The sequence below is a fragment of the Balaenoptera acutorostrata genome, chromosome 10 (genome assembly GCF_949987535.1).
Source record: "Balaenoptera acutorostrata chromosome 10, mBalAcu1.1, whole genome shotgun sequence".
In the NCBI taxonomy this organism is placed as follows: Eukaryota; Metazoa; Chordata; class Mammalia; order Artiodactyla; family Balaenopteridae; genus Balaenoptera; species Balaenoptera acutorostrata.
The window spans coordinates 15,454,260-15,598,438 of NC_080073.1; positions in this window are offsets into that span (position 1 = coordinate 15,454,260).

Here is a 144,179-nt window from a genome sequence, read left to right on the forward strand (position 1 = left end):
CTGAGTTCAGGACACTGGACCACCAGAGACCTCCCAGCCCCACGTAACATCAATCGACAAGAGCTCTCCCAGAGATCTCCGTCTCAATGCTAAGACCCAGCTCCACTCAACAACCAGCAAGCTACAGTGCAGGACACCCTATGCCAAACAGCTATCAAGACAGGAACACAACCCCACCCATTAGCAGAGAGGCTGCCTAAAATCATAATAAGGCCACAGACACCCCAAAATAAACCACCAGACGCAGTCCTGCCCACCAGAAAGACAAGATCCAGCCTCATCCACCGGAACACAGGCACCAGTCCCCTCCACCAGGAAGCCTACACAACTCACTGAACCAAATTTACCCACTGGGGGCAGACACCAAAAACAACGGGAACTACGAACCTGCAGCCTGCGAAAAGGAGACGCCAAACACAGTAAGGTAAGCAAAATGAGAAGACAGAGAAACACACAGCAGATGAAGGAGCAAGGTAAAAACCTACCGGACCAAACAAATGAAGAGGAAATAGGCAGTCGACCTGAAAAAGAATTCAGAGTAATGATAGTAAAGATGATCTAAAATCTTGGAAATAGAATGGAGAAAATACAAGAAACGTTTAACAAGGAGCTTCCCTAGTAGTGCAGTGGTTAAGAATCCACCTTCCAATGCAGGCGACATGGGTTCGAGCCCTGGTCTGGGAAGATCCCACATGCTGCGGAGCAACTAAGCCTGTGCACCACAACTACTGAGCCTGCGCTCTAGAGCCCATGAGCCACAACTACTGAAGCCCACATGCCTAGAGCCTGTGCTCCGCAACAAGAGAAGCCACTGCAATGAGAAGCCTGCGCACCACAACAAAGAGTAGCCCCCACTTGCCGCAACTAGAGAAAGCCCAGGCACAGCAATGAATAACCAATACAGCCAAAAGTAAATAAATAAAATAAATTTATATATATATAAAAAAAGAAACGTTTAACAAGGACCTAGAAGAACTAAAGAGCAAACAAACAATGATGAACAACACAATAAATGAAATTTAAAATTCTCTAGAAGGAATCAATAGCAGAATAAATGAGGCAGAAGAATGGATAAGTGACCTGGAAGATAAAATAGTGGAAATAACTGCCACAGAGCAGAATAAAGAAAAAGGAATGAAAAGAATTGAGGACAGTCTCAGAGACCTCTGGGACAACATTAAACGCACCAACATTCGAATTATAGGGATCTCAGAAAAAGAAGAGAAAAAGAAAGGGTCTGAGAAAATATTTGAAGAGATTATAGTTGAAACCTTCCCTAACATGGGAAAGGAAATAATCAAGTCCAGGAAGCACAGAGAGTCCCATTCAGTATAAATCCAAGGAGAAACACACCAAGAAACATATTAATCAAACTATCAAAAATTACAAAGACAAATACAAAGAAAAACCATTAAAAGCAGCAAGGGAAAAGCAACAAATAACATACAAGGGAATCCCCATAAGGTTAACAGCTGATCTTTCAGCAGAACCTCTGCAAGCCATAAGGGAGTGGCAGGACATATTTAAAGTGATGAAAGGGAAACACCTAAAACCAAGATTACTCTACCCATCAAGGATCTCATTCAGATTCCACGGAGAAATTAAAAACCTTTACAGACAAGCAAAAGCTAAGAGAATTCAGCACCACCAAACCAGCTTTACAACAAATGCTAAAGGAACTTCTCTAGGCAGAAACACAAGATAAGGAAAAGACCTACATAACAAACCCAAAACAATTAAGAAAATGGTAATAGGAACATACATATTGATAATTACCTTAAATGCAAATGGATTAAATTCTCCAATCAAAAGACATAGACTGGCTGAATGGATACTAAAACAAGACTCATATATATGCTGTCTACAAGAGACCCACTTCAGACCTAGGGACACATACAGACTGAAACTGAGGGGATGGAAAAAGATATTCCACGTGAAAGGAAATCAAAGGAAAGCTGGAATAGCAATTCTCATATCAGACAAAATAGACTTTAAAATAAAGACTATTACAAGAGACAAAGAAGGACACTACATAATGATCAAGGGATCCATCCAAGAAGAAGATATGACAATTGTAAATATTTATGCACCCAACATAGGAGCACCGCAATACATAAAGCAAATACTAACAGCCATAAAAGGGGAAATTGACAGTAACACAATCATAGTAGGGGACATTAAAACCTCACTTTCACCAATGGACAGATCAACCAAAATGAAAATAAATAAGGAAACAAAGCTTTAAATGACACATTAAACGAGATAGACTTAATTGATATTTATAGGACATTCCATCCAAAAACAACAGACTACACTTTCTTCTCAAGTGCTCTTGGAACATTCTCCAGGATAGATCATATCCTGGGTCACAAATCAGGCCTTGGTAGATTTTAGAAAGTTGAAATCGTATCAAGTATCTTTTCCAGACACAGTGCTATGAGGCTAGATATGAATTGCAGGTAAAAAACTGGAAAAATACAAACACATGGAGGCTAAACAATACACTACTAAATAACCAAGAGATCACTGAAGAAATCAAAGAGGAAATCATAAAATACCTAGAAACAAATGACAATGAAAACACGATGACCCAAAACCTATGGGATGTAGCAAAAGCAGTTGTAAGAGGGAATTTTATAGGAATACAATCCTACCTCAAGAAACAACAAACATCTCAAATAAAAAACCTAATCTTACACCTAAAGCAATTAGAGAGAGAAGAACAAAAAACCCCAAAATTAGCAGAAGGAAAGAAATCATAAAGATCAGATCAGAAATAAATGAAAAAGAAATGAAGGAAAAGATAGCAAAGATCAATAAAACTAAAAGCTGGTTCTTTGAGAAGATAAACAAAATTAATAAACCATTACCCAGACTTATCAAGAAAAGGAGGGAGAAGACTGATATCAACAGAATTAGAAATGAAAAAGGAGAAGGAACAACTGACACTGCAGAAATACAAAAGATCATGAGAGATTACTAAAAGCAACTATATGACAGTAAAATGGACAACCTGGAAGAAATGGACAAATTCTTAGAAAAGCGCAACCTTCTGAGACTGAACCAGGAAGAAATAGAAAATATAAACAGACCAATCACAAGCACTGAAATTGAGACTGTGATTAAAAATCTTCCAACAAACAGAAGCCCAGGACCAGATGGCTTCACAGGTGAATTCTATCAAACATTTAGAGAAGAGCTAACACCTATCCTTCTCAAACTCTTCCAAAATATAGCAGAGGGAGGATCACTCCCAAACTCATTCTACGAGGCCACCATCACCCTGATACTAAAACCAGACAAAGATGTCACAAAGAAAACTACAGGCCAATATCACTGATGAACATAGATGCAAAAATCCTCAACAAAATACTAGCAAACAGAATCCAGCAGCACATTAAAAGGATCATACACCATGATGAAGTGGGGTTTATCCCAGGAATGCAAGGATTCTTCAATATACGCAAATCAGTCAATGTGATACACCATATTAACAAATTGAAGGATAAAAACCATATGATAATCTCAATAGATGAAGAAAAAGATTTTGAAAAAATTCAACACCCATTTATGATAAAAACTGTCCAGAAAGTAGGCATAGAGGGAACCTACCTCAACATAATAAAGACCATATATGACAAACCCACAGCCAACATCGTTCTCAATGGTGAAAAACTGAAACCATTTCCACTAAGATCAGGAACAAGACAAGGTTGCCCACTCTCACCATTATTATTCAACATAGTTCTGGAAGTCCTAGCCACGGCAATCAGAGAAGATAAAGAAATAAAAGGAATCCAAATTGTAAAAGAAGAAGTAAAACTGTCACTGTTTGCAGATGACATGATACTATACACAGAGAATACTAAAGATGCTACCAGAAAACTACTAGAGCTAATCAATGAATTTGGTAATGTAGCAGGATACAAAATTAATGCATAGAAATCTCTTACATTCCTATACACTAATGATGAAAAATCTGAAAGAGAAAATAAGGAAACACTCCCATTTACCATTGCAAGGAAAAGAATAAAATACCTAGGAATAAACCTACCTAAGGAGACAAAAGACCTGTATGCAGAAAACTAAAAGACACTGATGAAAGAAATTAAAGATGATACCAACAGATGGAGAGATATACCATGTTCTTGGATTGGAGGAATAAACATTCTGAAAATGACTCTACTACCCAAAGCAATCTACAGATTCAGTGCAATCCCTATCAAACTACCAATGACATTTTTCACAGAACTAGAACAAAAAATTTCACAATTTGTATGGAAACACAAAAGACCCTGTATAGCCAAAGCAATCTTGAGAAAGAAAAACGGAGCTGGAGGAATCAGGCTCCCTGACTTCAGACTATACTACAAAGCTACTGTAATCAAGACAGTATGGTACTGGCACAAAAACAAAATTATAGATCAATAGAACAAGATAGAAAGCCCAGAGATAAACCCATGCACCTATGGTCACCTTATCTTTGATAAAGGAGGCAAGAATATACAGTGGAGAAAAGACCGCCTCTTCAATAAGTGGTGCTGGGAAAACTGGACAGTTACATGTAAAAAAATTGACATTTGAACACTCCTTAACACCATACACAAAAATAAACTCAAAATGGATTAAAGACCTAAATGTAAGGCCAGACACTATCAAACTCTTAGAGAAAAACATAGACAGAACACTCTATGACATAAATCATAGCAAGATCCTTTTTGACCCACCTCCTAGAGAAATGGAAATAAAAACAAAAATATATAAATGGGACCTAAGGAAACTTAAAAGCTTTTGCACAGCAAAGGAAACCATAATCAAGATGAAAAGACAACCCTCAGAATGGGAGACAATATTTACAAATGAAGCAACTGATAAAGGATTCATCTCCAAAATATACAAGCAGCTCATGAAGCTCAATATCAAAAAAAACAAACAACCCAATCCAAAAATGGGCAGAAGACCTAAACAGACATTTCCCCAAAGAAGATATACAGATGGCCAACAAACACATGAAAGAATGCTCAACATCTTTAATCATTAGAGAAATGCAAATCAAAACTACATTGAGGTATCACCTCACACCAGTCAGAATGGCCACCATCAAAAAATCTACAAACAGTAAATGCTGGAGAGAGTGTGGAGAAAAGGGAACCCCCTTGCACTGTTGGTGGGAATGTAAATTGATACAGCCACTATGGAGAACAGTATGGAGGTTCCTTGAAAAACTAAAAATAGAACTACTATATGACCCAGCAATCCCACTACTGGGCATATACCCTGAGAAAAGCATAATTCAAAAAGAGTCATGCACCACAATGTTCATTGCAGCACACTTTACAATAGCCAGGACATGGAAGCAACCTAAGTATCCATGGAGAGATGAATGGATAAAGAAGATGTGGCACATATATACAAGGAATATTACTCAGCCATAAAAAGAAACGAAATTCAGTTATTTGTAGTGAGGTGGATGGACCTAGAGACTGTCATACAGAGTAAAGTAAGTCAGAAAGAGAAAAACAAATACCGTATGCTAACACATATATATGGAATCTAAAAAGAAAAAAAATTGGTTCCGAAGAACCTAGGGGCAGGACAGGAATAAAGATGCAGACATAGATAATGGACTTGAGGACATGGGGATGGGGAAAGGGTAAGCTGGGACGAAGTGAGAGAGTAGCATTGACGTACATACACTACCAAATGTAAAATAGATAGCTAGTGGGAAGCAGCCGCATAGCACAGGGAGATCAGCTTGGTGCTTTGTGACCACCTAGAGGGATGGGATAGGGAGGGTGGGAGGGAGAAGCAAGAGGGAGAGGATATGGGGATATATGTATACGTATAGCTGATCACTTTGTTATACAGCAGAAACTAACACAACAATGTAAAGCAATTATACTCCAATAAAGCAGTTAAAAAATTATTCTGAATGAATAAAACTGCCACTCTCATAACCTTGTTTTAAAACTTTAACTGGAATAATTTTTTTTATAATTTCACTTGAGTTGGTTAGTCTGAAATCAAGTGATCTTGCCCAGGTGTATGTGTGTCTTGATGCTATCACCTGCCTTGCTCCTCAAAGTTTTACATGGTCTTACAGGTCCCCACATAAATTTACATAATAGTAAACATAAGTTCTATTTGCCCTTTATCTCCTCCTGTAATAATTATCCAAAGCATTCAATTTAAGTATTTTGCAGTTTTTTTCTTTTTTTATTCTTACACGATAAAATACAAAAGCAAGATTATACAACACCGAGTAACTCTCCCAAGGTACCACTCTGACTGAGACATCTTCTCATGGGCAAGAGGTGAGGGCTGGAGAGAATTGCAATGCATGAAAAGCTTTTCTGAACCACTGTAGGCAAGATCACTTCATGTTCTACCTAGAAATAAGCTCCCCAGTACTATGAGAGCTGTCACTTAAGGATAAGTGTCTCATGAATGCTTCCTTAATTTCTTGCTGTTCACCTGCTTTAGGGCTAGAGCCAGTCACCTAACTTTTCCTGGGTTTTAGTGTTATCCCATGAAGTATGAGTAAGATGGCAGTCAGTTGTATTTGAGGTCACTTGCTCCTCAAATGAAGTTTCCACTCTTGATAGGTGTCTCTGCCTCAGGGCCCCACAGAAGAGGGAAGGAAAATGGGGAAACCAGCATATTGGTTCTGTGGGCTGGGACCCCTGTTCTGGGAAGAGTGAGCAGACAGTCTTTCACACACATCTTGGTGACATTCTTCCATGTATATTTACACAAAGAGAATCTCTTCTCTTTCCCTATAATCCTGACCTTTCTCTTCACCCCTTTTTTCAATGAGTTTATTTAAAATCAAATGCCTCTTTTTTTCCTTCCAACGTAGAGAAAAATATTACCTCTACTCAGTTCCAGTTGTAACCTGCTGAAATAGGATGAACCCATGCTCTAATGACAACTAAACTTTGAGAGAAAGTGAGAGGGCATGAACAGAAGGACGGTTAATGGACCAAGGAGCTGTGGCTTGGCATAATGAGGGGGTTCTGAAGAGATTGGGAGGGATTTAGAAGCTTGCCCATGTGCTAGGCAATGAAAGAGTATATTCTTGTCCACATCCATCCATAACCTTTCTGAGGAGGCAGCAGTCTACTGCTTCCATGGCACAGTTGATTGAAAAAATAGTTGTCACTCACCCCTTTCAAAAAGAGTTATTTGACTGAGAATCCAGGAGCAGAGTTGACTATGAGCTTGGCTGCTGTAACTGAAAGGTCATGTCGATGCAGGTCTTGGGGCTGCCATTTTAGGGAATAGAAGATTAGAGTGAGAGGAAGAAAAAAGAAGAGAAAGTGAAAACTGAGTAAATGTCTGGAGAAGGACAGATATGCAGTGTCACTGTGGCAGAAATAGAGACATGTTTGGACCTAAATGCTGCCTGCATTTCTGCCTTTCATAAGAATGGTTGTCAAGGTACTCTTGAGTTCCTTCCTGTGTATGGACATCCTTTCAAAATCTCCCCTTTATCCTGAGGTTCTTTGGTCAAGTCTTTGTTCCTTGAAGCCAAAATTTCTTGATGGGTACACTATTTTGAAAAAAAATAATGAAGCATAAAGAAGAACAACACAGAAGAAAACTCATGAAATTGATGGGAGAAGCTACCCAGAAAGAAGTAAAAGTATGGATGTATTAGTCACACACACGAAACAATGATGGGGGGATAAACTTTATTTGGAGGCTGAAATGCACAGAATGGAGTCAAAACAGGTGTGGACATACTTCAAGGGAAATGAGAAAGGTTAACAGGATGGGTCAAAACAATTTAGGATGGAGACAAAGTATTGTAAAGAAAATGCCAAAGAAGGTTAAGTTTTCCTATATCTCCTCTCTGATTGAATCTTCAATTCCAACATTTCTACACCTCCTTTCTTCTACAAAAATCACTGAAAAAATTTGCATTTCTTTTTTTGCAACATGCTTTGTATTAACCTTTTCTAATTAAAATTTGAACCTTTCTTTTACTTATGAGTTACTTCAAATGTTATTGTTACTCTGAGCACTGTTTCCCTTCTTTAATAATTTGCAAATAGCATAATTCCTTAACAGTATTTTTATGGAAAGGTCAGTGAGGCCACAAAACACATTTAGCCGACAATATTTGGAGTGTCTGTGTTTGAAAACATGTTCAGCTATTTCCATCTATTTCTTGTTTATTTGGAACTTGTGAACAGTAAATTTCACTTTTTATTTATTAAGTTATTTATTTGGCTTTCCCCTGGGTCATAATTGAGACTCACTAAGGACTCACTCACTACTTAATTTGGTTATGATGCCTATCAGAAAATGACCCTGGAAGGTTTGAATATGGAAAAAGAGTGTCCTCGTTTGGAGGTTTAGCTTTAGTATAGATCTAAAGGTCCTGGTGCAGAAGACTCACACTGCTTTGGAAAGGAGATGCTTTATGGTGCTTTGAAACATAGAGTCCATTAATAGAAACCAGCAACTAGCAGCCCTCAACAATAACACCATATGTAGACTGGGCCAACAGTCGGCTAACTTTCACGCAAGCACTGCAGCAGCCAGGTGTTCAGATTCCCTTTGCCTCAGTGGTTCTCCAGGTGGTCCAAGCCTGAGTTGCCTGGAGAGCTTATTCAGACAACATATGATGTTTATCTGTATGTATGTGTGGGTGCACGTTTATCACTACACACTCATAAGCATATACATAATACATGCACAGATTCACTTCCATGGACGAGAATGCTTCAGTAGCTCGTGCTGGTCACATGTCTGTTTGCTCTCAAGTCCATTCCTTACAAGGGAGGGTAGGGGAGTGGAGAAAGCAGGGTGTGTCTGCTCAGTCCCTCCTGCTTCCTTCTGCAGCAGATCGAGCCATAGGGGAAACTCCACCATAAGCTCCGGCTCCCACCGGGTGGCTGTTCTTACAGGTTCTCATCTCCAAAGGGACAGCCCTTCCATGGCCGCCTGGAATTTTCTGAGTTGCTTCACAGCAATTTCTGTTTTCCTGGATGGCCTACAGTGACTCACACACTCTCACGTGTGCATACATATTCGATAATATTATGGTTGTTATTACAGTTGCAGCAGCTGAACACTTTCATAGTGCTCCCTATTTGCAGGGCACTCTTCTAAGCTATTAAGTCATTTAATCCTCATCACAACCTATGAGGTAAGATCTAGTATTATCATTTCCTTTCTATAGGGGAGGCAACTGAGACCTGGAGGGGTTAAGTGACTTGCCTGAGGTCACACAGCTAGAAAGTGCAATATGAACGTGACAGTCTGGCTCCACACGTGTCCTCTCAATGGCGTGCCCGTATGGTGGAGAGCCCAGACGCTCCATTGCTACACACGCTGCCTCTGCGTATGAGCACGTACAGGCGTGTGCAGCTCACCTCCATTTCCTCCACAGGAAGGTATAAACGTAGCTGTGCAAATCTGATTTAGCATGTGAGGGTGTAGCCCAAGTAAAAACATGATCAGAAAGTCTTCCAGATGATTTACATTTACAGTCCTATTTAGAAGTCATTACTTTAATTGTTACCTGCTGTGGCTCTTGTCGAATTATAAGGCGGAATTGGGCAAACCTTCACAGAGGTGAGAGGTTTTTTTTTAAAACGTATCCTTTTTCTTTTTTCCTGTTTTAGCCAGAGGCCAGCATGGGGTAGATTTGATTTTAATGTCAAAGGATCTTTCTAGATGCCCATAGTCCCTCCCCCCACCCCCCCGCACCGCACCATTTTGGTCTTTTACTATGAAAAACACAATCACCTGCATCTCGCCTCATCTATCTACCCGGAGTGAGTTGTTACAGCCCCTCTCGCCTTGGCCAGTAAGGACTGCAACGTTTTCTGCTTTAAATATTATACATTTAAAAATTGAAATCTATCTTAATTTAGAATTGATTAATGGGTGGATCCAGACCTTTAAGGCTAACCCCATACCTCATGGGTATCTTGAAAGCAGGGGTGATTTGATGCATCTGCTATTTTTGTAACCTCATTCGTGATGAAGGGGCTCAGGACAAGAAAATGAATCTCAGTGTTTTCCTGAGGGGGGGATTGCTCTGGTAATGCAGGGAGGAAACTGAGAGAAGATGTAGGCAAAGTGTGTCCTCTGTATACTTAGAGAAACTGCTAGTGCATGACGTCAGGAAAACAATACCTCCTACATTTTATCTGAGGCCAGCAGACTTGATTCTAGCTTCTCCACAGTATTTAGGAAGCCCCGGGACGTCCAGCTGTAAGGTGGGGGGAGTGTGGCTCGGAGTCTGTTCTAATGACAGGAGAAATTTTTTTATTATGATAAGAAAATAACATCAAAGTAAAATCACATTCTGTTGACACAATAGATTCTTCTTCCACTTTCCTCTCCAGTCAGGCACAGTTTTCTCAGCCCTAAAGTTGGGGTAATGATAATGCTACTGTTGTTGATTGTTGGGGGGGATGAATGAGTTCATAGCTGTAGAGCACTCAGAGTACTACCAGCTTCCAGATGCTGAGCACGTGTTAGCTCCTAGTACTGGCATCATAACTGGTAATGAGTAATATAATTTCTGGTCAAAGGGCTCAATCAAAAAAATTGAGGTTTGAATTGTGTGTTATTTATGGATGGCTTAAGAGTTTAATATAGCACTTTGACACCCATTTTTTTTCTTTCTGAAACTAGAAATTATATCCAGTTTCTACTGTCACATAATGGAATACCAGGACACCATTATAATATTTTATATTTGAGAAATCTAAGCTAGAGATTTTCTTGAGGAGGCAGAGTTACCAAAAGCATAGTCAGGACTCAGACTCAGGTCTTCTGACAAATAGCTATAAACCAAGACAAACTATGATAAAGCCTAAATAATGGAGGGATATGGTCTGTGATGCTTCAGATGAAGAAGCGGAGATATTTTATTGGAAGCTGGGATAAGGAAAGGGCGTCTGCTTGAAATTCTGTTCATTGGCTTGTATTCTGCCTGAATGTTTCCATAAATGGCACTGAGTCAGTCAGCCTCACTGTTGTGGGGTCCTAAATGACCACAGAAGTTGGCCCTAGAGCCATTTCTTCCTAATCCCGTTAGAACTGGCCTCACCCTTTTCACTTACATGGTAAATCAGCCTTAAGCCTTGCCCTCTGCTTGAAAGGTGGCTGGGAATGAGTTCTAATTCAGAGTAAGACTAACTCACCGCACGTGGGCCACCCAGGTGTGATCGTCTCTGCCGTGGCTGCCAAACCAATTCTGAGTGTGTGTCAGGGTATAAGTTACTCGCCCTAAAAACCTAGATCAACCAAATTTTATTTTATTAAAATCCATCTGCCCTCTCTTTGGTACTCTTTGCCCTGTGTCAAAGGCAGACGTGCTAAAAGTGCTTGGGCAATTTTTGGGCAATTTGGGATTATTGTTTCCCTGGCTGTCTTTTGCCAGTAAAGACTAGTCCTTCATGCCCCATGCAGAGAAGAGTTCTGTGATCACTCCCATGAATAAAATGGTATATACAGACTTGCTAATTCAAAATGAACATCACAGAACTAGGACCAGGGTGAGGTGAGTGAGGCCCTCATCTCGGGCCTGAAACTTAAGCAGGTGCCCCAAAATGCAGTAATCAAGATAAATAATATTTAATGGAATATTAATTTAAAATCAATTTTAATGAGAAAAATCCATGATAGATGCTATATCGAAATTGCAAATGAATATGAAATCTAGTACTACATTTCACAGCCCTTCCTCATTCACCTCACAGCCTGCAGCCTATAGTTTACTGATTTTTTTGTAATATTGCATTAAAATATTTCTCTTGATTCCTGAGTTTTTTGGTTAAAATTTCGCTCCAGTAGCACATGCCTCAGTTTCCTTACCCTGGTCCAAATTAGGTTCTTAGTAATCTTGCAGTAGATATGCCTAGATAACTAGCTCCAATCCACTGCACATTTTTCATAACTTCTCACAAAACTCGAGTTCCAGAAAAGCCCTGGTGTGGAAAATTCCAGAGAATAGAGAATAATGGTGCCTATTCATTTCATGCTCTCAACAACCAAATGAAGTGGGCACTTTTATTATGACCCCACTTAATGGATGAGAAAGATGGAGCAATAGTGGTTACATCATTTGCCCTGGCTAAGAGAGTAACGGACAAAGCTGGGTTTTAGACTCGGACAGACTGACTAGAGTATCAGGCAGCAGAAATGAGAGCCCATGTGGTCCCAGAAAGAGAGAGTAAGAGCCATGGGATGTGGGAAGAGTGTTTCCTACGGGTGTTCTGTTTCCTAGTTCTATACTATGTGAGGCCAGCTACCCTCCTGCCCTTGGATTCCATGAGATTTTTCTGTATCCTTTAAAGAAATTTCCATCATAAATTTGTGTTAGTAGAGGTAAATTTCTGCCTGCCCCCAGGAGTCTTCAGTAAAAGAATAACTGGGTGAAACTTGGTTCTTCCAAAACTCTACCCTGACAATAGCCATCTCAGTTTTTCACTTGGATAACTCCATTAGTTTTCATCATTTCAACAGTTATTCCATTTTCATTAAATGTTTACAACTTTGTCAGTAGGCAGTTTTATCATTATTTTTCATTCTTAAAATAAATGTTTATAGAAATACACACATATCCTCCTTTTTTTCTCAGCTGGATTGTACTTGTGTTGTACTAGCTTTCTGCCCATGGTATCCAGTTGTGTTGTGTACACAGGTGTCACACAATAAACATTTTAGAAAGTGCAAAATCCATCTATTGACTATTTTTATTTTTACTGAGATACAAGGACAAACTTCATCTCCAGCACTTTTAATATGCAACCATATAAGCATAAAAAGATGTTCGCTTTCTGTGCTGTTACACCTGGAATAAACAAGCCTGAATTATGAGATGCTGTAATTCCTTAGAGAGCCACCGATGACAATAGAAAACATGAGTGCAAAGCTCAAATGGTTTGTGGGTTGACCAGAAACTCAATTCGAAATTATGGCTCAATAATTCATCTTTCTCCTATGAGGTTGTTTTATTTTTAATTTTATATCCTACCTAGATCAGAGTACCTAGCACATAATATGCACAGACAAAATCAAACAGGGCCTAGAAAAATATTAAGTATTCATAAATCCATTATAACTGAGTAGTCTGGGAAATTATTTTATTTTCATAACCTGTACGATGATATGTGAGTCTGAGTTCGTTGTGGACTGTATTCCTGAAGTTGTGTTTTGGAGCAAGTGATGGATATGTCCTAAAAATACCAATGACGTTTCCGAACCCACTTTGTGAATTTCCATATCCTCAAGGTTTACCAAGTCCAAAATAAGCATATTGAAGCCCAGCTGGCAAAAAACATGATCTTAGGAAGAATTACTGGTGATTCTAATGCAGATCCTAACGCCTAGAAATCATTGAATGGCCACTGCTTGAAAAAATAGTTAAAATTACTGTACTGAGTCATACTTAGAGCCTATGAAGAAGTCTGTTTTCTCTCTATTCATGCAAAATTCCAGGAAAAATCTTAGCTGTCCCTCTGTGATATCACCCTTAAAGGGTCAGAAATATATCCTTCTAAAATCTAGCATACCTCCATTAAATTTCTGAGCCTCAGTTTTCTCCTCTGTAAATTGGCAATGATAGTATCAATTATGAAAGAGTATTGTGAGGATTTAATCAATTAATGTATAAGGGTGTATTGACTGTGTTATGAATGTACAATGTTGCTGTTTTTATTATTTGTTATGACTTTACTCTTAGAGTTTATTTCCCTGTCATTAATTTAACTAAATCTTCTTTGAAACTGTATTATGAAACTCTACTTAACATCTCTGGGGTTAACCAAGGTATCCTCAGGTTTATTACTTGCTATATAAGGAGGACTTTGTTCGAAAATCAGCCTTTCAAGTTACAGAAGGTACCTTTTTCTCGCTGTGTGCTACTGTCTGGCTGAAAATGGGCTTTGTTTTCCTTCGTCAGCGTTTTGTCATGACTGGGATTTCCTCAGTCTTGGTGCAGTTGTGTGTCCCTCTGGAAATACTTTTTCTTTGGCTTGATTACTGCAGCCCTTACTTTTTATTTGACTGTGACTTTTCCTTCAAGATCAAATGTGAGCATCAATCACCTATTTGGAAAGCTGTTTTGCAACATCTTTCCATCTAACTAAGGATTACTGTCTTATTTTCACTCTGCACTCGTCTGACCTTCCAACTAGAATCTAAGTTCCTTGATAACTGCCCTATTTCATTCACTTTTGTAGCCCTTAGCATAGGTCAGTGCCCAGATTGTATTAGGTTTTAAATGAATGAATGAAAAAAATGTGAAAGATATGTAAAAAAAAAAAAAAAAAATGTACTAGAGTGCTTAATTTTCATAGTCCCTTGGCTACTCCCTTCTTTAAAATAGAACATTTTGGGGGACTTCCCTGGTAGTCCAGTGGTTAAGAATCTGCCTTGCAATGCAGGGGACACCGGTTTGATCCCTGGTTGGGGAACTAAGATCCCACATGTCACGGGGCAATTAAGCCCACACGCCGCAAGGAAAGATCCTGTGCACCACAACTAAGACCCGACGCAGCTAACAAATAAATAAATAAATAAATATTAAAAATAAAATAAAATAGAACAATTTGGAAGGTTGTATTATGCAGACATTTTTTCACTTAGTGGCTCTGTTTACCGAATGGGATCCTGATTGCCTAAAAATAAATGAATGTAAAACCCAGAGGTGCCAATGGGATTCTAGGCACTAGGAGAATCTGACTTAACCCTGTTATCAATAATAACAGCAACTACAGGAACGAAGCACGAAAAAAAATTATTTAATATTGTCAATTTCTAAAAAATAAGCAGATTACAAAATCCTTCTAGGTGTTTATCAATTCTGTTTTGTTGTAATGAATTCGAATATGTTTCAAGTGGACATGTTCAGCAATTTTGGATATTGGCTAAATGTTAGAATGACAGATAGCATGTGGATGAGCTTGATATCCATTCTTATGCCAACCTGTAACTGTTCAATTTATATAAAACTATAGAAAATTTTCATTCATGTTAGGGAACTCTATCAAAACAGAAACATAATGTGAAATTTCAGAGTATGTGATGCACAAATATTTTTCTAGAGTCTTACGAACTTTTCTTAGATGTAGATTGTTTTTCCTAAAACAAATTCAAAACACAAAGGCTATATTCACTGGAAATTTTGGTGCTATGAGTAATGAAAAATATCATGTTTGACACTAACAAGCTGGAGCAGCTTTATATTTATTCCTAATCTAATTTGTTGTGTTTGCATAGACATAACTTATGCAAAAATTATATAATTAAAATGCTAAAATTGTGCCAGCTGTATTTAATACTAGTGTTTTATGATCATACTTCTTGATCAGATATGAGTTTACCAAAATATGAAAAGAACAAACAGCATCATCTTCTTTCTTGATGTACTTTGGGCATGTGTCTGTGATATTAATCACCTGAGACGTCATGGACCAAAGTCTAAAAACTGACTCTGCCAGATTTCTAGGATTTAAAAAACTGAAATTTCCAGAGGTGATAACTTGGTTTACAGCATAATTTGTCATTCTGTGTACGTAATTGTGGTTTTTACTTATTTCTCACATTATCTAATAGTTGGCAAATGACAACTAGAAGTCATTTGGATTTCATTTTTTTAAAAAATTGTATGATATTTATAACCCACCTTAAGATAGGTGGAAGACACTTCAGGATAGTCTTTTATCTACTCACTCAGTTAATCTGAAGAATTTTTTTTTTTCTGTATATATAATCTATTACTTAGTGATTCCAGAGGAATGTTATGCATTGTATTTTTAAAGTTTGTGTATTTAAATTAGGAAATGGCCAAGTTACTGCCTTTATTACCTGATTTTTACAGTTAATAACATCCAATAAATATGATGGACCACCAATGCTCAAGAAAGCACTCAAAAGTGGAGTATCAAATCTAGAATAAGGGAATTCATGCTTCTTCATTAATCGTAATCATAATTGAACTAGCTTGACAGATCAGGAATTGAGTTTAATTCTAAAATTCAGGAGCATGGAAGTCAGCTTTGAATATTTTCCAAACATCCCCAAGACCATAGGTTTGTCGAATGGAAATGCTGTTCCTTTTGCGTTCCAGTCATGCTTATCTTTAAGAAAACATCATCCCAGTCATTTAGAACCCGAAACAACTTCCAGTGGGAAATTTCGTAACTTCAACACAAGCCTAATCAGCAAATCCCCAGCCATGAATAAATAGTTCTGGTTTAACATCTTGAAAATGAAACCATCACCCAGAACATCTTATTTCCCATTGTCCATTTGCAGTCTCATTCCAGTCAAAGTTACAAGATTTGGGTGTGCACATTTTTAGAGTCTAGGAAGGTATTTACATGTTCTGTAGTTCATTGTAGTAGAACATTTTTGTGTTTGTCTAAAAATTATGTACACAATCTTTAAGAGCATTTTGGAAAGAGCAGGAACCTCAAACTCACATGTATTTTTTTTTTTTTTTTTTTTTCATGTAATGTCTGAAACATTTATATTAACATATTTCCATACATATTTCCATACAAATACAAATATAAGATTTTTAGAAATTTCATGTAATGTCTGAAACATTTATATTAACATATTTCCATACATATTTCCATACAAATACAAATATAAGATTTTTAGAAATTTCATGTAATGTCTGAAACATTTATATTAACATATTTCCATACATATTTCCATACAAATACAAATATAAGATTTTTAGAAATTTCATGTACTGTCTGAAACATTTATATTAACATATTTCCATACAAATACAAATATAAGATTTTTAGAAATTTCATGTAATGTCTGAAACATTTATATTAACATATTTCCATACAAATAACCCAATGAAAGTTTAGTATTAGTTGTTTTGTTTGTTTTTTTATACTGCAGGTTCTTATTAGGCATCAGTTTTATACACATCCGTGTATACATGTCAATCCCAATCGCCCAATTCAGCACATCACCATCCCCACCTCATCGCAGTTTTCCCCCCTTGGTGTCCATATGTCCATTCTCTACATCTGTGTCTCAACTTCTGCCCTGCAAACTGGCTCATCTGTACCATTTTTCTACGTTCCACATACATGCATTAACATACGATATTTGTTTTTCTCTTTCTGACTTACTTCACTCTGTATGACAGTCTCTAGATCCATCCACTTCTCAACAAATGCCTCAATTTCGTTCCTTTTTATGGCTGAATAATATTCCATCGTATATATGTACCACATCTTCTTTATCCATTCGTCTGTCGATGGGCATTTAGGTTGCTTCCATGACCTGGCTATTGTAAATAGTGCTGCAATGAACATTCGGGTGCACGTGTCTTTTTGAATTACGGTTTTCTCTGGGTATATGCCCAGTAGTGGGATTGCTGGGTCATATGGTAATTCTATTTTTAGTTTTTTAAGGAACCTCCATATTGTTCTCCATAGTGGCTGTATCAATTTACATTCCCACCAACAGTGCAAGAGGGTTCCCTTTTCTCCACACCCTCTCCAGCATTTGTTGTTTGTGGATTTTCTGATGATGCCCATTCTAACAGGAGTGAGGTGATACCTCATTGTAGTTTTGATTTGCATTTCTCTAATAATTAGTGATGTTGAGCATCTTTTCATGTGCTTCGTGGCCGTCTGTATGTCTTCTTTGGAGAAATGTCTATTTAGGTCTTCTGCCCATTTTTGGATTGGGGTGTTTGTTTCTTTGATATTGAGCTGAATGAGCTGTTTATATATTTTGGAGATTAATCCTTTGTCCGTTGATTCATTTGCAAATATTTTCTCCCATTCTGAGGGTTGTCTTTTCGTCTTGTTTATGGTTTCCTTTGCTGTGCAAAAGCTTTGAAGTTTCATTAGGTCCCACTTGTTTATTTTTGTTTTTATTTCCATTACTCTAGGAGGTGGATCGAAAAAGATCTTGCTGTGATTTATGTCAAAGAGTGTTCTTCCTATGTTTTCCTCTAAGAGTTTTATAGTGTCCAGTCTTATATTTAGGTCTCTAATCCATTTTGAGTTTATTTTTGTGTATGGTGTTAGGGAGTATTCTAATTTCATTCTTTTACATGTGGCTGTCCAGTTTTCCCAGCACCACTTATTGAAGAGACTGTCTTTTCTCCATTGTATATCTTTGCCTCCTTTGTCATAGATTAGTTGACCATAGGTGCGTGGGTTAATCTCTGGGCTTTCTATCTTGTTCCCTTGATCTATGTTTCTGTTTTTGTGCCAGTACCATATTGTCTTGATTACTGTAGCTTTGTAGTATAGTCTGAAGTCAGGGAGTCTGATTCCTCCAGCTCCATTTTTTTGCCTCAAGACTGCTTTGGCTATTCGGGGTCTTTTGTGTCTCCATACAAATTTTAAGATGATTTGTTCTAGCTCCGTAAAAAATGCCATTGGTAATTTGATAGGGATTGCATTGAATCTGTAGATTGCTTTGGGTAGTATACTCATTTTCACAATGTTGATTCTTCCAATCCAAGAACATGGTATATCTCTCCATCTGTTGGTATCATCTTTAATTTCTTTCATCAGTGTCTTATAGTTTTCTGCATACAGGTCTTTTGTCTCCCTAGGTAGGTTTATTCCTAGGTATTTTATTCTTTTTGTTGCAATGGTAAATGGGAGTGTTTCCATAATTTCTCTTTCAGATTTTTCATCATTAGTGTATAGGAATGCAAGAGATTTCTGTGCATTAATTTTGTAACCTGCAACTTTACCATATTCATTAATTAGCTCTAGCAGTTTTCTGGTGGCAGTTTTAGGATTCTCTATGTATAGTATCATGTCATCCGCAAACAGTGACAGTTTTACTTCTTCTTTTCCAATTTGTGTTCCTTTTATTTCTTTTTCTTCTCTGATTGCCGTGGCTAGGACTTCCAGAACTATGTTGAATAATAGTGGTGAGAGTGGACATCCTTGTCTCGTTCCTGATCTTAGAGGAAATGCTTTCAGTTTTTCACCATTGAGAATGATGTTTGCTGTGGGTTTGTCATATATGGCCTTTATTATGTTGAGGTAGGTTCCCTCTATGCCCACTTTCTGGAGAGTTTTTATCAGAAATGGGTGTTGAATTTTGTCAAAAGCTTTTTCTGCATCTATTGAGATGATCATATGGTTTTTATTCTTCAATTTGTTAATATGGTGTATCACATTGATTGATTTGCGTATATTGAAGAATCCTTGCATCCCTGGGATAAATCCCACTTGATCGTGGTGTATGATCCTTTTAATGTGTTGTTGGATTCTGTTTGCTAGTATTTTGTTGAGGATTTTTGCATCTATATTCATCAGTGATATTGGTCTGTAATTTTCTTTTTTTGTAGTGTCTTTGTCTGGTTTTGGTATCAGGGTGATGGTGGCCTCATAGAATGAGTTTGGGAGAGTTCCTTCCTCTGCAATTTTTTGGAAGAGTTTGAGAAGGATGGGTGTTAGCTCTTCTCTAAATGTTTGATAGAATTCACCTGTGAAGCCATCTGGTCCTGGACTTTTGTTTGTTGGAAGATTTTTAATCACAGTTTCAATTTCATTACTTGTGATTGGTCTGTTGATATTTTCTGTTTCTTCCTGGTTCAGTCTTGGAAGGTTATACCTTTCTAAGAATTTGTCCATTTCTTCCAGGTTGTCCATTTTATTGGCATAAAGTTGCTTGTAGTAGTCTCTTAGGATGTTTTGTATTTCTGCGGTGTCTGTTGTAACTTCTCCTTTTTCATTTCTGATTTTATTGATTTGAGTCCTCTCCCTCTTTTTCTTGATGAGTCTGGCTAATGGCTTATCAATTTTGTTTATCTTCTCAAAGAACCAACTTTTAGTTTTATTGATCTTTGCTATTGTTTTCTTTGTTTCTATTTCATTTATTTCTGCTCTGATCTTTATGATTTCTTTCCTTCTGCTAACTTTGGGTTTTGTTTGTTCTTCTTTCTCTAGTTTCTTTAGGTGTAAAGTTAGATTGTTTACTTGAGATTTTTCTTGTTTCTTTAGGTAGGCTTGTATAGCTATAAACTTCCCTCTTAGAACCGCTTTTGCTGCATCCCATAGGTTTTGGGTCGTCGTGTTTTCATTGTCATTTGTCTCTAGGTATTTTTTTATTTCCTGTTTGATTTCTTCAGTGATCTCTTGGTTATTTAGTAACGTATTGTTTAGCCTCCATGTGTTTGTCTTTTTTACGTTTTTTTCCCTGTAATTCATTTCTAATCTCATAGCGTTGTGGTCAGAAAAGATGCTTGATATGATTTCAATTTTCTTAAATTTACTGAGGCTTGATTTGTGACCCAAGATGTGATCTATCCTGGAGAATGTTCCGTGTGCACTTGAGAAGAACGTGTAATCTGCCGTTCTTGGATGGAATGTCCTATATATATCAATTAAATCTATCTGGTCTATTGTGTCATTTAAAGCTTCTGTTTCCTTATTTATTTTCATTTTGGATGATCTGTCCATTGGTGTAAGTGAGGTGTTAAAGTCCCCCACTCTTATTGTGTTACTGTCGATTTCCTCTTTTATAGCTGTTAGCAGTTGCCTTATGTATTGAGGTGCTCCTATGTTGGGTGCATATATATTTATAATTGTTATATCTTCTTCTTGGATTGATCCCTGGATCATTATGTAGTGTCCTTCCTTGTCTCTTGTAACATTCTTTATTTTAAAGTCTATTTTATCTGATATGAGTATAGCTACTCCAGCTTTCTTTTGATTTCCATTTGCATGGAATATCTTTTTCCATCCCCTCACTTTCAGTCTGTATGTGTCCCTAGGTCTGAAGTGGGTCTCTTGTAGACAGCATATATATGGGTCTTGTTTTTGTATCCATTCAGCCAGTCTATGTCTTTTGGTTGGGGCATTTAATCCATTCACGTTTAAGGTAATTATCGATATGTATGTTCCTATGACCATTTTCTTAATTGTTTTGGGTTTGTTTTTGTAGGTCCTATTCTTCTCTTGTGTTTCCCACTTAGAGAAGTTCCTTTAGCATTTGTTGTAGAGCTGGTTTGGTGGTGCTGAAATCTCTTAGCTTTTGCTTGTCTGTAAAGCTTTTGATTTCTCCATCAAATCTAAATGAGATCCTTGCTGGGTAGAGTAATCTTGGTTGTAGGTTCTTCCCTTTCATCACTTTAAGTATTTCATGCCACTCCCTTCTGGCTTGCAGAGTTTCTGCTGAGAAATCAGCTGTTAACCTTATGGGGGTTCCCTTGTATGTTATTTGTCGTTTTTCCCTTGCTGCTTTCAATAATTTTTCTTTGTCTTTAATTTTTGCCACTTTGATTACTATGTGTCTCGGCGTGTTTCTCCTTGGGTTTATTCTGTATGGGACTCTCTGCGCTTCCTGGACTTGGGTGGCTATTTCCTTTCCCATGTTAGGGAAGTTTTCGATTATAATCTCTTCAAATATTTTCTCTGGTCCTTTCTCTCTCTCTTCTCCTTCTGGGACCCCTATAATGCGAATGTTGTTGCGTTTAATGTTGTCCCAGAGGTCTCTTAGGCTGTCTTCATTTCTTTTTATTCTTTTTTCTTTAGTCTGTTCCGCAGCAGTGAATTCCACCATTCTGTCTTCCAGGTCACTTATCCGTTCTTCTGCCTCAGTTATTCTGCTATTGATTCCTTCTAGTGTAGTTTTCATTTCAGTTATTGTATTGGTCATCTCTGTTTGTTTGTTCTTTAATTCTTCTAGGTCTTTGTTAATCATTTCTTGCATCTTCTCAATCTTTGCCTCCATTCTTATTCCGAGGTCCTGGATCATCTTCACTATCATTATTCTGAATTCTTTTTCTGGAAGGTTGCCTATCTCCACTTCATTTAGTTGTTTTTCTGGGGTTTTTTCTTGTTCCTTCATCTGGTACATAGCCCTCTGCCTTTTCATCTTCTCTGTCTTTCTGTAACTGTGGTTTTTGGTCCACAGGCTGCAGGATTGTAGTTTTTCTTGCTTCTGTTGTCTGCCCTCTGGTGGTTGAGGCTATCTAAGAGGCTTGATGGGAGGCTCTGGTGGTGGGTAGAGCTGACTGTTGCTGTGGCGGTCAGAGCTCAGTAAAACCTTAATCCACTTGACTGTTGATGGGTGGGGCTGGGTTCCCTCCCTGTTGCTGTGGCGATCAGAGCCCAGTAAAACCTTAATCCACTTGACTGTTGATGGGTGGGGCTGGGTTCCCTCCCTGTTGGTTGTTTTGCCTGAGGCAACCCAACACTGGAGCCTACCCGTGCTCTTTGGTGGGGTTAATGGCAGACTCTGGGAGGGCTCACGCCAAGGAGAACTTCCCAGGACCTCTGCTGCCAGTGTCCTTATCCCCACGGTGAAACAGAGCCACCACTCGCCTCTGCAGGAGACCCCCCAACACCAGCAGGTACGTCTGGTTCAGTCTCCCCCAGGGTCACTGCTCCTTCCCCTGGGTCCCGATGCACACATTACTTTGTGTGTGCCCTCCAAGAGTGGGGTCTCTGTTTCCCCCAGTCCTGTCACAGTCCTGCAATCAATTCCCACTAGACTTCAAAGTCTGATTCTCTAGGAATTCCTCCTCCCTTTGCCGGACCCCCAGGTTGGGAAGCCTGAGGTGGGGCTCAGAACCTTCACTCCAGTGGGTGGACTTCTGTGGTATAAGTGTTCGCCAGTCTGTGAGTCACCCACCCAGCAGTTATGGGATTTGATTTTACTCTGATTGCGCCCCTCCTACCGTCTCACTGTGGCTTCTCCTCTGTCCTTGGACGTGGGGTGTCCTCCTTGGTGAAGTCCAGGGTCTTCCTGTCAATGATTGTCCAGCAGCCAGTTGTGGTTCTGGTGCTCTCGCAAGAGGGAGTGAGAGCACGTCCTTCTACTCCGCCATCTTGGTTAATCCTCCCAACTCACATGTATTTTTCATCACTTTCCAGCTGCTATTTCTTAGATTGTCAGAAGTGGGATAATAACCTGAAGACTATCATTCTGCGATTTGCTGAAAGGGAAGATGGGGTTGCCACCAAATCCCTAATTGAGACCAAATTAGAATAAACGGTTGTTAAGCTCTCCAGCCTAATTGTGGATGGTGTGTATTTGACATTCACTAAGATATAAATTAAAATAAAAAGAGCATTTTCAGAGTCATTGGAGAAGCTTTGCATTAATGATGGCCTCCCTTGTACTGCTAAAGGTTTGCATTATTCATAATGTCATTATCAGGACTATTCAGTGCTGAATGATTTGTGCACCCAGAAATTGTATGGCCTGACCAGATAAATAATATCTGCAGTTTGTATTTATTCTTATGACTGCTTACCCAGGTATGGCTTCTTTTATCTCTGTTGTGAGCTTACTTACTGCTGTTCAGCGGGATGTACCATCAATGACATAAGCTTTATTCATTTACAGATGCAGAGGGCTGCATCAAAGTATTAAATCCTGCAAACGCGGGTAAAACTCAAAGGCTTTAATCCTTGGACTGGCAATCGGCCTTGTACCGCTGCCATATGTCAACGCTGAAGTTGAGTTGCTAGTCTGCGCGCAGTCAGGCAGGCATGCGGGCATGTGCTGCCTGCTTGTTTGTTTAAGATAGAGTCTTCGCTGCCACCGCAGTAACTTTGCCATTCAAACCCGTTTCATCTGCACAAAATGCAGTACCCGGAGTCACACAATGAAATGCCAACGGGTACTTTCAGAACTGATTGGTCTATTTCATAGCTGCTTTCTTATTCTAATTAAACTTAGGAGACAACTGTGTTTTAGAATCTTGGGCTATGGAAAGACAAGGAATGGCAGGCGGGAGTCAGAGCATGTAGAAAGCTCTCTGCTGTGAAAGCAAGCTTTAAAGGTCTACAGGGTTTTCTTTTTTTTTCCCCAGCAAAGAGATCATCTTTTGAAATCTTCTCCATCAGCTCCCCTCTACACATACCAATTTCAGTTTTATAACACCCCTTGCTGTGCATCTCTTGGCAGGAAACTTGCCCATCTTGCAGAGTCTTGCATGAATAATTCATTTAAGTGTCATGCTGACTCTCAAAAGCCTGAATTACTGCTTTGGAGGAAATGTTTAATAGGATTCTTCCAAACAATCCAAAATATAGTTCTGAGTTCTATGAGTCCTATCTCTTAGAAGGTCTGAGTGCAATGAAAGAGTGAATGTGCTGAAAGCCCAAACACATCTAGGCCGTTCAACCTCTGTCTAGTTGGATGGTGACCTCACAGAGAGGTTAGTGTTTTAAATTGGGGACACTGCTATTCAGACACATGATTCTTAAGTACAGGGTTTCAGTTGAAGACATTGGCACAATTACTTTTTGTGAATCTTGAGTTTTCAGCCACTCTTAGAGAATAACAAAGGATCTTGGAGAACCAGGCAGACAAGCAGCTGAGAGAAGTACTGAGTTGGATGTGGGCAAAAAAACCCTACACAGAGCAGCCATTGTGATCTCCTGCTGTTACCCATTGGCATTGTTCTTCAAACAGTAGTCCTAGTCTGGCTGTTGGCCAAACTAGAGTATTCAAAGATTTTCTTTAGACTCAGAAACTTACCTCTTTTAATCCCTGTCTGGTCATTTCATTGTAGCTCTTCACCTTTACCTCCTCTTCCTTTCCCCACAAAGCCTTCCTTTAGCAATTCCATCAAAGCCTACCTTCAACAAAGTCTTTAAAAATATTTATATTGCCCTGTGAAGGACTGATGGCCTAAATTTTAGCCTACTCACCCTCTCCCAGGATGATTTGCATTATAAATCAAGAAGAGCATCACAAACTTGAAAAACACTCTCTGTTGAGGCTTTTTTTTTTTTTTTTTGCTTAATGAGTTTGAGAATGACAAAAGTAGTACTTGCTCATTGCAGAAAAACAAAACAGATAAAGCAAAAGAAAGAAAAATATTAAAATGATAATCACCAATAATATCTTGGTATATTGACAATACCAATATACCATCTTGGCACTATGGTATATTAATCTGTATTCAAATTTTATATCTATATATTGATCTATCTATAGGTCTATAGATCCATATGTCCATGTATATCACTTTACAAAGGAGAAATAATCTACAGCAGAATTTTAAACAGTGGTGGAATTGCAGAGGAGTGTCTACTCCATAGGTGTGCCCTATCTAGGTCATTGGGTTTTAAATTGTTTCACAGAGCCCTGCAGATTAGTTGAAGGGGTTTGAGTTAGATATCACTTTTTGTTTGTTTGTTTGTTTTGCCCTCAAGGTCTGTGACACTTGTTTCCACTGTTCTTTGTCTCTTGAGGCTAACTTGAATGGATTATATTAATAGGCACCCTTACCTTCCTGCTTCCCATTGGGTTCAGCCAATGAGAGAATCAGCAGGAGCTCATCAGGAGGGAAGATAGTGGGTTTTTGGGTGTTTATTCTCCCAGTTTCCTCTCTTGGGAGGGGCCATTAATAGCACACACTTCTTTCTTCTTCTTTGTTTTAGTAACCAAAACCTCCCCTTTCTTCTTCAGGCCTAAGGGAAGTAGCAACTTCTCAATTTAGTTATTATTAGTGCAAAGCAGGCTATCCCAAAAACATAGTGATTTAAAACTACAATAATTTATTTGCCCCAAGATTCTGCAGTTTTCGCAGGGCTTGGTAGAAATTCTGCAATTTTTGCAGGGCTCATTTCTGTCTCTTACCAGTAGAGGATCTACTTCCGAGAAGGCTCCCTAACATGGACGGCAAGTTGGTACTGACTCTACGCTTGGAATTCAGCTTGGACTGAGAGTCAGGGGGCCTTGGTTCTATTTCACACAGGCCTCTTCAAGGCTGTACTGCTTGAATTTCCAAAATTCCCAATATAGTGGTGGGGTTCCAAGAGCAAGCTTCTCAAAGAAAACCAGCATGTAAATGGCATCACCTTTCAGGATGCAGCCATGGACATTGCATAGCATCATTTTCTACTATAGTCACAAATGTTCCCAGATTCAAGGGAAGGGAACAGAGATACCACCTCTCAGTCAGAGGAATAAAAGGGATACTGTACAAAGAACACCTGGGATGAAATATATTATAGCCATTTTTTTTAATGCAAAGAGACTGCTTTAGACAATTAATAACTCTAGGGTATTGTGCTATTTTGGGTTTCTTTACACCCTGTCTATACCTTTGTAAATAATCTCTGCTAAATTATCTTCAAATTATCAAATTTGAAGATGCCATATTTTCCTGCTGGGACAGTACCCAGTAAAGGCTGAAAGTGGATGAGTGCAAGGAAGATAGAGGAAGATGTCTCCATTTAGCAAGGTGCCAGGAACCAACCTCAACCTCAACTACTGCAGTACTATCTTTAATTTTAATATATATTTTGTACTTCATAAGATCTCATTTGAATGAAGTGTCCTTCTGCTTAAAAAAAAATTGTGTTTTACACCACTGCTTAGGTCCTTGAGCACATTGTTAACAGTTTTCAAAGTTGTTTCCTGCCTACTCTAATAAGTCTTAATCAAAGCCTTTACAAGTCTGTGCTTCTTACCATGAAAGTTCATTCTTTGTTCTTGGTTAATCACCAGATATGTACAAAGCATGTGCAGTATTCAACGCACTGTCAGATGCTTTAACAAAACATTATCATCACTAAATTCCTGAATTTCTCCAGACTGACAGTCATGGTGTCATTAACCTCAAACTTGAACGGTCTGTTCAAACAGTGGACTCATAAAGGAATAGTTTTTTAAAAAATGTTCAACGAGACTTTTTCTCTTTTGCACTGTACATCTCTTCTCAGGTGAAACCCTCCAAATGCCTATTGAACCCACAAAAGGAAATAAGAGGCAGGAGCTAGGATATATTCTACTTGTGACAACAAGCAGAATAGAAGGGAGTTGCTGCCCTGTTCAGCTGGTGGAATTGAATTCTCCTGTAAAATAAAAATAGAAAAAATCAATATTTTGGCTAGTAGGGAATCAGGTAAAGGTTATACCTTTTTTTTTTCTTTTTTTCTTCTGGCTTTCTAAGCTTTTTCCTATGTGAAACAGAAAGCAGTAGAATTGCTAAACACAATGAAGCAGAAATAAATGAAGAGCTGCAAGTCATTGGAAAATTTAAACCTCAGGTAATTGTGCATGTATTTGTCTATTTTGAAGTGCACAGTAGAGACACAGTCACAATAAATTGTAATACAGAACAATAATCTATTGATACATACTCCCTTCAATGAAAAAAATGTCAATTTTAACTTAATCATTAATGTTCTGGGTTAGAAAAACCAATACCCTTTTCCCATTGTCCCCTGTGATATTAGGGTAGAGTTGGCCCTTAGGTCATTGTGTTAGTCAGGGTCCGGTTGAGAGACAAAAACCACACCAGTTTTTTTAATAGAGAGAATGTGATATAAAGAAATGTTAACCATGTATAAAGTTGTAACTAGGTAACTGAAGAGGCAAAAAGGGAAACTAAGGTATCATGGAGATGGTAACTGCAGGAAGCAGCTGTCACCCAGTAGGGCTGGGGAAACAGGGAGAAGCTTGGAATCATTGCAACTTAGAAGCTTGGAAGAAAAGCCCTGTGGAATGGACACACGGACTTCTGAGCAGGGATACTGAACAGCTGGCCCTGGTCGTCTCAAGGGGGACACAGTGAGGCTGGTTCTACAGGTGCTGAAACACCCCTACGACAAACACAGATGTTCCAGGGTGGAGAAGCACAGCTAAGGTGAGGGTCACAAGAATAGGAAGCCCACATGAAGCAAGCAGGAAGGAACAAGTCCATTTTTCCTCCTCTAGCCTTTCATCACTCTCTATCACCTCCCCCACCGCCCCGAGACGGAAAAGCCAGTAAGCACCTGGCAAAGAGGAAATAGAGTTTGCAGAGTCCCAGCCCTGCATCACAAAGCTGAGTGCAAAAGGATGGGTTTGGACCACAGCTAAATAATTGGCAAAACCATTCCTTATAAAAAGCAGTGTCCATATTAGTTATTTACTGCTGCATAAAAATTAACCAAAAAATTAGTGACATACAAAAATCCCCAAACATTTATTAACTCAGTTTGAATCAGGTAAAGGAATCCAGGTATAACTCAACTGGCTGCTTCTGTATTGGGGTCCCTCACAAGACTGTAATCAAGATGTTGACTGTGTCTCCATGGTCATCTCAAAGCTCACCTGAGCACATCCTCTTCCAAGCTATTTGCAGGGCTGTTGGCCGGCCTCAGAAGATCTACTTCCAAGCTCACTCATACGAGTGTTGGCAGGCCTCGTGTCCTTGCTGGCTGTTGGCTGAAGACTGTAGAGAAATAGTTTCCCTTTCCACTGGGGAAGTGTTTCTGTGCTGCTATCTCTAGTCTTGATGCAGATGTACTTCCAGGTGATGGCCTTCTGATACAGAAGACTGATGTACCAGTCTACTCTCCCTGCTCCAGTTCCTGCCATAAAAATTACTGAACCAAAGCTTGCCAAGCTGTTTCTTGGAAGTTGAATCTTGACTAAATGAGAAAGAGATAAGAGAAAATGATTGCAGATGATTCATTGCAGTGTTGATGGTGACAATCAAGGCAGTGTCGTGACTGCCCTCCTTAGTTCCCTTCACAGCTCCCAGAAATCCCTTGGCTACTACTTCTAGTAGATTCAGTGAGAAATATCTCTGGTCCAACTCACTCCTAGAGTTATTCTTCTGCTAGATCCACTTCACTAAAGATAATAATTTTCGGTACTCATTGCTCTCCTTAAGAACTCTAAATAATAAACCAGAGCATAATTTTAGTCTTTCTTTTCCATTTTTCCTCGCATATGAGATTAATTGCTTCTAGTGCAGGTAGATTTATTACAATAAAATGTTTTTTCTCTCTAAGTATTTTATCCTCTCCTATAGATTATTTGGAGTTTCTTGGAGCATATGTGGTATTGATAAAGACATCTTTAATTAAGAGTGTTCAGTTCTTGGTAAGCCATGTAAATTGTTTTCCCTATTCATGTTAGTTGAATAAATCTAATAATTAGGTATCAGGTGAGAAGTTGTCTTATTTATTTATTGGAAATTTATTATGCTTATTATATGATAGGGGAATAATATAGCCTAGTCTCAGTCTCATATCTATACAAGAAAGCCTTTGGCAGGCTGGCAGTTTCCTCCATAAACAGCCTTTAATTGTGCCTAAACTCAAACTGGTATGATGGAGATAGGAAAATCGCATTCGTTCAGTATTTACTATGTAACAGCCTGTTGAGGTTGGTGCTTTTCAAAAATTGTCTCATGTGGGACTTCCCTGGTGGCGCAGTGGTTAAGAATCCGCCTGCCAATCCAGGGGACACAGGTTCGAGCCCTGGTCTGGGAAGATCCCACATGCCGCGGAGCAACTAAGCCCATGTGCCACAACTACTGAGCCTGTGCTCTACAGCCCCCGAACCACAACTACTGAGCCCATGTTCCGCAACTACTGAGCCCGTGCTCTGCAACAAGAGAAGCCACCACAATGAGAAGCCTGCTCACTGCAACAAAGAGTAGCCCCCGCTCGCCGCTACTAGAGAAAGTCCACGCACAGCAACGAAGACCCAGTGCAGCCACAAATAAATAAATAAAAATTATCTCATATGATTTTTCCCCGTAATCCAATCACATAGATGATATTGTTCTCATTTCTCATTTTAACAATGAGAAAACTGACATTATAAAACTTATGCAAAGGTGCAAATAAAATAAGTGAGGTAGGCCAGATTTGAAGCTAGAAAAAACTCCTTCAGAAAGTTTAAATCCCAGGGCCCCCACCAATGTTGGAACCACTGTCAGCCCATTTTTTGTCTTTGTGCTTAGAAGGAAAAGATGCCTCCTCCAGGTAGACAAACCTCGCGGATACATGTCTTGGCAAGAGGACTAAACATTTGCATGAATTAACGAAAGGCACCTTTTCTTCTGAGTAGATGCAACTCTGAGCCAGGCCACAAAGCTTGGAGAACAGAGCATGATTTGATTTTAACCTCCAGGCATGTCCTTGGTTTGGTCCCCTTGGGTAGAGTACAACCTATGCAATGGAATATAATGATCTTTTCTCAGCGACACCTCTGCCAAAAAAAAAAAAAAAGTCCGTGTCTAAGATCTCTCCTTTATTCAGATTTCAGCATTAAGTACTACATAATTTTTTGCCCTAAAATGTTTATTTTTCTCTTCATTTCTCTATTATATAATAATGCCAATTATATAGTAAGTCAGTGGCCTCTTGCTGAGATAAATAAAAAATTATCTCAAAACTTAGCTTCCTAAAATAACAAGCATTTATTATGTCCTACGGATTCTTAGGGTCCGGAATCCAGGAGAAGCTTAGCTGGGTAGTTCTGGATTAGCATCTTTTATGAGGTTGTAATCAAGCTGCCAGTTGGGGAATCGGTCATCTGGAGTTTTACTCTAGCTGGAGGATCTGAGCTCACTCCAAAGGCCACTGTCAGGGCTTCAGTTCCTCACCACAGGCACCTCTCCCTAGGACTACTCATGACGTGGCTTCCCCCAGAGTGAGTGACTAAAATGAAGAAGAAAGATAGCAACCGTAATGGAAGCTGCAGTGACTATTATAATATGATCTCAGAAATAATTAATGCACCGTCCCTTCTACTGTATTCTTTCTACTGGTCACACAAACCAACCCAGGTACAAAGTAGGAATCATTGGGGTCCATCTTGAGGGGTAGCTGCCACATAAAGCTCAGGCGTCCTCCTCGTATGTGTCAACAATCTGAGGAAATGAAACTGGCTGATATTCTGGTTGACCGTCATCAATATGTATGTTGACTGGCATTTATTTTGACCAAATGGATGTTTGTTCTGATTTTTCTAGGCTTGGGTTCAACCAGTTGTTAAATATTTTGAATACCCTTCCTAGAAATAGGTATTATTATTATTCTCATTTCACAGATATTGAATGTGAGGTTTGTAGAGCTCAATTTCTCCCTTGAATAAATGCAGTAACAGAGGTTGGAACCCCAAAATTTTCAATAACCATACTATTACGCCCTTTACCATATTCAGTTTTAACTTTGGGTCATGACTTCTGGAAGTAAGTTGGCACCACACCGATATCAAACATGCTTCTACATGGATAAGTTTCAGTAACATATTAAATATAAAAGGCTCTTTTAAAGCTAACGATGCTAAAAATCCAAGGAAGAGATTTTATCATTAGACAGGTCAGAGGCTCATTTTACCCTTGTGTTCAAAGAGCAGAGCCCATGCTTCAGATAAAGAGCTTGCCTCATTTTGAAGAAGACGTTCGACATTACTGTTTTCTTTCTGGCTTATATGATGTTTGAAGTTAAGTTTTAAGGAAATAAACCCCTCCCCAAATATTTAGCTTCTGAGTGTCATTTCAATAGGGATGCATTGAGAGTGATGGGAGGTGGGGTCCGTATGTTTGTATCCCCCTCCAACAACAAAAAGACTCAGTTCTATTTGTTAAAATTATCAGATACAACTGGTTGACAGAAAAAAAAATGGCAACCTGACTGAACCTTCCTATTTTCAAATAGATACTAACCATGTTATATAAGTGCTGCCTGAAGCCTGAGTTTGAGTTTATCAAAGAGCAGTAAATGACAGAAGACATACTGTGTAAGAAAATAATGAATTTATGCTTAAGAAGAATAAATGCAAGTTATTAATAGCCACCATTTTATCTAGTCCCTAATTTAGGCAACATTTAGAAAGGCCAAGTGTAATTGAAGCTAAGGTTATTACCCAGGTATGAGCTCAGGGAGAACCCCCAACATTTTGCTGTTGTTTGTCAGAACTAACTATGCTCATCCCCCCAATATATCAGGATCTCTTTGGCTCTAGAGTAATGTAAACTAAGACAAAACCTATTTGGTTTGCATAAGCTTCGGATATTTTATTAGCCATGTGGCATTCTGCAAGCTATGGAAATCGAGCTCTGTCCAGGGCCAGGTCTAAGAAAAATAGAGTATCACACTACTTTAATAAGCTCACACATTTTAATATCATCTCAAATCTGCTTTCATTTTCCCCATTTCCCACCTAATAACCACTCCCACACTGAAAAGCATGGGGTTTGGGGCCCAAAACCTCCCTCCTTTTTTTAGGAGAAATCTTATTCAATTAGTCCATAAGTAAACACTATGGCCCATGCCATACCACAAGCTAAAACAAATATCTAATATATTTTTCCTGTTTCCACCTAGCGGCTTGTCCTAGATGCATGGGCCAGAGGCTTCCTATATCACAAAAGTCCTATAATTCAATTATTTGTGAAGGAAAATATCAAAGGAAAGTCTTTGTGGAGATGTCAAGTTAGAAGTGTAGAAGCTGAAGTTTTCTGACTGAATTCAATTTCAGTTAGATTTTAATATCAGATTTCCCTCTGATTATTAATATTATTTCACACATTTTAAAAAAATTAATTTTTCCTGCATTACCTTTGCTAGCTCTGTATGTCCATCATCAAATTTGCAGTCATGCCATATTCTTTATTGTCTTTGTAGATAAGCTCTTAATCAAAATCTTATTCCACCCTTAAAAGTGTAACTTTCCTAAATTAAGTTTATAAAATGAGAAATTTCCTCATGCAAGCTTTGTAAATCAGAATCTTCTTAACCTCGGTGTATTCTGCAGAATGAAGGAAAGATGGAAAGGGAGGTTTGAAATTTTTAATAACCCCCTCCCTTTGCTTCTTCTAATGATGATTTAAGATTATATGTTACTTAATGAGACAGTTTTCTGTTGACTTGACTTCTATGAAATATTTTCTGGATAACATATAAAGTGGGCCTCTCTTGGGGAAAAAGAAGATACATAGTTTTTTATATTTAAATCAGCATATGACATTAAGAAATTAATCAATTTACAAACCATAAGTGGAATAACTATGGTATGAACGCATGTTGCTGCTGCTTAAGTTTTGACCATCTTTATAGTAATTGAATTAACTCGGTCTCTTTTTCTTTTTAGTGCAAATAGGCTTGAATTTTTTCCCCCAACTTGTGTTGCTAGTAGCCACCAATAGTGTTGTAATGAGGATTTTGAAACTGTCTGAAGTTATTGGAAATATTATCATGACCAACTAAGGATGTCTGTCATGAGTTTGAGAGGGAGAAGTGGTAGCATATATTTTGCAAGACATTTTGCCTTCCTCGTGTATATAAAGTCAAAAGGCAAGACTGACTAATTTTTCCTATTATTTAACTTCAGGACTCAAGGGAAATAGCTCCCATACTTATGGAATTAAAACTCTCCGTGCTGGTGTTTGGGAATGCAAACTTTCCAAAACTTCCCCAAGTGATTCTAATGAGGGCCCAAGTTTGGGAGCCGTTATCTTAAGAACCAGAGTTAAATCAAACATGTTCTGCAGTTCAGAGGTAAGTGGTAAGCAGTGAGCTGAGCATGTGCATGTATGTGGCGGGTGAGAGGGGGTGGTATAGGGAAGCAAGCAATCAAATTCTTGTTTTATGATAGACTCACAGGATCACTTTTGTGTTTTGTAATTTTTTTGCATGTGTGTTTTTGTTATTCTGAAGACAAATTCAGGGGAAAACAAAAAATAGGTATAGACTTGTCCAGGAAAATAAGAACGAGGTAGAGTATAATCTCCGTTAGGGACGTAGGATCCCTCTTGTTTTTCTCTTAATTTAGAATGGCTCACCTGCCTTTAGATACAGTGGAAGTGGAGAACTCTGGCAACTGTTTTGAAATTCATTGATTTACCTGATAATTGCTTCCAGTTTCCATCTCAATCAGACTGTGAAGACCTAACCATAATTTACTTCCTGGTTGGTTGAGTGACAATACTAACAATACTTGCACTGCTTTCTCTTAATACTGTACAATGTTATCACAGACCATAGTGACATAAATAAGGAAACACATGAATTCCCTTACCTTTTCTCATATATTTAAAGAATTTATTAGCTTCTAAATGCATGGGGCAATAAATATCTAAATGTTTTCACAAACATTTCTCTCTCTCTCCCTCTCCCCTTTCCCTCTCACACACACATGCTATATAGCTATTTTTGTTAATGCATTCTAATAAAGAAAAACTTTGAAAAAGTCCACAGGCATTAAAGTTTCTCAAGATGAGTCATGATCTAACGATTAAAAATAACAATGTTTTGTAACATGCAAAATTATAACATATTGCAAAAGATAATTAAAATTCCTGCATATGCCTAGGATATTAATATTTTCCCCTACTTTTTTTCTAATTAGAGAGATGTGGGTATTTAAAAATCTGCTCCCCACATGTGCTGAAGCATGCCAGGTTTTTCCTGAGTCATTCTGCCAACCCAGATACTGTGTTTGAATGTGTCTTCTATTTCAGTGATAGTATATACACATATGATATTTTAATATCACTGGAACATACTGGTGTGCTGGGGATGTCAGCACAGATGTAGAAACATGCTATCATTATGAGAAAATAATTCATTTACTGGGCATATTCATCTTTCTATTGACAGTGGTGGCCCTTACAATCCAATGTGATTTATAGCCTCAATATTTACCTGCTAAAACTGATAGGCTTCCAAAACATGGAAAAGTTTTGAGGTGCTGCTATGGACTGAATATTTGTGTCCCTCAAATTCGTATGTTAAAATCTAACTGCAACACGATGGTGTTTTGAGCTGGGGACATTGGAAGGTGCTTAGGTCTTAAGGGCTGAGTCCTCATGAACTAGATGAGTGCCCTTACGAAAGATGGCCCAGAGAGCTGCCTTGTTTCTAACACCATGTGAGTATGCAATGACCAGATGGCCGTCTATGAACCAGAATGTGGGCCCTGACCAGATACTGAATCTGCTGACACCTTGATCTTGAACTTCCCAGTCTTCAGTAACGTAAAAAATAAATTTCTGTTATTTAAGCCATGCAGTCTGTGGTTGTCTGTTATAATAACTGGAGCAGATTAAGAGAAGGGAAGACCTTCTTTTAGAGCTGGTCCTCTAGTAGCAGAACCTGACCAGGATCCCTGGTCCTCTAGAACCAGGGATTTGGATGCACTTGACTAATTGAGGGAGGGTGCTCAAGAAGAAAGAAGTGAGGGAAGCAAGATAGGAAGGGGATGGGATCAGCAAGAGGTGGCTCCACCTTGAGGCAAGAGGGCCAGCATTTTGTGCGCCCATTTTCTTAGTTTGCTAGAACTGCCTTCACAAAATGCCACAGGTTGGGTGGCTTAAATGAGAGAAATGTATTGTCTCATAATTCTGGAGGCTGGAAGTCCAAGATCGAGGTGCCAGCAGGGTTGGTTTCCTCTGAGGACCATAAGGGAAGGATCTGGTCCAGACCTCTGTCCTTGGTTTGCAGATGGCCGCCCTCTTGCTGCCTCTTCACGTGGCCATCTCTCTGCGCACTCGAGTCACTGGTGTCTTTTTTTTTTTATTATTTATTTTTGGCTGTGTTGGGTCTTCGTTGCTACACGCGGGCTTCTCATTGCGGTGGCTTCTCTTGTTGCGGAGCACAGGCTCTAGTCATGCGGGCTCAGTAGTTGTGGCTCACAGGCTCTAGAGCACAGGCTCTAGAGCACAGGCTCTAGAGCCCAGGCTCAGTAGTTGTGGCGCACGGGCTTAGTTGCTCTGCGGCATGTGGGATCTTCCCAGACCCGGGCTCGAACCCGTGTCCCAGGCATTGGCAGGCGGATTCTTAAGCACTGCGCCACCAGGGAAGCCCTGGTGTCTCTTTTTATGTCCAAACATCCTCGTGTTTTAAGGACACCAGTCAGATTGGATGGGGACCTCCCCTAAGGGTCTCATTTTAATGAATCATCTAATTAAAGGCCCTGTCTCCAAATATAGTCATATTCTGAGGTACTGGGATTAGGGCTTCATTGTATGAATTTGGAGGGTGGTGAACAATTCAGCCCATAACATACATCGATCTGCCAGTCAGTGTCTGAAGGCCACCTCTGGGGCCACCTTCTGGGTGTCTCTGGAAAACACTTAGACCAGCTGGGGGCTGGGGAAGGGAGTCTGGCCAGAGCCCCACAGGGTCCACTGCAGAAATGATCATAAGTAACAATAGCTAATATTTCCTGAGCTTTAATAACATAGTTCATCAAATTTAGGGCCCCACCAATTATAAAATGCACTATTATTTTAAGTACTATAAAGAAAGGAAAAAATGCCCAAGGTGGGGGTCTAATAGAAAAAAAAAAACCTTCACGTAAAGCTGGGACACCCAAGAGCTAAATCTGCAGTGTCAGAGGAAATGAGTAAAAAAAAAACACCAGGCAGGAAAGGGCAGTAATGAACTTTCATATTTCGACGTTGGCACAGGATGGAAGGAAGAAAAAGACAACTCCCATTAGAGTTAGAACCACAAGCTCTTAGTACCATGGATATTTTACTTGCATTCACACCACCAAGATGGCCCCAAAACCTTGAGCAGACACTTTAATGTGCTCTCAGGTATGTGGTGCTCCCAAATGACTCGCAGAAACAGATACAAATCTGGATAAACAGTCAAGTAAGATGTTATTGATTATAAAACATTTCCTCCAGAAATATAAAATAATGATAAAGATAGATAAATTTTGGTATATTCCAGGGCTTGTTCTCTAGGGGTTGACAAGATATAGTCCATGGCCCAGATGTGGCTGCCACCTTTTTTTTGTAAATGAATTTTATTGGAACATAGCCACACTCATTCATTTGTACAGTCAGTCTGCGGCTGCTTTTGTGTAGCTGATTCATTGCAACAGAGACCACATGGTTTACAAAACCAGAAAGAGACACTATCTGATCCCTGACAGAAAAGGTATGCTGACCCTGATGAACGTCCACCTATTAACTTTTTAATTTTCATAATAATCTTATGTGGTAGGTAGTGTTATATCCCCATTTTATAGACAAGGAAATAGAGGCACCAAGAAAGTAAAGGAATTACCCAAAGTTGTATAGCCTGGTAAGTAGTATAAGAAAGATGTGATCATAGGTGCACCATTCTTATATCCAGTAGTTACCTGTAGAGAAGTCAAGATGTACAAAGAAAGGGATTGGCTGATAATAGGAGCTTCGTAGACAATTTGTGGCCTGAGTGAATGAGTATAGCTAGGAAGTGGCAGAAGCAAAACTTGAACCCAGGTCACTCTGAATCCAAATGCCATTATCTCTGGGAAACTAGATTTTAAAATGTAATTAAGAACAGACTCTTTTAACCTCTCCACTTAACTAACTTGCCAGAGTAATTCATACCACTGCCTCTGATAAAAATATGCTGACTAATGCATCTAATAGGCTATGCTCAAGTACTTTTGCTCCTAGCAGTTGAGGTGGATGATTCTTACTTGAATTAGTATTTTAATTAACTGACCTACTATCGTTCTGATTTCACTGAGGAAGTGGTCATCCATTGTACCAGGTATAGAACTTTTTGTGAGTTAATAGAGATTCTAAAGACAGAAAATTTTTTTCCTTGACAAATTATTTATTTGTTGCCTAATGCATATAAAGAATAGTTATTCTTTTTTAACAATTAAAATTAAATCATTGAAAGTCCTAGCTGTTTGAATTTAATACCCAGTATAAATCTTAAAATCATTAGAAATTGAGGTAGTTATATATGTGCATATAAATCTTCCTAAAAATATTCCACATAAACTCTTTTTGAAAGGATTATTTTTAAATAATGGGAAAATAGGAAATAATATTAGGAAATATTAAGAAAATAATTGAAAAATATTTTTTAAACTATTAAATCCTTTAAAACTATATTAGCAGGACTTGATATGAACAAGAAGATGGCAAGGTCTTCTGTCCAGTGGGCGAGCCTGTGTTGAACTCAATCGGTTTTGGCTCCAGTGTACTTGCTTTTAACCACTACCTTTTATTTGCCTTTTTCTGGGAAATGCCACTCTGTACAAGTTCTGTACAAAGGGCTTAAGGAGCTTTCTGATTGAAGCAGAGAGGAGAAGACATCCGAGCTGAGTTGTGAATGGCTCATGGGAGCTCAGCAAAAGAACAAGGAAGAGAGAAGGGTTGGGGGAGCAGGTTAGTCAAAAGAAAACCTATGCAGAGACCAGACGCACGAAGCCGCACAGCAAGAACAGAGAGTTTAAAGCAGTTCCATACTAGCAGAGGGTCGGGTAAATGCTGGCCCCCGGTGAAGGATGAAACCAGGAAAACATACATGCCGTGTCTGGAGTGGGAAGGCTTTAAATGCCAAGCTTAGTCTTCAGCCAAGGAGCAGAGAGGAGCCCCTGAAGAATTTAAACAGTGGGCCAAGGAACTCATATTTTCATGACTCAACAGTCTTCGTGGAAGAGGTGTATACAATGATCTGGAATGGGGACAGATGGGCTCTCTCTGAACCTTCCTTATCAGTGTTTGCTGACTTCTCCGCTGCCTACGCTTTCCGTGTGGCCCTGATGCAAGAGCCAGTCCTTGGCCCCTTCTTCTTACTCTCCACACTCCCTTGTTCAAACTTATCCAGTCCCATGACTCACAAATGGCTGCAAGCCAGCTGGGTCCCTCTCATGAGGAAGAGTCCATCACTGCCCACTAACAGCTGCTTGGAGCTGAGGAATCTCAAACTCCGTGCATCCAAATGTGACTCATAATCCTCCAAACTGTATCATGACCTCAAATCAGTAATGACCTCCCTATTCCATCAGATAGGCAAGCCTATCAGAAAATCAGATTTCCTAAATCCCTCTCTTTTTTTCCTTTTTAAAAATTGTGATAAGGACACTTAAACACCGAGATCTACCCTTTGAAAATTTAAAGTGCAGAAGACAGTACTGTTAACTGTAGGTGCAGTGTTATACAGCAGATCTCTAAAGCTTATTCCCCTCACATAACTGAAAGGTTATACTTGTTGAAAATCAACTTCCTATTTCCCCTCCCCCCAGTCCCTGGCAACCATCATTCTACTCTCTGTTTCTATGAGTTGGATTAGTTTAGATACCTCATATAAGTGGAATCATGCAGTATTCATCCTTCTGTCTAAATTCCTCTTTTTCTCTCATCACTTCTCCCGTTTTACTCAGTTTCAAAATGATGCTTGAATCATGTTAACCTATTACCAGCCCCATCCTTGCTCTTGGTGTGGGTCTTCGATATATCTCCCCTGAGGTGTGTCCCCTGGTCATCTCCTAATAGAATGGGGCCCTTTGTGTCCAGTCTTGCCCATCTTCCATCTATTTTCCACCCTCTGATGAACACAGTCCTAAAATATCAGGCTGCCCCTTGCTTAAATCTCTTCTGTTTCCCCGTTACCTACAAGATGAAGTCAGCACAGTTCTCAACTCTTAACTGTGAACTGGAATCTCACGAGGAGCTTTCAAAATGCACAGATGTCAGAATCCCATGCCCAGAGTCAGAGTTACATGCTCTGGCGTGAGGCTCAGAAGGGCTGTTTTGTCAAAGCTCCCAGGTGATTCTGATGTGCAGCCATGAGTGAGAATTACCGCCATGAGCCACAGAAGCTGTCACTGATTTGCCCATTGCTTACGTCTCCCCTTTCTCTCCCAACCTTACCCCACTTTCAGCCCATGGCTTGTCCTTCATCCATGGTGAAAGAATGGTAAATTCTCAAATATGTCAATCTATTTCAAGCCCTCTGGCTTTAACGTATGCTATTCTCTGTGTCTGCATGGCTCACCTTCCCTCCTCACTATCTGCCTAATTCTTCTCACCTCAAGCAGAACTGACTACTCCCTCCCTGGGCACCCAAGCCTTCAGGTTCTTCCTCATATTTTAGAACATCTATCACTTTATTGCATTTGCTCTTTACCTCCCTGTCTTCCCCCATAAGAAATAACTCCCTGAGTTGAGAGTTCAGGTCCAGTTTTATCCAGTTCCTAGTGTTATCCCAGGACCTTACATCTAGAACAGAGTCTATCAGCTTTGGCACTGTTGATATTGTGGAATAGATAATCCTACTGTGGAGCTGTCCTGCACATTGTAGGAAGTCTAGCATCCCTGCTCTGCCCACTAGATGCTAGTAGCACACCTCCTGCACTCGTGATGATTAGAAGCGTCTCCTCTGAGTGGGGGTAAGGGGGCAAGATCAGCCCTGATTGAAGACAGCTGAGATGCTAAAGCTGATTGGAGGAGGGAATTCATCTAAGGTAAGGCAAACTGCTACAAATTGATGGCCTCTGTGAGTCAAGCCTCCTTATATCCACACCTGTGGAGTTCCCCTCCCCATACTGATGCAGGGCTTGGTCATGTGACTTGCTTTGGCCAATAGTCATCAACAAGCGTGATGCCTGTGGAGGCTTAAAAATCGCTTGTTGAACGGGGGCTCGCTTCTTGCAGTTTAGCCACCGTGTGAGAAGTTCAGGCTAGCCTCCGTCAAGATGAGAGGCCAGGTGAAAATAGAGACACCCAGACATTAAGGAGAAAGAAGGTGTCTTTCCCAGCATCCCAGCCAAGACAAGCTTCCAGCTTACCTACCACATGGATATGCTCAGGTAAGACCAGAGTCGGAACCTCCCTGCCAAACCACAGAATCATGAGAAATAATCATTGTTTTAAGCCACTCGCTTTGGGGTGGCTTATTAGGCAGCAGTGCAGAATGTGGAGCTAATTGTCCAGGTCCAGTGGAAGAAATGGGGAGTCTGAACAAGGGCAGTGGTAGAGGGAATAGAAAACATGGGAGTTAATTTGCTTTTTATGTTTTCTTCTGGAAAATCTAAGTCTCCTGAAGGATTCGATTTTGTAAATAATGGATGATTTATACTTGCACACATCTTTAAGGATTTGAAATCCCTTATATATCTTGGTACTTTTTTCTTAAGTGTTTGCCATGCATTGGACTCTTTAAAGCGTATTTAATTTAACTCTAATAACACTGCGAGGCCAGTCATGATATCATCCCATTTTACAGATTAGGGAGCCAAGGTTCATAAAGACTTGGCCCCATCAAACAGCTAGTGAGTGCTTGAGCTAGAATTCAGGTCGAGCTACGTGTGGCTCCCAAGACATTACTTTCAAACGCTCTACTGTGTTTTCCACAAAAGCCTTTGGTGTAATTTAAGATCTTCTTTATGCTTGATGGCACGAAAGATAAGGTATTTACCATGCCCTTCATTCTCAACAACTCCTTTCCCTGGTACATCTTCACTTCCTGAACCATAAAAGCTATAGGAGGATGGATGTGGACATAGACTTGCAGCCTATCATAGGAGCCAGGGAAGATTATTTGCTTTCAGTTGATCAGCCACTTAGTTCTCTCCCCTCCTTCCATATCTAAGGGAAATTCAGTCTTTACCAGCTGATCCCAGGGCTCTTTGTGATGAAGATTAAGAGCTCAGGTAGAAAGTTGTCTTGGGTGGACAGAGCCACAGGTGTGCTTCTACTAAAGGCAGGGATTTGAGAGGCGAGACAGAGGGATCAGCTCCAAGAGGGAACAAGTTCAATTGTGGCCTTTTGATAAGTCAGGGTCATGCATTCCCTTGTGAATGTTGTGCACTTCATCTGAAGCCACTTAACCAAGGAATATAAACTTTCTTGGGAAAAAGTCAAGAAAAGAAAACTTTTCTCCGAACTTAGTAAAGGCCGGGCCCATGCTTAGTCATCCTTATCATTCCTGCAGCTGTGAGACCTTCTATTGAGATTGTCTCCTCCCCTTCACCAAAAGCAGGGTCAGGAAATCCCACCTGAGAAGCTGTCACTGAAACAAGGATTTGGTGATTTCAATCTCAATTAACAGCAGCCGGCAGTCTTGACTGCTTCTGGTGACAAAGGTGCATAAAAAGTCCAGTCGTCTTTTAGTCTAAATGTTCCTTTTCATGTTTAAAGTTCTTACAGTCAAACAGACGTTAGGAGTGCCCATTCGGATTTGCTGAGTTGGAAATAGTTGTGTATCCATTTGTTTGCCAAGGTGAGAAGGGACTAACGTTCTTAGGACAGTGCAAAGTGTGGTATAGTCAAGTGCTAGTTAACTGACTGCGTATATCTAAGTTGATAGTTTTCTGGAAAATACAATAAAAATTACTTGGTGCTCAAGTCTAGGCCATTGTCAACCGTGACAACTTTTCTTTCTTTACTATTTAACCGGGCACATACCCAGCAGGGGGCACTGGTTTAAAACCAGAAGGCTTGATCACTGAATGGTTTCATTGCGATTAGACTATTTTTCTTTTCAAGCCATTTTCTAACTGGAGCAAATGTTTGAAAATGATGTGTACATTGGCTTTGGTAAATGGTTTATGAATTTAATCATTTTCAACACAAACTGGATTCTATACCAAGTCTATCAATACAGTAGCCACTTGCCACGTGTGCTATTGAGCATGTAAAACATGGGTATTTTTAATTGAGATGTGCTGTAAGTATAAAATGCATACCAGGTTTTGAAGATGAAGTACCAAAAAGTAATGTAAAATGCCTCACTGGTTTTTATATTAATTACCCATTGAAATAATTTTTTGGATATATCAGATTAAACAAAATAAAATTTGAGCTGGTCTCAGTTTTTCAAAAATGTGGCTGCTAGAAAACTTGAAATTACAGGTGTGGCTTATATTGTATTTCTGTTAGACTGTACTACATTTTCTTGAACGAGGAAGTATTTTCCCATTATACTGTCTTTTTTCGGTTCAGTCTGCATTTTTGCTTTCTCTCAGTGTTTCTCATTTTCTCAGATGATTCCAGAAACTATGAGGCCCAAATGGGACTGTGGCATTAAGGGAATTATCTGAAAACTATTTTTAAAAAACATAAGGTGCCTCTCAGAGCTCTTATTATCACCTTGGGAGTGTGTTTTGAACTCAGAGAAGGAGTCTTCTGAACCCAGAAGTGTATAACAGCAAACAGGAAAGTTCTGTTTGACTTAAAAAAAAAAGACTGTTCTTGGTTAAATGCCGAGGGTTTTGTTTTTTTTTAATGCTGAGGTTTTCGAATCAAAATTAAGCCCCTAGTTTATGCCAGAGGCTTTTACATAATCACCTCACTTAATTCTTGCAGAGAAGCTTAGCGAGATTCAGAATTAGTCCTGTGCTACAGATGAAAACTTGAGACTCAGAGAGGTTAAGCAACTTCACTGAGATCACACAGCTGGGAAGTGACAGAAGGAACTTTGGAACTCTTATTTGTTGAGTCTGTTAGGTCCTCTCTCTGTAAGTCTCTGGCAGATGAAGAGCACCCTGGGTTTGGGGTCGGGGACTGGCAAGTGATGAATGAGTGGGCTCTGCTTGCTCCCAGGTGGTCTTCTGTATCAACAAGAAAGGAGGGAGCTGGCTAGTTGAGAGCAGTGATATCACCGTCGGCAGCTGTAGGACGCTGAATAGATCAGTTACCGCACTCAGAGAGCATGTGCACAGAACAGAAAGCAGTGCCTTCTTCTGTGCTCTCAAGATAAATGTTTCACTGTTCTCAGCTCTGGCTGGGGCCCATTTTCAGCAACAAAAGAACTGCTTTAGAACTATAAATATTCTGCTGATTAGACAAACTGGGTTCATTAGAAAGATCAGGCAGAAAAGAAAAGTTAGAGGGAAAGCAGAATTTATCAGCGCAGTTCAGACTCTTGGGCTTAGTGAGGTGTCATTTTCTCCACAATTGGATTCCTGAGAACAGCAAAGCCATCTCTTCTGTCATCACCCCTCCTGTTCTCTCTTGTAAAAACCAGGGAAGTGTCACGGTAATTGTGTTCATGGCATCTTTGTCATTTTCTAGGCTTTAAATGAGCCAGCCCCAAAACAGTGCACATCAAGCTGGGTTAGGCAAAGGGAAACTTAGTCTGCCAGGAAGAATACATATTTGTGTAACAGCTGAGCTGATGATAATATTGACTGAGCATGGACTATTTGATAGACGGCTTACCAGCACTATTTCACTTAATCCTAATTCACATTAAGAGAGCAGCACAGTAATCAGCCCTATTTTACTGAAGAAAACACAGAGGCTCAAAGTTGATGTAACCTGTTCAGAGTCATGGGGCTATCTAGGCCAGGATTTCAACCACTGACTCACCATGACACCATTCTGCCTTACTTAGACTATCTTACTTTCATGAAAAAAGTTACTTTCTTTCTCTGGTCACTTTCTTGAAAAAAAAAAAAATGCAATAACCTATATCGAAGACATTTGCAACACACTGGATCCTCTTCTCCATTTTCATTCTCTAACACAAAGTTGATACCAAATGTCAGTCCATGTATTTATGAAGGTAGTTGCTTCCTACTCACCTCATTTTGCCATTTGCTTTTTTTTTTTTTTAATTTCATTTATTTATTTTTGGTTGCACCAGGTCTTAGTTGCAGCAGGTGGGCTCCTTAGTTGTGGCATGCATGTGGGATCTTAGTTCCCCACATCCCCTGCACTGGAAGGCAGATTCTTAACCACTACACCACCAGGGAAGTCCCTTGCCATTTGCTTTGATTCGAAGAAAGAAATAACTAAGAGCAACCTTTACTGCTGTAATTGGATTTTTGCCATCGGGAATGGCTTGGTCCAATTGTATCCTAGAAGAAATAACACACATTTTGGGTTTAGTTTTATAGAACCTATTTACTGTAACCTCAGAGGTCTCAAATTTTATCTAGGATTGCATTATGTTCAAGACTTGCAACTTGGTTGTAACCCACTAGGGAAAAAAAAGGCTAATTTAAGAAGATCTTTCTAATCTTGTCTTCCAACCTTCACAGTGGACATACCCATCTGAAATTTACATTTGTAGTAATCTTGAACTCTGCATAAAACTTCTAAAAATGGTCTTACCTACCAACTGCAGGAACCATAAGGATAATCTGATCTCCAAAATCATTACTGAAGCATTTTGGTTTCCTTTGTGTTGTTGAGAGCTTCTGTCATTTCTTCAGTATGTGGTTTTTATAGAAAATCTTTGTTTAAGACATTATGTATCATACATACAGTATTAGATGAAAGGGGATAATTTGGGTAAACTATTATTTTCATTAGTACTAACAACACGGAGCTTGCATTTTTAAGAGAAACCATTTAATTGGCCACAGTTGAGGAATTAAGAGTTTTCAACTTGTGTTGGAAAGCATAAAGGATATTGAGTATGGTTTGGGAATTAAAACGGGCAAGGGTAAGGGGCCATTTTGCTGCTGGTTTACCCCTTCCTAGTGAAAATGGAATACGTCTCCTAACTATAGAAACATAACAGTTATTTAGAGCTTTATGAAATTATTCTATGTTCTTCTATTAGAAATAACCCAAAACAGAACATGCAATTCAAGATCAAGATTCTGAATATAATTTTTCAAGAAAAGCTAAGTCCTTTAAAAAATAAAATAAAATGAGTGACAGATAATCCCCAAAAGGCATTATGGTAGATTAATCTCTCAATAGAGAACACTATTTCTATTTTGTGGATTTTGTACTATCTGAAGAATTTGAATAAAAGCCTGTTTTCTTTTCCTTATTTTTTTTTAACATCTTTATTGGAGTATAATTGCTTTACAATGGTATGTTAGTTTCTGCTTTATAACAAAGTGAATCAGCTATACATGTGGATATATCCCCATATCCCCTCCCTCTTGCATCTCCCACCGACCCTCCATATACCACCCCTCTAGGTGGTCACAAAGCACTGAGCTAACCTCCCTGTGCTATGTGGCTGCTTCCCACTAGCTAGATATTTTACATTTCGTAATATATGTAAGTCCATGCCACTCTCTCACTTCGTCCCAGCTTACCTTTCCCCCTCCCCGTGTCCTCAAGTCCATTCTCTACGTCTGTGTCTTTATTCCTGTCCTGCCCCGAGGTTCTTCAGAACCCTTTTTGTTGATGTTGTTGTTAGATTCCATATATATGTGTTAGCATATGGTATTTGTTTTCTCTTTCTGAGTTACTTCACTCTGTATGACAGTCTCTAGGTCCATCCACCTCACTACAAATAACTCAATTTCGTTTCTTTTTATGGCTGAGTAATATTCCATTGTATATATGTGCCACATCTTCTTTATCCATTCATCTGTCGATGGACACTTAGGTTGCTTCCATGTCCTGGCTATTGTAAATAGAGCTGCAGTGAACATTGTGGTACATGACTCTCTTTGAATTACAGTTTCATTAGGTCCCATTTGTTTATTTTTGGTTTTATTTCCATTTCTCTAGGAGGTGGGTCAAAAAAGATCTTGCTCTGATTTATGTCATAGAGTGTTCTGCCTATGTTTTTCTCTAAGAGTTTTATAGTGTTCGGCCTTACATTTAGGTCTTTAATCCATTTTGAGTTTATTTTTGTGGATGGTGTTAGGAAATGTTCTAATTTCATTCTTTTACATGTAGCTGTCCAGTTTTCCCAGCACCAATCATCGAAGAGGCTGTCTTTTCTCCATTGTATATTTGTGCCTCCATTATCAAAAATAAGGTGACCATATGTACATGGGTTTATCTCTGGGCTTTCTACCCTATTCCATTGATCTATATTTCTGTTTTTGTGCAAGTACCATACTGTCCTGATTACTGTAGCTTTGTAGTGTAGTGTGACGTCAGGGATCCTGATTCCTCCAGATCCATTTTTCTTTCTCAAGATTCCTTTGGCTATTCAGGGTCTTTCGTGTTTCCATACAAATTGTGATTTTTTGTTCTAGTTCTGTGAAAAATGCCATTGGTAGCTTGATAGGGATTGCATTGAATCTGTAGATTGCTTTGGGTAGTACAGTCATTTTCACAATGTTGATTCTTCCAATCCAAGAGCATGGTATATCTCTCTGTCTGTTTGTATCATCTTTAATTTCTTTCATCAGTGTCTTATAGTTTTCTACATACAGGTCTTTTGTCTCCTTAGGTAGGTTTATCTTCTCAAAGACCCAAATTTTAGTTTTATAGATCTTTGCTATTGTTTCCTTCATTTCTTTTTCATTTATTTCTGGTATGATTTTATTTATTTATTTCTGATTTTATTCTTTCTGTTGCAATGGTATGTGGGAGTGTTTCCTTAATTTCTCTTTCAGATTTTTCATTATTATTGTATAGGAATACAAGAGATTCCTGTGAATTAATTTTGTATCCTGCTACTTGGCCAGATTCATTGATTAGCTCTAGTAGTTTTCTGGTAGCATCTTTAGGATTCTCTATATATAGTATCATGTCATCTGCAAACAGTGACAGTTTTACTTCTGCTTTTCCAATTCGGATTCCTTTTATTTCTTCTCTGATAGCTGTGGCTAAAACTTCCATACTATGTTGAATATTAGTTGTGAGAGTGGCAACCTTGTCTTGTTCCTGATCTTAGAGGAAATGGTTTCAGTTTTTCACCATTGAGAATGATGTTTGCTGTGGGTTTGTCATATATGGCCTTTAATATGTTGAGGTAGGTTCCCTCTACGCCCACTTTCAGGAGAGTTTCTGTCATAAATGGGTGTTGAATTTTGTTGAAAGCTTTCTCTGCATCTATTGAGATGATCATATGGTTTTTCTCCTTCAATTTGTTAATATGGTGTATCACATTGATTGATTTGTGTATATTGAAGAATCCTTGCATTCCTGGGATAAACCCCACTTCATCATGGTGTATGATCCTTTTAATGTGCTGTTGGATTCTGTTTGCTAGTATTTTGTTGAGGATTTTTGCATCTATGTTCATCAGTGATATTGGCCTGTAGTTTTCTTTTTTTGTGACATCTTTGTCTGGTTTTGGTATCAGGGTAATGATGGCCTCATAGAATGAGTTTGGGAGTGTTCCTTCCTCTGCAATATTTTGGAAGAGTTTGAGAAGGATGGGTGTTAGCTCTTCTTTAAATGTTTGCTAGAATTCGCCTGTGAAGCCATCTGGTCCTGGGCTTTTGTTTGCTGGAAGATATTTAATCAGTTTCAATTTCAGTGCTGTGATTGGTCTGTTCATATTTTCTGTTTCTTCCTGGTTCAGTGTCAGAAGGTTGTACTTTTCTACGAATTTGTCCATTACTTCCAGGTTGTCCATTTTATTGCCATACAGTTGCTTGCAGTCGTCTCTCATGATGCTTTGTATTTCTGCAGTGTCAGTTGTTCCTTCTTTGTCATTTCTAATTCTATTGATTTGAGTCTTCTCCCTTTTTTTCTTGATGAGTCTGGCTAATGGCTTATCAATTTTGTTTATCTTCTCAAAGAACCACCTTTTAGTTTTATTGATCTTTGCTATGTTTCCTTCATTTCTTTTTCATTTATTTCTGATCTGATCTTTATGATTTCTTTCCTTCTGCTAACTTTGGGGGTTTTTTGTTCTTCTTTCTCTAATTGCTTTAGGTGTAAGGTTAGGTTGCTTATTTGAGATGTTTCTTGTTTCTGAGGTAGGATTGTATCGCTATAAACTTCCCCCTTAGAACTGATTTTGCTGCATCCAGTAGGTTTGGGGTTGTCATGTTTTCATTGTCATTTGTTTTTAGGTATTTTTTGATTTCCTCCTTGATTTTTTCAGCGATCTCTTGGTTATTTAGTAGCATATTGTTGAGCCACCATGTGTTTGTATTCTTTACAGTTTTTTTTTTCTGTAATTGACATCTTGTCTCATAGCACTGTGGTCGGAAAAGATACTTGATACGATTTCAATTTTCTTAATTTTACCGAGGCTTGATTTGTGACCCAAGATGAGATCTATCCTGGAGAATGTTCCACGAGCACTTGAGAAGAAAGTGTATTCTGTTGTTTTTGGATGAATGTCCTATAAATATCAATTAAGTCTATCTGGTCTAATGTGTCTTTTAAAGCTTCTGTTTCCTTATATATTTACATTTGGGTTGATTTGTCCATTGGTGAAAGTCGGGTCCCTTTTAAAATCCCCTACAGTTATTGTGTTACTGTTGATTTCCCCTTTTATGGCTGTTAGCATTTGCCTTATATATTGAGGTGCTCCTATGTTGGGTGCATAAATATTTACAATTGTTATATCTTCTTCTTGGATTGATCCCTTGATCATTATGTAGTGTCCTTCTTTGTCTATTGTAATAGTCTTTATTTTAAAATCTATTTTATCTGATACGAGTATTGCTACTTCAGCTTTCTTTTTATTTCCATTTGCATGGAATACCTTTTTCCATCCCCTCACTTTCAGTCTGTATGTGTCCCTAGGTCTGAAGTGGGTCTCTTGTAGACAGCATATGTACGGGTCTTGTTTTTGTATCCATTCAGCCTGTCTATGTCTTTTGGTTGTAGCATTTAATCCATTTACATTTAAGGTAATTATCTATATGTATGTTCCTATTCCCATTTTCTTGATTGTTTTGGGTTCGTTATTGTAGGTTTTTTCCTTCTCTTGTGTTTCCTGCCTAGAGAAGTTCCTTTAGCATTTGTTGTAAACCTCGTTTCATGGTGCTGAATTCTCTTAGCTTTTGCTTGTCTGTAAAGGTTTTTCATTTCTCCATGGAATCGGAATGAGATCCTTGCTGGGTAGAGTAATCTTGGTTGTAGATTTTTCCCTTTCATCACTTTAAATATGTCCTGCCACTCCCTTCTGGCTTGCAGAGTTTCTGCTGAAAGGTTAGCTATTAACCTTATGGGGTTTCCCTTGTATGTTATTTGTTGCTTTTCTCTTGCTGCTTTTAATATTTTTTCTGTGAATTTAATTTGTGATAGTTTGATTAATATGTCAGGTTCCTTATTTATCCACTCTTCGTAAAATTGGGGGAAAATTATATATGTGTGTATATATATATATATAAAATTATAATGTACACACATATATGTGTGTGTATATATATACATACATATATATACACTTAGAATATTAAATGTGTGTATGTGTGTATATATACATATATATACACACAATTATATATATATATATATATATATATATAATTCCAGCAGATGCAAGGCATGGTATAATTTGAAGAAAATGTAAGTAAATAAAATATTGATACATAAATATAGCCAAGTAGAATGTGAGGTTGTAATTATAGTCTTTGATGTGCAGATGAAGAATTTAAATGAAGAATTAAAACTTGAAAAGTTGTGTGATTTTTCTCAAGGATACAAATTTAGCACAAGGATTTAGCTTTTACTTGCCTCTTCTAGTTTTGCTGGTTCTCATCCCATGTACAGGAAAGACAGAAATTACAATAGAGAAGCAAGTACTACTTTCTCTTTTACTTCTCTGGTTATTTGCTTGAACTCATTTTTTCTTCATTGTGGATTTTCAGAATGTTTCCCACCAGCCAGGGAGTAAAACTCATTAATTTATTAAGTAGTAAAGGAACTAGAGATCATTATAATAATACTTGAATCAGCAGCATAATGGATTCCATTTGGAAGTGCCTACTAGGATCACTGTCATTATCATCAAAACACATTTAATTTGCTTCCTTAGGCAGTGTTGACCTCCAGGAGTCTACCTCTACTCATATTTAAAGAGAACTTGACAAAATTAAGTACTTGTACAGGGAATGACCTACCTTTTTTTACTTCCCTCTTTTTGTTTACCTTTCAAATTGTTATTTCATTTGGAAATATCTAAAAGTAAGACATTGAATCCTTTCATCTACTCTATAGAGATTAGGATTAATACTGCTCTACTGTTTCTAGAAAGTGAACTATGAGATAGAGTCAGCTCTCTGTGATTTTCCGAGTCTTTGATGTTATTAACAGCATTAGTAATTATAGCTAACACCTTCTAGAATGTAAGTGCCAAAAGAGCAGTGGTTTTGGCTTGGTTTTTGAAGTGTTTTATCTTAATACATAACAGGCACTCAATAAAGAATTGTCAATAGATAAATAAATTGATTACACCTTCCTAAAAAAAAAAAAGATGTGTCTTGGCATGTTTCTCCTTGGATTTGTCCTGAATGGGACTCTCTGCACTTCCTGAACTTGAATGACTATTTCCTTTCCCATATTAGGGAAGTTTTCAACTGTAATCTCTGCAAATATTTTCTCAGACCCTTTCTTTTTCTCTTCTTATTCTGGGGCCCCTATAATTCAAATGTTGATGCATTTAATGTTGTCCCAGAGGTCTCTGAGACTGTCCTCAATTCTTTTCATTCTTTTTTCTTTATTCTGTTCCATGGCCATTATTTCCACTATTTTATCTTCCAGGTCACTTATCCGTTCTTCTGCCTCAGTTATTCTGCTATTGATTCCTTCTAGGGTATTTTTAACTTCGTTTATTGTGTTGTTCATCATTGTTTGTTTGCTCTTTAATTCTTCTAGGTCCTGGTTAAACATTTCTTGTATTTTCTCCATTTTATTTCCGAGATTTTGGATCATCTTTACTATCATTACTCTGAATTCTTTTTCGAGTAGACTGCCTATTTCCTCTTCATTTTTTGGTCTGGTGGGTTTTTACCTTACTCCTTCATCTGCTGCATATTTCTCTGTCTTCTCATTTTGTTTAACTTACCATGTCTGGGGTCTCCTTTTCACAGGCTGTAGGTTCATAGTTTCTGTTATTTTTGGTGTCTGCCCCCTGTGGGTGAGGTTGTTTCTGTGGCTTGTGGAGGGGACTAGTGCCTGTGTTCTGGTGGATGGGGCTGTATCTTGTCCTTCTGGTGGGCAGGGCCACAACTGGTGTGTCTTTTGGAGTGTCTGTGAATTTAGTATGACTTTAGGCAGCTTCTCTGCTAATGAGTGGGGTTGTGTTCTTGTCTTGCTAGTTGTTTGACATGGGGCTTCCAGCACTGGAACTTGCTGGCCGTTGGGTGGAGCTAGGTCTTAGTGTTGTGTCGGAGAGCTCTCGCCGATTGATAATACGTGGGGCCGGGAGGTTTCTAGTGGTCCAGTGTTCTGGACTCGGCCCTCCCACCTCAGAGGTTCATGCTCGACACCCAGCCAGAGCACCAAGACCCTGCCAGCCACATGGCTCAGAAGAAGAGGAAGAAAGACAAAAAAAAAAAAAAAAAAAAAAAAAAATGACAGAGAGAACCCTAGGACAAATGGTAAAAGCAAAGCTGTACAGACAAAATTACAAAAAGAGGTATACACATACACACTCAGAAAAAGAGAAAAAAATATATATATATGTAATAAACTCTAAATACTAAACTTAGATAAACATAAAACCGGAAACAAATTAGACACAGAAAGCAAACCCCAAGTCTACAGTTGCTCCCAAAGTCCACCTCCTCAATTTTGGGAACATTTGATGTCTATTCAGGTATTACAGAGATGCAGGGTACATCAAGTTGATTGTGGAGCTTTAATCCGCTGCTTCTGAGGCTGCTGGGAGAGCTTTCCCCTTCTCTTCCCTGTTCGCACAGCTCCTGGGGTTCAGCTTTGGATTTGGCCCCACCTCTGCGTGTAGGTCGCCTGAGGGCGTCTGTTCCCGCCCAGACAGGACGGGGTTAAAGGAGGAGCTGCTTCCGGGGCTCCGCCTCACTCAGGCCGGGGGGGAGGGAGCAGTATGGAGGAGGCGGGGCGAGCCTGCGGAGGCAGAGGCCGGCGTGACGTTGCAGCAGCCTGAGGCGCCGTTTTTTCTCCCCGGTAAGTTGTCGCTGGATCCCGGGACCCTGGCAGTGGCGGGCTGCACAGGCTCCCGGGAGGGGCGGTGTGGAGAGTGACCTGTGCTCGCACACAGGCTTCTTGGTGGCGGCGGCAGCAGCCTCAGCGTCTCATGCCCGTCTCTGGGGTCCGCGCTGATAGCTGCGGCTCGTGTCCGTCTCTGGAGCTCGTTTAGGCGGCGCTCTGAATCCCCTCTCCTCGAGCACCAGGAAACAAAGAGGCGAGAAAAAGTCTCTTGCCTCTTCGGCAGCTGCAGGCTTTTTCCCCCGGACTCCCTCCCGGCTAGCTGTGGTGCACTAACCCCTTCAGGCTGTGTTCACGCTGCCAACCCCAGTCCTCTCCCTGCGATCCGACCGAAGCCCGAGCCTCAGCTCCCAGCCCCGCCCGCCCCGGCGGCTAAGCGGACAAGCCTCTCGGGCTGGTGAGTGCTGCTCGGCGCCGAGTCTCTGTGCGGGAACCTCTCCGCTTTGCCCTCCGCACCCCTGTGGCTGCGCTCTCCTCCGTGGCTCCGAAGCTCCCCCCTCTGCCACCCGCAGTCTCCGCCCGCGAAGGGGCTCCTAGTGTGTGGAAACCTTTCCTCCTTCACAGCTCCCTCCCACTGGTGCAGGTCCTGTCCCTGTTCTTTTGTCTCTGTTTTTTCTTTTTTCTTTTGCCCTGCCCAGGTACGTGGGGAGTTTCTTGCCTTTTGGGAGGTCTGAGGTCTTCTGCCAGCGTTCAGGAGTTGTTCTGTAGGAGTTGTTCCACATGTAGATGTATTTCTGATGTATTTGTGGGGAGGAAGGTGATCTCCACGTCTTACTCTTCTGCCATCTTGAAGGTGTCGCTTCCTTATTTTTTTAAACAAATGTCCAGTCCTGCCTGATCCTCTTAGGGTCAGACTTTAAGAATCAGCATCTTACTTGACATATCCAGGTCTTGAAAACAATGCTTTTTTGCATGTGAATTATATGAGCATATTGTGAAAAAGCAGATTCTGATATAGTGGGAATGGGATGGTACCTGAGATTGATCATTTCTAACAAGCTCTTCACTGCCGCCCATGCCACTGGCTAGCTGACTACACTTGATGTAGGAAGGAAGGGAGGCTGCCACATTGAGCCTCACTTTCTTTCTCTCTTCTCATTCAATCCAACTGCAAGTCTATTGGTTCTACCGTCAGACACTATGCCTGATAGGACCACATCTCCCTGAATTGCATAGATAAGACCCTGAACCAAGGCACTGTCTCACCCTTCCTGATTACTGTCCTTGCTTCCTAGGTTCCTGACTTCTGTCTTTGACTCTTGCCCTCGCCCCAGAATATTCTTCCTACAAATGGCAGAGACATCATGTTTCACACATAAATTAAATGATATCAAACTTAATTATTATCTTCCAGCCCATTGTTTGCCAGCCCATTAAAAACAAAATCTGAACTCTGCCAACAGTAAAACCCTCCATTATCTGCCCCAGTTTCCTCTTCCACCTTGTCTCCTATTTTTCTCTTCCTTTTACTCCATGCCAGCCATACTGGCTGTCTTGTTACTCCTTCAAAATACCAAGTGCATTCTTACCTCAGGGCCTTTGCACTTGTTTTCTCTTCCTGGGAAGTTTGTGTTCCAAATCTTTGAATGGATCATTACCTTACATTATTCAGTTCTCTGTTCTAATATCTGCTCTTCAAATAAACCTCCTACATACCTTATTTTAACTTCTTCTGTTCCAGTTATTATGGGTGCTTAAATAATCACCAAAAATTACATGGCTTCAAAAAAAAAAAAACAATTTTGTTCTCTAATCTACTGGTCAGAGTTTGGTGGGAATAACTCATTTCTCTTCCTCTCAACTTTGGCGGGCGTGCCTGAAAGCCTGGTGCTAGAACAATCTGAAGACTCATTCACACATATGCCTGACAACTGGCCTGAAAAGACTGAGCAGCTGGGCCCAGGCATCTGTCTGTATCTCTTGTGGTATCACCACATGGTCTCTTTCTCTTAGCTGCTTCAGGTTAGCCAGACTGTAAAACCCCGGGGAGTAGGGGGAGCTGTGTGGAAGCCAAATGGCCATTTGTGATCTAGCTGCAGCATATATGTACTCACTGTCACTTCTGCTTGATTCACATCTGCCAAATTCTGTTTGTTGGAAGCAAGTTACTAAGGATGGCCCATATGCGAGGGGAGAGAAATTAAATTCCACCTTTTGGAGGAGGAATGTCAAAGACTTTGTTAAACATTTTGTAAAAACCATCACATATTCCAACTGCTCACCCAGTATCTTTCCTAGCAGTGCTCACAAGGTGAAATCACACTCTTCTTGGTTCCTCTTACTAGAATATAAGTCCCATGAGAGAAGGGACTTGGTCCCCTTTACTGCTGTATCTCCAGCAGCTGAAACTGCTGGACACAAAGAGTTGGCTTTTACAAGTACGTGATGATTTGTTTATTTAATAAACCTATTTTCTCTGCAGAACTCAGTTGAATCCCCATTTACTGCTGTTACTAATTGAGTTCACACAGGAAATCCTTAGAATAGGGCAGCTACATGGTTTATGCTTAATTAATACTAGGTGACATTCCTAATAGTAGCTAACATTGATGGTACACTTCATACACACCTAACTCTTCACATGGATTACTTTATTTAATCTCCTAAGAAATCTACAAGATGGTACTGTTATTACACATCTACTTAGTGGCAGAACTGGAATTCAAAACCAATCCTGCCTAATTCCAAAGGAAACTTGTCCTGGCTATTCTATTTCACTTTTTTGTCTTTTTTTAAGGGGGGCTGGGGCGGTGCTGTAAGCTTCAAATGAGTTATCTGTGAGAGTGACTTGCCAAAAGTACACTGCTAAAGGAGTGTAATATAATCCTTTATTTGCTTATGTGTCTCAATCTTTGTGATAGACATTTGTGTGCATATTTCATCCTTATTTGTAAGTTTTTATTTTCAGGCAATGACTGACTGTACTTGTCTATCCCACAGTGCCTTAGATAGACCAAGAGTTTGATAACTATCTGAGGAATTAATGCATAGGGTCCAGAAGTCCTGATAGGAAGAATGATCTTAAAATTTTAAAATGCATATTATTTATATGCATCATATGCATAATTCACTATTTGCAACTAAAATGCCTCACATTCTTTGAGAAGTAAATAAGGCAATTGTCATAAAATACCCACTTGACTTACTATGCATGGAATCATGAAAGTGGAAAGATGAAAAGAGTGGAAAATAAGGTTCAAAATTCTGATGTACCTCTTAGTAGAATGAGCAAACTCCTAAATGTTTCTGTTTTAAGCTTTAAAGATGAATTTAATTATTGCAACTGGATTGCCATTGTAGCATTAACTAACAACTCAGGCGTGTCACACAATTATCATTTCTTTTTTGTGGTGAGGGTAATTAAGGTCTAGTCTCAGAACCTTTGAAATGTATAATACAATATTGCTGACTGTAATCATTAGGCTGTGCATTAAATCTCTAGTTGCAAATTTGTACCATTAAACAATGTATACCCAATTCCTTGGGCCCCTGGTAACCACCATTCTCCTGTTTTCTGAGTTTGGCTTTTGGAGATTCCACATGTGAGTGATACCATATATATTTGTCTTTGACTTATCTCACTTAGTATAATGCCCTAAAGGTCCATCTGTGTTACAGATGGCAGGATTTCCTTTTTTCTGGCTGAGTGATATTCCATTGTATATATAAACCACTTCTTCTTGATCCATTCATCCATTGATGGATACTTAGGTTGTTTCCATATCTGAGCTATTATGTTTATTGCAGCGTTATTCATAAGAGGGCAGATAACTTTTAATATCCTGTTTTCATTTCCTTTGGATATAGGCCCAGAAGCAGGATTGGTGGATCATTTGGTAGTTCTATTTTTAACTTTTTTGAGGAACCTCCGTAAGGTGTTCCATAGTGGCTGAACCAATTTATATACACACAGGTTTCCTTTTCTCTACATCTTTGCCAACACTTGTCTTCTTGATGATAGCCGTTCTAACAGATCTGAGGAGATATCTATATTTTTTATCTGTGTTTCCCTGATTATTAGTGACTTGGAGCATTTTTTTCATGTACCTGTTGGTCTTTTAGAAATTATTAAAAACTTGTATTTTAAAATTATGAAAGTTTATTATGGAACACAAATTGTTGTCTTTTATTACATAGAAAATTGTTCTTAAATGACTGTGTTACCCACAAATGTTTTAATGGAGGCATTCCAAACCCTTGATCGTTGTTACCAGGGAGAAATAGGGCATGGCCTGTGATGAGTCTTGGGTCTCCCAAGTGTCACCCTTCAATTGTTTCCTTTTTAAAAGGTGTTTGATTTTGTTTGGAGTAGCAATATGACGAGCCCCAAGGGGAAATTCACAATGGATTTTAGCCCATTGTGTCTATTCTGTTTTCCTCTGCTAGATATGTGCCCAATCATGTGTCATTAGAATTATCCATGTAATAAAATTATGTTCAATGAAATGTAGTGGAGTCTACTGAAGGACTTCTAGGGAGGGGATACTTTCTGATAAGCTGAAATTGTACTGTTGCATTTTTTTCCATCCCTTTCTGCTTGAGCCATTGATGACTTCCTCATATTTGCAACAACACAAGAGACCAATAAAATTGAAATTCACCCTCATCTAATAGAATCCTGAAAAAATTGAGCCTCTCGATAACCCTTGTACAGACTACCTACAGATTTCTTAAGTAAACAACCAAAATTCTATGAGTACAGCCACTCCTCATTTGGTTATTGTTGGGATTACTCACAGTTTACTGTACCCTAACTTACCCACATTAGACAATCTCAAAAATCTAGAATGGTCGCAAAGCAAGGGTTTCATTTACTATGTTGAAACAGTAGCATCTTGAAAGAAGCAGTTTTGATTCTAGCAAAAACAGAAACAAAAAAAACCAGAAACAAAAAACAAGCCCAACAAAAACAATTCTAATTTTCTCAGTCTTGAGCCAGCCAGACATCCAGAACTGATCCTTCTCATAAGCCATCAATAAAATTTCACTTAAATTTAGTTAAATGTAGCGTGACCAGTTGAGCAAAAGGACAATGAAGAGTTCTCAGACTATTCTTCATCAGTCCTACTGACTTAAAAATTTTATACTCTGTTATTTAGAGACCTCTTATTTTTGTATGGACTGACCCTTTGAAATTCTGTGAAGGAACTGAAAACATTGTAAAGGAACTGAAAGAAGTTCAGGGCATCGGGATCCAAGACTGAAAACTCAGGTGGCAAAGCCGCCCAGCAGAAGTGAGAACAAGAGTAAGACCATGTGAGGCCAACTTAGAGAGGACTCTGTCATAGCAAGAAGGAGCAATTGCTCTCCTAAAGAGAGTTAACTTTTCTGACTGCAGCATCAAGAAAGAAGTTAGATGGGGCAAGATGGAAGAAGATGGGGGAAAGTGACCACTCGGTGGTTGATGGTATTTAGACAAAAATAATGGTAGCCTAAGTATGGGGCTGGATAGAAGGGACCATGTGTGAAGGTAGTTTAGGAAAGTATATAAAAACAGAACAGGAGTTGGTGTTAGGTTAGATAGAGACATAGAAGGAATATGAGTAGTTACAATGACATCAACATTTGGGTTTCAGATTTAAGAAAACCAGACAGAAGATAGAGGAACCATTTGCTGGGAATGGCAAATTAGGCCAAATTCTGCAGAGAAATAACATTAAAAGAGAAACGTATAGAAGACATTGGTGAATAGGTTAAGAATACGGTCACTCTGGGGGAAGCCAGACAGTTGTGGATTGAAGAGGGGGGTGGGCAGTGAGTTGTCAGAGATGGTGAAGGCAGAAGAATATTGAAGGGGTGGACAAGAGAGGAGTTAACTGGAGGGAAATGGGAATGGAAGGTGGAAGGAACATCTTTGTTTGAATAGGAGGGAGCTGAGGATGTTTCTTGGATCCATCCTGAACAGTTATTACCTTTATTCTCATCTCTTACAACTCATACACTAAAACAAACAGATTTCTGTTGTTTTCCCTTCCTGTGGCAATGCAGGCAATACACAGAAAACAGTCAGACTCTGAGAATGTGATTCCCAGAGGTAGTGTTGTCACACAGAAACCAAAAGGGACCATTTTCAATTTGAAAACAATAATAAAAGTGCAAGCTCACTGGGACTACAATGCTTCTAGCCTCCTCTTCCATAGCAGACGTTGCTGAGAGGCTGCTGCTTGCTACCTGGGTGCCTTCCTCGTAGGATCCTCCTGGAGGAAAGCAGAATCTCCAGTGTGCGGCCTCCCTTCTCAAGGGGCCTCCTGTTTCTGTTCTGTTCTCACAGAAAGCCATTTCAGCTTTTGTTTCACTTCCCCATGTTGAGCACAAGTCCATTTCTACAAACAAGGTGCCAGATAGCTCATGCGTAGAATTGTATATCAGCCTTGGAAAACCGACTATGTTTGTGGTAGAGATCCCTTCCTTTCCCCAAAATCTATTTCCTCTGGGTCCTGGGTACTTAATGAGACTCCATTTCCCAGCCTCCATCGCAGTTACGGGCAGTCACGTGCAATGTGCAATGTGGGCTGAAATGATACCTGTCACTTAAAACCTTCAAGTGTTTGCACACATCCTTTTTCTTTTCAACTACCTAGAATGGATACAAAGTCCAGGACAAACTTGTAAGCTACTTATTGAAGATAATGGTGTCAAAATGTAGAAGTCTGTGTCCCTGATTTAGCACCTGGAGGAGAGTCGTCTGACAATCAGAAATTTTTATCAGCGAGACATAAACTTCTCGGGTATTAAGCTTTTGAAATTCCAGAGTTTAATCCATAAAAACAGCGACAATAGTAACAAATACATTATTTATTCATGGTAATAATGTGCCATATATTGATTTATATTCCACTCACTATATATAAAACTATTGTATTATTTAATTCTTTTATCAACTCCATGAAGTAAGTATCATTATCACCATTTTACAGGTGAGTTTAGGTTTCAGAGCAATTACCAAATGATCCCAATAGCTTCTACAGTAACTCTCTAAAAGCCATGCAGGGACTTACAGTATCTTCCCCTGAAACATTATTATGGAACAAATTCCAGGAATGTTTGCCTATTTATAACTTCTGCTTCAGAGCAAAAGTAAGCTCTTAATTCATTTTTAAATATATAGGTATAAAACATTTGAAGAATGCAGAGCTAAACTATTATTTACAGTATTATAACTCACAGTAACATTTTAATTACCTCAAATCAGATTTTCTTTTTTTTTTTTTTTTTTAATTTTATTTATTTATTTATTTGACTGTGTTGGGTCTTCGTTTCTGTGCAAGGGCTTCCTCCAGTTGTGGCAAGTGGGGGCCACTCTTCATCGCGGTGCGCGGGCCTCTCACCATCGCGGCCTCTCTTGTTGCGGAGCACAGGCTCCAGACACGCAGGCTCAGTAGTTGTGGCTCACGGGCCCAGCTGCTCCGCGGCATGTGGGATCTTCCCGGACCGGGGCACGAACCCGTGTCCCCTGCATTGGCAGGCAGATTCTCAACCACTGCTCCACCAGGGAAGCCCTCAAATCAGATTTTCTACCATGCATATGCAAGGTCAAATTCTAGAGTCCTTTTTAAAATAATAAAAAAGGGAAAGGTGCTCTCCTGTTAAAGTCCAAGATATAGGAGTACATCATAATAAAAATTTGCCGGACATTCCTTTCACTTGGTATAACCTATTTAAAATGAATAGCTCAAAACCGGCCTGGCTTGACCTAAGTATATTTGCAAAATCTTGAATATTCACACTATGGCTCATTGAAAAGGCAGTGGGCTTTACGACAAGATTGACAACGAAAGGAAAAATGATGAGGAAAATTGCCTTACTTATCTGCTACAGTACTCTTGATTGCCAACTGTAATTTTACGGTTCATTATAAGAGGGGGAAAAGTTTGACTGTCAACTTGGGTACGTGTATATCATATTGATACAAAGAATAAGTTTGCTTGAAACACTCTTAATGAAGCCACTATAACTGTGTGTTTTTGAAGCATCAATTTTCATCGTTTTACCCCTAATGGAGTTACGTGGGTAAAATATTTAAAGGTCATCAAACACTGTGGGATGTGAATCAGCTGTAGGAAAGTGAAGATATTAAAATCACACAGGGGTGACACAGGCTATTTTCTGAGTTATCCCTTGATATAACGTAAGATTTGGCTGAGTAATTGAGGTAAATAGCATTGCTTTCATAGATGTCAGGATAGATCAAATAGGGGTCAGAAAACTTAACAACTTTCATCACCCTTTAACATAAGAGAATGCCACTCTGCAGTACCATGGGGATGCCCCCATTTAAAGTCTTATTTCCCCATTTTACTAATAGTACTAAACTTCACTTTTTCAAGGGATACTTCCATACTCAAAACACCTGACTACCTTCTCACTGTCTAGACCAGTGCTATTCAATACTACAGCCACTAGACATGTGTGGTTATTTAAATTTAAATTAAAAGTAAAAATAAAAATTCAGATCTCAGTTACAATAACCACATTTCAAGTGTTCAGTGCCTTCAAGGGGCTTGTGACTACTGCCTTAGACAATGCAACTCTACAACATTCCCATCAACTCTGAAAGTTGCATTTGATAACTCGGATCTAGAGCTGGGCGCTACCTGATAGGATACCCACTAGCCACGTATGGAAATGTGGCTAGTCCACACTGAGATGTGCTGTAACTCTAAAATACACAGCAGGTTTGGAAGACATAGTTCAAAAAGAATATTACATAATTTCAGTAAGTTTGTGTGCTGATTACATGTTGAAACAGTGATATAGGATGGACCTAGAGTCTGTCATAGAGTGAAGTAAGCCAGAAAGAGAAAAACAAATACCGTATGCTAACGCATATATATGGAATCAAAAAAAAAATGGTACTGATGAACCTTTTGATAGGCTCAAAGCAAAGAAGGGCTATTTGCCAAGGGTTTAACCTCAAGCCTGAGGTTGAGAAGCAGACATTTATCTTATCTTTGGAAAGTAATAAAGTCAAGATAAATGCAGAACGTATTCAAAAACCCCTTATTTGAAGTTCTGTAACTAGGTTGGAAATTGAGGCTTCTTCCTTGTGTCAAGGAGACTCAGTCCAGTCAAAGGCGGCAGGCTCTATTCTTACTAGTATGATTCCTTAATGTTACATCCTTCTGTTAATTATCAAAAACAATTTTTACAGGCTAATAATAAAATTTCGTATTTCTTGACCTAGCATTAAAGTTCATCCATGGTCTCTGTCCTTCCCAGTAATATCCCTTCTTCTTCATATACACTGTGATTATGCAAAAATGTCCTATTCTTGCCACTCCTTTGGCTCATATTCCCTGTACCTAGAGTGCTCTTCCCACTCCTTCTGTTGAAATGTTTCAAGGCTTAATTCAAGTATCATAGCTGCTTCTAAAGTCTTCCCAGATTTTACCCACCACAGTCAAACTAGCATCAAACAGATATTTCAAACTGATCTTGACCTTCCTTGGGCAAATGATGGACACACTTTTTATTTTGTGTTATAACTATTAAGTCTCCTTCCTTCGTTCCTTCGTTCGTTCGTTCGTTCGTTCGTTCCTTCCTTCCTTCCTTCCTTCCTCCCTCAGTCATTTCCACCCATCTAATTCATGCCAGACGTTACTAGGCAATACATGTATATGTTGAGATATTATTCTCAACATATTTTGTAGGCCATAGGTGAAATAAGAGATAACTAGGTAGTATTCTTTGAGGAGCTGTTGGAAAATTATCTTATGACTGGTATACTGTCAGAAAATCTGATTTTTCTTGGCAAGGATAAAATATATCTGACATAGGAAATTCTACACTTCTGAAAAAAACATGCCTGGAAGCAAAAGCTTGGTGCTTTGCCTGATTTACTAAGTGATTTGGGAAATAATACCTAGGCACCAGGAATACTAAGACATCTTGTGACTGTTTCCTCTTCAGGCAATCAATCAGTCAATCAATCATCAATAAATAAATAAAAATAGAGTATTCTCCAAACTTTTTCCATAAGAATCACAAAAAAAATGATTCCCAGGTCTGGTCCCCAGAGATTATGATTAGTGAGTTTAGAGAGGTCTAGAATCTATTTTTTTTTTTTTTTATGAAGCATCCATCCCAGTAATTACAAGGAAAGTTTGCGACCTAACTTCACACTTCTTAGCGTATAAGAGTCACTGGGAGGCTTGTTAAAAAATGGAGATTGTGCTGTCTCACCTCTAATCATCCTGATTCAGCAGATCTGAGGTGGGGTTCAGGAATCCAAAATTTTAATGAACATTTCCAGGTAATTGTGACTTGGGTTCATAGACCACAGTTTGAGAAACACGGGAATCAATTGCGACTTATGAGAGTTGAGAGATTGCCTAGTTGATGGCTATAACTCCGGCAACCAGAGCAGAGTTGGTGCTCAGTAACCATTGCTGAATCAAATCGAAATGCCCTATGATGCAGTATTGTTTTATCTAGCTAAAGAAACCATTATTAAGAAGGGAAAAATGAACTGATTTACTAATAAAATAACAAAGATTGATATGTCTCTTCCAGTCCTCTGTGTCTTCAGTACATTGATTGTTTCCAATTCATTCTTTCATTTATTCAACAAATACTTCTTGAAATCCTACAATAGGCCAGGCAGCCTGTGGGGAACGGGTGATACAGCCATAAATAAGGAGACATACCTTCTGTCCTGCTGGAACCCAAGGTGTAGGAGGGTTTTATGGTAATCTATTGCTGGGTAATAAACCATCCCAAAACTTACTGGCTTAAAACCAACCATAATTTATTTTGCTCACAATTAGCAGTTTGAATAGAGGCAGTGGGACATCTGTCTCTGTTCCATGTGGCATCAGCTTGGGCATCTACTGTGGCTGGGAGGTCCAGTTTCAAGAGGCTGCCTGGCCATTTGGTGGTGACTGTCACCTGTGCGCCCAGCTGGGGCTATCAGCAGGGGTCCTGGTCCCCCTGTATGTGGCCTTCCCAGGGGTTGCTTGGGCTCCACACAGCATGGAAGTCTGAGGGTAGCTGAACTTTTTACGTGGATGCTGGCTTTCCTCAAAGACAGTGTTGTGGCAGAACAAGGTGTAGGCTGCAAAGGCGTCTTCCTAGGTAGCCTCTGAAGTCACAGAAGGTCACTTCTACTAAGTTCTGTTGGCAACTCAAATTGCTAAGGCTGTCATAGATTTATATGGTGGGAAATTTTCTTCCAACTTCCACTAGGAGAAGTAGCAAAGAGTTTGTTGCCATTTTTAATTGTTCACCGGATGAGACAGATATTTAACAATGAACTAAATACACTTGCAATAAGTACTACTAAGAAAAAGTATCTGGTGCTATGAAAACTTAAAACAGAGGGAGATAATTAGGAAGGGACCCCCTAAGGAAGTAACATTAAAGATGAGACAGGCGCCAAGTCACAGTGCTCCAGAAAATGTGAAGAGATAACAATTAGAAAGCAGGTAGAAAAACTAGGCAAAAGAAATGAGGCTAAAAATGGTAAGAGGTAGTCTTACTTGCTTGATCTGTGTTAGGCACTATTTCCAGACTTTGTATCTATTATCTCATTTAACTCATAAAAATCCTAGGTGGTAAGTAATCGTATTCCCATTTTGCACATACTGAGAAATAAAGAGCTCCCCAAGGTTACAGAGATAGTGAGTGACAGTGCCAGGGTTTTAGGGTCTGGTTGTATTCTAGAAATTTGAGAGTAGGGGCTTCCTTGTACCAAAGGCAATTACAGTGGGGAGCCGTGAGGAGCTAGGAAATTCCAATGGGGGAGCTGGCACCCACGGAGAAAGTTATGCAGAAAGTAAGAATGAGCAAACACCAGAAATGAACTTCACCTCCTGCACACCTTGCTCTGGTGAAGGGTTGTAATTTTCTCTCACAGCAGAGTTTCAGAAGGAGATTGAAAAATAACAGCTGGAGTCCCATTTTTAAGTAAGGAAGGGAAGTCATTCCCTTTGATTTGGCTCCATTTTCCACCTCGAATTTTTTTAAGCCCTAAAAGACCTTAACTACCTCTTTCTCCAGGTACAGTGGAAATGGATGATCTTGCAGCACGGGACAGGATTTGCTAAATAAATAATATCACTTTAAATAAACCTTGAAAGGTGTAAGTCACTTGTATAGGTTTCCACAGGCCGAGGTGACAGTTCAGTAAATGCATCACCTGAGTGATGTGGTTCTTATGATGTACAGATGTAATACTTCATCTGGACCAGTGTGATATAGTATCAGGTCTGTGTTGCTTTGATGATGTATTACTTGGTAAAATGAGGTTAGCTGTCAAAAACTCATTCCAAGGAACTGAAAGTTTGGCTGGGGGAAAAAATTCATTTCAGGCCTTTAAAAATTACATTTTTCACTTGAGTGGAGGGAGAGATGACATGGTTAGAGTCAAAAGGCTTGAGAGCCTTGTGAACCCTGGTGAAAAAAAAAACATCTTTCAATACAGACAACTCAGGGGAAAGTCAGGACCAAATCAACAAAGCCAGAGCCTTCCTATTTTGCAGGAGCCAATCACACACAATTGCAGAATGGTACAACTTGGGTGACTTTTTGTAACTTCCACTACTATGTCCTTGAGACAGCACAGGATGGAAAAATTATTTGCGTAGGTGTTTCAAGAGACTAAATTTTCATAATAAACATTTGGAATTACTGTTCGGTACATGGGCTAGAAATGTCTTATTATTTAGCATAGCCCTATTTATGGATGGCTTAACAACTGTTGTTTTTTTATAGAAGGTGATAATGTATTCTAAAATGATCTTTAATACTGATATTTCAAAATCTGTTCTTAAATATGTGTGTGTTGTATGAAATTTAAAAAAAAAACACCTTTCAATGTTTTATTTGGTTTCAGACGTGCTGACTAATCTTGGAACTTGATTTATATTTATCACAAAATTCAGCTTTTAGACCCACCTATTTTTAATTTCTACCTGATATTTTCATTATAATGTGAAACTTTAAATATAGGGTTAGGAAAATAAATACCTTAAAAAAAAAAAAAACACCAACAAAAGAAAACCTCTAAGGGAGCCAAATGGAAGAAGTATTTCTTTTAGGCAAAACAAGCAGGTCCCTAAGTTCTGAAGTTCTAGAGTTGGGCTCTGATTTTGGTAACAGTTGGATCTTTTCACTTGTCTAGAAGATACAAGAGAAAGAAAACTTATCTATTCATCATTGAGATGAATATCACTTTCTATCAATGATTCTTGGTTTTTTTAAGAAAAACCAAGAATCATTCAACTAAAAACTATCAGACTAAAACAAAGTAGCCAAACAGTGATTGTGAAACAAAATGTTTATTCTCTGTTCCCTCTCTTCTAAATACAGTAGAGGTAGAGATAGAGCATGCAGTGTTACATCGTTTTCCAACTTTAAAGAATAATCCAAAGTGTTTCAAATTTTGTCTGCCACAATTTGTTCTTACTAATTAGAATGTGTAATTATATGTACATGACTCGAAAATATCTTGGTATTGGGGTAAGTTGGAGTGGACTTAGGTATGGTGGGGAATCTATCCAACTACTTATCTGAAAAATGGATGTAAAGAAGAGTCACAAACTCAATAATTGTTTTGAAATCAGTTCATGTATTATTAGTTTTGGCCTTAAAATAACTTCTCAATGATTAAGCACACAAACAGTAATTTTATCATCAAATAAAAATCGCAGTTGCCTATAAAGCTCTCACCACTTGTTGGCCAAAAGAAAATATAGTGTCAGGAGAGGAAGACATAAATATATCAACTGGTATCTATTTCTAAATTTCCTTTTTAATTTAAATACACTTTTACTTTCTTGAAATTTCTTAAGATTTTTTTAAAGTATTGTTGAAGGAAAGATCCTAGAGAGTTTATAATATATCACAAACATATTTTTAAATGTCAATGTGATGGGTATTTTAATTATTTAGTATTTTTTTGAGTTTAGAACGGGTGATTTGTTACCAGAGAAATTTACAATGATGAAGCCCAGGTGTGGTGGTTCTGTTCTGGGCTGCCAGACTGCTTACAGATGATGATGATAAAATATAATAATTGGGTTTTGTTTTTTAAAAAAAAGGCAATCTAAAATCATTTTGTGTTTAAGTGCCCAAACCAAATTTTAATAACAAGGCTGAGAGAAAGGAATTATGGAATGTGTGTGTGTGTGTGTGTGTGTGTGTGTGTGTATGGATATCAATATAAATAACTATGTAGATATATTTCTTGCTTTTTTTTTTTAAGGAGAGAGATACTGTGGGAATCTAAAACATCAGAAGTCTTATAATTAAACACAAAGGTTGTGAGGTTGTAGGAAAATATGTTTCCATTGTGAAAAATGTGTAAGAACTAAAGGAGTATTTTAAACTAAATGGAGTCCCTACTGTGTGGAGACAGAGGTCTGGTAAGAGATTGGAGTGCGTGACATGAGAAAACCTGAGACACTCTTACCTGGGAAAGGAACTTTGAGTGACATGAGAAAGAAAGGAATAAGTACATCAGAGAGGGGGTGTGACTTACATTTAGCTGGTTACATGATACCTAAGTGGAATTTTTGACAAAGCAATACAGTGAAAATACTTAAATTTCCAGACCTACATCTGGGCCAGTGTGCTGTCCAGTAGAGTGGGGCATGCATGTCTTAAACTCTGCAACTAAGGCTCATGTGATCAACTGCCGGAACTGAGGTGTGTCATTACGATGGCCTCTGTTACCTAGAGGGGTGCATACAGGGTTAGAAGACATAGTTCAGTGAGGACAGGACAGAAAGTTATAGGGGCTTGATGGTAAAATAGTATGGAGGACACTTCAAGGAGACATAATACCTTGCCCTGTCCTCCATACTCATTTATGGATTTGATAGTTACCTTAACAGGGAGAGTTTCAAATACACGTTCTTTTCATTTTATGTCTCTGTGTTTCCCAAAGTGTAGTAAGCCTAGTATTGGGAGTATTCACAATGATTTTAGGTGGTATGCCATAGACATTTGTTCTAATAGTTGTTCATTTAAAAGTATATATATCAGAAAAAAACGTGGCTGAGTCATGAAACTGATGATTTGACAATATCTTTGCTTAAGATAAGGTCAAATCAGTCTTTAAGTAAATTTTGAAAAAAAAAGTGAGTTGCTAATCAGTAGGAATGTTTAGGGAACTCAAAGATGTTGAAAAATAGTCAAGACGTTAAGTGGAAGGCTGAGATGGGAAAAACCCTGGTTCCCTATTTTTCTTCCTACAGCTTTTTATGTCTCTGATACAGTCTAGATTTATTCCTTTCATCATTCTGTACCCATCCTCTGTCCCATGACTGACCACATAATTTGTGAGACCCAGTGCAAAATAAAAATCCAGGGCTCCTTGTTCAAAAATTATAAATAATTTCCAGATGGTGACAGTAGAGCCTTAAATAATGTGTGGGGTGCTTGTGAGCTTGAGGCCCAGTGCAGCTGCAGAGGTCACGCACCCGTGAAGCTTGTCCTACCCCCTCTCTGTGTAAAGGGATAGGTTAAGTTGGGATCTGCCAAAGTTACATGTTAGTCTTTGTTGCAGGAAATCTGAGATGCAGAGTCAGAAAATTTGTGTAAGTGTTTGTGTATGTGTGTGTGTTTGGGTATTATTGTTTCCAGTGGAAAATCAGAGTATATCTAAGACATTTCCAGAAAAGTCAAACATCAAAACTTTCTCTGTTGTTACGTATGTGGCAGAACATGTAGTCATGTGAGTTACAGAAACCAGGGTCCCAGTGGTCTCCTTTGGAAGATCTTAGGGCCTCATATTGGTCTCTCCTATGAAATCTCCTATTTTATATAGATAACCAAGTATCCCAAGTTACTTTTCTAGGTTAATCTAGGACTCCCAGGAGGTCATCACTTCTGGGAAGAACAACATTTCCGCCTCTAGTGCATGAAATGGGAGATGGTATATCAATTGCTTTTCTCTCCAGGTTCATCTTAAGTCTCATCAAGCCTGCAAAAATTGGAATGTTTCTCTCTCTCCCTCCCTCTCCCGCTCTCCCCGTCCCCATGTTTTTGCCATCATCCAACTTATATTTTTGCCTTCAAGTCTCAGCTTACAAGACATCTCCCCATCATGCATTTCTGAAGCCCAGGTGTGTTGGTTCTGTTCTGGGCTGCCAGACTGCTTTGTCCTCCTTGATGCTCTCCCCTAGAAGAGCACTCCAGAGGCTTTCTGGAAGTTCCTTGCTTGCCTGTCTGTCTTCCCTCTAGATCCTGAGATGGGTGAAGGCAGGACTTTATCTTGTTGACTGCTTATTCTCTATATTCTGCCAAAGATCCTGGCACATAATACACTATACATATTGAGTGAATGAATGATTGAATGATTTAATGCATCAGTTAAAATATATGTGAGGGGTGAAAGCACTAAGAATGTCTACAAAAAGACACAAATGAACTAGCCTAAACAATATTTTTACTGCTTATGACATAAACGTTATGGTTGCCATATGGACTTTTAGGCATATATAAGTATCTTCGTCCTTATATATGAATTCATACTGTACTTTTCAAATAAATGATTGCTTTTAAAAATACTTTCAATATTCATTTAATGTCTAGTTTCAAAATAAATTTCATATCAAAAGCCTGTGCATACCAAACCAATAATTTTGTCAAAATTTTCATAATAAATGTGAATTTATCCTAGTGCTTAAGTAATAATTTTTAAAAATCACCAATATTTACCCTTTAAACATTTAAACCATGTTTGTGGTCGATTGTTTTCATATATTAACCTACCCTTCTACCGCATGTGAAAACAGATTTAATTTATGTAAAATTGTCTTTTAGTGGGGACGAAGGGTAATTCATGTGATAAATCATTTCTGATTCTTAAATACATCAAAAAAGAACTTCAAAAATGAAAATTTTCAAACTTCTAGCTCTAGAGTTTATTGGCTTTGATGTTAGATGCTTATGTTTTCTAAAATAATATCCATTCCCAATCTCTTAATTCTATAAACTCTGGACTTAGATTCAGTTATGAACCATAGATCAACAAATTTGTAATCTAAAAGGTCTGTCTCCTTATGTATATAAAATTTACACATTGTGTATGATTATATTTGGGGATTCATGTGGAAAACAAATTTTCAATTGTCTTATAGAAGTGTTCCATCATTAAGAAATTTTGCAGTAATATGTATAAGGGCTTAAGACATCTGAGCTATATGCAAATGAAGTAGAAAAATTAAGCTTTGTAGAAAGATGTTTCTGCCTGTGAGGTATGTTGTCAGAAGGTTTTGGACAATCTGACAAGGGGATGAACAATTTGGATCTTTGGGTGGAAAAAATGTACAAAAATAGCTGAGAGTTATTACAAATGTGCCCTGCTTTTCTCTGTGGGAAGTAATGGGCTGGAATTGCTATAATAAGAAACGTGAGTTCTGTTCTTTTTTTGTTTTAATTAATTTTTATTGGAATCTGGTTGCTTTACAATGTTGTGTTAGCCTCCACTGCACAACAAAATGAATCAGCCATACATATACAGATATCCCCTCTCTTCTGGACTTCCCTCCCATTTAGGTCACCACAGTGCATTAGGTAGAGTTCCCTGTGCTATACAGTATGTTCCCATCACTTGTGTATTTTATACATAGTATCAATAATATATATGTGTCAATCCCAGTCTCCCAATTTCTCCCACCCCACCCCTTTCCTCCTTGGTATCCATACATTTGTTCTCTATGTCTGTGTCTCTATTTTTGCTTTGCAAATAAGACCATCTATACCATTTTTCTAGATGTCACATATATGCATTATTATATGATATTTGCTTTTCTCTTTCTGATTTACTTCACTCTGTATGACACTCTCTAAGTCCATCCACATCTCTACAAATGACCCAATTTCATTCCCTTTTATGGCTGAGTGATATTCCATTGTATATATGTACCACATCTTCTTTATCCATTCCTCTGGTGATGGACATTTAGGTTGCTTCCATGTCTTAGCTATTGTAAATAGTGCTGCTATGAACATTGGGGTGCATGTGTCTTTTTGAATTATGGTTTCTCTGGGTATATGCCCAGCAGTGGGATTGTTGCATCATATGGTAGTTCTATTTTTAGTTTTTTAAGGAACCTCCATACTGTTTTCCATAGTGGCTGTATCAATTTACATTCTCACCAACAGTGCAAGAGGGTTCCCTTTTCTCCACACCCTCTGCAGCATTTATTGTTTGTAGATTGTTTGATGATGGCCATTGTGACCGGTGTGAGGTGATACCTCATTGTAGTTTTGATTTGCATTTCTCTAATAAATAGTGATGTTGAGCATCTTTTCACGTGTTTGTTGGCCATCTGTATGTCTTCTTTGGAGAAATGTCTATTTAGGTCTTCTGCCCGAGTTCTGTTCTTAAGTGGGGTTTAATAGGGACTCATAGAAGATGATGTCTGACTTCCTTTTGATCTGCACAATTCATTTCTCACATCTTTTCTACATAAATAGTCAAACTTTGCTAGAGAAAATACAAATACTTACCATAAGTATATTTTCTTTGCCATTTTCTCTCTAATGTTGGTAGACACAAAATGTGTTTTCTGAAAGGCTGTTCTTTATATAACAAGGTCAAATATATGGACATTTCGACTTTCAGCAAAGTGGAGCATAGTGTTACAGATCTAGTGCCTTGATATCACAAAACCTTTTTCACATGCTGAGAGCATTGTGACCAAACTGTGAGACCTTCATCAATAACTTACCTTCTATTTAAAAAATAGCAGTTTCAGCTTCCAAACAAAATTGAGAGGAAGGACAGAGATTTCCCATATGCCCCTAGCCCCCAAACATGCGTAGATGCTCCACGCCCACCCACTGTCAATATCACTCACCAGAATGATACATTTTTTACCAAGCACCTACATTGAGGCATCATTATCACTCAAAGTCCATCGTTTATCCTAGGTATTACTCCCAGCATTGTACATCCTATGGGCTTAGACAAATGTATAAAGACATATATCCATCACTATAATGTCATACAGAGTATTTTCACTTCCCTAAAAACCCTCTGTGCTCTGCCTATTCATCCTTCCCCCACCTCCACCCTGGAAACCCCTGCTCTCTTTATTGTCTTCATAGTTTTGCCTTTTCCAGAATGTCATATAGTTGGAATCATACAGTATGTAGACTTTTCAGATTGGCTCTTTCCCTTTGTTATATGCCATGCTTTTTCATGGCTTAATAGCTCCTCTTTTTAATTTTATTGCTGAATAATATTTCATTGTCTGGGTATACCATAGTTTATTTATCCATTCACCTACTGAAGGACATCTTGGTTGCTTCCAAGTTTTGGCAGTTATGAATAAAGCTGCTGTAAACTGTGGTATGTCCGTTTACATGTGGATATACATTTTTATTCATTTGGGTAAATACCAAGGAGAGCAATTGTTCAATCGTATGTTACCTATGTTTAGTTTTGTAAGAAACTGCTAAATTGTCTTTCCAAGTGGCTGTACAATTTTGCATTCCCACCAGCAATGTGCAAGAGGTCCTGTTACTCCACATCCTCACCAGAATTTGGTGTTGTCGCTGTTGCAGATTTTGGCTATTTTAATGTCTGTCATGGTATCCGACTGTGGTTTTAATTAACATTTTCCTAAGGAAATAAGATGTGAAACATCTTTTCATAGGGTTACTTGCCCCCTGTATGTCTTTTTCATTGAGGTGTCTGTTAAGGTTTTTGGCTCACTTTTTAATCTGGTTGTTTGTGTTCTAATTGTTGACTTTTAAGAGTTCTTTATATATTTTGAATGATAGTCCCTTCTCAGATGTGACATTTGCACATATTTTCTCCCAGCCTGTGGCTTGTCTTCTAATTCTCTCGACACTGTCTTTTGCAAAAAAGTTTTTAACTTTCATGAAGTCCAGCTTATATTTCTTTCTTGGATTGTATCTTTGGTATTGTATCTAAAAAGGTGTCACAACACCCAAGGTCCTCTAGGTTTTCTCCTATGTTATCTTGTAGGCGTTTCATAGTTTTGCACTTTACATTTAGGTCTATGATCCACTTTGTGTTGATTTTTGTGCAGGGCGTAAAGTCTGTGTCTATGTTCATTTTTTTTTTTCCATGTGGATGTCCAGTTGTTCGAGCACCATTTGTTGAAGAGACTATCTTTGTTCTCTTGTATTGCCTTTGACCCTTTGTCAAAAATTAGTTGACTGTATTTGTGGGAGCCTATATCTGGGCTCTCTATTTTGTTCCTTTGATTTTTTATTATTTTACAGATACCACCAAATACAAATGTCTTCATTATCATAGCTTCATAGTAAGCCTTAAGGTTGGGTAACGTCAGATGTCAGAGTGCCAACTTTATTCTTTTCTTTCAATACAGTGTTAGTTATTCTGGGCCTTTTGCCTCTTCCTGTTAGGTTATTACGTGAAATAATCCTCGTAACTTTGTGAGGATGTATTACTATGATTCTCAGAAAACTAGGGCTTAAACTATTACATAAGTTGCCTAAGGTCACAAAGGTAATATGTTTTGAAGTGAAAATTCACTTGTGGGCCTTCTGACTCAAACATATTTACATTTTTAATGCTTAATTAAAGATCAGCATTAGTATTTCAAACCTGAGGGACTGGAAAGAAATACATTTATGTTTGTGTTTATGTATTTGCCATACTAAAAATAAAGATAAAAAAGCTATTAGAAGAAATATAATAGGAGGTCAGGTCAGAGGATCAACAGTGGAGGATTGTTATATCAACAATTCCTCTCTACATTTCCATCATGTTTGAATCTTACTAGCATTAAGAAATTAGTCCAAGGATGAATTGCTCTGAAGAGACAATACATAACCTTTCCCATCACTCCACCCCTGCTTTGCTGTTGAAGACACACACATATATATCATATTATATATAAACAAAATAATTCTAGTATATAAACTTAGCATTCCTGGAGAAAGATGTATACTGAAAATAAGTGAGCTTGCCTAAACTTTTGATGACTGCCATGGCCAGTAAAATACTTGGCTAAACATACAATTTTTTGGAAAGTAAAGGTTAAAAATTAAAAGTTCATATTCAGATATTCTGCTTAAGTGTCATGAAAGTTGCATGGTTAATATTGGGCAATACATTAACATTGGACTGAAATCACTTTGCTTCTTTTTACTCACAGTCTCACTTGGTTTTTTTTTTTTTTTTTTTTAATTATTTATTTATTTATTTTTGGCTGTGTTGGGTCTTCGTTTCTGTGCGAGGGCTTTCTCCAGTTGCGGCAAGCGGGGGCCACTCTTCATCGCGGTGTGCGGGCCTCTCACTGTCGCGGCCTCTCTTGTTGTGGCCTCTCTTGTTGTGGAGCACAGGCTCCAGACGCGCAGGCTCAGCAGTTGTGGCTCATGGGCCCAGCCGCTCCGCGGCATGTGGGATCTTCCCAGACCAGGGCTCGAACCTGTGTCCCCTGCATCGGCAGACAAGATTCTCAACCACTGCGCCACCAGGGAAGCCCTCTCACTTGGTTTTTAAAAGAATAATGTATTTAGAAACAGACTAATAATCTTCAACCACAACCTTTATCTAGTAAACTTTGGTTACCAACTGCCATATTAATATCATGGAGCCTTTAGAAATAAAGCCCATATATTTTTGATTATATATTTGGAGTGTATGAAATAATTGGTAGTTTATTGACTAGTGGTTAAAACTTTGGACTTTAAAGTCAAACAGGCAGATATAAATTTGGATCTGAGCTATACTTTTTGTTAGCTCTGTGATTTGAGGCAAGTTAACTAACATCACTTGTCTTTAATATGTGATTTAAAAGTTCCTATTTCACAGTCCTTTGAATTAGAATGAGATAAAACAGGTAAAGTGAATAGCTCATAATAAACCATGTAGTAAACAACAAAACATACTGGCTGTTTTTATTATTCACTGTCATAATAAAAAGGGTTTCGAATGAGTGTTGTCACAAAGCCAAGTATTGGGGCTCAGTTATTACAGTAAGAAACTAAAATTTTTAAAGCATATTATACATTTATTTTAAATTTTTGAAAATAGTATATGCTATCTGAAAACCATCTAGATGTTCAGTAGCTAACTTCAAGTTTAAAAAAAATTGTCAACTAAAGTGAACTCTCGGATAGTACAGGCTGTTTAGAATCTTCTCCATCCCTATTCATTCTGTCTAATACATTAATACAGCCTATATGTGTTGAACTAAAGACTATGGACATGCAAACTACCTTTACATTTATCAACAATACAATCAGAGTTTGCTCTCTCAGGGCCAAAACAGTCAGTCAGTGTGAAGGGTGGGACAGTGGAATATTTAATCAAACCATTGATTCCTTTTTAAGGTAACACATACATGGGCTGAAATATTCACTTTTTTATTTGGTTGTTCCATGTTGGAAGCTGAAGAAACTTATCTTCTATTTGTCTTCTTTGGCCACACTTATTTCTGTGTGCAACTCCAGTCAACATGCCTCTGAGACTAATTCATGCCCTCTGAAAAATGTGAATAAGAAGCATTGCCTCAGACTTAAGTTTCTAACTTAAAGGAGAGACTACAGGCAAATTTTTCTTTTTTTTTTTTTTTTTTCATAATGGGAAGTGGTTTGGTATGGTGATAAAATGAGACAGATTTTGGAGGAAACTAGCAATGATACTAAAGTAACAACTTGTACACATCTATAAAATCTTTATAAAAATTTACCTTGTGACTGAGACGCATGCCTTTTTCTGCCTCCACTTTAGGGCAAACTTAGTTCCTGGGTCTGCTGTCCAGAACTTTTGGCTTCTCGACCTCATCCCATTCTCCTAAAAGGGTCACAACAAGCAGAGGAGGAAGGTAAGAGTTGTTAACATTCCAGGCGCATAACATATAATCAGCAATATATTGTGAATTAACGACTAAAAAAGCCAATCAAATTGTTATGTACAATAAATCTCATATTCCGAGGTCATAGGAAGTTTTTTCTTGAGCTTTTAAACACCAGTTCTATACTTATATTTACAGAACATAAAATTGCAGTATTTTAAACTTTCAATTACTTACACTGGGATCTTTCAGATCCCTGCTACTGGAGGAGTGATCCAGAGATCAGTAGCGTCTGCATCATCTGGGGGTTTGTTGAAGTATAGAATCTCAAGCCCTACCCTTAACAGTTGCGTATGAATCTGCATTAACAAAACACCTAAGTAATCCAATGCACATTACAGTTTGGGAAGCACTGGTTTACATGACATGTTTTGTTTTTTTTTATGTTGTTTTGACATTATGAAATAGAATAATCCTAACCTCGATAAAAAAGTGATGTGATATTTTCCACTTACACTGCATCATTTATTTCTTGTCACAGATATTTATAACTACTTTGCTGTGTCAAATCACAGAAATTGGTAATCAAATGAGATTGGCTCTAAATGTAAACATTGATGAAAGTGATATTTTAAAATGCAATAAAGATTTTTAAGAGAGATAGTGCTTAATTATGGGTGTTATTTAGATAGTTTTATGTTATGGGATTTACTTTCAGGAAAAGCATGATTCCTAAAATATATGAATTATAGAGATCTAGAAAGCGACCAGATACATTGATTATTACATTTGTTGATATTTGTACGTAACATTGGCATTATTCAAAGACCATCAGTTGGTTTTGAAGATTTTAAGATGTATATTATATTGACAATATCTATTGATATTCTATTGACAGTATCATATTGCTTGATACTAATTGGCGTAAACCATTCATGCTCAATGGCTGATGCAGTTGGTGATATTTCATTGTGCTCTTGTTTCAAATCTGGAAGTCATCATAAGATATCTTCTTTCAGGATTAGAGTTGTATTTTGTGCTAATTGGATGTTTATAGCTTTAAGGGAAAATTGGTGTTTATCAATCATTTAATTACTGTGAATTAAAATGTATATGTAATCATCTACATTGTATTAAAACTGGACAGATTTATAAGGAATTCTAGGTGAAATATTAGTGTTAGCACCATACAAACCAGACTGATAATTGGGAAATCTGTATAATTTCTTCTACTGTATCAAATTAACTCATTCTACTAATTTCTCTAAGGCTTGCTGAAGCAAAAATTCTCTGGATACATAAATTCAAGGGCAATTTTACCATATTTTAAAATTTTTTCATTGAGGCATTGTTGATGTACCATGTTATGGAAATTTCAGGTGTACAACATAGTGATTCACAATTTTTAAAGGTTAAACTTCATTTATAGTTGTTATAAATTATTGGCTATGTTCCCTGTGCTGTACAATATATCCTTGCTGATTATTTTCATACATAGTAGCCTGTACCTTTTAATCCCCTACCTCTATCTTGCCCCTCCCCCCTTAACTCTTTCCACTGGTAACCATTAGTTTGTTCTTCATATCTGCCAGTCGGTTTCCTTTTTGTTATATTCACTAGTTTGTTTTATTTTTTAGATTCCACATATAAGTGATATCATACAATGTCTGTCTTTCTCGGTATGACTTATTTCAGTTAGTATAATACCCTCCAAGTCCATCCATGTTGTTGTAAATGGCAAAATTTCCTTTTCTTTTTTCTTTTTTGGCTGAGTAGTATTTCATTGTATACGTGTACCACATCTTCTTTATCTCTTCATCTGTTGATGGACACTTAGGTTGCTTCCTTATCTTGGCAATTGTAAATATTGCTGCTATGAACATTTGGGGTACATGTTTCATTTCAAATTAGTGTTTTTGTTTTTGTTTTTAGATAAATAACCAGGAGTGGAATTGCTGGGTCATACGATAGTTCTATTTTCAGTTTTTTACATTCCCACCAAAGTGTACTAGGGTTCCCTTTTCTCCACGTTCTCATCAACATTTGTTATTTGAGGTCTTTTTGATGATAGCCATTCTGACAGATGTGAGGTGATATTTTTAGTGGTTTTGATTTGCATTTCTCTGATTAACGATGTTGAGCATCTTTCAAGTGCTTATTGACCATCTGCATGTCTTCTTTGGAAAAATGTCTATTCAGCTCTTCTGCCCTTTTTTAAATCGGGGTTTTTCTTGATGTTGAGTTGGATGAGCTGTTTATATATCTTGGATATTAACCCCTTTTTGGTCATATCATTAGCAAATATTTTCTCACATTCAGTAGTTGTCTTTTGTCAAAGGTTTGCTTTGCTGTGCAAAAGCTTTTAAGTCTAATTAGGTCCCATTTGTTTATTTTTGCTTTTATTTCCTTTGCTTTAGGGGACAGATCCAAAAAATAATACTATGATTTATGTCAAAGAGTGTCCCACCTATGCTTTGTTCTAGGAGTTTTATGGTTTCCAGTCTTACAATTAGGTTTTTAATCCATTTTTTAGTTTGTTTTTGTTTATGGTGTGAGAAAATGTTCTAATTTCTTTATTTTACATGTAGCTGTGCAGTTTTCCCAGCACCACTTACTGAAGAGACTGTCTTTCCTCTATTGTATATTATTGCCTCCTTTGTTATAGATTAATTGACCATAATTGTGTGGGTTTATTTCTGGACTGTCTATTCTGTTCCATTGATCTATTTGTCTGTTTTTGTGCCAGTACCATACTGTTTTGATTACTGTAGCTTTGTAGTATAGTGTGAAGTCAGAAGTGTGATTCCTCCAGCTCTGTTCTTTCCCAAGATTGTTTTGCAATTCAAAGTCTTTTGTGTTTCCATACAAATTGTAAAATGATTTGTTCTACTTCTGAGAAAAATGCCCTTGGTATTTGATAGGGCTTGCATTGAATCTGTATATTGCCTTGGGTAGTATGATTATTTTAACAATATTAATTTTTGCAATCCATAAAAACAGTATATCTTTCCATCTGTTTATGTTGTATCCAATTTCTTCCATTAGTGTCTTAAAATTTTCCAAGTACAGTTCTTTTACATCCTTAGGTAGGTTTATTCCTAGGTTTTGTTTTTTTTTTATGTGATTGTAAATGGTGTTTTTTCTTAATTTCTCTTTCCGATTGTTTGTTGTTGGTGGTTATTGTATACAAATGCAACAGATTTCTGTATATTACTTTTGTATTTTGCAACTTTACCGAATTCATTGATGAGTTATAGTAGTTTTGGTGGCATCTTTAAATTTTTCTATGTATATTATCATGTCATCTACAAACAGTGACAGTTTTCCTTTTGTCCTTTCCAATTTGGATTTCTTTTACTTCTTTTTCTTGTCTGATTGCTGTGGCTAGGACTTGCAATATTATGTTGGAAAAGAAAGTTGCAACAGTTGGCCTCCTTGTCTTGTTTCTTAGAGGAAATGCTTTCAGCTTTTCACTATTGAGTATGATGTTAGCTGTGGGTTCGTCATATATGGCCTTTATTATGTTGAGATATGTTCCCTGTGCCCACTTTCTGGACAGTTTTATCATAAATGGATGTTGAATTTTATCAAAAGCTTTTCTGCATCTGTTGAATTGATCATATGGTTCTTACTCTTGAATTTTTCAATGTGGTGTATCACATTGGTTGAGGTGCAGATATTGGAAAATCCTTGCATCCCACATTTTCTTTTTCAAAAACAAAGAACTAATAGGTTCTTTGAACTTAAATTATTTCTTTCAACATATATTTATTGAGCCTCTATGAGAAGAATATCATTCTGAGTACTGTGTGGGGAAAAAAGAAATCACAAACTGTTTCAGATCACAAGCAGAATATGTACGTAATCTCCATCTTTGTGTGTGTAATCATCATTGAAAATAAAGGCTATTCATTTCCATCTAATTGTTATTTTTCATATGTTTCAGGCACTAGTTATGATTGTAAATAGGTAGTAGTAACAGTAGGCCTTACTCACCACTGACATGTCAGCAACGTTGGTAAGCATTTCAATTTCATTATCTCTTTGAACTTAATAAAAATCCTATGAATTGGACATATGTGTTATTTCATTTTGCACATCACAAAACAGAGGCTCTGTGATGTCTTGGATATGTTGTTCAAGATCACAGAGATAATAAGTGTTGAATCCAGAAATAATAGCCAGTGTGCAGGATGTGTGTGTGTATGTGTGTGCGTGTGTGTGTATGTTTATCAGCGCTCAGTATAAGCTTCTGATTATTGAATAACTCTAAAGAAACACCAAGTAAAGAGACCTGCAAAAACAATAGGGTAGACTCATTCTGTGAATACCATTCTTAACTGAGTAGCAAACAACTACCATCAGAAAGGTGAAAGAAATCAGATTGAACATTAATGTTTCTCATCATGCACAAGGTTTCTATTTTTGCCTCTTATGAAAGAAAAAAAAAAAAAGAAGAGATTTAGTATAGGCAACACTATTCCACTAGTATAAGTTACTGTCCTGTGACAGTATAAAAATTCCTTTTCTAAAAGGATAGAGAATAAAAAGAAAGTTTGAGTATGCATATAATGTCTGTCAGAATGTGACCAGTACCATTTTACATCATTCCCTTCTTCTTGGTACTTTTTTCTAGAAGGTCCAGAAGTACAGGATGTTTCTGAGTCCTACTTTCTGACTTGACGGATGATTTTCCTTAAAAAAAAAAAAAAAAGTAATACCCTTTCAGGGCAAAGATGGAGATGCCTGCCTGACAGTAGCCAACGGTGCCAGATACTCAGGTTTTTTCACTGTTCCACAGCTAAACTTTTAAAGGAGAAAATGGAAGGCACACAAACTTGTCTGCCCCCTGAGGGCCTCTAAAGTGACTAATATATACTTTGTTTCGCGATCACATGGGGCCTGTTAAAACAGAGGAGTGACTATTTTTATCTAGTTGGGTTAGAGTTGGACTCCCCATAGAGCCATAAAGAATGAGAATGTAGACCATCATTTTGGAGGTAGTTTCAATTGAAAGAACATTAATATTGGAAGTTAGAACAGGAGTCTTCTTCATATCAAGGAATTAGACACTCCTGTATGGGTTCTGCATTAAAGACCCACTGTTACTCTTTTTGTTGTTATTGTTAAGTAATACAAGGACCATACTGATTTTCTTTTTTTTATTATGGTATAATGAAGTTATACTTGTTTTGAACTTTTATATTTGTGAATAGTCTTGACATTTCGTCACAGTTTAATATGTTATATATTTAGACTCAGTCATCACTCTCCACCGCCTCTTTTTAACACATTTGTAATTGGGAGGAACTAGTTCATTTAAACCAAATGAATCACCCTCTGCCTGAATTAATATTTATTAACATGAGTTATACTGATGGCTCATTTTTTTCCTCTCCTCCTCTCCCGTTTTACTTGTTGTCATTAAGCCTAGCTGTATCTTATTTTAAGAAGAGAAAAGAAAAGAAGGGAAAAATAAATCTCAGCCCAGGGCTAAGTGTTGAAGATAACAACAGCCAATAAACAAAGTGCTGATATTTTTCCTGATGGAATAATGGACACCTTGCTTAAACACATTCTTTATAGATTAACAGGTTTATTTTGCTTCTGAGTGCTAATGAAATGATCAGAACTGTACTGCATTTAATAAAGTTAAACACTTGGAAATAGCCATGCCCATATTCTCAAGTCCCGTCATGGGAATGATAAACCTAAAGGCCAGTTAGGAGTTTATGGTTTAATTTAATGAACATGCATTATGAACTCATGTACCATCCAGTGGTGTGCTAGAGACAGCTTGTGCATTATTTATATCTTTACCCAACTCCATGTTCAGTGATATCACAATGTTGACTGGAAATGGGTTACAGTAGGAGTATTTATACCATGGGAATCAGTAAATGCTATAAATTAGAGCTCTCCTGTTTTTTCCCATCCATAGAGAAGTTATTAAGCATTTTCTAGTACACCACTGCATCTGAGAATGCAATTCTTTTTGACCTATTGGCATCTGTACTTGCTTGTTGCTTTACAAATGCCTGGCATTATCCACAGGCTAACCACACATCAATCTGGATAAACTGCAAATTAATTGGAAAATGTCCAGCCCAAAGCTCATGTGTTGTATTTCCTTGCTATTTTTGTCACAAATTCGGACCTCACTCAGTATTTGCTGAGTGAATAACTCACCATACGTGATAAAAAATAAAAGCCTTACGTATTTGAATATAAAGTTCTTTTTATAAGTAAGTGCATTTAATGTAGACTAGTGGAAATTGGAAATTGTAGTATACTGATTTACAATTATTGAGGGAAAGTTTCACATGATAAAAGAGAAAAAATATTGAAGAAATAGGACTGGACTCAAAATCCAGCTAAGCTACTTGCTAAATAGACCTCTTATTCAAGTTGTGTATTCTTCAGTTTCTCATCTGCAAATAGAATAATATCAATCGTGGGCTTATTGTAAAGATTCGGGCAATATAAAGTATTTGGCACATAATATGCTTAAAAGTGGCAATAGATATTGCTAATATAACAAGGTCAATAAGTATTATTCTTGCTATTATTGTTATTTTAGACATCATCACCTGAGGACAAGTGACTTTTCTAAGTAGTATGTGAGTTATGGAGTCACTGGTAATTCCTTTAACTGCACTGGAAATAAATCTCTTTGAGTAGAATCTTTCATGAAGACTGAGAGTTCATCAAGATCTGGTCTAAGCATTTTCTTTACCAAATAGTAAAATTCACTTTCAATTGTCCAGCTAAAATTTGCAGTGAAATTTACCTAAATAAGAGACTTAAGTTAACAGTAAATTTCTAAGATCAAAAAGAAGCAAGTCCCCAAACATCTGATAATTGGGAAATAGACATCTCCTTTAGGGAAATAGGGGAGTGAGTGATTATGCAACAATTTTGTTCTAACTCAGTGGTTTTCAAACATAATATGCAGAACAGTCACCAGAGAAGCCTGTGGAAGAAATGCAGATTATTGACACCCCTTTTACTAACTCCCTACTCAGGGAGGAAAAGTAGAGAGGGAAGAAGAGGAGAAGAGAGAGGGAGGCAAAGGAGAGAGGGAGGAAAGAAGAATGAATGGGTAAGAGAGAAGGGAAAGGAGACAGGGAGAGGGAAGAAAAGAGGGAGGAGGGGATAGAGAGAAGAATATTTTTGGAAAAGATTCATATTTACTTCTTAATGTCTTCTGATATTCTAAAGTCTCAACACTGGGTTTTGTATTCTTTTCACTTTTTCAGAGTTTTGACATTTGGAAAAAAGATTGGGAGTTTATATTGATGTAATTTAGGTAGATTTATATTTTAGGGTAAGTCATCTTACTGGAAATGGTGTCATAAGTCAGAATGATATTAAGTCAAAACTGATTTTCTCAATGGAACAATGGTACGGTCCAGAGCAACATCCCACACACATCATGAAATGAGAACAAGCATCCTCTTTTCTTTCAACTGCAGGTGATAGACATATACAACATAAAGCTTTCTCAAGGGATGCAAATTTACCTGGCTGTGCTTCATAGTCACCAAAGATCTAAAATTGCACTTGATATGATACTGCATCTCAGTGTACTCTGTAGAGTTATTATGCTCTTCATGATTCATGTCCTGTTATTAATGCAACAAGGCATAAATAAAGGAAAGCCATTGGTATCCTGAAAGTTTGAAGGATTCCACTCCTTGAGGAAATTTGTTCCAAGCATTTTTTTTTTTTTTGGTAAATATGGGATGATTAGAATTCTCTAATAATCATTTTGACTTGTGGATATATTTCTTCATCTTTTTTCTTGGTATAAATGTTAGTGGACCAAATTACCAGCACTAAAGTTCAATTTGTTGGTCTTTCTGCTAAATTGTAAACAGGTGTCTTTGCTTTCTTAAAAATAATGTTATCAATATTAATAATTGACATTCATAATGTCTCAACCCCAGCAATTGCATAGCATCTACATTGGATGGGTACATAGCTGCCTTTAAAGTGTACACATTGACATGTATTTACATATTTCTCCCGAATTTTCAGTACTCTTTTTTTTTTTTTTTTTTTTTACAGACTTTTTATGAGATTTAAAATTTAAGTTTGCATGGTGGTCAGATTTAAATGCACTTTGGGCTGAGTTTTGTCTCAACTCCACAGAATTAGAAATTCTCCTTTCTTAAAAGGACTGCATTTAAAAATAATATACTCACAGATCCCAAATTGCGTGATTGCACCACCATTCAATGTATTAAAATTTCAACATACAGTATGACTATAGATTAATGTAATTGATATTATAGAAACAAACACATCAGAGTCATATCAGCTGGGATCCAGCCAGGATATAGAAACCATTCTAAGAATTTTAAGCAGTTAATTCAGTATAGGGTCTTGATGACACAAGCAACATGAAAGCTTACAAAATCAAAAAGAGAATGGGGGGGATGCAACACAGTTTAGTAATAGCCAACTCAGCTACGATGCCTGAACCCTGAGAGAGAAGAAAAGGATTGTTCCAAATCCCAGGGAGATGTCCAGCAGATAGCCTGGTGAGAGCTTCAACTACCCAGAAGTACAGACATTCCCCCACAGACATGCCAATGCAGAGCAAGAGAGGAAGAAAGACCCTAATTTCTACCTTCCTAGGAAATGTACTTTGCAGAAGATATAGAATGCCTCCGAGAATTAAGTAGATAAGAAACAGCTCAGATAAATATCTTCATGTATATTGTTCTTTATAAAGTTGTCTTCATGAAAGACTCCAAGATCACTCAAATGATGATGCCATTGCAGAGTATATTTTTACATTTCCATTTGTAGAGTTTTTACTACTCTCAGAAGAAAATCTGTCTTTCCCAGAGCCTGTGAATAGCATAACTTCAGTTATGTCCTGACTTACTGTTATAATTACTGCACATGACAACATGCCTGTAATTTGCCTGTGCTGCAAAATGTGAATCACCAGATGCTGATTGCCACGAAATGAGATCTATCTGTTCTAGCAAGTTTTAAGAGCTTTCCCATTAGGGAAGTGAAGGATGATACAGTTTTGACTGTATATATTATCACAAAGCTCAAATTTTGTGATTATCAAGTAGAAATTCTGAACACTCTTATTGCTTTTAAACTATTACCCTTTAACTGGGCTGTATATCAGGACTTTAAGACCAGTTAATGGTAACATAGAGTTAAGATTTACTGAGTACCTACTATGAGCTGGGCACTATGTAGGAACTTTGCAAACATTACCTTATGGTGTTACGAGGTAGGTAGTCTGTTTAATGTGATCTAATATCCATTCTCTCTCCGTTACAAATCTATAGCATGAATATTTTGAACTCACCTGTGGCTTTATTTTAGGTGACCTAAACCTGTCTCATTTTCCCATTTATTTTCATTTCATTCATTCGTGTATTTTTGTGAGCAACTTTTAAACTTTGAGGGAATGAGACAAGCTTTAAATAAATATCGTTCCACTTGAAATAGGATTGTCAATTATACATTAGACTGTGAACTTTCTTAGAATGCGGCTTTCTTATTAACCATTGTTCGCTTGATACCAAGTGTCAGAGAACGACTTTGGAATATTTGTGTGTGTGTGTGTTTGTTTAATTAAGCGTATTTGAATCTATGCCCAATCATATGCCACACAGATATTTCTGTAGTAGTAACCAATTTTTTTTCCGCTTCTTGATCCTTGTAAGTATGCATTCCTGTTTTTTAAAAAAATGTATTTTTCCAGCTTGCTTTTTTCTGGGTCCTCTCTTAAGAATGAGATTTGATTGACTTCAGTATTATATTTTTTCATTTCACTGTAACACCTTTAGTTTGAAAAGACTCTTCCTAATTACTAAGAAGGATTAACAAGGATTTTTTTTTAATGTTTGCATTTTTTTGTTTTGCAGTAACTTTTCTGTAGTTCTGTTGCATTTTTCAGTCTATAACACAATAAATACAAGTTGTAGGATAAAACAATCTTCTGAATACCACTGGGATGTTTCATAATTCAGAAGTCTGACAATTCTCACAATTTCACTCACATATTTTTTAATAACGCAGGTCTCTAATTTCAGAGTAACCTTTCTTTGTCTTAGAACAGTAAGGTTGTGAGTAACATTAACATGGCCTCTCAACAATTCTTGTCAGTGGAAAAGGTGTTTGTGTGTTGCTAGTAACACTATAAATCCCTCATTGGGGATTTATGCAGATGACAGAGAGGATTATTGCCTGAGTCTTAATGGTTATTTTACATAACTTGGCTTGGGGCCATGCTAAGGAACAAACAACTTCTAAGAGCTATCTATTTTGCTTTAATAATTTTGTGTTCTTGAAATCACATGGAGAAGCAGGCAGCTCTGCAACCTATGGAACAATGAGATAGCATGCGTAAAGCTGAGCTGATACCTTGAGGTAATTCTCGTTTGCCAACTAAAAACATATTCATTAGTCAGCTACAGCTAATGTGTCTCCATGATAATATATTCTTGTCTTGAACACAGCAATTTATTTCTGCTAACATATTCCTTTCAGCACTTACATCTCTATCTCCCACTCAATTATATATGCATGGGTTCATGTTTTCACATTGCGTGTTTTATTCACACCTTCTACACTTGCAACACTTAATCCAACAGTGTATTATTTACATCTTCCAAGCATTGTGTTCAGACAGGTACAAGCTTATCCAAGAACTTCCCAAACACCACATAATCACAAGTCAACAAGTCCACTGGTTTTGTATACATTTGACAAAATTACTATTTAGTTCAATGGGAAGCAATGTCAATAAAGCAGTATTTTAAAAATTTAAATGAATGTGTGATCGACTTGTCAAAATGCCACTCAATGAAAAGAGATTTGGGGAGACAAATATACTAAGATAGTCCATTTGGAAGAGCATTTTTCAGTTGGCACGTTAAGCTTCTCTTTGCAGATACTGAGAGAAAGGGTATAGTCTGGTATGTCCATGTGATTGAGGTCTTGTTTTTGAACTTAGTAACGTTTGCCTATTTAAAAACTTGCAGCTGGATATCGACCAGAATGACATCTTGATAGCAGGAGAGGTTCTGCCACTCTCTCCTGCATGCTTACCATATTAGTCTTTTCACTGGCAGGCGACCTGGTACCCTCCAGCTTTAAAGTGGAATGTCTTAGTGGCTACTCTGAAACCTGACACTGACTTGCTCTTCCTTGAAGTAGGAAATAGCCTCAAAGACAATTACCAATATTAACGAGTCCAAGCTCATACTACTCGCCATGTGACAGGCTAGTAAATCAAGAGACGAGGTGTTGGGGCAAGAAATAGTGACAAATAGTGACAAATAGTGACAAATAGTGGCTTTATTTGCAAAGCCAGCAGACCAAGAAGATGGTGGACTAGTGTCCCAAAGAACCATCTTACCCAAGTTAGAATTCAGGCTTCTCTTATACTAAAAGGGGAGGGGGCGTGGCTGGTTGTCACAAACTTCTTGGTTAAGGAATCCTTTGTTCTTGCAGCTGTCAGGTAGATCTGGTCACAACGTTCCTATAAACCTCCAACAAGACAATTGTTATTTTCTGTTCTGCAACTTTTTATAAAGGTCAGAGCCTTGAGAATGGGCTGTCATGTATATTTCAGGCTATAGGCAACATTCTTTTGCAAAGGTGCAGACTCAGCATGACTAAGCACAGGCAACAGAGCACAAGGGTTAGAGCTAAAGGAATAGATGCAGTGTGGAGTCAGGTTTCTTCTTTGTTTCACCATCTCTTCCTGTCTTGGCACAAAGCACTATTATGGCAACTCATGGTGGTTCGTTACTAGTGTTTAGAGCTTACATTTTTTTAACCTCATCAAAGCAGAGTTTCTAGAATAAATTTTGGTGATATTTCATCACCAAAATCGAATGGAGGGGGAAAATAACTTATCTGTGTAATTCAGTAATATTCTTCTTCTTTCTAATGGAGGATTAAATCTTTTGTAACCTCCTTAAACTTTTGTTACCTTTCTAATTTAAAGCGACAAGTTAAATGCTAATGCAATTGATAGGGGTGAGCAACTGGTCAATGACCAGCCTGATCAGACTACGTAATGTAGCTGAAATTACTAAAATATGCAGGCCCATTGTAATTTTGACGGAAAACAGTTTTCTGCAGGGCTTTATCTCTCCCTAGGTGATATTAAAAGCCAAGAATGTTGTAAGGACCACATTTCTTTCAAGGAAAGTTGGGAGACATCAGCAACCTTAACTTCAAGTTAAAAATATGTCCATAAATTTCTGAGTATCTTGAGATGTGTGTCTATTTTGAACGGGATATTTGATGGTAAATTATGTTAAAAATAAGAACACAGCCCAAACTGGGGTGGCTTATGCTAGGCTCCACGTCACCAGAATGAAACTTGACTTAACTACAGTTTCAGCTCTACCGAAAATGAAATCTTAAACCAGTCATTCACGAATTGCCTGATGAACACTAGCTGGGTAATCTTCCTGATGGACCCCCGCCATCCCCTAAAGGAAAGTAAACTTGCCACCACTACCCAACTTTTTTGTCTCCTATAAGTTCTTTGTTCTTGCTCCCTTCTGCCTGTAAAACTCTTTCATTTTGTACATCTTGTGGGAGTTCCTTTCTATCTGCAGGATTGGATGCTGCCTCATTCAAATAGATTTTTGCTTAAATAAACCCTTAAAGATTTTAATATACCGCAGTTTATCTTTGAACAAGTATAATACTGCAGTTTAAAGGTCCTTGTCCACTTTGCAGCCACAATCAAATGATAAGTTATAATAGGTAAGAACCTGCTTTTTCCACTTAGTTCTAGGTCCTCTAAGGCAAAATGAATTAGACATTTTTAGCAGTTATTTGGTGATGTAGGGGTAGGCAATGGGAATGGGGAAAGCTTGCATACAAATTAGAGTACATTTATTTCAGTAACTTTGGTAGGACCAGTATGTCTGTAAACGGCTAGCATGATGAACATACATCTGTTAGTATTTGCTTTCTAAAAGCTCATATTTTTTTTTAGTATATCCTTTTTATATCTATTTGGTGATCCTTGTTTTTTTGCAATATTGAACTAGATTGCTGTTAGCCCATATTGCACTTTTGTACAAGAAGGAAAAAGGCACCACTTCCAGTATATTCAGCACTACACCAGGGCTCATGGCAGAACTGGCTACGTAATTTGTGGGAAGCAGTGCAAAATGGAAATGTGGGGTCTTTTGTTTAAAAAGTACTAATAATTTGAAGACAATGACAGTGGAGCAGCAAACCAAGTGCAGAACCCTTCTAAGTTTGGGCCTGTTCAACTGTATAGGCTACCTGCCCATGAAGTTGGCCCTGGCTTGTGGTTTTGTCAGTGGAGCATAAGCTGTACTTTGAATCACATTTGCCCTTTGATGGCCAGATACCATCATTCAGGAAGAATGTAGGGCCTTGTTAACTAGGCTGTGATGAGTTCTGGCATCAACAGGAATTATATAAATTAAATGCATTTTAAGATGGTATTAATGCCAATTCAAATTTTTGGCTAGAATATTTTTCTAGGTAATACAAGATGTAGGTTGGTAAGTGGTGAATGGGGCACTGAATAACTTCTCTTGCTCATTCAGTTAAGCACCTAATCAAAATTATGTATTGTTCATTTATTTGTGATCATTTTCCTTGCTTAGTCATTGTGGTAGGGGACAGTGTACTTTAGTACATTAGACCTGAGAAAGTCAGATCTGAGGGTGGATTCAGACTACATCACTTCTTAGTTGAGAACATTTAGCCAAGTTACTTAGATCATTAAGTACCTCCTCTGCAAAATGGGGAAAATATCTACAACCTAGAATAAGTCATGTACACCTCTACCATAGGCATTCACTAAATAATATCTCGGATTATGTTAAAATAAAATCAGGTTATTTCTCTTAATGGTAAACAATCTGCATTAATATCTATGAGCTTTGGTTAAGAATGTCTTAAGTTATTAAAAATGATACCTTGCAAATCTGAAATACAATCTCCAAGGAAATTGAATCTCTCCTTTTTAAGGAGAGAAAGGGTTATGAAATCAAACAGTGAAATAATATCAAACCTAAAAATGGCATAAAGATTTTCTTTAACACTATAATGGAAGCCTAACTGGGAATTTTAATCATTTCCTGTGTGTGTGTATTTTATAGGAGGAATTTTTTCTTGTTAAAATTGTACTTTTATTTAGAAAATCAATTATTTAAATATATGTCACTAAGGAAATTAAGAGATTGACAGTGAATGAACAATACAAATGTAAATAACTAGTACTCTATGGAGAGAAAGCAAAGAATTTAATCTGGGAAACTTTTGAGTGTTAGCCAGTTAAAATATTAGCATTGTGCAAAATGATTTCCATAGCAATGGGAATTTGGAAGTCTCAAAACAATTTAATTTTAACATTTCATCTCATTTCCTAATATATTTCATCTTGATGAGAGGCCAAAAATTCTTGTGATATCAAAAGATAGAAATATCAATGGATAAATTTTTGCCAGAAGAACACATTTTAGAAAACATGATGTATTGGATAAAGTGCAGGATTTACATCCAAACAGACCTTGTTGAAGTTCCAGCTGCCAACATTAAATAATATTTCTGTAACTTGGCAAGTCATTTAATGTTTGTGACCCTAGATTCTTTATTTTTTAAATTAGGGCAATAACACCCATTTTACAAGAATTAAGATGGAGTGTCATATATGTAAGTGGCCTTCCAACATGGTTCTTGCTTAATAATTGATTATTGTTGATGGTTATTAACATGAATAATTTTGAAACGTATCTTATTTTTATATTTCATCTTATTTTCCCAAGTAGATTATTAGCTCCTTGTGGGTAGGTGCCATAGTGAAACTCTTTTGCCTACTCCAAAACCAACAACAGAACTTTGACCAGGTAACTACTTAGTAAAGACCTGCTGGAGAAAGACATGATTCTATTCAACAATTGAGCATTCTCTCTTAGGTCAGGGATTGGAAATTCAAATGCCTAAAGAACAGGACAAAAGATGCCCTGGAATGTTTTCTTATGAAATATTATGCTGTGCTCTTTTGATCCAGACACACATTATTTGCATGTGAAGCTCAGACAAATATTTTCCATTTCACCAAGGTACATTCTCCTCTGTTTTTGTAAATTCAGAGACTTTTCAGGTTTTGACTTTCCCACATTTAAGAGTCGTAGACTAAAAGGTATTTTATCTCTTAATTCTAAGATTAAACAAGTGCATAAGTATAATGATAAATGACTAGATTGTCTATCCCAATGTCAGGCGGCAATGTGGTATAGCAGTGACTATTACAAATGGGAAGGCTTATGCCCCATCCAAAAGGACAGCTACACTTCATCCTTAGCCAATTATTAGTAGTGAGATGTGACCCAGTATTGCTAGATGGCTTTATTTTTCAAGAAAATATGAAAATTCCACTTCTTGTGAAATTTTAAAAATTGGAAACTACTTTGTTGTATTTTTTTTTTTTAAGATTCTTCTTTTTTTTTTTCTTTTTTTTAAAATTTCTTTATTTATTTATTTTTGGGTGTGTTGGGTCTTCGTTTCTGTGCGAGGGCTTTCTCTAGTAGTGGCAAGCGGGGGCCACTCTTCATCGCGGTGCGCAGGCCTCTCACTATCGCGGCCTCTCTTGTTGCGGAGCACAGGCTCCAGACGCGCAGGCTCAGCAATTGTGGCTCACGGGCCCAGTTGCTCTGCGGCATGTGGGATCTTCCCAGACCAGGGCTCGAACCCGTGTCCCCTGCATTGGCAGGTGGACTCTCAACCACTGCGCCACCAGGGAAGCCCTTTGTTGTATTTTGATGTGACTACTAGCACTATGTGGACAAAGCGAAACATTTCTTGGGCTGATTGCACTTAGTAGGTCACCACTTAATAGTCCCTGATTTAAGTAGTAGCAGATCTTTTTTAGCCGAATCTATAATCAAACCTCCTGAAGACATGACTCCATAGCCAGTTGGTTGAACTGGTGGTCCAGCAACCATTTCTACCTATAGGATGGGGTAGCAGTGAAGAAAATAATATACACATTGTTATGTCTAGATAGAGACCCTAGCATAAATAAATGTCATTCCCAACTGTATTCATACAAATAGTTTATGATTATTGGATAACTGAAAAAGGCTAGAGACCTATTAACTACTTATTGACTGTTCCATTGCTAATCCCTCTTTTCATTACAAGCTCCTCTATATGCTACCCCCACTTTCAAAATTAGAAACAGGTGAAAAAAATTGAAGAAGAGTCAGAATATAGCACAAGTTAAATTCTGATAATAGTTTTGACATGTTACCCTAATTAGCCTGAATATATCTGGATTTCTGTGACTACTGCTGACTGGTTGAAATTAGTCAAAATAGTAGTGATTAATGCATCCTTTATGCCCTTCCTAATCACAAGGAATAAAGAATCCCTGCTTCACTCCTGAAAAATGAAGATGTCTTGTAAAGATAAATGATGCGGTAACGAAGACAAGAATGGGCCTCAGCAGCCAAGGAGTTAGGTTTTATAGAGAAACACACTGCTGTTCTTGTGATTCAGAAAGAAAGGTCTGTCAGTACTTCTGGTGAGTTAACACCTCTTTTAGCATTTGCTCCCTAAAGCAGGCATTCAGGTCTCCTCATTAGAATTCTGCTAACCCTGCTACTCTCTCTGCTTTACTCTCAACATGTTTATATGCCATTATTGAATTTTTCTATTCTGCTTTCTGTCTCATAATTACCACTGCACTATTGGCTTCCAGTGACTGGTGACTTCCACTTGTCTCATGGATTTAGCTGCATGCCCCTCAGCTCAAGCTCCTACAGAGAGGAAGTTCTTACTGGATCTGTTAATCACAATCCAGTTGATACGGTGTTCTTCTTGGTAGAGTTTTCAAGTCAGTCATTGCTTATCGTGCATCCCACCAATCTATGGACAGATGCCTTAACAGCAGGTCCCCATTTTGGTCCAATCAGCTGTGGCCAAGGCCGGTGGGGTCACATGGTCTGAAGTGCACAAACTCATTCACTAGGAATTCCTTCCAGGTGGAATGAGATCATGACAGAACCGCTGAGGCTCCTCAGAAGGAAATACTCTAGCTTGTAGTATCTTGGGTGGCTGGGACAAATAATAGTTTCCTCTACACCCTCAGCTTAACCATAGGTTGCCAAAAATTTTCAATGATTCAAACACACCTTCAACTAGTAACACAACATATTATTCAATGTTTCGTTCAGTAGTCCTATGGCTTCTGAATTCAGAGGGGTTCACAAAGTCTATTCTGCCCTGAAGTTATTGAGACTTTTTGATGCTAAAATACTATTAAGAGTTTGTAAAGTTTTAAAATAGAATTGTAAATTTTCATATTTCCTTCCACAAAGCTCAAATGCATGAAAGCTCACTGATGTCATGGAGTGAAACTGCTTATGCCCATAATTCTGAAAAGTGGGTTACTAAAATATCAAATAAATGATTGGGAGAGATTTATTTAAAGTTTCTAATAGGTAACTAAAGTATCTGTCTTGAATGCTTGATTTCTAATTAGCTATAAAGTTCTAGAACTAGGGAATTAATTCTGCACAGATTGAGACAGCATCCTTTGACATAGACAGTGAAACTTCAGGATAAATAATGCCTTTCAAGTATTCATTTCTCCATTTTGGTCAACATCTATATCTGCAATTTCTTATTCCTTTCAATGTGATGTAGAGTTCAGTGTTTTGAAAAAACTACTTTTAATTCTGAACCTTTGTATTTGTGAAGCCCATCTTATTTCCTGTTCAAATCCAAAATCCTCTATTGATAATGAGGTCCATTTCCTCCATTAGAAGGATGCTCAAATGCTTCTCATACATTTAGGCCATGTGCACACACATGCACACACACACGCACACAATATGAGAAGTGAAAAACTGAAATGTTCTAATTACAAATGATTAAACATTCCCTGAAATAATTTGTTTTCCACTGAAGTCTTACTTTAGTAAGTTTCCAAATTGAAACTCTATGGTGCTTGGAAAACTTAGCAAAAGGTTAAAATTTGAAAAAAAATATGAATAAAAGAACCATCACTAGGTTATCTCTGTAGCATATATTAACATAAACCAATATTAATAAAAAGACTACTGGTTTTTCATAGCCTTTTCTCTGCTTTACTTTGATCTTCAGTCAACTTTGACACGGAGCATAATAAAAATGATCACTTTTGTATAAAACCCAGACCTCAAGGAGAACACTTTATTTTGATTTTTCCTTTTTAAAAACTGTTGTAACGAACATGTACCAGAAATCTAACCTCTTAACAAATTTTTAAATGTGCGGTAATGTATTGTTAACTTTAAGGCTATCGTTATACAGCAGTAATGTTGTACCAGTTTTTCTTCTCGTATCACTAGCAACTTTATACCCATTGAACAGAAAATTCTCATTTCTCCCTCCTCTCAGCTCTGGGCAACCACCATTTTACTTTATGCTTTGATGACTTTGACTGCTTTAGATAGCTTATATGAGTGGAATCATACAGTATTTATCCTGCTGTGCCTGGCTCACTTTTTAGCATAATGTCTTCAAGCTTCATCCATGATGTAGTATATAACTGGAGTTCCATATTTTCATGATTGAATAATATTCCACTGTAAATGTGTATAAATCACACTTTTTTATTGGAGTATAATTGCTTTACATTAGTTTCTGCTGTACAATGAAGTGAATCAGCTATACGTATACATATATCCCTTACCTATTGGTCCTCCCTCACTAGATCACACTTTTAATCCATTCATCTATTGTAGGACATTTAGTTTGTGTCAACTTCTCGGTTACTGTGAACAATGTTGCAGTGAACATGGGAGTACAGACATCTCTTTGAGAACCTAGTTATGTTTATGGATAAATACCCAGAGATGGGATTGCTATATCATATGGTAGTTCTATTTTTAATTTTTTGAGGAACCTTTATACACCATAGTGCTCCATAGTGCCTACACCATTTTACATTCCAGAAAACATTGCACAAGTATTCCAATATCTCCACATCCACACCAATACTTGCTTTTTTATTTTTATAATGGCCATCTTAAAGAGTGTGATGTGATATTGCATTGTGGTTTTGATATGCATTTCCCTGGTAATTAGTGATCATCTTTTCATATCTGTTGGCCATTTGGATGGCTTCTTTGGAAAAACGTCTACGTTTTTTGCCCATTTTTTAATTGGGTTATATGTTTTGTTACTGAGTTGTAGGAGTTTCTTATATATTTGAATATTAACTCCTTATTAGATATATGGCTTGCAAATATTTTGTCCTATTCTGTAGGTTATCTTTTCACTCCATTGATTGTTTTCTTTGCTGTAAAGGAACTTTTAGTTTGATGCAGTCCCACTTGTCTATTTTTGCTTTTGTTGTGATTTTGATTTCATATAAAATAAATCACTGCCAAGATCAGTGTCATAAAGCTTTTCTCCTGTGTCTTCTTCAAGCAGTTTTATAGTTGTCAAGTCTTATAGTGAAGTCTTTAATCCATTTTGACTTTATTTTTCTGTGGGGTGTAAGTTAAAGACCCAACTTTATTCTTTTGTATGTGGATATCCAGTTTCCCCAACACTTTCCGTTGACAAGGCTATTTTTTCCTATTGTGTATTCTTGGCACCATTGTCAAAGGTCATTTGGTTGTATATGCATAGGACTATTTGGGGGCTCTCTCTTCTCTTCTATTTGTCTAAATGTCTGCCTTTATATCAGTACCACATTGTTTTGATTACTCTAGCTTTGTAATATGTTTTGAAATAAAGAAGTGTGAGACTTCCAACTTTGTCTTCTTTCTCAAGACTGTTCTTGCTATTTGTTTTTTTTTCTTTGTAGTTCCATTTGAATTTTAGGGTGAGTTTTACTATTTCTGTAAAAGGTACCATTAAGGGTTTGATAGGAATTGCATTGAATCTGTAAAGTGCTTTTGAAGGTATGGACCTTTTAACAATATGAAGTTTTCCAATCCATGAACATGGAATATCTTTCCATGATTTGTATCTTTCATTTTTTTCAGCAATGTTTTATAGTTTTCAGTGTACAAGTCTTTTGCTTCCTTGGTTAAGTTTTTCTGAAGTATCTTATTTGTAATGCTATTGTAAATGGAATTGTTTTCTCACTTTGCTTTTCAGATTATTGTTAGTGTACAGAAATGCAAATGATTTTTGTATGTTAATTTTGTATGATGCAACTTTTCTGAATTCATTTATTTTAACAATTTTCTGGGGGTTTTGTTTGTGGAATCTTCAGAGTTTTCTACACATAAGATCAATTCACCTAGAAATAGAGATGATTTTACTTCTTCCTTTCTGATTTGGGTGACTTTTGTCTCTCTTTCTTGCCTAATTTCTCTGACTAGAGTATCTAGTACTATGTTGAATGGAAATGGTGAGAGTCAGGTTTGTTGCACTGTTCTTGATTTTGAAACAAAAGCTTTCAGGTTTTCATTGTTGAGTATAATGTTAGGTTTGGTTTTTTTATATATGACCTTAATTATTTTGAGGTACTTTTCTTCTCTTCCTACTTTTGTTATTTTTAATCATAAAGGGGTATTGAATATTGTCAAATGTTTTATATACATCTATTGATAAGATCATATTGTTTTATTCTTTTATTCTGTCAACCTGGTGTAATAATTGGTTAATAATAATATGTTGAACCATCCTTGCATTCCAGGGATAAATCCAAGTTGATCATGTTTTATAATCCTTTACTATGCTGTTGAATTGAGTTTGCTATACTGTGTTGAGGATTGTTGCATCAATGTTCAGAAGGAATATTGGTTTGCAGTTTTAGTTTCTTATAGTATGTTTGTTTGGCTCTGGTATCAAGGTAAAGTTGGCCTCATAAAATCAGTTTTGGAGTGTTCCCTCCTCTTCAACATTTTGGAAAGAAAGATGTACGTTAATTCTCCTTTGAATGTTTGGTGGACTTCACCAATGAACCCATCTGGTCCTGGCTTTTCTTTGTTGAGAGGTTGTTAATCAGTGATTCAGTCTACTAGATCTGTTCAGTTTTCTCTTCTTCATGGTTCAGTTTTGATAGGTTGTATGTTTCTAGATATTTATCTATTTCTTCTATATAATTCAATTTATTGTCATAAAATTGCTTATAGCAGTCTCATAATCCTTTTTTATTACTGTGGCATGAGCTCTGATGTTTCCCCTTGATTTCTGATTTTGTTTATTTGAATCTTTATTTTTCTTTCTTAGTCTATCTAAAGATTTGTCAGTTTTGTTCATCTTTTCATAAAAACCAGCTCTTAGTTTTCTTGATTTTTATTTTATTCTCTAATTCGTTTATTCCTATCTCAATCTTTATTATTTCCTTCCTTCTGCTAACTTTGGAGTGTTCTTGAAGCATGTCCTTAGGTATACTCCTTGCTCTCGAAACTCTATAATGACTTTAGTTTCTTTCTACTTTCTCAAACTGAGTTTCTAAACTCAGAGCAATTCCTTGAGCCTTTAGCATCTTTCGAGTGCACTTCCTTTTTGATTGAAAAATCATATTCTGTTATCCGAAACCAAGAACCATGGTATTTTTTGAGCAACAATTGTGAATTAGAACTTTACCTGTATTAAGCTCTATTGTTAAGGTATATTGATGGCATTAATGGTCCAATTCTTTACTGCTCCTTGTATACACATCCTGTGTAATGTAACCCTAGAGTTATTCCCATAAAGAAAGAGAATATTTCACTACCACATGGGATTTATTTTGCCCAGTGGTATTTGATGAAAGGGACAGTGTACCAGTTCCAAACCTGGGCCTCAAGGGACCTTGAGTGCTTCTATTTGTATTCTTGACTTCTGCTATCAGTCATGAGAGAACATTTCTAGGGATTCTGCTGACCCCATGTGAAGGACGGGAGGTACATGGAAAAGAGTGGAGTCACCTGAAGCTCAGCCTAGATGAGGTCCCCAAATGAGCCCAGACTACATCAGCTAAATGACTTAGACACATGAAAAGTAAATTCTTATTGTGATATGCCAAAACATTTTGTTATGGTTTTACACAGCAAAAATAACCAATATAATTATATTGTGTTACTAATCCCAAGTTTTCAAATGAGACACAGGGGCTTAAAAAATTAAATTTAAATAGCTAGTAAATTGAAGAACCAGGATTTAAAATTGACTTTGGCTGCTACAAAGTACATGGTCTTCCACTATTCTCTGAGAAATCTAATATAGCAGTATTTTTACATGTTCAATAGCCTACATTTAGAAAGGGATCCAGCAAGAAATATTACATTTATCTTTTTAAGATTTGAATTATTTTCTGTGACTATGAATCCAAGCATCTCCTCTTTTATTTGTACTATAAATAAGAAACAACTATAGGAAATATCTGATTTTGACCTGCTTTTTATCAAACATAACTTTCAGTCTTGTTTTTAAAGTTGTATATCAGTCAGGGGGAATTGAGACATCACTGAGCATTACTGCCACAAATAGCATGATGCTCGAAATGAACAGTACTACCATGGAGACAGTTATTTGCTTACAGAGATAGATTGCTAGGTAGATACAAAATTTTCCCACATAGGAAAATATAGCTCATAATTTTACCACCATGGAAATCTAGTAAACGTTGAAAAACAAGCGAAGAGGAAAGGGAATTTTAAAAAATCAACCTATATTAAAAAGGTAAAATAATACTAGTGAATAAAAGCTTTTCCTACTAAAATCTCTCTCTTTAAAGAGAACTGTTAACATTTTATTTTACCCAAGGAAAAAAAGTTTTTTTCATTTATCACAGTATACCATGTCCGTACATAGGCTTTCTCCCATCAATTATTTTCAACAGACCCCTAGTGAGGAACCTAAGATTATTTCCATTTCTTAAATATTTGTAAATATATCTTAGAGTACATATGGAATGAGTTATTTGCAGGACAATGCCAAGCTGAGTTAATAACATGTACATGCAAAATTTTGCTAAATAGTGTCAAATTGATTCCTAGAAATTTGCCCCAATTTGTGCTCTCTCACATACAAAAATTACCCCAATTAGCATGCATACACACATACACACACACACGCACGCACGCGCACGCACGCACACACACACACACACCTCACCCTTGCCAGCCCTAGTATTTGGTAGATTAAAAAAAGAAATATTTTGGTCATATTTCAACTCAACACAATAGCAGCTACCTACCCCAGGCCTCCAGCTCTGTGGCAGACAGCTATGCATGCATTCCAAGAGAAGTTAATATCGAACTTTGGGAGCCAGGATGGGCAAAAAGGAGCCTGTGGTCCAAATACTGGGGATCTGTACTCTAATTGCTTATTGCTGTGTCTGATCACAGAGGTGCAAAGAGTTTGGCAGTCATTATTGTTGCATCTCCCCCCCATTAAGGCAATCTCCTATCCCTCTAAGTTGAAATGACTTCTAGAGACTTAAAGAGCCAGTGCTTTTCCATTTCCTTTCATTTTTCTCTTTTCCCCCTTTTGAGAGCTGGACATTAAAGACTAGAATATTCTAAAGAAACTGCATATATGGGAGAAATTAGAAAGTTTTTGTGCATGCCCAGGGAAAGGCATAATAGAAGACCTAAGTAGATCTTAAGTTTATACCTTAGGCTGATCCTTGGCATGGAAACAGTCTATGTAAATTAAATAAACAAAAGGAAAAAGTAGAAAGCCATAGGGAAGAGTAAGAATCTGACTTGCATAGTTACCACATTATTATATTTAAATGTACAGTTTTCAACAACAACAATAAAAAATCACAGCACACAAGGAAACAGAAAAGTATGGTTCATTTAAAGGAAAAAACAAATCAACAGAAACTGTCCCTGAAAAGACCTGATGATTGGCATGTCTACTAGACAAGACTAAAACAATTGTTGCAAAGATGCTCAAAGCACTAAGGAAGACATAGAGAAAGTCAGGAAAGCCAGATATGGACAAAATGGAAGTATCACTAAAGAGAGAGAAAACCTAGAAAGAAACCAAAAAGAAATTCTGGAGCTGAAAAATACAGTAATTGAAATAAAAAAGTCACTAGAGAGGATTCAAAGGCAGATCTGTGCAGGCAGGAGAATGAACCAGTGAACTTGAAGGCAGGATGATGAAAATTAAGTCTGAGGAACAGGAAGAAAAAAGGTAAGCGAACAGAGTCCAAAAGAGTCCTTTTTGAATCAAAAAGAAGTTACAAGAGATAAGGACATTACTTATTAACAAGATGTTCAATAGATCAAGAAAATATAATAATTATAAATATTTATGCAGCCAATAACAGACCATCAAAATATATGATGCAGAATTTGACAAAATTGAAGGAATAGACAATTCCACAATAATAGCTGGAGACTTCAATACTCCACTCTCAATTATGGATAGAACAATGGAGAGAAGATTAGAAAATAGAGAACTTGAACAACACAATAATCTAACTAGATCTTACTAGACATCTATAGAACACTCTATCCAACAACAGTATGCATATTCTTTTCAAGTGTTCATGGATTTTTTAGGATAGGACATATATTTGACTGAAAATTGAGTTTCAATAGATTTGAAAGACAAATATAATACAAAGTAATATTTTCTCTAACAACAGTGGGATGAAGTTAGAAATCAATAACAGAAGGAACCTGGAAAACTTCCAATGGATACCTATATGGGAAAAGAATATGAAAAAGAACATTTTATATATATCTGAATCACTTGGCTGTACACCTGAAACTAATACAACATTGTAAATCAACTATACTTCAATAAAAAATAAATTTTAAAAAATCCAATGAATCAAAGAAGAAATCATAAGGGAAATAAAATACTTAGAGATAAATAAAAACGAAAATAAAATATACCAAAACTTACAGAGCACAGCAAAGAAATGCTAATGAGGAAATTTATTGATATAAAAATTTTCATTACAAAAGAAGAAACCAGGCTTCCCTGATGGCGCAGTGGTTAAGAATCCGTCTGCCAATGCAGGGGACAGGGGTTCAAGCCCTGGTCCGGGAAGATCCCACATGCACGGAGCAAATAAGTTCGTGTGCCACAACTACTGAGCCTGTGCTCTAGAGCCTGCGAGCCACAACTACTGAGCGCACGTGCCACAACTACTGAAGCCTGCGCGCCTAGAGCCCGTGCTCTGCAACAAGAGAAGCCACCGCAATGAGAAGCCCTCACACCGCAACAAAGAGTAGCCCCAGCTCGCGGCAACTAGAGAAAGCCCGCGCACAGCAATGGAAGACCCAATGCAGCCAAAAAATAAATAAATAAATAAATCTATTAAAAAAGCAAAAAACAAAGAAACAAAAAAGAAGAAACCAACTTTACAACCCCTAAGGGAATAGAAAAAGAAGAACCTAAACCCAAAACTAGTAGCAAGAAGGGAAAAATGAGGACTAGAACAGAGATAAATGAAAGAGAATAGAACAGCAATAAAAAAAATCAACAAAACCAAAAGTTGGTTCTTTGAAAAGAAAAACAAAATTGACAAACCTTTAGCTAAGTGGATTTCAGAAAAACAAAACAAAACTCGTTACTACTGTTTCTAGAAAAATAAAAAGGATTATAAGGGCACGGTAGTCCCCCAGATCTGTGAGTTTGCTTTTCACAGCTTCAGTTAATTGCTATCAACTGCAGTATGAGAACATTAAATGGAAAATTCCAGAAATAATCAATTCATAAGTTTTAAATTCCATGCCATTATAAGAAGAGTGATGAAATCTTACAGTGTCACAAACTGTCCTTTTCCTTTCTACCTGGGATTCCCAACAATCAACATCATCCTGGCTTGGTGGCCCAGGATCATGTGAAGAAGATGATTGTCCTGACATGTCAGAAGGTCCATAGTAGCCCAATGTTATGTCATAATATCTACATCATTGACTTCATTTCCTCCCATAGGCATTTTGTCATCTCACATCATCACAAGATAATATATTATTTGCCCATTTTTAAAAGCTGAGTATTTTTGTTTGTTTTTTGTTTTTTTACTGATCTGAGTGTAGTGTCCTTAAACTTAAAAAAAAAAAAGTCCTTTGTCTGACATTTTTATATAAATCTTTAAAGCAGAAGATTTGATCATTATCTTGGTACTAAGGGTAACTAAAATTGGTCTGAGGGGAGGAAACACTTGAGCCCAAATAATGCAGATTGGTGGTAGTCTTACTTTTTCAGTGGACTGCCTTCTTGTCTCACAAATTTTGCCAATTTAAACCTATAATTTGTATTTCATCTAGATCATGTTATTATTTCAAAATAACTTTCCAAAAGTAAACATTTCTGTATTGCTGCAAACTGAAGTCCCAGTAAGGCTTTTAAAGTTCTATTTTTCCATGAATTAGGTTTGTGATGGTGTGTTTAGCTTTTATTCTGGGAGATTTTTTATTCCTAAAAGGTGTTATAAAAATAAATGAGTTGATTTATAAAAAATGCAATGCATTTTTATTTTGTTCTCATAATGCTTATTTTCCCTCGATTCCTAGGTGAGTAATATATTGTATTAATTCTCCACATACACTGTTTGATTTTAATTTGTTGAACAGCATTATCCATAAATAAGAAAATAAATAATTGCATGTTAAAGCTGATTCTAAAATGCATCTAATTTTCAGCATGTCTTTGTGTTTATCATCTAAAATATTTGATCCTCCAAAACATTCATATATTTTGGAGGCTTTATAGCATTTCTATTATTATGCCTGGAAACAATTAAGTTCTTTATTATAATATAACTATCCTAGACACCATTAAACTATATTCACTAAACGCATTTAAATTAACACACTTAAAGTCACAATTTAAATGAAATTTTAGCTGCTGTTACTTAAAATAGGAAGACTCAGTTGTGATGGTGTTGCATAAAACTGATGTTTGACACCTCAAATAATTTTTTAAAACTTCAAAATGGACCAAAAGCTGTTGCTCTGCCTATGGATTTTTAACAGCCCATTGCTTTTCAGGATTCAGCAATAAGAGATGGCTATTTTAAAAAGTTTCTTTTCCACTTCAAAGGAGGTCTTGTGGGAGTATACATCATTCCTTGTATGAAAGTTGAAAAAGAAGTCATGTATATAAAACCCAATATTGAACATATAAATATGTAAGAGTATGACACAAAGAGTCACAAGACCTAGAGATTATTCTCAACCTCTGCCTCAGTGTGTGAGAACATGGCCAACATTTAGTGGTTTTGACCTCTGTTCTTCACCCTCATAAAAATTGGTTGGAATCACAGAGGGATTTATTGTAAAGCTTATGAAGTTTCAGCTTCAGGGATTCTCATTTGCACAGATCACTTCCAAGACCCCAGGTGGCCCAAGTATTTTTGTATTTATGCTTTAAATATCTTTTTCTTAAGAGAGGCCTCCCAAATGGATGTGCTCCTGGATTCCTAAAGCCTGGATTGGTATGCATTCTGGAATACGTTCTCCTGAGTTTCTTCCAGTTCTACAATTCAGTGCTATTTTATGAATGCTCAGTAATTGTTCAAACAGTTACTCACAACTCTTTGTCACCCATAGTGTTTTCTGTCATAAGATGTTTCTGCTTTTCTTACTACACTCTACAACTGATAGGAAGACTGATTTTCGCTGGGATATTAAAAAACCCTTGAGATCTCTGTTCTTTATTCTTTTACTTTTCTATCTTTCCTTACCTCTTAGTATAGGGATTCCATCACTGGGTGTATCAGAATCACCAGGAGTTGTTCTTTTTTTTTTTTTTTTTCTTTAAATGCAGATTCTCACCACTGCAACCTAGATTTACTGAGTAAATGAAAGAAGGAAAAGGTTGCTGATACCAGAATTCAGCATTTTGAAGAAGCCCTTCAAATGCTTTTTGTGTCCACTAATCTTTAAGAGCCAGCTACTTATGTGCATGTTCTGGAAGGCTTCTGTGAGTGTTTCTTAGAAATTAGGACCATATGGCAAGGAGAACAAGAATGTAAGAAAAGCTAAACTCAGGTTAATGTGTGTGACCCTTTCCCCAAACAAAATGGATAAGATTAGCACATTTTATTGTATTATATTATTATCCCATGTCCCAATTTATATTCCCTTCTTATTTGCCATTTTTCCCTTCCACTTTTCTATGCCCTTATAGCCAGACTAAAGAGAGGAGAGACAAAAGCTGCAAAGTAACGCTGCCTTACATTCCCTTGCCAGACTTCTTGCTTGAAGGTTCAGAACCCAGATTTGGAGAATTGGTATAACCCCTCCCTTAATACTCTGGGGATAATCTTTGCACAGACCTCTCTTACACTATAAGGAGTTGCTTCAATAAAGGTCAAAAAGTGGAGTAGCATACACACAGAGAAAGAAAGGCACCCCCAAGCCTTTCTGAGTTCCATGCCTGCTGCATGCCATGATGGAACTCAAGATGATCCCTAGCAGGTCAGATGTGTACCAAGTGCAGGCCAGGATCCATATGGAATGAGCAATAGAAGCTCCAAGGGCCCTGACATATCTGACACTGCAAGAAGGGATCATTTTAGAATGTGGTAGTATTTTGACTAGTCCCACATCATCATACACAGCCCATGCGCCAGAAGATCCTGAGAAACAGCTACAGAACATGTTTTGGAGACACAATTTCCATTGTTAGAAATGGAAAAGCACAAAAAGTTGGAGAACAAAGAGGATTTTCAGAGACCTTCTTTACCACCCTACAACATATTTAGCCAGTGTTTTAGGGTGATAGTTTGCTTGAAGAAGTGTGCCTGGCAGATAGGGAAGCAAAAAGGAAAAACAGAGGTAAAAGTTATTTGGAAATGACCTCAGTTTTTTTGCTGTGCTCAAATTTTGTGATAAGGCTGGTATTCCATGCTGGGCTTTGGAGGACATAGTCACATGTATATGATTAGCAAGGGTATGAGCAAGCGGAAGTGTGTGCGTATTAGTGTGTGTGTCTCACAGAGAAATGGGTACTTCATCTGGCCTGGTGTGTTGCTTAGTTGAAATGTTTATGTTGCCCCATCAATTGAGATTGTTTATGCCCTTTTCAGTAGCCATGATTTTCACTGTGCGATCATAAATGGAAACATGCCTCAAAAATGTTTTAGAAAATGAAAGTTCCTACAACTAGTTGAAAACTACATTTTAACAAAATATTAGTGTTCTTTATTTTCTTCTTTCCTTCTTTTTATTGACCAATGAGTATAACATGGTTGAAGACAGAGTATAAATGAATGTTAGCAAGGGGTATAAATGAAAAATTTGGAAGGGGGGAGAATTTTTAAAGCAACTTTACTGAGAGAAATATTGTTAAGAAAAACAAGAAGGCAAATCCATCCAATTGTTTGCAGAATGTGAGTTCTGAATGCCAAAAAAGACTGGTAGGAAGATATTAAATTTGAGTGATCACATGAATTTTCATTAATTATCATGAGTGTTCATGCTACTTAAAATCTTCCTTATAGCTTGGCCAACAACTTTAGTCTTTATGGCCACATTTAAAGATGTGGAGGATCTCTTAATGTGAGGCTTGGCATTGACCATCATACCTATCGGAAGCTCTCTATGATCATAATTTTCTTTTTTACCATCTTTAGATTTTTATCTCAAACCTGGTGCTCTTATTGAAGATAACTCAGCATTCAAAAAAAAAAGAATTAAGAACAATATGCGGAAGTCAGGCCATCCATTCATATGAACTGTTTATAGACATGCTGTTAAAACACATTACCTTTTATTCCAGCTTGGTTTTCTATATGTCATTATTAACATTTACGCAAATCTTATTGCAAGTGTTTTGTTTCATGAGGATACAGAGGAATGCACACAAAATGGCAAGTACTATTGTCATTGACTCTTAAATGGTAGCTTTGAGATTTGAAGACATGCCTTCAGGATGTTTATCAGAAAGAAAAATTAGCCTTAGGAAAGAGGCTAAACTGGTCTATAAGGTTATTTGAAGGAATCATCTTGGGAAGTTACTTCTATGAGAATAACTTTCTGTTGTTAGAGGGTCATTCATTATCTCTAAGACTGGCAGATTAGTTAGTTGTTGCTATCTTGGATAACACGGGAAAAGTAAGCTCAAAGTTAGGGATCAATTCTGATATTAAAGAGTTAGTTTCACATTAATGTATTATTGGGCTCAGCCAGGTTCCCAGGAGCTATTTGGAAATGCTGGGATGCTTATCACAAACCTATTCCCACTACTCAGGATATGCTTTTGTCTACGAGTCAGTGGTTTCAATGACTAATGCTGGGCATATAGCAAAAGATGGTGTAGCTCTTACCAGAAACTCTTATTCATTTCATTTCATTTTGAACAACAGTATAATTCTTAAAATTCTTGAAGTAGCACTCAATCTAATTAAGCAAATGATTTCCAAATTATGATCCCTACTAATGCCCCTCCCCAAATTCAATGTCTATTAAACTTTTTATATTATATCTTCTCCCAGGGTTTCTAATTCCCTTGTTGCTTATTTAAGCTGACTTTTCTAATATCAGATTTTTTTCAATGTAGTATTAATATTATTACTAAATGTTTATTTGGCAGTATATATTTCTAACTTAACTCTTCAAAGAGAAGTATCATCTCTACTAGCCAGTGTTATTGTTCTTAATGATACAAATTACTTGCCATTTGATTGGTAGGGCTGCATGAATCACAGTGAGAAAAATGCTAGTGATGATTGCACCTTCTAGGTATGTCTGTTGTGCTACTGTCTGCTCATTTCCTATGTATAAAAAAATAGCATTTTACTTAGTACTGACCTTGCCTCAAGCCTGAGAAAGTATTAAACTCTCCAATACTTTAGCTATATATTTCTATACAAACAGAAAAAATGAACTATAATGAAAACCATAAATTCAGATACTTGTTAAATGGCTGAGGAGTATATTTGGTAGTGTGATAGCTATTAAATGCATTCTAACATCCATAATAATTGAGAATAGTAGCAAAGCAATCATTATGAATGGTGAAACCAACATAAACTAAAAAGAAATTGCTCTTCATTATTTTTTGTTGCTTTTTCTAGTGCCAGAGTTATCCTCCCTACTGTGATAATGGTATGAAGCATCAATGTAAGCTATAAAATATGAAGCAATTTTCAAAATATTTTTATAATTATTTCATTGTGTATACTCTCATTTTCCAAAATATCTCAAAATAGGATAATACTATACTTGGGTTAATGAAACTGGACCTTCCAAGGAGATGGCACTTTATTTCATAAAACATTTTTTCAGTAACATTTATTGTGGACTTACTGTGTGCAAGGATCATTGCTAAGTACTAGGGATACCAAGATTAATGAAATGTGTCTTATTTCAATAGGCTATAAACTAATGATAGAGAAAAACATTAATAGAGAAATGTACAAGGAACTATGAGGATACTGTAGAGGAAGATGACCCAGGGTTACTAGGGAAGGGACCAAAGAAAACATTGTTTTCTCCCTTCCCCACCAACTGCAAGTAACATAAACTTCAGTAGTCTTCCTCAGTCAAAAGTATTACTCTTTCCCTCCAAATGCTTAGCATTTATTTCTTCTCCCTTCCTCTCTGACCCTTTTGCTTTGAGAGAGGAGTTGAAAAGGAAGGGTGCCTGTCACATACATAAAATTTCCCCTGCTGGATCCTGCAAAAGTGATCAGTTTTCCAATGATGTATCTGGAAAATAGTGACTTGCCTGGTTTAATTTATGGCATGAGAGCATAAGTTTTGTGGCAGAAGAAAAACCTTAAGTTTAGTATGCGGAGCTCGTTGTCTGTGGTACAACTGAATAGATTTGCACTGGGGCCTGCCTGCATTGGAGACAGGGTAATTGAGTCCATAGATCCGCACTCCATGATCTGCTGGGCTGTCAGTTAATTCTCTTTCTGGTGCATCAATAAACTTCAAAATTAACATTCATGAGAACTTAAGGAAAACTACCTAGCCGAAAAGATTTAGGCTTTGTCTTTATTTGTCTTCTATATGAAGGAAACAAGTTTATAAAATACCCAAGTATTCTAAAATATTCATAGCCCAGCAGTATCTTAGAATTAAAATTCTTTAGCCGATTCTTGGACGTTTTGAACGAGGACATTAGATCATTCTTGGTACTTAGGGCTACACAGCAGAAGTAATATCTGGAAAGGAAATAAGTCATTCAAAATGATTTTGGACATCTGTTTTCTAATAGAAAACTGCTTCCTTCCTGTAAAATATTTTATCGTAATAAGAAATAATAGTGTTTTTGTTTGTATGGAAATCTGTTTATTTTGTGTGTTTGCTTTTAACTTGAGGCCACAGAATTTTCCTAAATAATGCTTATTTAGAATATTCTGCCCTTTTAGAGCATTTTATCTGATGGCAAGTTTGAGTCTTTGTAAGGACACTGACAACTGATAAGCGTGGCACACTGTGGTTTTGGCGTCAGAAAGACATTAATTCAAATCTCAGCATATATAACAGGGACTCCCTTAAATTCCCTTCTGATGGGGGAATGTGCAATTTTTACTATCCCCATTTCTACCCTTTACTGAGGAGAGGAAAGCCAGTCATGCTGTTCTTTAAACCCAGCTCCGTTAGTCAACCAATAAAAAGAAAGAGTTCTTCTCTGGCACCCTATAGCCCTAAAGTGAAAAAAGTAGATTGGAAATGACTTCAGTGGGAAAAGTTGACCACAGCAATATGGTATCAGGTGATCACCAAAAGGTAAAGCCAGTAAGAGATTGCTGATCTTAAAAACACTGGGTCTTTGTGGGTGTGCAACAAATTGTCTGTTCTTTGATATTGTCAGTGGGGACTCTTAGAATAACTCAACTAAAACTAGCTTTTCTATTTGCATTTTTTTCCCACTGTTTCTCCTCTACCACCTTTACAACCCAAGCACTAATATCTTCTTATCCTCCCTCCTAAATATTGCACGCATGCAGTCAGCTTCCATCCATCCCTATTCTCTACCGCCATGTTCCACTTTGTAAGACCTTTGAAAAGGTGCCATTGACTGAGGCTTTCAGCAGTTTCCATATTCCTGAGAGAGTGTCATTTACCTTCCTGTTACTCTACACTGAAGCCATTTGGAATGTGGGACTTCTAGTAGCTATTCACAAAAGCCATGTTCATTCCAAGCTAGGAATATCTCCCTTGCACGTTCCATGTGCCATACTCTTACTCACCCTTGATGTCTCCGCTGAAATGCCTTTCCTGACTTTGTAAATTATTATTCTTACAAAGGCCTTTCCTGACTTTGTAAATTATTATTCTCCTTGCCATAAGCTGTCATAGAATCCTATGTTTTTCTTTATATCAAGCTTTTCTATATCAACTTTTTAAAAAAAATCAGTTACCTAATGTGGTGATTTTCCAGTAACTTACAAGTTCCACCAAATTAGGAACTATTTTATCTGTGTTTATCTTGTATCCTCAGTATTAAATAGAGTGCATATAGGTAGTATAGCCAAAATAAAGACTTGACTATTGATGAAGCAGATGATAATGCTGATAATCTGTTTAGGAATTAGCCACCAACACTAATTTACTCTATACAGCACCATTGAATAATCAGAGACATTGATTAGGATATTACAAATGATTTGAATCATTATATTTGCAGGAGATCCATTATTTTTCATCACTCAGTCCAAATTAAATTGCATAAATAACTTTAATCCCCCCAAAACTGTATTATGTCAGAATTGTTTTGAAATGTATAATTTTGCCGATGAAGATTGTTTACAGTACAATTTATTCTGTAGGTTTGGTTTTTAAAAGCCAGAATTTTTATAGTGTGGTAGATTAGATTATTATTAAAAAGTATTTATTTTCTCTCCATGAACATCCATGACATACGTATACTTTTCTGCCTTTTGACTTTGGGTTTGGCAAAGTCATTTGTTTGGCCAGTGGGTTGCTAGCAGACATGACGTGATACAGGCAAAGGTTTGGTATATGTTTGTGCAGTGGGGTGTGAGCAATTTTTCTTCTTCTCTGTGCAGAGCTTTTCCCTGAAAGTTGTGGTCCCCTTAAAATGGGGTCTCAAATGTGAGGATGTGGAGAAAAGGGAACCCTTGTGCACTATCAGTGGGAACGTAAATTGATACAGTCATTATGACAGTATGAAGGTTCATCAGAAAATTAGAAATAGAACTACCCTCTGATCCGGAAATCCCTCTTCTGAGTTTATACCCAAAGGAAATTAAATTCTGGAAGAGATATCTGTGTTCCTATGTTCATTGCAGCATTATTCACAATAGCCAAGACATGGAAACACTTAAGTGTCCATTGACAGATGCATGGATAAAGAAATTGTGATAACATTAAAACAGGAGGTCCTGCCATTTGCTATTACATGCATGAACCTGGAAGACATTATGCTAAGTGTAATAAGTCAGACAAAGAAAGAAAACAACTTCATGGTCTCCCTTATATGTGTAATCTAAGAAAGTCAAGTAGAGAGTAGAATGGACGTCACTGGGGTCAGGGAAATGGGGGAAGAGGAGATGTTGGTCCAAGGATAAAAAGTTGCAGTTATGCGGGACGAATCACTCTAGATATCTAAGGTTCAGCATGATGACTATAATTAACAGTACTGTACTGAATACTAAAAATTTGCTAGGAGAGATTTCAGGTTCTCTCATCACACACACAAACTATGTTAAACAGCTTGACTGTAGTAATCATATCACTGTGTATATGTATATCAAATCATTACGTCATACCCGTTAAATATATAAAATTTTTATTAAAAAAATAAAGAACCAGAGGATTGAATGGTTTTGTTCAACTGCTTCTGGATTAACATGTTCACAAATAATAGATTTTAAATGTTGGCTTCCAAGTTTAAAAAAAAAAAAAAACCTCTCAAATGAATATACAGGGAGCAGAGCTAACTCAGCTGAACTGTAGACTCAAGAGAAAAATACATGGTCATTGGTGAATGCCATTGAGAGTATCAGGTTTTTTATTAGTGGCAATAGTTGATTTTTACACATAGTACACAAAAATTTATAGGGAAGATGGTGTAAGGCAGAGAACACCAGTTGTTGCCTGGGCAAATCACCCTAAGTGAAACTTCCTTAAATACTTGAGTGTAGTATAAATGAGTAAAGGCTATTAACACTAGGATGTAAAGTTGTCAGAGCAGTCGGAAATATCACATGAGTAAATAGTAAAGACATTCAGTAATGTTTTTATACTTTCCACACACTAGATACATCTTACCCCAGGTTACGTTCCTCTCATCCTAAAATCTGACCAAGCTCTGTTTCTTACTTGTGTCTCTCTGTGTAATTTCTAGTCACTTGATAGGATCTGAAGGCCAGTGCATCCTTAACTAATACTAAAAGCTAACAATATTTGTGCCCAAATGTTTACACTGAGACATGCAGAGATTTTTGTCAAGGCTGCAACTAATCATTAAAACATAGAAGTGTGATCTTCTTTTCACCATCATAAAGCATCAAAAGGCATTTTTAACATGATGCTATAACTCATAATCAGTTAAAATTTTCCAGTGTGTTGGAAGCTGAAGTATGTTTTCAAAATGAAATTGGTACTCTACTCTCATTAATGAGTGCTTTGGATATGTATGGAACTAGTTCTCCTCATTTTCAATAAATCTTCTTGTTCATTACAGCATTTAAAGGGGTAGAGGGTGGGGAGTAAAAATACCATTTTGCAGGCACAAAAATTTTAACTAGCAGCAGATGGTGAGACTGTAAAGAAACTGCTCCTCATATCAAGTTTATGGAAACTGGTCTTTTTCTCTTAGAGTCACACATCATTTAGTACTAGAATCAGGGGTCAGGGCAATACTTGACATATGTTAACCCCAGTATATCTACCTCTTGCTGGTATATATGCTACATTTCAAGGAATTTGATTTGAGTCAAAGCATGCTATAATTTTTATAATAACAAACTGTGACCTTTGATGATATTTTACCACTGCCCAGTAATGAATTCTCAGAAGAGCTTGAATCTCTTTTTTTTTCTTTGAAATAAAGCTTAATCTTATATAAGTGCTTTGTGGAACCAAAAAACTGTATTCTTTTTACATACAACCTGGGGGGGTGTGGTTTGAGGCAAAGGAAACAGTGGGAAATATGTGTGTTGGGGTGTGTGTGTGTGTGTGTGTGTGTGTGTGTGTGTGTGTGTGTCTTGATGTGGGCGTGGAGAAGTCATGGAGGGAAAGGTGGTAGGCTAGAAGTTAGCGGGAGAGGAAAGATCCTTTACCGTCCTTCTATGGTAATTTTTTTTTTTAATTCCCATAAATTCTTGGATATACTTCCCTTCTAAAGTTGGAGGCTAATTCCCCTCCCCCTCAATGTAAGATGGACTTTGTGGACTTGTTACTACTGAATAAAATGAGGTAAAAATGATGCTATGCAACTTCTAAGAGCAGATGATAAAAAGGATAGCTTTTATCTGACTCTATTGTACTATTTGCATTAGGGAAAGGCATCTGCCATGTTGTGAGGTAACTCAAGTAGCCCCGTGGGGGAGTCTGTGTGAGGAGGAACTGAGGCCTCCTGCCCACAGACAGCATGACTTGCCAGCTATGTTGATGAGCCACACTGAGCAGATCCCTCAGCTCCAGTCAAGGCTTCCGATGACTACAGCTCTCAAACATATGACTAAAACCCATGAAGCCAGAAATGTCCAGCTAAGCCACTCTCACAGTCCTGACTCTTTGTCACTGTGAGAATTTATAAAATTTTATTAATATGGTAAGCCACTAAGTTTTGGCATAAGTTGTTACTCAGCAATAAATAACTAATATGCACAAGTTTAAATTCGTTGATCTCATTTTATCGTCATAACAGTTAGATACTATTATTATCTCCTTTTATTTTATTTTTTTTAGATGAGAAGCTGAAGCTTCCAGAGTTGCAGTGACCAAATTATTACATTGTTCAGGAGGTCAATATATCAGTAAGGATTAAATATAGCTGCAAGTAATAGAAAATGCAACAGAAATAGTAAGACAAATACCTATGTCCACTTAAAAAAAAAAACATTGCATGTTAGAAAATTGAGGGCTGGTTCTCTGGCTGATGGAACAAACACACAATCTATCCTAGCTCCTTCTAACTATTTTGTTCACTATTTTTAAACTGTGTTTTTTTTAATACTCATGTTCACATGATGGCTACTGCACCACCAGCTATTGCGACCATATTTGGGGCAGGAATAAGGGAAAAGGGCAGCGGTCAACACTTTGCTTTGAATAGATTTGCTTTTTTGTGTCAAGAAGAAAAACCCTCTCCATGACTCTCTCCTACACCACAGTGGCCATGGTTTTAATTGCCTTTCTTAGCTGCAAGGAAGGATAAGCACATTGACCTCTGGGGGAAAACCTGGGATGTATGGGTAGTAAGAGATGGAAAATGGATATTTCTAGGCAACTCATTGCAACTCTCATCATCTACCTCTTTGGTTATCCTATGTTCAGATAAACTCTTTTCCCCTTTTAATTTTGCAGGCACACTCACCCCAAAGGGTAACATCCACATGGGTCATTGACTGTAGCTCAAAGGTTAAGAACTCTGGGTAGTGTACAGATGAGTCCATTACTCCCAGAATAAAGAATAAAAGTAAAAACGTATGCCATAGAAAAAGACTATTTTATGGTTGTAAAAGAAATGGGTCTTCATATTTACTAGCAGCCAGGTACTGGCTAAAATAACAGTTAAGTAGTTTACATTTTCCTAACATGAAGAAATCATTCAAGAGATGTAAAATTATTCTTGCTCCAATATTCAAGTTATGCTTTGATATAAATCAAATTATTTAGTGCAAATTTTTACAATCTCTTTAGATTTTCATATTTCTTTAGATCTTAAGTGAAGCTGCTGATTATAAGCCAAAAATTAAATTATCCCACTCCTCAATTAATTAGTAAATTCAGAATTCATTAAATGCACACTTTACTATCAAGAAACAATTATGTACAATCACTATAAGTTCTTCTCAAACTTGTATAAAGTTTACCTTAATTAAACTTAAATGGCTAATTAAATAATACGTATATGTGTTGTTTTCTCATATACACAGTTAATCTGCTCAAATCAATTGCAAGGAGGTTTTCCATGAAAACAGCCTATTATAAACCTAGAAGTTTTAAGGATGTTTTTCTAATAGGCTTCTGTTAAATTCAATATTGTTTACTGAGCAAATGATTTAAGTGCCTCTCCAAATTATATTAAATGAGAAAAAGAGGAGTTAAAAGATATTAAGTCCTTATTATACCTGAGACTATGAGAGAGGAATTTTATGAAATAGAACAAAGGTTTTGTAAAGTTTCTTAAAAATACATGACATATAAAGAAAAAATGCAACAGAAGAAAAAGAAATACTCAGAAAAATATGTAACATAAATGGTCAGAATAAAAGATCAGTAGAAATATTTAAAGATTAATCAAACAAAATTGCCCATAACATAATTCATTGACAACAATAGCAGCAGATATGGAGAGTGAGAGAGAGAAGAGAGAGAGATGTTAAGAGATATGAAGTTTAATTCAAAGGACAACTTCACACAACAGAGTGGAGAAAATAAAATATGAGGAAAAATTATAAAACCTGGAAAAAAAAAAAGCTTAGCTTTAAATTGGAAAAGCCAACTAAACACCAAACAGAATGAGTTTTTTTAAAATCTCATACTTTGATACATTCTTGACAAATTTTTGATAGTTTCTAAAATTTTTATGAAGAAAATCTTGAGGATGTATTCCAGCAAAATAAGAGTAATTTAAGTGAAAGGAAGAGACAGGATCCAGACAACATTGCAATTCACACAAATATTCAGTAAAATGAGATTTTAGAATGGCAGTTTTATAACATACTTAGAAAGCAGTCAGGACAAATGAAAACAAGAAGTCTGTGGTCTCTATGACAAATGTTTTCAAGAAGAAAATGGTTTCTATTTAGCCTATACTATAATTATGGATTTGGAATATCTAATGACTGTCAATGGTGGTCTATGTATGAGACATACTGAAATGATTTATCATTGTGTACAGTTGCTAGAAAGTTAGGAAAAAAACTTGTGTAAAAACCTCTCATCTGAGCTGCCAGACTTAGCAGCACGGTTTTATTCTTTATGTCTAGGCATCTTAGTTGATTTTGTAATAAAATAAATTCACGCAGTAACAATATTGGCATGTAACCCCTAGTACCTCAGAATATGACTGTATTTGGAGGTAGGGCCTTTAAAGAGGTAATTAATGTTAAATGAGATCATTAGGGTGGACCCTCATCCTATGAAAATCTATACATTTTTTTCTATAAACTATCAATATAAAAAAATACATTTCTGTTGTTTAAGCCACCCAGTTATTGGTTCTTTGTGATGGCAGCCTTGGCAAACTAATACTTTGTAACTATCACACTCAGGAAAAGAATGGAATGAGAATGTGACAAGTTATTTAAGTGAACTAATTACATCACCTTCATAACAGAACAAAATAGGTCCTGACTGATTTTGGTAAGAAAAACAGAATAAACATCTAATGTAGAAAATTGTTGATGAAAAGGAGAAGAATTAAAATGATTAAAAGTGATTGCTTCTTAGAAGCAGCACTAGAAATGAATAGGAGGTGAGAGGTATTCAGCTTTTTAAAAATAACCTTCTGTACTGTGATTGTTTTTTGTCCATGGATTACTTTTTACCAAAAAAGTAGATGTAATTAATTATTTAGTTTTGAACTATTTATAGAAAGTTACCGTAGATTCTCTGGCTTCTGTGTCAATTTCTTTTCCTGGTATATTTTTATTGCATGAGCCATTCTGGTTTACAGAATATGAAAAAGAAAATAAAACAGTTGTGAGAACTAATTTATTCTCTGGTTTCCTAAAGTGGAGACTACATTGGTGACAAAACACAAGGGAAAAGTCTAATGTAAGGGACTGACTTCAAAGGAGTTTTCGTTGGAAGATGCAGACTGGGAGTAAGATACAATGCAGGGAATGTTTATAAATTATAACCACAGCCATTGAAACAGATGGAGTAACAAGTGGTGGAACAAGAGATGAAGTGTAGAATGCTGGTGGTGAAGGGGACGCAAAGAGGACCAGAATCAACTTTCTGAAAGGACTTCATTTCAACACAGTATCTTTGAGAAAGTGGATGCTTTCTGAAATAACTGAGGGACCATTCTATTGTACCCATGTCCTAGCCATTGACATCAGATGGATCTAGTAATACAGCTTTTGAAATTATTAGAAAATAAGTAATGTAAAGTTGATTAATTGCAGCCAGTCAGTCTTTTAGACAAGGTTGAGGGTCATAATCAGTTAACAAAGGGAAAGACAAAACTCACCGCAAGACTAGGGGTCTGAATCAAACTATTTACTATTTATACCCTATGTGCAGGGAAGGCATAACTTGGATCAAAAATTAAAATATAAAAATTTTGGGTTTCTGCGTGTTTTATAATGCAGATGGGATGCCTTTCATAAAGAAAAACTTTTTCATATACATTACATAATTTTATTACTCAGTTTAAGTGAGATGGAATTTGGAGATAATTTGTGAACAGATTGAAACATTTATCTATGGACAAAGTAAACACAACCACATAATCTCAAATGCAAGTCATTCAGAATGAATTGTTTAGACTTTTATTTTTAATTGACCAGAAAATTACTTATTTGTCCCTATAATAAAAAGAAAAAAATCACCATCAAATGACTGGCAGTGATAGAGTCTCCATCATGTACATTACTTGCCTTTCCATTACAGCCAAAGGCATGGTAAAGCATTCTACACTTTTTTAGTCCATCAGGGCTGCTGTAATGAAGTACCACGGAGTGAGTGGCTTACAAACAAAAGAAATGTATTTCTTACAGTTCGGGAGGCTGTGAATGCTGATGTCAGGAAGCCATTATGGTCGGGGAAGCGCCCTTCTCTGGGTTGCAGATTTCTGGTTGTATGATCACGTGTGAAAAGGGGCTAGAGTTCTCTGGGTTCTCTTTTATGAAAGCACTAATCCCATTCATGAGGCTGCATCCTCATGATCTAAGTACTTCCCAAGGCCGCCACCTTCTAATATCCTCACGCTGGACGTTAGGATTTCAACTTAGGGATTTGGGGAGGACACACATATTCAGACTATAGAAACATTTGTTCATTCTGCTTCTTCATGTCTCTATCATTCTTCAATCTCTGGAACCTGGCCTTGACCCCCACAATATGACTGAAATAATCTTTGTAGATGAACAGGGACTTCTTTGTAATTGTCCTCATCTTACTTGACTTTTCAGAAACTCTGAGTGCCAGACTACTTTATATATCTCCCTACTGGTTATTTATATTTGGATGTTCCTCAAATAACTCAACGTCAAACGTTCCAAAATGAAACTGTCTGTCTCCTTGTTCTTCCGTGGTCTAATCAGCTGACTCTTCCAACTTCTTTTCATCCCCATGTATTGATCACTAATTAAAGTCAGTGCTACCTCCTAGGTATTTGTTCTAATCTAGCCATTTCTCTCTGTCCATGAGTCCTTATTCTAGTCAAGACTATCTTTTGCCTGAATTATGGTCATGCCCTTCTAACTAATCTTTTTGTCTATGTTCTTCTGCAGCTCCATTCCATTCTCCATATTGTATACAAAGAAATCTTTTTCAAAAATTGCTCTTACAAACATGCAGTGTGTATGAACATGTATGTGTGTGTATAATATATGTATACATTTTGTGTGTGAGTGTGTGCATATGTGTGTAATTCCACAGCCTTGGTTCCTCTCAGTGTAAAATTCCAAATGCTTACCCTGGCTCATAAAGATCCTATGTAGTTTTGGCTATCTCTTCTTATTATTTCTGTTTACTTATTCAGCCCCCATCTCTCACTATATCGGCCCCGCCATGAACAATTATTGAACTATTTTCAGTTCCAGCATAATGATGACATGTTTTCTTCTTACTTTAGGGTTTTAAAGCATCCTTTTCCTTGTATTCACAACTTTTTTATTCTCAAACCATGTCCCTCTACATTCCCACTCCGACTTCTGGATAATTCTGTGGATTAAAGTAGTCAGTAGCTGCTTCTGCCCTTTCCTTTAGCCTCCTGGATACAGGAGGGTTGCCCATGGTCATTTATTCTTGCCATATCAACTCAAGGAGTTTCTGGAAGTATACTTGTATTGGATCAAAATAAGTGATAATCCAGTTGGGGACTACAGGACTGGCTGAAACACCTATTTTTTAAGTATGTAGTGTTGACGATGAGATGCGGGTAAAACATACCCCTGAGTGGATGCCCAAAATACTAGGCATAAAAGTTGGAATGGACTGAGGGCTGGGACTTTTTAAAGCTGAAGCTCTGCACATACTTAGCTTGTCTTTCACGGCTACGCTTCTCTCGAGTGAGGAATGACTTAAAGTGTGCCTGGGAGCCATAGGAGCTCAGTAATGCTGCTGTTGTGCACATTCTCAATTGTTTCCTTTCTGTATCTTTTTCTAAAGATCAGTCAACCTGATGCTAGTTGAAGTATGTTGAGTCTCATGAGTTAGGTTGTCAGTTTAAACCTAAGATCACTGCTGCCAGTAGAGCAGAGAGGCAGTTGCATCTCTATTCATTCTTTAAACTTAGCTAGTGGGTCATTTCCTCCAGGAAGTATTCCCTGATTGACCAGGTTAGTCAAGAATTGAAGGTCCTAATGTTCTCATAAAGCAGATACACTTCTCTCCTCAACAGTTGTAAAGCTATATAATTATTTCTTATCTTTATCCATCACTAAATTACATAAATACTTTCTCTTATTCATTGGTATATCCCCAATGTATAATACCTGACACTTAGTAGGTTTATAATAAAATTATTAAATAAATGAATGGCTAAAGGACATAAATCTATCTCTGCCATGGGGAATAGGGAACTGGTTAATAAGATTTAGATAACTAAAGCTAAGTTTTCTATTTTTTCTCCCATTGTATCAATTTATTCTTGCTGTGTAACAAACCTCTAAAATGACAATAATCATTTATTACTGAGCATGTGTTTTCAGGTTGGCTGGGATGTGGCTGGTCAAGGCTAGGCTTAGTCAGGATACCCTGCTTTAGGCTGCAGTAGCTGGATAGCTCCATCTCTTAGTGTAGGACAATGGGTTTAGTCCACAGGTCTCTCATGGTTCTCGGACCAGCAGGATGGGTAGGCCATGCTTTATATATGGTGGTGGCAGAGGTGCAAAAGAGCAAGTAAAAGTATGCCAGTTCTCTTTCAACGCAGGCTTGGCACTGGCATGCTGTTACTTCTGCCCACCTATCATTGACCAAAGCAAGTGACAGAGTCACATCTGAAGTCAAGGGCCAGGAAGATACATTGCACCCACAGTGAGGCCATGGCAGAGCAAGTGAAGCAACAATGTAGAAAAAAAAAAAATGTAACTGTGACAAATGTATTAACTAACCTTATTATGGCAATCATTTGGCAGTATATCCATGTATCAAATCATTTCTTTGTACACCTTAAACTTACACAATGTTATATGTCTATTTTACCTCAAGAAAGCTGGAAGAAGAAAAAATGTTTCCATACTGCCTCACATTTCAACTATTAATTCTGATTTGTCCAGGAAATTTGAAGCAATATGAAACCTAACTTTAATAACATGGACACATGCAGAATTTCTCTAAGTTAGGTGGTCTGGGCTTTTTCTTATGAATATAGAAAAATAACATTATATATATTCTTATGACCAAGTTAGTCTCCTGAGGTGAAGAGTGGTTATTTTAAATACAGAATCTCAACTGCTCAGTTCTTCAGATCCAAGTATTGTTTTTGTTGTTTTTACTTGGATTATGTGGATAATTTTCTTGAACATTAATTGGTCATGGCCTGCAAATATCTGATTCAAGCTGTATTGCTTTTTGCTGAACAGTTGAGGTAGTCATTAGCATTACTGAACATGTTTCCACATTTTTGTAATTTATTTTAGTCAAAGGAAAGATCAGTTTTTGCATTTTGAAAATACTGTTCACATTGTTAGGATCCTTCCAATCAATTCAAGCCAGGAAGGTGTAGATTCATTATTTTATAATCTAGATAGCATCTAAGATAATGATAAATGCTTTCCTTGGAATAAAAACACACATTTATTTCTTTTCTAACCTACAAATTACTTGTATAACTTGATATTTTAGTCTGCTTCCAATATTTAAAAAGTAGATGATTTAAGGTCAATCAGTGAATTCATTCCTCTTGACTTTAAATGTGTCTTCATTATATGCGTCCCAAAGAAAAATTATTACCTAATCTGCAAAGATACATTTTAATCACTAAATAATCTGCTGGATGCATTTACAACTGTAATTTTATGCATTGTGAAGCACTCTAATTGCTCAATGTGAACTTTAGTCTAATGCGTAGCAAAAAAAAAAAAAAAATCAAGGTGCAAAAGTATGCATAATATAGACTGACTCCAGATAAACAAATGCACTGAGGAACAGAAAGAATTAGGCAGTGTTTTAAAGGCAGTCAGATTCCTAGTTCTTAAACCTCTAATGCTGGTTATAAAGTTGGTTAAGGTAGGGATAGGGGAGAAAATGTTTGAGGAGGGGTTATAAAATATCATGGAGTTTTGATATTTTTTCTCTTATTTTAAAATGTCTGTCTTGACAGTAGTTATACTGGGATAGGAACTATTGAGATCTGAGCCATTTTGTCAGAATGGCCTGGAGAAAAGTGCCATTATGACACATGAATGACTGTGATAGACTGAATATTTGTGTCCCCACCCCCTGCTAATTAATAAGTTGAAATCCTAATGCCCAAGGTGATTGTATTAGTAGATGAGGTCTTTGGGAGGTGATTCATGAAGGTGGAGGCCTCATGAATAGGATTAGTGCTCTTATAAAAGAGGCCCTGCTTCCCTGGTGGCGCAGTGGTTGAGAGTCTGCCTGCCAGTGCAGGGGACACGGGTTCGAGCCCTGGTCTGGAAAGATCCCACATGCTGCGGAGCAACTGGGCCCGTGAGCCACAACTACTGAGCCTGCGCGTCTGGAGCCTGTGCTCCGCAACAAGAGAGGCCGCGATAGTGAGAGGCCCGCGCACCGCGATGAAGAGTGGACCCCGCTTGCCACAACTGGAGAAAGCCCTAGCACAGAAACGAAGACCCAACACAGCCATAAATAAATGAAATTTTAAAAAAAATAAAAAAATAAATAAAAGAGGCCCTGGAGAGCTCTCTTGCCCCCTATGTATGTTGAGAACATTGAGAAATCAGCCGTCTGTTAACCAGGAAGAGTCCTCTCACCAGACACTGAATCTGTAGGCACCTTGATCTTGGACTTTGCAGGCACCAAAACTGTGAGAAATAAATTTTATTGTTGATAAGCCACCAAGTCTATCATATCCTGTTACAGCAGTCTGAATGGAGTAAGAAAGTGACTTTTATAAATCTTTGTTTTATTTTACTAAATATGTAGTTAGGTAAATGTAGAGTGTTTTCTACCCTCTACACTTGCTACTTTATAAGATTGGTCTGCACCTTTGTGTTTATGTATGTATAATAACCTTAGGATTGCTTGATAACCTTATGAGAAAGGTCACCATACCGGGGGAAGCAGAAGAAGAAAAGCATATGCTATAAATCACTGGAGATGTTTGATCCCTGAATGTGTACATCCCTGTAGATATTTGATAACCTCATCTAAGTATATGCAACTTCTTATGATACCTGATGTTTCAAAGAGTAAGTGCATTGATTCACATGTGAACTTTAGAATAATGGTATTGCAGGTAATTAGAACCTGAGGGACAAGAGACAAAAAATTGATAAACCTGTTTCTGTCTTACTTATCCTGGTATTTCCCTATTTTGCATAGGGCAGACAGTTGATATGCATTGAAGGAATGAATAAATGAATGGTACAGGAGTCAGGGATTGTGAATTAAAAGTATAGTATATACATGGGATAAAGGGGTTAATATCGTAAGACAGATGGACTGGTGAGACGGTAAAAAGTAAAACCTGAGTGAAGAAAGTAAAGACTCTAACCTGGGAAAGATGCAGCTCTTAAGGATAGAGAACAGAGTCTTTTGGAGACCTGGTTTGGCCTGAACTGAGCATCTAAAGATAGGCAGCAATTGAGACTCAGTGTTGAAGCCAAGAAGAATAACACGTAGATTGGATAGGCAGAGCTAAAATTTAGCCTTGACTACAGATCCTGGATCCTAGCCAGAGATGATCACCTAATGAGACCCCAAACTTATAGATTCTTACTCTTTTCTAAACCACATAAAACATCTTATATGAAATATTTTATTCATTTCTTGCAACAACCCTGGGGTAAGTATTATTTTATGATCAGTCCTTTGCAAAGGAAGCAGTTGAGATACTGAGAGGTTAATCTACCCCAGGCTCCCACAGTTGGGAATAGAGAAAGCCAGGATGGAAACCCAGGCAGAGCTCTGTGAGCTCATGCCCTTAACCCCTGGAAGGTCCCTGGAGAAAGAAGGGAGTTAAGGGTTATGGCTTCTCACCATTCAGATGGAGTTAGGAGCACACTGTGTGATGACATGTGTGGGTGGAAATGTCCTGGTAACGGGTAGGCCTGCAAGGAAACTAGCACTTCCATCAGCGAGACTCAACAGATATAAAAGCAGCAACAGCATCTGTGTGGGTACAGATTCCCAAGGCATCTGGAGAGATGGCCTTGAACTTTCTTCATTACGAGGCTAGATGGGAACAGTTCTAATTGTGGCCAGGACATGATGGCATCAAGGCCAGAATGACATTCAGTGTTTGGAGTTCCCTGGGGAAAGAAAAAAAAATTCACTAACCCTTTTAAACCATAGATAATAGCCAGTTACATCCTTAAACGTTTCAGAGGGCACTGGTGCCTAGATTTAAGCTGCCGAATTTAATCATTTTGCATCATCTACCTTTATAACAAAGGCTTATAGGTTTTCACTACTTTAGGGGACAGTCTGGTGACCACAGAAAGAAAATTTGTTTTCAACATGTTATTTGATTGAAAGGGTTCTATCCCTGAAGGGTATTATGCTAGGCACTCATAGACAATAAAATAAATTGAAATACAGACACCAGACACTGTTAAGTTATAGACGGTTACTAATGAGTATCTTTGCAGTAAAGCACTGTATTTGGAATCGCACATTGAATTCTACCACAAGAGTTACTAGCTGTAAAATAAGTGCATTATGTTCCTTGTGATTTCAGACCTTTTGAGCATTATTGCACTTTTTCTAGATTATTTATAACTGGACTCATGGCTTTAAATTGAGAGACGCTCTCCTGAAGAAGATATTTGAAAAAATATATTGTGCATATTATTTGAAAATGCAATTAATATCCCTTTAAAAATAAGAGGCTGTCTTGTGTTTTCCAGTTTTTCAGATACCCTGACATATATATAGTATATGCTTAGTAAATGGTAACTGCTCTGCTTTCCATATCCGAGTTCTAAAAACACAGCTTGTCATACACAAAAATAAACTCAAAATGGATTAAAGACCTAAATGTAAGGCTAGACACTATAAACCTCTTAGAGGAAAACATAGGCACGACACTCTATGACATAAATCACAGCAAGATCCTTTGTGACCCACCTCCTAGAGAAATGGAAATAAAACCAAAAATAAACAAATGGGACCTAATGAAACTTAAAAGCTTTTGCACAGCAAAGGAAACCATAAATAAGACGAAAAGACAACCCGCAGAGTGGGAGAAAATATTTGCAAATGAAGCAACTGACAAAGGATTAGTCTCCAAAATTTACAAGCAGCACATGCAGCTCAATATCAAAAAAACAAACAACCCAATCTAAAAATGGGCAGAAGACCTAAAGAGACATTTCTCCAAAGAAGATATACAGATTGCCAACAAACACATGAAAGAATGCTCAACATCACTAATCATTAGAGAAATGCAAATCAAAACTACAATGAGGTATCACCTCAAACCAGTCAGAATGGCCATCATCAAAAAATCTACGAACAATAAATGCTGTAGAGGGTGTGGAGAAAAGGGAACCCTCTTGCACTGTTGGTGGGAAAGTAAATTGATACAGCCACTATGGAGAACAGTATGGAGGTTCCTTAAAAAACTACAAATAGAACTACCATACGACCCAGCAATCCCACTACTGGGCATATACCCTGAGAAAACCATAATGCAAAAAGAGTCATGTACCACAATGTTCATTGCAGCACTATTTACAATAGCCAGGACATGGAAGCAACCGAAGTGTCCATCGACAGATGAATGGATAAAGAAGATGTGGCACATATATATCATGGAATATTACTCAGCCATAAAAAGAAATGAAACTGAGTTATTTGTAGTGAGGTGGGTGGACCTAGAGACTGTCATACAGAGTGAAGTAAGTCAGAAAGAGAAAAACAAATACTGTATGCTAACACATATATATGGAATCTAAAAAAAAAAAAAGGTTATGAAGAACCTAGGGGCAGGACAGGAATAAAGACACAGATGTAGAGAATGGACTTGAGGACACGGGGAGGGGGAAGGGTAAGCTGGGACGAAGTGAGAGAGTGGCATGGATATATATACACTAGCAAATGTAAAATAGATAGCTAGTGGGAAGCAGCTGCATAGCACAGGGAGATCGGCTCGGTGCTTTGTGACCACCTAGAGGGGTGGGATAGGGAGGGTGGGAGGGAGACGCAAAAGGGAGGAGATATGGGGATATATGTATATGTATAGCTGATTCACTTTGTTATACAGCAGAAACTAACACACCGCTGTGAAGCAATTATACTCCAATAAAGATGTTTAAAAAATAATAATAAATAACATAAAAAATTAAAAAACAGCTTGTGATTTATTTGCTGAGATGTTTTATGCTATTCTCATAGAATATCTTTGTTTTCCAAGTCACTGGATGAAAGAGTGTCATGGAGGGCCATGAGGAGTAAGGCTGGGTTTCTAGGCCTATTATCTCAAGAAATAGCTGTTCTCTAGGCTGGGACTTCTCTTTATTCCTTTGGGCAGTAGAATGAGAACAGATGTGAAAAGGAAGAATCCTTGCTGATAATTTTATCAGACCTTGTGATCCTTTGACTTTTAATAACTTCTTTATCAAAACTTTAGGAGGAAATGTGAAATAGTGTGGTAGAGCTTGAGGTCCACACAGCAGAAAAAGAGTAGGTTGTGTACATGAGTGTGGCCATTTTACGTAGGTGTGCATGTATTTATGTGCTTGCCTCAGAATTCTGGCCTATCTACGTTCTACAGGTAGCATGGCCCTCTTTCCTTTGAGAATAGCCTCCCTATTTCACCTGGTCCTGATGGAGCCGGGGAGGCCATACACTGTAGTGATCTGAGCATAAAGATCTGGGCTGGACTGGCTGGGTTCACATCCAAGTTTGAATACTTACTGTGTGACCTTGGGCAAGTTACTTAACCTCTCTGTGTGTCCGTATCTTCATCTTAAAATGGGGTTAATACAAAACCTTCCACATTAGGTCGTTGTATATTACAATTTGTATAACCTGGGTTTCCCTCAAAAGCAGAGTCTAAGATAAGGGATTGGGCACAGTTGGTTTGTTCTGGAGAGTGATCACAGGGAGCGGGGACATGGGAAGAGTAAAACAGTGAAGAAGCAAAAGCATTTTAAAGATGTCTCCAAGCTGGTCACTGCTATGGGCACTGGGGTTCTACCCTGCTGCAAGCCCTTTAAGCCCTGTGCAGACTGTCTACCAAGAGGTTGAGGAGGGGTGTATTCCTAGCAGATCTCCCTTCCTCTGTTGGGCAGTGTTTGCACCATGGGGTGTTGACTTTGATGCACTTGGAGGTTTGCACACATTTATCTGAATAGTTCCACAGGCGTCTCTCCCAGCTTTGGGACGGAAGCCCAGGGCAGATACTGGGAAGTTTGTTGCAACACATAGGTGAGATATTGTCAGATTATACCTGGTGGTGGCCGCCAAGCAGCTGGAGTGGAAAAGATGGACCAGGAGATGTGACAGGAGAGATGTTGACTTGGGACTAAATGGGAAAAAAAAAAAAAGTGTCCAAAATGTGTAGACCATTGTCTGGCTCATAGTAAGCACTCTTGCATACTGTTCTGGGCAGAGGTATACAAGAATTTTACAGAAAATCATGTCTCTAGATTTCCTTCCCTTCTTATAACATGTATATATTATGTCTTACAATAGTATGGTCAGAGCTTTACTGTGCCACATTCCAGGAACAATAGTGACAATTTGTCACTCCCATCTCTTCCCAGGGAAAGGAATAATTAATTGCAACTTGACCAGTGTCCAAAGAATCCCTAGGCTTGTAAGTAAGACTATCCAGGGGACAGAAAGGTTAACAAATTCCTGTGGACCCAAAGATGTGTGATCAGTGTAAGTGCTTGAACAGGATGTTTTCCCAACCTCAAGACACACACACACACACACACACACACACACACACACACACACACACACACACGATTCAGCTGAGAGAGAATATCTATGAGTATGAGCTACTTCTCAGAGAAGTTTTAGATCTGTTTCAACCCACAAAAGAGGCAGTTTGAGCTGAAAGTGGGACCTACTTATTTTCTTAATTCCCAGTTGCTTCCCTGAGAACATTAAACTTTTTCTCATCATTGTGGATAATGAATTAGCAAACTTAAATTTAGATCATTCATACTTTTTTTTCTTAATCTATAATTGAAAAAAATGTGCTTCCTTTTGTCTTTATTTCCTTTGATTCTTCCTCATGATACTTAAATTTTTATTTCTTTATGCTTATAAAATATGGGGAAGAACATAGCCAGAGTGTTGAGCAAGATATCTATCTATAAGTGAAGACTTTTTCAAGTTTGCCTTCTTACTGAAGATGGGGGAATTGGATAGATTTTCTGGGGAGAAAAGAAAGTATACTGAATATAGAATTTTTTTTATTAAAAAGCAGAAAGGATTGCTTGGAAAAAAAGTAAAAATGCAAATAATTATCAGCCTTTTTGTCCACAGTAATGTTCACATGGGTCAAGATGTCCTTTTAAATATTTTAAATTTGGGGCTTCCCTGGTGGCGCAGTGGTTAGGAATCCGCCTGCCAATGCAGGGGACACGGGTTCGAGCCCTGGTCCGGGAGGATCCCACATGCCGCGGAGCAACTAGGCTCGTGCGCCACAGCTGCTGAGCCTGCGCTCTGTAGCCTGTGAGCCACAACTACTGAGCCCAAGTGCCACAACTACTGAAGCCCATGCGCCTAGAGCCCGTGCTCCACAATAGGGGAGGCCACCGCAGTGAGAGGCCTGCGCACCGCAATGAGGGGTGGCCTCCGCTCGCCGCAGCTAGGGGGGGCCCGCGCACAGCAACGAAGACCCAACGCAGCCAAAAATAAATAAATAAAATAAATAAATTTATTTAAAAAAAAAATATTTTAAATTTGTTTTGAAGTTTAAAAGTTACTTATACATTTTCTGATATGTCTATCTTGTATGTGTTAGACATATGCTTTACAATATTATCAAAATTAAAACTATTGACTTTTAACAGATCCTTTTTGGTTTATTAAATCTAACACATTGACTCTTCTGTGCATGAGCTTAAAACTCAGAGCACTGCCAGTGCAAATGAAATCACTGTTTGGGGTTTTTGTGCTCTTTCACAGAAAATGCTAAAGAGATCAAGTGAGTACCCCATAGTGGGTTTACCTTGGCTCCTCACAACACATTTACCTACAGTAGTGATAATGAATGGCCACAAATCTAGGCATAAATTTAAGACTTGGGAAGTTTAGATGTGGTGTTAGGAGTGTCTTAGTATAAATAAGGACTGGCTGCCCTTGAACGTTTTTAAAGCATGTGTGAATCTGGTGTTAAAACTAGCAAAATTCATTGCTCATTTTTCCTTTGCTAGGAGAAAAATTTACAGTATGTCTCTTGGGTCTCTTGAACTATGTGGGAATAAACAAATCTCAGTTTTAGTGAGAGCCATATAGCACCTTAATTAGGCTTTTGGGAACCAGAAGCAGCTCCATTGACTGGGGGATTTGCTCATTTCAGAAAATTACATGGACTTTTGTGTTTAGGATGCCCTATATTATCTTAATTGTGACTCTTTTAACATACTTACTGCCTAATGTATGACTTTTCTTTGCAACTTTTATCACCTTAACTCTGCTGCTTGGATTTGAAGATTACAGCAATTAGGAAAAAACAATTGACCTTCCCCAGGGTCATCATGAGAACCTCTCCCAAGCAGTGATATATTTGGGTTATATTGGGCTGTGATCATCTAGATTATTTAAAGTAGTAATAATAATAACTAGTAGAAAGTTAGGAAAATGGTTTGTTGCTTGATTTCTCATTTTATATAAGATGATGTTTTCCAATGGATTTTATACACTAAAATGTTCCACTAATCATTATTTGTATTTTTGGCATGAATACTGTAGGAAAGATTCTGGGAAAGAAAACAGGGAGACACTTTGCCCTAAAGATGCTCATAGCCTGATATGGGCAATGAGGCAGTTTAAAAAATAGCAATATACCCAAAAGAAATATATATATACACTTATATGAATTAATATATATGCCTGTATAATAATTAAAATATTAATTGCAGCACTATCATGATAGTCAAAATCTGGAAATTACCCAAATTTCCCTCAAGAGTAGAATGAATTACTAAGCTGTCTCATAGTTGCATGGTAGAATATAATATAACCATAAGAGTTAATAAATCACAACTACAAGTAGAAACATGGAAGAATCTCATAAACATAATGCTGAGTAGAAGAAGCCAGACACGAAAGAGTGTATACTGTATGATTCTATTTACGTAAAGTACAGACAAACGCCTCTGTGCTGTTAGAAGTCGGGCTAGTTACCAGTGACTAGCGACTGTAGTGATAGATGGAGACATGAAGTGACCCTCTGGGGGTGCTGGTCATGTTATGCTTCTTTGAACTATGTGCTATGTGTACAGATCATGAAAATTCATAAACAGTATATGTATGATGTGTGCATTTTTCTGTATAGACATATTTCAATTGAGATTTTTTTAAATGAGCGGTATTAAGTAGAAAAAATAAGACACCTTTGTGGAAGAAATGTTTTGTAAGAGTCTGGGCTGTATTTACTAGGTGCCACTGCCTTAGTTTTCTTGATGAATTGACAGGGCTTGGAGATCTGGAGATAGTCATGAAAGAAGAGAAACACAAGCCAAAGCAAAGAGAAAGTGTCGGGTCTCATGTTAGATGAACTTTTAAGTACTTGAAGAGAAGTAGGACAAATACAAAGAGAAAAAAACTAAGGTTGGGCCAGACAATGAAAAATTTTTAAATATGATGAATAAGATTTCTATTTTTCTTTAGGTGATGGGAGTCGATGAACATTTTTGAGCAATAGAATGGCATAGTTGGGTTTTTGAAATCTAGTAATTGAGTTTGGGATGATGGATTGAAAGGCAGAGTGACTGAAGGGGAAGAGATTTAACGACGCCTGCAGTATTAACAGGGGAACTTCACATGGATCTGTACTGGGTGACTGACAGCAGTGGGACGGTGATTGGCGCATAACTGGCGCTCGTTAAATATTTGCTGAATGAACACCAGTGTAAAGTGGTAAGTGAAGGAACGGGATTTTGCTTTAGACTCTGTAAATAGGCATTCTTGAAGAATGAGTTTGCTTTTTCAGTGGTTCACCATTCCAAAGCAGGATCTATTTTTTATAAAGTGATGCCATTTGAAATTGGGGCTGGAGCACACGGTAAACTCTCCCACACTCTTAGGTGATAGATCATGGAATCCTAACTGCGTCAAGTCCAAATTGTATATAGAACGCAGCAGTGGGCTGGGTTGTATTATCTGTCTGCTAATTCTGCCAAATGCATTTTGAAGTAAAATACAAATTTCTCTCAGGTAGAATATTGGACCTCTTTCTTGATAATTATCCTAAAGAGAAGATCGACAGTCACAATGTACTTTGGGTGATTTGGTTAGGAATTGTTTTACACTGTAATTCTTTAGTAGTTCTTACCCTGAAGGTTACTAATTCCAGCATTCTGAGAGAGAGATCAATGATGGTAAGTGTGACATTAGTGTTTTCCCTTAGAATTCTGACCATAGGTATACTTATTAGGTTTAGGGTCAGTTTTCAAGGAAATGGTATAGGTTTGTGTTGAATTCCATTTTTCACTTAGTTTTGCTTGTGAGTCCTGGAAAGAACTTTGGAGCATTTGGTGGCGATTGGCTCTGGCCATTTATATCTGAGGAGGGCAGAAGGGGTGGTCCAGCTCCCAAATCCAAGCAAGGATGTGTGCCAGGTGGATCAGGGAGACAATTTATCAGCAAAGTATGTGGGCGGAAAGGATGCCTGGATCATCTAATTCTTTCCAGCGAGTGTTTGCTTAACTGAATCTGCTAGATAATTATCTTCATTTTCTCTTTGCTCTTCTCGACACAGTTTAATTGTAGAGGAATGAAGATAGAAAGCTTAGCTGATTCATTATATATTTAGTGGGAAATAAATACAGTTTCAATTCCAACTTGTATTTCCAGACTTTTCATCCTTCCTGTTTTTGCTTTCCTACTTCCAATCCGTCTTCCACATTCTCACTAATGCTATCTATAATTTTTTTTTTATTCAATCATGCCACGTCTCTGCTGAAAAAGTTTAATGTGACAACTGGGGAGGCATTAACTGGCTTTTCGTAGGTGTTAATGGTCTGTTTACTGAATCAACACTCACTGAGGAAAAGAAAAAAATCTATCATAAATGGCAACTTAGAGATAATATGACCCTAAAAAGATTTTAGCTTAGTTTTGTTCTGCTTTGCTGATTATATTTTAAATTATCCAGCCTATGTCAAGGTCTTCGGTAGTGATAATGAATTGCTTCTCTCTGAAACATGTTCTGGAGTTCATTGTAAGGAAATACTGTTGCAATTTAAATACTGATGCAGGAGTAATTGAGGTTGTAAAATGTGTTTTATAAAGCCATGCTGTTATTCTTGTTTATTTACGGGAAGAAAACAATCTTTGAGTTTGAATTTTCACATAAAAGAGCTGAAAAGTTTACACCCTGCCCAAAAATATATATTCAGAATTTAGGAAGGGAACATAGTGATTAAAAGAAATACCAGGTTCAGTACATGTTAATTATGGAATGAATCAAGTAACTTTACCTTCACACATCATATTTATTTCTGAAATCTAAGAGGACTATTTATTATGTGTCAACATGTCACATTTTTATGGAAATTCTTGTAACATTTTAAAGAAACTTCTAACATAACCCCCATACAACTCATAAACCCATAAACGTGGAAACATTTTTCATGTGTCATTATTTAGAATTTTTAAATAATAAGTACATTGGAAATAAAGTTTCACTTGTTTATTGTAACAGAAAACTGAGACACAAGTTCAGAAGAAGATATATGCCAGACAGGAAATGGAATGTTATCAAGGAAAGTTGTTAGTGTTTTCATTAATGTTTCTAATATATGATTTCTCTCATAAAAAATAGTATATGCTGGGTTCATAGTTTCCTTCTTTCAAAGTAAGTTTTGCTGTTTCTCTTGGCGTCCATCTCTTCTTTGCAAAGTGATAAACACAAAATCTTTTGTAAGTCATGGTTTCTTAAGATATGATTATAAAAATATAAACAATGCAAATCTGATGCATCTTTTTTTTTCTTTACCTTTAAAAATGTTTTTCTTTTGCCTCCACATATTTACTTTCTTAGACTCCATCTAAAAATATTTTTTAAGGAAAAAAAAGTACCTTGTGACAATTTGCATATGTTAATGCAGATAAGCATCTAGACATCTGGATGGCATTTTAATACCTCATTCTCATTCAAAGAACTAGACCTCACACAGATGTTAGAGACAATTTTAAGAGCATTGTTGTAAGCAAATAAGGCAGCCAGGAAACCAAACACACTCCAAGATAGGCTTTGCCACCAAAGAAGCTTTTTAGTGAGATGTTTTGACTACAAGATTGTACAGCCCTTATCAGTATCTGACAAAAGGAGAGGGACCAGCAGGCAATTTTCCTATGCAAAGGAAAGGGGAAAAAACCTACACTACGGGCATGCATTTTCAGCTTTGAATAATTGAAAGATTAAATGTACTTTTTAAACTTACACAGAATATATGTGTGCGTGTACCCATACACACATACATATGTACATATAACATGTATAAGTATATATACTCATACGTATATTTTAATAAAGTAGGCATATAGGATTTACCAATAAGTTCATCTCTTTCTTCCTTCTCTCCCTAGAGATACCTACAGTCAAATCTTTGGCTATTAAAAGCTGGTAGTCTGGCATCTTTTTGCCTGGGTTTAAACCCTGAGTTTAAATCTACAATTAACTAGCTTTGTTGTTTTGAGCAAGTGACTTAGTCTCTTCTTGCATCTGTCTTGTCATCTCGGATCATGATGGTCCCTATCTTAGAGGGTTGATAAGAAGATTAAATGGATCAATTACTTAGCACATGCCCAGACCTATCACACATTCAATAAATGTTACCAGTTATTATAATTGTTTTGTTTATTTTTTTTTATATTCTACTTTTGAATCTGGCCATCTGTAATACAAAAACAGTTAACTTGTTCTCTCACATGGTAATAGTGGGTTTCAGGGTCTCCTGGGGCTGTGACAAGGATCATGCTCTGGAATCAGACAAACTGTCTTAAACCTGAGTCTTTCTGTTACTAACTGGTCTGTCATTAAAATTCTGTCAGGGTCAACTTCTTTATGTGGTAGGTGGGGACAATACCTAACTGTTTTTCCTATATGAGAATTCATATGAAGTAAAAGCTTTTGGGGACCCCTATGCAGGTCACATGCCTTGTTACTGAGATTTGCATGGCTACTTCTACCCAAAGGAAGGGGCATTCTGCAACCATATTTCTCCTTATTCTATCTCTGTGGTAATCACAGCTTAATTTGGGCCAAATGGATTTGGGGTTGAGTGACATTTGTGAGTTGATGCTTAGCTTTTTTTTTTTTTTTTAAGTATTTTTATTTTTTAAAATAAATTTATTGATTGATTTTTGGCCGTATTGGGCCGTATTTGTTGCTGCGCACGGTCTTTCTCTACTTGCGGCAAGCAGGGGCTACTCTTCGTTGCAGCGTGCAGGCTTCTCACTGCAGTGGCTTCTCTTTGCTTTGGAGCACCGGCTCTAGGTGCGCGGGCTTCAGTAGTTGTGGCACGTGGGCTCAGTAGTTACGGCTCATGGCCTCTAGAGCACAGGCTCAGTAGCTGTGCCACACGAGCTTAGTTGCTCCGCGCATGTGGGATCTTCCTGGACCATGGCTCGAACCTGTGTCCCCTGCATTGGCAGGCGGATTCTTAACCACTGTGCCACCAGGGACGCCCTGATGCTTAGCTTTTAAAATAATGGCATTTCATTTGAGGAGCTATGTATTTGTCATGGTTGTCCTTGGTTATGCCAAAAGAAGTAACAGTTTTTTAGTAGAGAAAAGCAGAAACAGAAATAGAGGAGTGAAAGCCTATCTGGAAGAGAGAAGACAGAGTGAAACAGAGAAGAGATAAAGTAGAGAGAGCGATTTCCTGGGTTCCATGGCATATCTCAGATTCATTCAAACTGATTTTTTTAATCTACCCTGTATGTGATAGATTTCTTTCACTAATAAATAAAATATCCCTGATTAAGATGACACATAATTTGACTTTCACTATTAGATCATCTGTGGGACTATACAGTGATATACTTTATCTTGTCCACAGAATAGAAGTGATCATTCTCAGATTCCATGGAGTTTGGAAATGAACTGACAACTACAGGGAAGGGGGGAGCAGGGATAGCAAATCATTGCTACATCTGCCGGCACTACCTTATCTTAAACTCTTGACAGACATCATTAATCAGACATCACAGCCTCTCTCCTATCGAATAGAGAAGCAGTATTAGAATGCTTTTCATTGCACAACTTCAGCAAAACACTCAAACTGAGTAAGACTCGAGTGGGATGTGATGTCAGGAACAGGTCAAAGCAAATGGTTTAGGACTAATCCCAGGAAACACTTTCTAAGTGGGCTGTACATTCCATGCGATATGTGGGGCAAGTGTAGTTTCTTGAAAAAATGATGGAAGATGGTCATAAATAATAAAAAATATTGTATATAGTTCATGTCTTTAAGAGGCAAAATGAATTCTGAATGTTAAAGTAGGTACATAAAAACAAAGCAAAACAAGATAGTGATTATTTTACTATGGGTCAAATAAACAGAACAGATAATAAGAGTAATAAGAGGTCATGTGCCCTGAGGACTGGGGAGCCTGGCAAGGACTAAAGATGAGGGCTAATCAGAAGGGTACGAATGGGCATCACTGAAAACTCAAGTTGTCTGGAGCAGACATTCATGCTAGGAAACAATGGGAAATAGAATTGACAGGCCAAGCAGGGGACAAGCTGTGGAAGGCCTTGAATGTCATGCTAAGAAATGAGGACTTCATTTGTAGGCAGTGAAGAACATTTGAAGATTTTTGAATATGGAATTGTTGATGTCAGAACTGAGAAGGATGTTACATCAATTGGCCTAGCTCTCTACCTTAAAGCATGAGAATTTATAGTTGTTTGATAGTAACAGCTGATTATTCATGCTCACAAGTTAAATATACTACATATATAGCTGATTATATATTTCCAGGTTTAAAAAAGTGGAGAAAATTGTCCATGGTGATAAGAGGAGGTAAGACAACTAGGGCCATACTTTCTAAGGCACTGGTTAAATTCCATCTAATCATCTTAGTAAATATTTTATAGCTTATTTTATATATAACATCATTATCTCCTTAGAGCAATGATCCTCCACCTCAGCGCTATTGACATCTTGAGACAGATAATTCTTGATTGGTTGAGGGAGAGCCTGGTGCATCATAGGATGTTTAGAAGCTCTCCCAGCCTTTATCAGTAGATGCCAGTAGCACACCACTCCCATAGTTGTGACAACCAAAAATGTCTACAGACACTGCCAAATGTCTCCTCAGGGTCAAAATCATCCCTGGTTGATAACCGCTGACTTAGAGCATGGATTTCTATTTAAAACTTAAAGAAATAATTCCTTAGATTTCAAAATATAATCTTTACATATAACCATGCAGTGGTTTGCAAGGTAAATTAAAGGAGATAGAAGTGGAAGACAATAGAATATTCAGGAATGATCATGTTAATCTAGGAGTGAGTTGATGAGGCAATGAACTAGAGCTTTGTGCCAGGGAATAAAAAACAGAGGCACTGTTTCTGGCAACTATTACTATTATTAGTAATAGCAGGAGTTGCAGGAGGTATAATGCAACTATTACTAGTAATAGCAGGAGTTGCAGGAGGTGTAATGCAACTATTACTAGTAATAGCAGGAGTTGCAGGAAGATTAATGGCAGTAGAAGCAGCATTTATTGGGCACGCATAATATTACTTCTCCCAAGAACCCTTTGAAATCATTACAACTATTATTATCCCCATTTTACAGAGGAGGAAAATAAGGTTAAGTGTAAGTGGTCATTCAAGGTAGAATCAAGAGTTCAACTTATATTGGTTGGACTTCAACAGTCTGTAATGCCTCACTCCTCAAACTGTAAGTTTGCATTGTGAATGGTAAATAGGAAAAGGCCATCAGAATGGTCACCCTCTCTGTTAAATTAGGCCATCCTTCCCAGATCCCATTTGTTTTGTCTAAAGATGGAAGCAAAAATGGTTCCCCTTAAGAATGGAATATGCTAATGCGAGACTTAGAGCCCTGTCTATTCTAGCTGAATTTGATACTACTACGTTACATTAATTGAGAACATTTACAATACCAAGTGGGCCCATTTTCCAGGGACATATTTTGCATGGTTTTGTCTTTTACTTAAAAATTCATTACACAGATAAAAGTGTGATTGTAATATAACAATTGTAGCCAAATTATGGTATAAAGAAACTTGTTAAAAATAGGCAAAAGTAGTTGTACAATTTTAGACATTATAAAACCTATTTCTTACTGTTGGTACTGTAAATTTTTTTATATTACCCTAAAGACTTTTTGTAGACCTCATTTTATGCCCATAACTTACTTTCACAATTCCAGCATGCTCCTGAATATAACAAAATAAATCAGTTAGTGCCATAACTGATTAACGTTTTGTGGAATCTCCAAGCTGGCCACTTCTCTCCTTTCATTTGGAGTTAAAACACCTTTTGTTTACTTCTCTATAACACAGAAACTCCTACATTAAGCCCAAGTAGGAGAAATAAAAGGAAAAAAAAAAAAAAAAAAAAACCCAGACACGACTCTTTGGAGTTGGTTGGAAGCTTGTCCAGATGACCTTTAACATAGTGTTGGGAAAATACAGATGCCTATCTTGTAATTGGCAAATAAATTAAGCTCATGGTACAATTCTAAATTTCTGATTTTAGAGGTTTGTTATATGTGTCAATTGAAATATAAGCTCGAGAAAGGAGATAAAAAGCAGGGTTCAAATATGAGACCTGTTTGTTTAGCTTCTCTCAGCTTTAGTTTCTCAATCTGTGAGGTGGTAATAAAATATGAACCTCACAGGATATTAAAAGAGAAATGAGATAATGTAAATTAAATGCCTCCATAATGTCTAGCACAAAGCATAACAAATATGGTTACTTTCCTCTGGTAACAGAGCTATTGACCAATTTCTGCAGTCGTCATTAAGCAAGAGTAGTAAACCTGGACATGTAAGGCTGTTGTAATTTCACTCCAATACCCAATATTTATGGAAATGACAATATTTATGGAAATACGTGGCATATTTTTCTCTCCCAAACACCTGTTTAGGTGGTCTTTAACCACTAAATGGGTCAATGACCTGTCTTCTATTGCAAAATTCAGTCTGTATTACTAGTAAAGGATAAACACTTATGCACATAAGAAATTCAGGTATGTGACACTTGAGTGTGCAGTCATAAGTGGGCCGTGTAAGTGTCGTCACGTAAAGGCTTTCTAGCCTAGCCATTGAGATCCTGGTATTAACCTATATTCTAGATGCTAAGTTTGTGTTTATTGAAAATTCACCAAGCAAGACATATTTCAATACATTTTCCATTTTTATTATCAGCCTCCATAATTTTAATTATGCATAGGATAAATAATAGGAATAAAAGAGCATGATTCAAAGCACGGTATTTATGTATATTCCTTGTGAAAAACACAACTGAAAGGTTAAGAATAAAGTTGACACCTATTTTAAAAATTGCTTGAAGCTGGCTAGCATATAGTTAAAACTATTGCTGTGGGAAGAAATCACACTCACTTTAGTATTTTGGTATGTTTTCTTTCTAATAGAGAAAAACCACACCTTGCAAACGTGCTACGTTTATCCTTATTTCTCTGTGTGGATGAGGCCTCCTTTTCCATTTTTTGGAACACTTTGCAGAAGTGTGCACTGTATTTGGAATTTATTAGATTTCATCAAATGGCAGGTGGTTATGAATTTTGTTTCCAAAAAGGAGACCTCAGGGATATTCCATATTAAAGGCTTTATTCCCTTTTGGTAGAAGCATGCAAATCACTTGTTTTTGCTAAAAAAAATTTATGAAACATTTCTTCTCTTATTATTTTCCTTAGGAATAACAGTTCCCTATTATTCATAATTGTAAATGCGATTGACATCTTGAAGTTTATGTTCATGGGAATAAGATATTTTTGGACATTTTAGGGATATCAAGCCTAGGAAAATCTAGTTTTTATTTGTAATTTGTATGTATATACCATATGTTAATTGGACTACCATGAAAGCTACTTCAAATTTGGCTCTATTATTCATCTTCTGGGGGGACAAAATAGAGTGAGAGGTAAATTTAACCAACAGAGCAATTGACTCTTCATTGAAATTAGGATACAGTTGAAGAATAAAGACACATATGCGTGAAGAAACAATATGTGAAGTAAAACATCGTTAAATAGAATCTATTGCCATCATAAAGTACAAAAATGTTTGAAACAGGAAAGATCTGTACTTTCAGTTAAAATGACAATAAAATGTCAGCAAAAAAAAGCAGGACTCTCTATGCAAGGCTGGCTACTTCTGTGATATCCCAGTCTTTACTTTATCCGCTATGTAGTTAGCTGGTGTTAACACTGATGTACTACACCTGAAATACTGGAAGAGCCCCTTTGAATCTATTCCAGTCCGCATATGATGCTGGAACTAGGACATCTCCCCCTAGTAAAATTTCACTGGGGAAAAAACAATCCTCTACATGTGGATCAGACAAGTGCTAAAATACATGACTCATCTAACTGCCTCTAAATAATTGGTTAACTTCGGCCACCAATTATTCATAAGCATGTAGGTGTTCTGTGCCACGACACATTCTCCACAGGCAACAACTGCCTGGAGTTGCCAAATGAATAATTGCACCACGATGAGACACTGCTGTTTGAGCACTGCCAAGGTGAGGGATAAACAATGAGGAACAGCAGTGAAAAGTAAGTGAAGACTGCAATATAATATGAATTCCACCGAGGAATTCATGTGGACAGGGAGAATGGGCGTTTAATGGATGGATTGCCACTACTTTCAATCCTCACTTCTCTAACCTTGTTTTCCCCCAGCCTCCAACACACACCCCAGGCGAACAGACACACAGCTGTATGTGCTTGGCAACTTCCTACCCATTTCATTGTTCAGTGCTTCTGGAAGGGCACGGAATGCGACTGTAGCCTGGAAACATTTGGAAAAATAATACTGTTCATGACATCTTTGTTTCTTCCTGAGTGATAGTGGAAGGTGACTTTCCTGCCTGCCATGAGCAATTTTCCAAAATTAAATACCAGATTTTTTGTGTTTGATAGGCACAGCTGTGTCTTTTACCAAGGGCACACACCTGCACAACACTCTGTGTTCATTTTTATACTGAGAACTTTTTTTAGAGCCCAGTTTTATGGGAGAAAAAAGTCAAATTTTGAGGGCAATGAACTCTTGGATTCCACATTGAGTTGTGAAAAGGGCACATTCATTTCTTTCCAATAGACGTAATGTAAGCCTAGCCAAAATCTTAGCAGTGAAGCAAATGGAATCTCCATCTACCTGTGTGAGCTTTGTGTGTATATATTTTTGAATCTAGTTTTTAAAACTCCATGGTGTTCTAAATTTGATAAGTACTAGTGGAAAGTGGCAAGACCAAATTTAGAGACTGGTGTGAGAGTTCTAACTCTGGTATTTGGTCAGGGGACTCCATTTCTCAAAGTCTCCATTATTTTATTTGTCAATTGCTGTGTCAGAGTAGATGAATGCCCGCAGTCATCTGGAACTCTAAAAGTTCCACAATTTGGGGATTGGGGAGGTGGAGTATATGAACTCTCCCAATTAAGGTTGCATCTCTCCAGGCAAAATTAATTTGATGCTTCAGGTAACATTGGTTGACCCTTGTTATTTATGAGGGACCACAGTTTCCAAAGTGTGTCCAATGGGATACTATTCCCTCAAGATGTTCCACAAGAACAGAGGTTCTATGGTAAGTATGTTTGGCATGCTGCACACACTTTCTCCTTCCTCCTGATGAAGTCATAAATCACATAAGCATTTTAAGGCTCTCAGAAATCCTACAGAAAAGAAAATTAACTCTGTTTGATCCAAGCTTTCTCAAACTTAATTGGCCTTGTGTGTTAATGTCGTCTTTCCTTATTTGGCATCCTTCCTTTGCCCCTGCAAGTTTACTCTGAATCCTTCTCCATGCTGCTCTGTGTTCATGGAACTGCCCTGTGTGGGTTGTAACATTGGGTTTCCTTTCCACTGGCTTGTGGTTGCGCAGCAATGAAGAGCACCCTCTGAAGAAAGGAGGGAGGGAGAATGTGTCTGAAAGAAGGGAAGTTAAGGTTTTTAACTCCCTGGCTTCCTCCTTACATGCTGATCGTGTCCTTACATCAGAGATCACACTTCCGGTCTGGTGGCCCTCTGCACACAGCTCTTCCTCTAGGTTCCTGTAAACCGTTCTCTCGCTGCCTCCTTTCAGGTAGAGGCTGGAAACACACTCCTTTTAGGTTACTGGCTTCTCTTCTACTTTTCCTAAAACTTGCCCACATCTTTTTAAATACTTCCTGTTTTAGACTCTTCTCAAATCACCCATTTTGAGTCTTTCTGTTTTCTGCTGGAACCTTGAACCATACACATAGTATCCTTTTTACCTCCCTGCTTCATGATATTTTGATGGAAATACAAATTACTACCCTTAAAGTGAGGACAGTTCTTGTGGTGTCAAAGTGTCTGGAACACTGTAGTTTTATCTGATTTATACAGCTAATTATAATTATTCAACCGCCTCTCTATGTGTAGACATACCGTAAGGCCATGTCAGTAAAATCAGATACTCCTAAATCCTATCAGTTTATTTCACTCCTGTGAGCCTTCCTTTTGCTCTTATTGGATCTTACTGTTACCTAGTAGTAATAGCAATTTAAATAGTCAAACAAAAGTCATGCCATTTATCTATTTAGTCAACAAATAATTTTTTTTTTGCTTTTTTAAAGTATGATCTTTTTCTTTTTATTTATTTTTTATACAGCAGGTTCTTATTAGTTATGTATTTTATACATATTAGTGTACACATGTCAATCCCAATCTCTCAATTCATCCCACCGCCACCCCCCAACAAATAATTATTAAGCATATATTTTGTGTGTGTGTCTAACACAAGTCTAGGTTTCGGGAATAAAAAGGTAGAGAAAAATTAATGTGATCGTGGAGCATCCCAAAGAAGGCTGCATTCTCTCCACCACAACAATGATAACAATATCAATACTAAACGGAGTGATAGCTAATACTTAACATAGTTCTAAGTGCAATGAAGGGTTTATGTAGTCTGAGTACTTTATCTTTGTTAACTTATTTAGTCTTCCCAAAAACCCTATGAAAAAGGTACTATTATCATGCCTATTTCACAAATAAAAAAATTGTGACAAGGCAGAATAAATGAATCTGTTCAAGGTTACCCTGAAGGTTAATGATGGAGCTGGATTTACATCACATGCAATTGCTACAGAGGAAGCATAATGAATCATGAAGACAGGGCAAAAGGAAGACTTGACTAAGTTGACATCCAAAGGATGAAAAGGTGAAGAGAGAAGAGTGTAAGGGAAGAACTTGTGCAAATGTCCTCAAAGAACTGAAAATAGAACTACCATATGATTCAGCAAACCTCCCTGTATATATATGAAAGAATTTATAAAAAAGAATTGAAGTCAGGATCTTGAAGAGAGATTACCACTCCCATGTTTATTGCAGCACTGTTGACAGCAACAAAGATGTGGAAACAACTAAATGTCCACCCCAGATGATTGGACACAGAAAAACAAAGGGTGTTCACCTACAGTGGAATAGTATTCAGCCTTAAAAAAGAAACTCTGCCATATGCGACAACATGGATGAAGCTTGAGGACATTATGCTAAGTGAAATAATCCAGCCATGAAAAGATAAATACTGCATGATTCCATTTAAATGAGGCATCTAAGATAGTTGCATTCATAGCATCAAAAATAGTGGTTACCAGGGATTGGGAGGAGAGGAATGAGGAGTTACTAATCAACAGATGTGAAGTTTCAGGTGAGCAAGATGAACAAGTTCTAGAGATCTTCGGTATATCGTACTTATAGTCAAAAATAATGTGTTGACTTAACAAGCTAAGAGGTTGGATCTCATGTTAAGAGTTCTCACCACAATAAAATATAATTAAAAAAATTTGTATGACATTCCATCATCCAGAGCAGAAGGTACTTAGGCCAGTCAAAATGCAGTTGTTAGGTGGTTGTCTGCACAAAAATATTGGTCACGGTCTTAATGGCCTGATATTTAGCAATGGCAACATCATGGCAACATCATGCATCATGGGATATGGTTACAGACCTTCAAATGAAAAATTTGCTTCTTGTGTTAGCAAGATATTTTTTTTTAACCGGATTATTGGATTATTGAAGGAATTAAAGTGAAAACAAATTGAGTTTCAGAACAAAGACGATTTCCACAGTTATTGAAAGTTCTGTTTGTTATTAGTGAAGAAGGTAAAGAACTCTTTACCGTCCTGACCATATTCTCTTGTATAAGTCACGATACAAGTTTCTTACCATTTCTAGCATATGGGATATCTTTCTTTACACTAGTGTGCCTTTATGTTAAGCCTCATCAGTTCCTGGCAGCAACTTTTTCCCAACCCTGCTGAATGTGCAATGCTCTCCCAGAAAGACATCCGTGTAAGAGTGTCGTCTCAAACGTAGCAAAAATCGGTTTTTATATGATATCAGGGATAATGTGCTTTTGAGGACTCTTTCTCGCTTCCCTGACAATGCTGACAAGCAGAGTAAATTAAATGTTCCACATTTCTAGGTTCAGAAAAATACCCATCGTAGTGCTAGGAATGAACATAGCAAAAGTATCACTTCTGAGAAACCCAAGCCCCTGGACGTTGAAAGGACTAGAGGGGGGAAAGGCTACTAATTTCTGAAGTAGTAGTTCCTTTTGATCTTATCCCTTTGCGTGCTTAGGGCAGAGGAACTGTCCCCCACCCTTGCCTTTTACAGATGGCCTGGAGTGTGCAGAAAGGGACAAGGGTAAGGGACATGGTGCCAGAGGGAGATCCCAAAGATGTCTGCAGTCTCTCGGGTTGCCATGGCAAGAATATCAGAGCTTCTCAAGAGTCATGTTTATTCTACAGAAGTTAGTTCGGGCTTAAATCATCTTGTCAGTGTTCCACAAAGACCACACCCACGGGGAAAGGGAACCCCAGCCACAAGAGTGTGGAGGGTAGATTATTTGGGGACCAGGAGTATGGGACAGAGTGATGCTGGGGACCTGGAGACAAGAGTGTAGAACTGTAATAATTGGATTGCATCACAGAAATACTCATGCTGAGCTTCATTTTTCACCAAAAATGATTGGAAAAAAAAAAAAAAAAAGATGTCCACTCTAGGCAGATGGAGGTAGAAGGCTGCTCTAGACCCAGAATGTTAGATTCAGATTTACCATGTAATGAGATTCATGTGTGTGCGTAGCGGCATTGAGATTTCGGGTTGGAATTGGCTACCTTAACGAAGGTCAAAATTTGGAAGCCTGTTTGTAAAATGGCTTAGTGTAATGTACTGTTGGAGACTGATTAAGAGCCACTGGTCTGTGGTTTTCTAGGAGGGGAAAAGAACATTGCTTATCTGTGTATAACTCAATGTAAGAAATTTCACTCAAACACAGTGATTAAAAAACAAACAAACGAAAAAAAACTGCCCTTCCCAAGAAACACATATTTCGTTTCATATTTAATAAAATTCTCTTTGCCTGGGCAGCTAGGAAGTTTGGATGCAGCCTTCTTTATACTCTGTCACAGCACCTGTTACAGTTAGTACAGTTTCCTTTTTATTGCAACAACTTTTTGACATTTTGTGTTAATTTTTCCTATCTATCATGTTCTACTTATCTACCATCTGTCTGTGTATCTATGTATGTATTTATCTGTCTATTATACCAAACTCTTTTTGGAAGTGTTGATATCTAAATAAATTTAATATTATTTGTTAAATACACTTCTTTTGTTCTTGATTCATTCATTTCTTCTATCATAAATACAGTTTGGAAATAGAAATTTGTAGATAAAAGTTACATATATATTGATCATGCAGTTATATAAAAATATATATATACATATACGAAACTCTAATCATGTACATGTACATCCACGTATGGGACTTGTAGTAAATTTCTTTTGGTTTCTTATTTGTAAACGTAAATCTCACAACTGTAAGTTCCCAACACAGTTGGAAATACCATTTATCTACAGAATTCTTCTGCTGGGGTTTTGCTCCCAGGGAAGCTGAGAAAATAAAGAGTTCAGTGCCTTTAATGTTTCTGCTTTTTATGTTCATCATAGTGTCTGCTTTTAGCAAACACCCCCTCACATTAAAAGTTCACTTCATATTTAACCTTAGGAATTTCCTTTGGTAGCCCTGCCCTAAAAACTTGCCCCAGAATTACACAAATGCCATTGAAACATCTATTCATGCTTTTCATTTGCTTTTGTTTTTTTTTCATTTCAGCTGAAAGTATACTTCCTCTAAAGTGCACATTTGCAATAGGCATATATTACTGATGGCAGAAATAAATTTCAATGCAAATTCATATTGTTGTTGTATGTGGTAAAGTGACAGCCTTTTGGAAATCATGTACCCAAAACTCCAGGGAATCTCAGATCTATTATCGATTTCATGCATTGTGAGACTTTTATTTTAGTGTCCCCTATCTCTCATTTTTAGTTGTTTTTTTCAGTCTGTTAGTATTATCCATGCCCTTTGAATCACCCAGGAGTTTGTCTAAGACTCCTCCTGGGTAGATGACATACTCATATGTGACTATATAATTGAATTTTGACATATGTCAAAAAAGCTGTAAAGTAGATAAGAGAGAAAGTACTATAAATAGATATTTAAAAGAAAGGAACAGATGGCCTCTTTGTGAAGATGTTCAGATACAGCCAAAAAATGACAAACAGATGGTTCACACATGTTGGGTAGGTTGATGATGGAACCTGGAGCTGGTGGGGTAGAATGGACAGAGCTCCAGCATTTCCTAAAAAACTGAAGTTTGGATTGTCAGAGGAAAGCACTACAGACTACATGAAAATACAAACTTAAAAACGTGGCACACTCCATATCATCTTCCTAGAAACCTCCATTTGCATTTCCTTGTTCCATCAATAAGTAACTTACACTTAACTGTTGAGGAGGAAAATTTTAAATGTGAGGATGATAGGGTAGATGATGTACAAGTATCTCAACTTGTTCACCCCTCAATTAGTGCTGACTTAGGTTTACTTCTTTTTCAATATTGGCATAGCCTTGTTTATTTTACAAATCAAATATTAAGAATATTTAAAATATACCAGCTTATTTCCCATATATATATGTTGCTAGTTATTTCTACTTATAGGGAATATGTGGATTTTTTTAGGAAAATAAAGGGTCAGTGAGCTCTGTCCTCTCTTAGGCAGCACTTTCTGTGTTAGGTAATTCTCCAAACAAAGAAACAGACAAACCTGTTTTCTTTTAAAAAATAATTACAAAGGCAGTGCTTGAATGCTATAGTTTAAACAATGCAGAATTTATATATAGATTGAAAAGTGCCCCCTGCACCGTTCTCTTCTTCCTATTTAAAATCTGTATTTTAATCTTCCATGGCAACCACTGTTATCATTGCAGTACATATTTTATTCTATCAGTTTCTATGAATTTACATGTGTGTATGCATGTCCAAATTCACATATATGGATTTTATTAAATTCTAAATTCAATAATTTCTGCTCATGAGCTTTTTTCTCTTAATAATGTCTTAAG